At 52.4% G+C, this 135,018-nt stretch overlaps 5 protein-coding genes and 1 non-coding gene across 7 annotated transcripts; 1 reads left to right on the forward strand and 5 right to left on the reverse strand.

Moving 5' to 3' along the window:
* Positions 1 to 333: 333 nt before the first annotated feature.
* TPPP3 (tubulin polymerization promoting protein family member 3) lies at positions 334 to 4,064 on the reverse strand. Its single transcript, XM_010355111.2, has 4 exons — positions 3,932 to 4,064; positions 1,445 to 1,637; positions 1,004 to 1,157; positions 334 to 887 (listed from the first exon to the last, which is right to left on the reverse strand). The coding sequence occupies exons 2-4, from the start codon at positions 1,630 to 1,632 to the stop codon at positions 699 to 701; spliced, it is 531 nt and encodes a 176-aa protein (XP_010353413.1). The 5' UTR covers positions 1,633 to 1,637; positions 3,932 to 4,064; the 3' UTR covers positions 334 to 698.
* On the reverse strand, positions 1,207 to 1,365 carry LOC115895380. The gene has a single exon (XR_004055580.1). It is a non-coding gene; the product is annotated as a U1 spliceosomal RNA (small nuclear RNA).
* An 895-nt stretch (positions 4,065 to 4,959) lies between the features above and the next one.
* Positions 4,960 to 27,142, reverse strand: ZDHHC1 (zinc finger DHHC-type containing 1). 2 transcript variants are annotated; one of them, XM_010355108.2, is made up of 13 exons: positions 26,843 to 27,128; positions 19,864 to 20,006; positions 18,507 to 18,553; positions 16,923 to 17,168; positions 11,478 to 11,653; positions 9,902 to 10,003; positions 9,367 to 9,491; positions 9,120 to 9,278; positions 8,759 to 8,871; positions 6,008 to 6,090; positions 5,725 to 5,818; positions 5,541 to 5,601; positions 4,960 to 5,434 (listed from the first exon to the last, which is right to left on the reverse strand). In XM_010355108.2, the coding sequence occupies exons 4-13, from the start codon at positions 17,166 to 17,168 to the stop codon at positions 5,151 to 5,153; spliced, it is 1,443 nt and encodes a 480-aa protein (XP_010353410.1). In that variant the 5' UTR covers positions 18,507 to 18,553; positions 19,864 to 20,006; positions 26,843 to 27,128; the 3' UTR covers positions 4,960 to 5,150. The 2 variants fall into 2 exon arrangements, with proteins under 2 accessions (XP_010353410.1, XP_010353409.1); XM_010355107.1 differs by lacking the exon at positions 19,864 to 20,006 and having other exon boundaries at positions 26,843 to 27,142.
* Positions 27,143 to 42,134: 14,992 nt separating this feature from the next.
* HSD11B2 (hydroxysteroid 11-beta dehydrogenase 2) lies at positions 42,135 to 48,556 on the forward strand. Its single transcript, XM_030924687.1, has 5 exons — positions 42,135 to 42,522; positions 46,628 to 46,840; positions 46,957 to 47,142; positions 47,248 to 47,385; positions 47,587 to 48,556. The coding sequence occupies exons 1-5, from the start codon at positions 42,258 to 42,260 to the stop codon at positions 48,000 to 48,002; spliced, it is 1,218 nt and encodes a 405-aa protein (XP_030780547.1). The 5' UTR covers positions 42,135 to 42,257; the 3' UTR covers positions 48,003 to 48,556.
* Positions 48,557 to 49,021: 465 nt separating this feature from the next.
* On the reverse strand, positions 49,022 to 94,350 carry ATP6V0D1 (ATPase H+ transporting V0 subunit d1). The gene is made up of 8 exons (XM_010355105.2): positions 94,069 to 94,350; positions 64,540 to 64,711; positions 55,555 to 55,733; positions 54,114 to 54,193; positions 50,269 to 50,346; positions 49,969 to 50,145; positions 49,791 to 49,868; positions 49,022 to 49,687 (listed from the first exon to the last, which is right to left on the reverse strand). The coding sequence occupies exons 1-8, from the start codon at positions 94,196 to 94,198 to the stop codon at positions 49,526 to 49,528; spliced, it is 1,056 nt and encodes a 351-aa protein (XP_010353407.1). The 5' UTR covers positions 94,199 to 94,350; the 3' UTR covers positions 49,022 to 49,525.
* Positions 94,351 to 95,689: 1,339 nt separating this feature from the next.
* Positions 95,690 to 96,917, reverse strand: AGRP (agouti related neuropeptide). The gene is made up of 4 exons (XM_010355103.1): positions 96,622 to 96,917; positions 96,374 to 96,506; positions 96,129 to 96,214; positions 95,690 to 95,937 (listed from the first exon to the last, which is right to left on the reverse strand). Exons 2-4 carry the CDS (start codon positions 96,501 to 96,503, stop codon positions 95,755 to 95,757), a joined length of 399 nt encoding a protein of 132 aa, XP_010353405.1. The 5' UTR covers positions 96,504 to 96,506; positions 96,622 to 96,917; the 3' UTR covers positions 95,690 to 95,754.
* Between the last annotated feature and the right edge of the window lie 38,101 nt (positions 96,918 to 135,018).

The raw sequence follows: 135,018 nt of genomic DNA on the forward strand, positions 1-135,018 counted from the left end.
GCTTGGCCCAGGCCAAGTCAGCTGTTTCATCCCTCCTGCTGGGAAAGTGGAGGGGGGCCAACTCTCCAAACCCAAGGCACTGATCACAGGAAGGCAAGCTTCGATGTCAGGACTCCCATCAGGCCCAGCTAAAAGGCTTTGGACTTCCTCAGGAGTCTCCTCAGACAGAATGGCTCTGTGCTAACAGAAGGGGACTCCTGAGTGCCTTTTTCTGGGCAAGGCTGCCAGGGGAAGGGGAGAGATTAGCAGTGTATGGCATGCAGTGGGGTGATGACACTGAGGGGGTCACTGGGGTGTGAAGGTCATTCCCCCATCATCATCAACCAGGCCATATTGGTACAAAAGGTGTCTTTATTGAGGTCTGGGTTAAAATTAGGCACTTGGCCAGAGCAGCAGCTTAAATATGAGGCAAGCAGGCAGGGGTTAGCCATGCCTGGGGCTGGGTTGGGGTCATGAGGCTACAGGCACAGACTGTCTCCAGGTGGACAGAAGTCGGAGGGGGAAGAGGAGGAGGAAGGGGCCGCAGAGCAGCCTGGGTCAGAGGCCTGGTAGGCCGGCCCCATGGGACTAGGCAGGAAGCTCTGGGTGGCAAGTCCAGCAGGGAGGGAACCAGGATCTCTTGCTCCACATGCCCCTTAGATCCAGGCCTGAGCCTCTGGCAGGGGCAGCCGCACTTGGCGGGGCAGTCTTCCCAAGCCTCACTTCTTCACCTTGGTGTCATAGGTGCCTGCATTCTTGTAGGCACTCACGTAGCCACTGTCGTCCAGGATGTCCTGCCGTCCTGCAATGCCCTTGCCCTTGCCGCTCTCATCGAAGCGCTCCTTGTGGGAGCCCGTGTACCTGCTGGTGTCCGTCAGCCGGTCTACAGCACCCCCTGTTTTTGCTTTCTGTTTGGACAGAGTTTCCCCAGGGGCACCTGGTGAGGGAGCCCAGCCCTTCCCACCCACAGCCATGATTCCCCACACCCCATTCCATGGCCACCTGAGACCAGCAGGGCACTTACGGTGACGCCCACATTGGCTGGCTCTTTGCCTGCCACCAGCTGGCAGATGGCATCGAAGGCCTCCTCTTTGCTCTTCCCCTTGAATCGCTTGGTCGCCAGCTCTTCCAGGGCCTTCTTGAACTCCTCATAGTTGATGACCCGAGCAGACTTCCCCCTGCCAGGCATGTGGGCACCATGAGTGTTCCCCTTTCTTTTTTCTCCCCCAGGGGAAAGCACAAACGCAGTCGCTGCCGCCACAAATTATGCAATTGCGTTTCTTTCCCACATTTGGGAAATCGCGGGGGTCAGCACCTCTGGAGGGCAATAGATAAGGTTTGCCCTGGAAGAACAACCTTCGTGATCATAGTGTTTCCCAACCCTTTCTCAATGTCTTCCCTGGTTCCAGCCCCCCAGTTCCCCACCTCCTGGGAACATGAGAAGCAGGGGCTGCCTGGGGCTCACTTGACTTTGGAGAAGACGATGTCCACATCGGTCCCTGTCACGGCCTTTCCGTCAGCCACCTTGCAGTCCTTGCACAACTTGGCCCAGTTCTTGCCATTCATCTCTTGCCCACTGGCCTTGGGGTCACCATGGATGGCAAACTTGCGGAAGCTCTCCTCCAGTCCAGCGATGTCTGTGCTTGCTGCCATGCCACCTGTAGAGACCCACCTGGGTCATCTCCCAGCCAATCTGCCCTTCCCCTCCCCCAAGCCCAGAACATCCCAGCCTCTACCTCAAACCTGCAAGACCTGGGCAGGTTCTGCTACAGACAGAGTTGGAGCTGGAGCTGCCTGGGGAGAGGGGCCAGTCACTGTTGCCCTGGGCCACAGAGCCCCGAGGAAGAGCCCCGGGAGGCACGGTCTTGTCACTAATGCCAGCCCTGGCTCTGAGCAGGGTTCAGCAGATGAAATCATGATACCCACAGCAGGCTGGGAACAGAGTGGCACTGTCCAGAAAGACTGTGAGGGCAGCAGCTGGGGCCCTGGCTTTGTCTGGCCCTGGCACAAGGCCTCCTTCGGTGGAAGTGAGGGTGGCAGAGCAGGCCCCCTCCCTCGAAGCTCCATGCCAAGTTGGGTTGGGGCCAGGGCCAGGCTGCTGGTCGGGCAGGCATTTAGTGAGGCCGGCATCTTAGTAAGGGTCATGAGGACCCAGCAAGAGCCAGTCTGGGCACGGGTGCATGCCCTGGGCAGGGGTGCAGCTGGCCCAGCAAGGCCTTGTTACTATTTGCTGTTAAACAAAAACATGAGGGGAGCGGGAGCTTGGGGCTGGCCTGGCCACAGTTTGTGAAGCCTGGAGACGGTTGCTAAGGGAGGGTGGTGCTGCTTGGAGAATGTTGCTAAGGGCAGGATGGTGTCAGGGCGGCTCAGGGAGAAGCTCCCAGTGCTGAGGGGCTGGGCTGGGCTGGACTGGGGAGCTTGGGCCCACGGGTGGGGCACACCAGCACTCCCTGCGCCTGGGGCATAACCGTAGCTTCCTGGCCCCTCACCACTGACTGGGGCTGTAACCTCCCACTGTGGAGTTTTGGGGGAGCAGGAGTTTGGGGGCTAGTTGGGGTGGGGGCTGTAGAGTTACGAACCCCAAGAGTCGTGCTGGCATGTGGGGCTGTGGCTGAAACACACTTCCTCATGTCTACACCTCAGACCACCCCTGGCCACACCCTGAACTCAGCCACACACCAGCCCACATTCTCGGCGACCCTGTGCATTCAGCACTGGCCTGCCACCCCTTGGGCCTTATACCCCTGGCCATACCTTCAGCCCTGTACTGCAGCCTCCTCCATCCTCACACCCACCATCACAGCCCTCGGCCACCAGCCCCCACATATATACTAACAAGCCTGTGCCAACCCCAGTAATACCCACAGCTCTGCACTAAAGTGCCCCCCACATCCACAGCCCTCTGCTGCAGACCCCTGGCCACACCCTGAGCCTGCACAGCAGCCTCCTCCATCCCCACACCCGCAGCCCTGGGGCTGAGGCCCCTGGCCACAAACCTGCATCCCTTCCTGAGACCCCTAACCACAGCCTCAGCCCCTCACCCCCTCCAATACCCACAGCCCTTTATCAAGGCCCCCTGACCATCAGCACCCCTTTGTCCACACACCCACAGCCCTCTGGCCACACCCTCAACCTGCACTGAAGGCCCCAGTCCACATCCACACACTAACATTATGAGACTCCCAGGTACTATGCGGAGATCCCCTGTGTAGAGACCCCACCAGCACTCCCCCTCCTCCACTGCCACCTCCTGACCACACCCTCAGTCTCAGCAACCATCTTCTAGCTCTGCCTTTTACACTAGGGCCTCCAGTGACCACAGCCTGGGCTCCGTCCGGCTGCCCCATCTTCCACTGAAAACTCCTCCCCAGTGACCACACTCCCATCCCTAAGTGGCAGTTTCTGGGACTGTGAGCACCGGTGGCTCCTATGTTACAGGGACCACAACCCCAGTCCACACTGCACACCCCTTCCCTTTCCCTGGGTACAACCTCCCACCAGGGACCCGAAGACCCACACTTGGTTCATCAAGGGTAATGTCCAGGGGAGCTTGGATGCCACAGGGTGCTTGGCCCAAGCACTGGGTAGATCCTGCGTGCAGTGCTCACTCCTGTCCATGGAAAGATGGATTATTGGTCATCTCAGCGTGGTCAAGTGGCGCTGGGTTGCAGGCCACAGCCCCATGGATTTGCAGGCCATGGATGGAGTGGCCACACCCATGAACTGGGGCCACCCGTCCCACTCCCACTGGGACAGCTGGAGTCATCAATCAGCCGGACCAGGAGGTGGGGGCTGTGAGGTGGAATGCTTGGGGCCAGGGCAGGGCCGCTCAGCTGGCTCCTCGGCTGGGACCGCCGGAGGTTGGGACCCTTTCCAGGCTGCTCCCCCCAACCCTCATGGTGCAGGATACTGATTGGGGTGGCGGGCATCTGGGTTTCCTATGGGCTTCTACCTCGCGACTGCTGCTGAAGTGCGCGTTCGGATGGACAGAAGGACGCAGGAATGGACCGATGGACGCGGGAGACCAGGCGGCTCCGCAGCTCCGCTCCCTGCCGGCTCCCGGGTGGGACTGCAGCCCAGGCGGCTCCGCCGTATTATCCCCTGTTTCTCGGTCTCCATAGAGACAGCGAGTCCCACCCCCGAGGCTGTCTCGGCGGGAGAGTGACCAAGGTCACGCCGGCCCCGCCCACGAGGCTCCGCCCTCCCCGCGCCGCTCCGGGAGCCGCATCCCGCCCCTCCCCCGCAACTCCTCGGTCCTCGCGGCGGCCAGACCAGCGCTCTGCAGTTTGGGGCCCCCTCAGGAAACAGCCTCCCATCCTGGGATCTGCCTAAATCTCTAAGCCGCCCCAATCTCCAGGGGAGATGCAGCTCCCCAGAGTCAACCAGAGGCCATTCGGGGGCTGCAACGCGGCATTGGTGGGGTTTGGGGAATCGGGAAGGAGCTCTCCCTCAGTGACAGGGGTCTACGGTTGGCTCAAGAGCACTGCCATCTACTGAACGGGTGGCACCCCCAGGCCACAACTCCCGTGCTCTCCTGGGTAGGATTCAGAGTCTGGAGCAGTGGGGAAGAAGGGAGGGGACTCCCCACGAGCGAATCGCACTCGCCCAGCCCCAGCCTGCCGGCATTCGACGGCAGCCCTGCTGCAGGGAAAAGCTGCAGGGACCACCGGGCTCGGCTCCCTCCTTTCGCCGCCACCTCCCCGCGACCTCGCAGCCTCAGCGCCCATTGCTTCTTTCGGAGTCCAAAGCCTACTTTCTCTCGGCCTCCCAGTGCAAAGCCCATCTTTAAAAAAAATAACCTCCTCCAGGCCGCCATCTAAGGCCTTTCCTAACCACGAGACGCACCTGAGCACCTCCACAGGGCAGCCTGGGTGGCCACCTACTACTGTACAGGGACCCCCTCCCCGCCCCCGGTCGACCGGCCAGGGTTGGGCTTCTGGATGGTCCATGGCTCCTGTCATTAAGAAAGTAAGTACGACGTCCGCAAAAGCATAAAAAAGTTTATTGGAGCATCACAGCCGGTGGGGCGGGTATTGCTGAGTCGTGGGGGAGGGAGGCCGATCCCGCCGGCCGTAGGGGCCCCTAAAGTGCACTCGGTGCGGCAAGGATGGGGTGTTGCATAGAGAGTCGGGCCGGCCGCTCCAACTCGGCCCTCCGGCCTCTCGGCCCAGCTAAGCCAGACCAGCCTCCCGCCCGCCCGGCGCCCCGGGCTCGCCGCTACTCGGACTCACGAAAACGGCGGGCGCACGCGCCTGCAGCGCCAGCGTGGGCTCTCGGCCCTGGCCACGTGGGGCGGCCAGAGCGGCGCTGCCCAGGCGCGTCTGCGCCACTGGTATCTCGTCCATGGACTCTGCCGACGCCGAGTGGTAGGCGCCAGCAGGGCCAGCAGCGTGCACAGGGCTGGCGCCCGCGGAATCCGTCGACGAGCTGGAGCGGCGGCCGGGAGTCCTGGGCCCTGCACAGGGGAAGGGAACATGAGCCCAGTGGCTGCGGCTCACTTGTGACTCTGCCTTCCCCTCCCTCGAGTTCCCAGAGCAGGACCCGGACAGGGAGAGGCTCACCCGACGCCCGATCCGAGGTTTCAGACGTCTGCACTTTATACACGCGCCTCTTCCTCTTTTTCTGCAGAGACACGGGGAGACTGAGGGCCCCACATCGCCAAAAGAAGCAGAGGTGAGCGCCAGGGTAAAGGCTTATTTTTATCCCACTCCACCTGGACCGGAGGCCCAGCACAATCCCTCCTACCTGGGGTCGGATCCGGGGAGGCAGGGCGAGAGTGTCTGGGGAAGAGGGTGGTGGAGGTTCCGCTTGGCCACGGGTGGCAAGAAACTGGGAGGGGCTGAGGGGGAAGCAGGAGGGTAAGCCTGGGCTCTGTTCCCCAAATCCCTCCCAACTGGAGGTGCTGAGAGAAGCTTCCCTTACTGTTAGCTCAGAGAAGGGCCAGACCCATGCCCCAACCTTAGCCTATCCCCTTCTCCTGCCTCGATGGCCCTGCCACGCTAACTGGAGATGCCCAGGTCACACTCACTTGGCATTCACTGCTGCTGGCCTGGCCTGTCCAGGGGGCTCTGGGCGCACATGGCTGAAGGTCCGCATGTAGAACTCCATCTCCTGGGGAAGGTGGGAGTCAAGGAGGCTGGGAGGCCAGGTGTGGCTCCCGAGCCTCCTGAGCCCTGATCTCATGCAGTCCTGCCCTCACTGGCCTCTGTGGGACATCTCAGGCCTCATGCCAGACTCCCAGCCATGCTGGGAAAACCCCTCTGTAGGGTAAGGCTTAAAACACCCATTTCTGGCCCTTGCCTCATCCCCAGGTCCTTACCTCATTTATTCAGCCTCTGCCTCCTGCTGGAAGGCTCCCAGCCCCCATGGATCTATAGGCCTAGAGAGGCTCAGCCAGGGAGTAGTGGGAAGCTCAGAGCGGCCCGCACCTGCTCCTGGCATCCCCAGTGTTCCAGCCTCTGAACCAATTATTTTCCCCTGGCTGAGAAACAGGCCTAAGTGTGCATCCACCAGCTCCCGCAGAGCTGAGTCCTGGGCGCACCCCTCGCCCTCACAAAGGACCAGCCACGATCCTGGCTGCCGAGAAGGGGCTGCGTAAATGCATGTGCGGTGGTCTCCCTGCACTATGCCGAAAGGGAAGGTAGTAGGTGGTGGAATAAACAGAGCCACAGCCCCACTGGGCACCAGGCTTGCAGGTAAGCCCTGATCTTCATAGCAACCCTAAGGGTGCAGACACGACCCCTGAAAGCAAAGGGGCCTTGAGGCCAGGGGGTTGCAGGAGTGGCCTAGTCCTGCACCCCTGGCCCGCAGGACTCGCCCCAGCTTTGCCAGGGAGGATTCCAGGTGAGGAAACAAAAGCTGGGGGAAAGCAAGCCCAGAAAGGGTGTGGTGTGGGATGGGGGCGGGTCCAGGGCGGGGTCGGAGGTGGGAGGGTTTGCCGGGAGCACCCGGACAGCTGTCGCAGGGTTCAGCAGCCGTTTCCATGGAGACGGAGGCGTCCTGACTAATGCAGAGAGGACACTGTAACAGCAAGGCCGTCTCTAAAACAAGCCTATGTTTGGGGGCAACGGCTCCAGAGAGGGGCCCCTCCTGCATTCCTGCTGGGGTGGGGGTGGGTGGCTGCCTGCAGGGCCCTGACAGATCTGGGGGAGGAGCCCAGCCAGCGGCCCCGCCCAACCTCTGCCCTGGCTGCTGCTCTGGAGAGGGGTGTGGGAGCGCCAGCCTGGGCTGAGGGGCACGGGGTCAGGGGTTAGAGGCCAGTCACAGGGACTGGGGACCTCAAGATCACTCTCCCCCACACCTCTTCTCTGCCCCAGTGTGGACTCAGTGACCCTCTAGGGCCAGCAGAGGGGCAAAGCCCACTGGGGGGCCCTGGGCTCCAGACAGGGGAGCAGATGAGGGGGCAGCAGTAGAGGAGGTCTCAGAAGCTGAGGGGCCAGGATGGGACAGGCGCCAGGCCCTAGCCAGCTCCGGAAGTCTGAAAGCGTCCCCAGTGAGTCCCCACTCAGAGCCCTGTCCTCTCTCGCCATGGCTGTCCAGAGGATCCTTCCTCAGAGACCTTCAAAACCCTGTACATTCCTGAATGGTACTGGGCCCTCAGCCTCAGCTCTCTGCTTTGTAAAAAGGGACAAGAACATCACTCCTGTCCCCCGGGTTCGCCTCCCTCGAGTCACTGCAGATGGACAGAACAGAAATTAAATGTCTTTGCTATGGCTACATTTGGTCCCAAAGCCTTGGCAGGGCAGGGCCGAAGAGCCTGCCCTGCCTCAGTGGGTGCTACCTGTGAGGCTTGAGAAAGTCTCCTGCCTAATTATCTGGGCCTCCGTCTCCTCTTGATGTGGGGCTGGAGACAGTACCCTCTCCCCAGCACAGCTGCCACCATCAGAGCCCAGCACCGGGGCAGGTATACGGTGGTGTAACAGCAGAGTTGCCACCCACAGCCAGCACGCCCCAGGCCCAGGCCTGCCCAGTCCTGGCAGCCTGGCCCACAAGCAGTGTCCAGCCCTGGCGACAAGAACAGGAGAGGCGGGGTCCTAGGCCCTCCCCAACCCACCCACCAGCCTCTGTTTGTGTCCAGTTGCCATGAGGCCTCGGGATCCAGGGCTCAGCCTTCCCCCAGCAAAGCCTGCCTGGGCCCCGCCTTCCTAGTCCCTAGGGCCTCCTCTGAGGACTGGATCACCCCTACCCCAGCTGCTGACCTCAGGAAGCCATGGGGCGTGGGAATGGGGATAGGCTGCTCAGCCACTGGCCTGGCCAGGCTGGCCAGAGCGTGGAGACCTTAACTCTTCCCAGACCCAGCTTGTGGTTAACCTTCTAGGCCTCAGTATGCACATCTGCAACAGAGGCTGTTCTAAGCATAAATTAGGGTAATGGGTATAAATGCTCAAGGTCATGGATGAGAAGTGATGGCTCCATCCTGGCCACCCATCACTGACCCCGTCGCTGGTCCATCCCTCTCTCTCTCCTGCTGCAGCCCCAACCTGCTTACTTCCAGGCTCCCACATCCCATGCCGTCCGCGCATGCTTGGCGCCTGGGCAGGTGTGTACGTGGGGTCCGGGAAACACAGGGCTCCCTCTGGCTGTGCCCACGCTTGGGCGAGCAGGCACACGCTCAACACAAGCCTGGTCCCTGCTGCCCCCAGCACCCCCAACCCCAGCACCCCCGCCCCCAGCAGCTGTTCCAGGCTTGCTTCCCTTGCCCTGTCTCCTCACTGGCTGCTTGGTGCACAGCCCAACACCCCCCACACCCAGGCCCCCTCCCACCCCTCATCCTCTATACCTGAATGGGCCGCATCTTGGGAGGACATGACTCAAGCTCCCTGTGAACCCCCTTGGCCTCCTGTGGTGGGCGGTGCTGCACGATGTACTCATAGGTGGTGAGCTTGTGCCACACTGGTTGGGGGAAGAGAGGGCTCAGTGTGGTGGAAAGGGGACCCTGGAGCTCAGAACAGGAGGGAGAACAACCAGCCCCAGGCTGAAACCAGTGTCCCCAAATACACGAAGCCATTGGGTGAGACCTGGCCACCATAGTGAGCCCATACTGGGCAGGGGCATGGTTTCAGGGTCCACCATCCAACTGGACACCTTCCTGCAATCTGAGGACCTCTGCGCTCTGGAAGGCAGGTGCGGGAAGCACTTACTGAGATAAATGTGGAAGCAGAGCAGGTGCCCCAAGAGGGCTATGGACAGCAGGCCCAGAAGGATGAGCAAGGCAGCCAAGGCCAGGATGGCAGGAGCCTGGGTCTCCACGGGGGCAGCGGGCAGGAACACGAACCACACATCCGTGTGATTCTTCAGCACTGCAAGGCACAGACAGCGTGTGCTCAGCTGGGGACGTGACAGGTGACCAGGGTTGGGGGTGAGAATAGGCCCGGAGCCTAAACTGACCTTCAAAGTGTCGGTTGGTGCGCAGCCGCATGGGGTTGACAAAGAACTCCACAAAGACATATGTGGCCACCAGCACCAGGAGCAGGACACCCAGGAAAGCGGATGCAACACTATGTAGAAAGAGCCTGGGCCCAGCCATGTGTAGCTGTCAGCTCCTGGGAGCTCCAGCGCCTCGGAGGGCTCATAGGAGTTGGGGCTGTAGGGTCATTGCTACGGGCTCAGAGGGCTGAAGGTGACCCCACAGCCCCAACTCCTCAGAAGCCAAAGACATACAGCAAAACTGAAGACGGGTGGCCACCCCATCAGGCAGCCCACCTTTCTCTGGGCCAGCTTGGTGGAAGATTCCAGGCCCACACTTGGCCATCTCAGCCGGCACCCAGGAGCATCTCTCTCTGGGCAGCACCCCCGCATAAAATGGGCACAGGTCCTCTAAGTATCCCCATCCCTGCCAGCCTGCCATGCGGGCTGCAAGGTCTGTGGCTCCCACCCTCAGACAGTGCATCCCCAGGCCCCCGTGCGGCCAGGCTGTCCTCACCGGTAGTTCCGCTCGCCCACACAGTTGTTGAGCCACTTGCAGTGATGGTCGAAACCGCACACGCACTTGTTGCAGGCGCTGCAGTGCTTGGAGCGAGCGCTCCTGCAGGGAGAGGGGGCACAGCGCAGTCGGCCGGCTTATTCCCTGCTTTGTGGCCCGGCCGGTCGGGGCGGTTGAGTGGGGTCCGTGGAAGGACGAAGCGCCAGGCCTGAGATAGCCCGGAGCGAGGCGACGAGGAGCGCGCGCGCCCTCTGCAGGCGCTGCGGGGTGGGGCCCCTGGAGGAGGCAGCGCTCCCAAGAGCTGGGGGACCCCAGGAGCCGCAAAAGGGGTAAGGAGGTGCACCCCTCCTGCTCCGGGACTGTGCGCCTAGCTGATGCGCCATGAAACGGAAAATGGGCGTCCTTTCCAGGCAAAGAACCCTGAGAGAAGGCAGAAGATGCAGGTGTGGGCCCAGGGAGCTCCAGACAGCAAGGTGTGGGGCCCAGGGCCTGCACTGCCCTTCCGGACACCTCCGGCAGTGGGTCCCTGTTTCCTTGCCATTCTATGGGAATGGTACTGGCATTTTTCCAGAAACTTCAGTCTGTGTGGACTAAGAGAAAAGAGGCAAAAGAAGTGCAGGCCGTCATCCGTGTGAGCATGCTCACCACAGGGGCTCAGGGTAGTCTCCCAGCCCAGGGAGGCACGGGGGAAGGCCCAAAGGCACAACCCCTCCCCCAGAACAGGGCAGAGCCCTGCAATGGGCAGCAGCTGCTGGAGCAGCCGCTTGGAAAGTGTGCTGGCGGGTGCCCAGTGAATGGCAGGAAGTCCTTGGCGCCTTAAGGCTAGGGGCTTGCTCAGTCTGCAGACCCCTTCAACAGGCTTCCTGCGGGGGCTGGCCTTGGGCCATGTCCCCATCCCTGATCCCCCACCAGAGACCTGGAGACGGCGGGGCTCCAGAAGGGTGGAAAGGGACCCCTAGAGAGGCAGCTGGGACCAGCCAAGGGGGTAGGGGTGCAGCACATACTGACTCCTCCATGTTAGCAGAGGGACCTTAGCAAGCCACCTGGCCCCCCTGGGCCTCAGACTCCTCCTGGGTAGGCCAGGACACCAGTATCTGCTTGGGGGGCCTGGCCGCCCAGGTGTAAATCTGGCTCTGCTATCAGTGGCTATGTCTGGCCTATCAGCCTTTCTAAGTGCTGGGCTCTTCCTCCTCCATGAAGTGAGAAAACCATGCAGGGTGGCTGCAGGAAGAGCTCAGCACACAGTCTCAGGCATCAACGCCCCTGCCCACCCCTAAATGGGAATACTGGTGAGAAATGTGGGGCTATCACTGGCAGAGCTGCTCATTAGAAATGTTTGGGCAGGGCCAAATGTTTCCTCCTGTAACTGCTGGAATACTACTCCTCATATTCTGTTTCCAATCACCTTCTCTTCACCTTCTCAGGAACCCAATTCTCTGTCACGCCATCAAGGTTCTTGACTGCATAAAACATGAGGGTTCTGAGGCATCAGGGATGGCTGTGAAGCCCTAGCACCCCCTCTCCACCGTGCACCCCACAGCACACTCGGCAGCCACACGCACCCACACACACTCACACATCCACGTCGCACAAGTTGCAGTGCAGGTCTTCAATGACATGTGCGTGCTGGCTTCGGTTGAAGATGGGCAGGGGCCCTGCATAGCTCTTATCCCGCACGTTGGCATCTGCTGGATCGATGGAGACAGCGGTCAGGTGCACCACAAGGTGGCCGGCAAAGATGGCGCCCATGCACTGGCCCAGCAGGTTAAAGACTCACTCCGCACTCTGCCAGCTGGGAGTCCTACCCCACTCCTTGCAGCCAAAGAACTCCCCACTGCCATGCCAGCCTGCTTTGTGCAGATTCTCTGCCTGTGCCACCTCCTACCTCCAGTCCCCCAGAGCCTCCTCATCAGACCTCTCCAGGTGACCCCTGTGCCCCAAACGGAAAGGGGGAGGGGCCATCTAGGAAAGGAGTCCACAGCCAGCCAGCAGTGCCTGCTGTCGCCACCTAGGTGCCCAATCGCAGGGTCCTGGCCTCACTGCTCCAGGCCTGGTGCAGGCCCTAGATGGTCTGACCTCAGGCTGGTTTCTGGTTTCAGATTCCAAATGATGATGTGAGACTGAAAGAGATCAACCCCACCTAAGGCCCAAGAACCTGAAGTTTAAAGCTTGCTTATCTTGCTTTCATAGGAAGTCACCTCCAAGAGGGATGCAGCCATCCCCCTTTTCAGTAGCTGGGCCAGATGGAGAACCCCTTGCAGACAGGGGCTTGGACACTTGCTACCTCCCCTACCAAAAATCTAGGCACTTGGAGTCCTGGGCTGAGTGTCTGGGATGGCCTGCTATGTTCAGGGCCTGGCCAGGGGCAGCATGGCTAGTCTCTGAAGCTGAAACACAGCTCTTCCAGGACCTATCTGCTCAATGACTGGGCCAAATGCAGGAGACAAGTTTGCTGACAATTTGCTACAAAGTCTAATGTGTAAAAATTCAGCCGTAGATTCCACCCAGGCAGCCATCCACTCTCCCTCGATCCCACCTGCTTCAGCCCAAAATTGCACTCGTCCTCTTGCTAGCCAGGCAGACATCATCCCTCTATCATTCATGCTCTACCCATCATCCATCTGCCATCCTTCATTCATCAGCTGTCCAATCTCTTTTCCTCCCTTCTCCTCCCAGCAGCCAAATTTCTCTAGATATCCGGATAAACCAGGCTCCGCCCTAGTGTGCCACAGCACAGCTAAGAGAGACAATCCCGTGGCCATCACCGCCCCTTCTATCCCTATGGCCAAGTCTTCATCTCTTGCCTGTGCCACTCTATAGCTTCCCAACTCTGCCCCTCCTGTCTGAGTTCCCTTGAGTCTATGCTTCACACGGTCACAGAGTAAGTTTTTAAAAGCTCAGACCCAAAGCCCTCTCTGCTTGCTTGCACTCCTACAGTGGGTCTCAACAGCTCTCTGGCTGAAATTCACTCCTCTGCTCAGTGCCAAGGTCCCTTTCCCTCTGGCTCCTCCCAAACCTCTCTGCTATCACCAGCTACTGTGCTCACCATGCCATCCACTCTTCAGACACTGAATGAGGGCAAACACTTACTCCCTGCCTGCCCCAACTCTTCTCCTGCCTCACTCCTGGGGTCATTCATTCAGCTGTCTACTGAGGTCTTTTGTTGTGACAGGCACTGAGGGATATGGCAGGGGCAAGAGTCCCCAGCACTGAAGAGACTGCAGTCTGGTGGAAAACATGGAATTTTTTTTTTTTTTTTTTTTTTTTTTTTGAGGCAGAGTCTCACTCTGTCGCCGGGGCTGGAGTGCAGTGGCCGGAGCTCACTGCAAGCTCCGCCTCCCGGGTTTACGCCATTCTCCTGCCTCAGCCTCCCGAGTAGCTGGGACTACAGGCGCCCGCCACTTCGCCCGGCTAGTTTTTGTATTTTTAGTAGAGACGGGGTTTCACCGTGTTAGCCAGGATAGGGATTTTTTTTTTTTTTTGACGGAGTCTTGCTCTGTTGCCCAGGCTGAAGTGTAATGGCGTGATCTCGGCTCACTGCAACCTCTGTCTCCCAGGTTCAAGTGATTCTCCTGCCTCAGCCTCCTGAGTAGCTGGGATTACAGACACTTGCCACCACACCTGGCTAATTTTTGTATTTTTAGTAGAGTCAAGGTTTCACCATGTTGGCCAAGGCTGGTCTCGAACTCCTGACCTCAGGTGATCTGCCCGCCTTGGCATCCCAAAGTGCAGGGATTACAGGCCCCCACTCCCACCCAAAAACATGGATATCAATCAAATAATGGGTTAATTACAATGAAGAAAGTTCATGGATATGCCAGTTTGTAACCAAGTGACCTCATCTAGTCTGAAGGGGTCCAGAAGGCTTACCTGAGGAAGTATTGTCTCAGCTGAGACTTAGAGAAGAGTGGATTCCAGGGACCTGGCAGGTAAAGAGGAAAGGGGGCCTGGCTAGGGACTGTGGCTGTGGGGAACATGTGGAGTGCCAACCAGCAGTTTGGCTGAAGTGTGCCTCCAGCTCACGGCTGTCTTGCACAAATGCAAGAATGAGGGTCTGTGTGGCCAATTTCTGGCTTCTCAAAAGGAACCAGAAGTCTGGGTTTTTATGAGATCTCTCAGTGTTTAAATGTTAAGGAAATAAATAATTTTAAAAACATGCCTATAGAAGGAACATTAAGACCTGTGCATTTTCTTTGTTAACTATCCTTCAATTCAAAAAAACAAATCTGCAGGCTGAACTCACCCATGGGCTTCTAGTTCTCGACCTCTAATTTAGTTAGGTGTTGGGAGCAGGGAGAGAGGCAAGGGCATTCCAGGCAAAGACCAGTGCCGTGGAAACAGAAGAGGACAGGGAAAATCACATCAGAGGAAATGGGGGAGAGAGGCAGAGTCCAGAATGCGGAGCCTTGATGCCATGTTGAGCCACATTTCTTTTCTTTATCTTTTTTGAGACAGAGTCTCTCTCTGTTGCCCAGGCTGGAGTGCAATGGCACTATCTCGGCTCACTGTAGCCTTCACCCCCCGGGTTCAAGTGATTCTCCAGCCTCAGCCTCCCAAGTAGCTGGGATTACAGGTGTGTGCCACCACGCCTGGCTAATTTTTGTATTTTTAGTATAGATGGAGTTTTGCATGTTGGCCAGGCTGGTCTGGAACTCCTGACCTCAGGTGATCCATCCGCCTCTGCCTTCCAAAAATGCTGGGATTACAGGTGTGAACCATCGCACCGGGCCTTGGGCCTCACTGCTTAAGGCAGGAAGAAACCATTAGAAAGCCTGGAGCTGGGGCGCAACATTATCAGATTTGGTTTTTGGAAAGGGCAGGAATGCAGATGGGTTGGCCGAGGTGAGAGCATGTGTGGGGGACCCGTTTAGAAACTCAGCGGTCATCCAGGGAAGAGAGGCAGCTGGCAGTGGCAGAAACCGGGAACCAATTCAATGTCTATTTAGGAGGCAAAATCAACAGGGCTGGATGACTGACTGGATTTAAGTGAGGAAGGAAGGGGGAGGAGCCAAGAACATGTAGGGAGAACTGAGGTGGGGGAGGAGGGGAGCCACAGGCCTCAAGTGTACCTGTGGACACGCGGTGATGCTGTAGGTGGCTTCCGCCTGCCCTCACAATCTGCTGAACTCACCATGTGGCGTGATCACCATCTCCAGTGCACCAGCCTTCCCTTCAGCCAGGGGCCCAGCACCCTAGGGCTCAGCTTGCATCCCTAAGGCCCAGGCCAGTTCCAGGCCCAAGGTGGGTACCTGGTACCCACTATGATTCTACCTCACTCCTCAGGGGACCTGAGAGAGCCTGCAGAAAGGAGAAGGCTCTGATGGAAGGAAGGAGAGCATACAGGCTGGTCAGGCGCAAACCAGGTAGCTCTGTGAGCTTCTGCATTGCCCAGAGCAGACAAACCTTGAATGTGGAGACAGAGCCCTCAAACCGTCCCTCTCATGACAGTCAGGCTTCCTGGGCAGCCCATCTGGCCTCACTGGGTGCCTGCTATGTGATCTCAGGAAGTCACGGAACCTCTGTGCCCAGCTTCTTCACTAGGAAATGGGGAGAATACCTCCTTACAGGATTACTATGAGGATCAAATGAGATCATTCATGTAAAGCGGCTGACGCAGGGCCTGGCACATGTAAGGGTTCAATAAATGCTACTGCCTTCTGTTTATCATGATTTGCTTTGCTTCTACTTGTCCAAGCCATGGGGTTGTTTATCTGGTTAATCTGGTTTCCCAGGTATCCTGATGGCAGAAACTCAGGTGATCCCTAGTGAGGGGCGTGTCCATTCCAGATCACAGGAGGAATGTCCCATGATGCATTCCCATGTCCCATGACTTAACAGCACTAAGGCCTGTTGGTCACCTCAGGGAAAGTCCAGTTTTCCATTCACAGAACTGATGACCAGCCCCTGGGCTCTAGTGAACAAGAAGCCCCCAGATGGCACTGCTATGTCTAAGGAAGACAACCTCCTCTAGGGTCCCCCTCCACACACCTACCCTGTCACTCACCAGCCCAGGGCTTTGTGGTTTCCTAAAAGAGCATGTTCACGTTTGTGGCTTAATGAATTCTAGTGCTCACATATATCTTAAAGTGCTCCTGGTAGGAGCCTTCCCATCAGACAGAAGATGAGGCTAAGACCCACAGAGCTGGCAGGAGTTGCTCGGTCCTGTGCAGCTCTGAAGGTGCTGAGTAGGGACAGAGCTCACCACAGGCTCGATGTCCCAGGCTTTCAGGCTTATCCCTGCCAACCACCCTTAGGCCGCCCTCACCTTCCCCACAGGAGTCATCTTCGTGAAGGACACTCAAATAGGAACTCTCCAGAAAGGAGCACAGAGATGCCTGCTTCACTGCAATCCCCTGGCTTTGCAGCCACATCCTCTGCTCCTGGGGGCTGTGGCCAGGGACGGGGCAATCACACCACTGGGCTCAGGCAAGTCTGGGTTTGTCACTATTCCCAGGAGCCTCTGGGGTATCTCCATCCTGTCTCTTGTCACAATCAACCTCACTCTAAAAGGGTATGATTTACAGAATCAATGTGCCCATAAACAGTCCTGGGCACAGTCTGTCCATAAATAAAACCATATTTTAAAGGCACCAGGACACTTACCATGTAAAATAATTCTATGGTGACTCTTTGAAAAGTGAAAAATTCTTTGATAAATGGACTAATTACTCCCTACTTCGCCCTTTGTTCAGCTTTGAACACAATTAGTGTCAGGATGGTTTGAGGCTCCTCCTTCTACAACTGCTCCTGTGGTGCCTCCGCGGACAGGATTCACATCCTTGCAGGGCTTGACATGCTCCTAGGTATTTTAGGCATGCCCACTCACCCTATCAGGGGGAGAGGTCAGGTGGAGGCTGGAGGCCAGGCTGGGAAGCAGCAGGTCCCCAGGACTGGGCCCACCCTGCTCTGCTCCCCTGACTGTGCTCCCTGAGGCTCCGAACCTGGCTTTGGGCCTCCGCTGTGCCGGCCATCCTTTGCCTCCCCACTTCCACACACCAGCCCCATGCTTTCCCAAGGATACAGCGTAGCCAGCAGGCACCCAGTGGTGAGGCAGGAGGGGAACAAGGACCCCAAAGCCGATCACAGCAAAGAAAAGGTACAGCAGCCAGGCCACAATCTGGAGCGGGTGAGGGGGCCAGCTCCACCCATTCCGGCGGGATCGCTGGCCCTGCAGCTCAGGGGAGGGTCCGCTGGGCTGTGCCGGCGGCGCTGTCCACACACTCTTCTCAGGGGCAGTCTTGTTGGAGGGCTTGTTGCAGATGTTCATCTCCGGAGGGAGAAACAGTAGAGAGAGCATTAGCCCAAGAGGCCGGGCTGGAGCCCAGGGCCCATGTCTGCAGCCAGGTTTCAGCAGGGGGGAGTAGGCTGCGACACAAAACCATCGCCCAGCTACTCTGCCGGGGATACTGGCATCCTAGCATGATAGAGACAGGCAGTGGGGAAAGGGTGGGAGTGGGCTGCTGTCTCAAAGCCCAAAGCAAACCCTGGCCCCGGCCTGGCCAGGACAAGGTAGGAGGACCCAGGGTTTATTCAGGACACAGTGCTGCTGCCTGTTACTCAAAGTGCTGTCTCCACAGCCATTGCAGTTAAACCCAATAAGACATGTTCTCATCTGGTAACAATATCAGGCTGGGGCCAGAGTGATGAGAACACATGCTGATTCTGTTAGGATTAGTCACCTCCTTCCTGAGGTCCAAATCCAAGTGTCAGACACCCCCGCTATCCTTTGCTCAGGGAAACAGGGAATGGGGCGCCCAGAAGGAGGATCTGCCCTCTGCCCCACAGTGGATACAAAATCCCTTTAGGACTGGGGGAGCCTGAAGCTCTGCCCCATGCTGCCTGAGGGTTCTCGGCTGGGGAGGGACCAGCTCACGAGACGGAGGGAAGGATTCCTCTTTAGTTCCCTTCAGCAGCAGAAATGACCATGTTTCTCTAAGTAAATCTGGGCCTGGTGTACAGTTTTGTACAGAAAGCTGGGCTAATGCTCTTGGACTCAGAGGCAGACCACCAGATGGCATCAACCACCCCCTCCACCCGCCACCCTCTAGCCAGACAGCTGGCCCAGTGGCCAGAGATGAATGCCGGGCAGGAAGGGGTGGGCTACAGAAGGAAGACCCCCATCCCCAGGATCTGGGCCCAAGATGGGACGACAGCCCAGGCAGGCAGTGCCATACCTGGAAGACAGGCCAGCTCTGCGCTCGTGGTGGGAAAGCCAGGAGCTGGGGCTAAAACCCTGGTAGCTAAACTCTCCTTTCAGGAGCCTCTGCCCATGAGACAGGGAACCTAAGCAGAAAGGGTGCCACAGACCCCGACTCAGCGCATCTGCCTGGATCACCTTTCTCACTTCTCAGTCCACAGAATGAGGCTTGATCTTCAGAGCCAACTGCAAGCACTGCCTCATCCAGGAAGCTTTCCCTGACGCCCTGAGTCAGGGGGCCCTTATGCTAAGTCATTGTTGGGCAAATTACTTTGCCATTTGGGATGCTTTGCAATCCCCATGTCTGCCCCTGTTAGGACAGCTTTCCCCAAAGGCAGCAAATGTGCTGGGTGGGGTTTATTCATCTCTGTCCCCTATGTCCCTTCCCCCAGGCACCCAGAATTGTACCTTGTACACAGTAGATCCTCAGTAAATGTTTGCTGACTTGAAAACATCTGAAATAAAAGGAAACGTGGGCATAGTAAATGGTGTGGAATCCTGGTCCACCCTAAGCCATCTGGCCCGCTTTCCCCTGCCTTCCATCCATCCAGCCCTGCCCCCTTTCTGCAGGGTCGTGAACCCATGCCTCTTCGCAGCCCATCTCCCTCTGCTGGCTGGCTACCACCCTGACTGCCAGACACTCACTCCTAACCACCCTGCCCTTCAGCCAACCTGTGGCTCAGAGCTTCCTGCAGGCCAAGCCTAGCATTATTTGAAGTGACCTCTGAGTAGTCCCCCAGAGGTCTCAAAACTAAATGGAGGACTTAAGTTTTTCCCCAGGGATTCAGCTGGTGGTTTTTTGGTTTTGGGTTTAGGGTTTTTTTTCTCCTGAGACAGGATCTTGCTCTGTTGCCCAGGCTGGAGTGCAGTGGCACCATCACAGCTCCTGGGCTGTGACCTCCTGGGCTCAAGTGATCCTCCCACCTCAGCCTCCAGAGTAGCTGGAACTACAGGCACGTACCTGGCTAATTTTTTTATTTTATTTTATTTTAATTGTAAAGACCGGGTCCCACTATGTTGCCCAGGGTGGTCTCCAACTCCTGGACTCCGGACTCAAGAGATCTGTCAGCCTTGGCCTCCCAAAGTGCTGGGATTATAGGCGTGAGCCACCATGCCTGGCCTTGCTTTGTTTTGTTTTGTTTTTTGTTTTTGAAACAGGGTCTTGCACTGTCACCCAGGTTGGAGTGTCATGGCACAATGATAGCTCACTGAAGCTTCAATTTCCTGGACTCAAGTGATCCTCCTGCCTCAGCCTCCTGAGTAGCTAGAACTAGAGCAGCGTGTTGCTATGCCTAGCTATTTATTTTTTATTTTTGCAGAGACAGTCTCACTATGTTGCCCAGGCTGGTCTCCAACTCCTGGGCTCAAGCGATCTTCCCACCTTATCCTCCCAAAGCACTGAGATTACATGCATGACCCAGTATCCCAGCCCTCACTTTCTTTTGCAAGTCCCCCAAAGATAGCAAATCTTTGTCCTTGTATTGTGGAAATGTCAAAGGTCATCAGGTCAAGCCCTGTGAATACGGTTGGGCTGGATGGTTCTTCTCTGGGGCCAATCCCTGTGGCTTGCACATCAGCTCTCCAGGGACACCATCACCAGGGCAACTACTTTGAAAGGAATCCATGAATTTGGAATTCCTAAAGTCTGGCTCTCCTTTTGTCATCCCCAAACCTAAACAACCCTACACCTTGCAGGAGTTTCCAAAGAGCAAAACAGAGGCATGCGGCTGATAGGGCCCCACTGCCTGGCAGTGGCCACACGTACCCCCAGCGCTGCTGTATCCCGGACTCCTGAGGCAGGAGAAGTCACCATCTGCAGCCAGGCACCCGCCACATACAGCCTTGGGGATGCCTCTGACTCCAAATCAGGATACTCCCTTGGTCCAGGAAGCGAGCACTTGTTTGAGGCTGTGGAAATGGGGATGGTGCTGCCAGGCAGACCTCCCTCGGCAGAGGCAGCATTCCGGAATAGATGCCCAGGCTGGCCCACAGGCATGCCCAGGCCAGCCTACTCTTCACTGACAAAATTTTCTTTTTTTTTTTTTTTCTTTTTGAGACGGAGTCTCGCTCTGTTGCCAAGGCTGGAGTGCAGTGGTGCGATCTCGGCTCACTACAAGCTCCGCCTCCCAGGTTCACGCCATTCTCCTACCTCAGCCTCCCAAGTAGCTGGGACTACAGGTGCCTGCCACCATGCCTGGCTAATTTTTTGTATTTTTAGTAGAGACGGGGTTTCATCGTGTTAGCCAGGATGGTCTCGATCTCCTGACCTTATGATCCACCCGCCTCGGCTTCCCAAAGTGCTGAAATTACAGGCGTGAGCCACCGCGCCCGGCCCACTGAGATTTTCTCCTGCAGAGCTGGTGGCCACAAATTCCTTCGGCCCAAAAGATTTTGATTAAAAGGGCTGGGAGGTCGGAGAGAATCCAATATGGGGCTCCCAGACCATGGATGGGACCAAACACTGTCACCAGACCCTGGGACTTCTCTGGCTGTTGCTCCCCTCTCAGCACTTCTCTAGAAGACCAGATTGAAAGACATGTGGCTCTGTTCCCCGACAACGTGGCCAGCTGGCACCCTCTGACCTTGGCCAGTCAGCACTTATCGGGGCCCAGCCTGCGTACTTAGGATGTAAACACAGATGAGACCGGGTGCATGCCCTCAGGGGCTTCTTTTCTGGGACCTGGACAGACACAAACAGAAACCAGGGCAGTGGTGAATGGGCATTTTGGCAGCCCATGCAAGGGCCAGCCATCCAATGTGGCAGAACACAGGGTGGACAGGTTGCGGGGGCGGGGGCTAGGGGAAGGAGGGAGGGGAGGGCAGGACCCAGTGAGAGATGGGACCGAAGAAGTTGTGGGGCTCAGATCTCAGGGGGCCTAGAAGGCCAGGTGAGGACACATGGACACTGCTGGAAGAGCCACAGGGAGGCAAAGTAAGCTTAAGGCATGAGAGTGACCCAATGGCTCAGGGTGCTTTGGAAAACTTTCTAGCCAGTGGGGAGAAGGGCATGGGGGAAGTGGTACCACAGCAGCCCAGCAGGGAGCCCAGCAGCTCTGTGCTTTGGGAGAAGCTGGTCAGAAGGTGGTGGTGAAGCCCACAAGCTCCCTGCTGCCCACCTGGCTACCCCCAGATGCATCTTTGCAGGGTTCAGAGGTACACGGCCTTGGGAAAACATTCTTCACGTACCTTCTACTGCCACAGAACAAACCATACAGAGTCAGGCTGGTGGTGATAAAGGGAAGACAGGAAGGAGGGGGTCCTGTGGCCTGGGTAAGCCAAGGACCCACCTGGCTACTGAGGCAGGCAGGAGGGGCTGTGGAGGCCCCTCCCTTGTCCCGCGCAAGATGGAAGCCATTGGCAGGATGACAGTAATCTGTTCATGTTAACATTCACTTGCGAAAAGCCTTAGATGGTGTTTTCAGTATAAGGTTAGGCTACCTTAATTTATTATTATATTATTATTATTATCATTATTTTAAGACTGAATCTCACTCTGTCGCTCAGGCTGGAGTACAGTGGCTCAATCTCAGCTCACTGCAACCTCCACCTCCCAGGTTCAGGCAATTCTCCTGCCTCAGCCTCCCAAGCAGCTGGGATTACAGTCACGCACCACCACATCCAGCTAATTTTTATATTTTTAGTAGAGACAGAGTTTCACCATGTTGGCCAGGCTGGTCTCAAGAACTCCTGACTTCAGATGACCCACCTGGCTCGGCCTCCCAAAGTGCTGGGATTACAGGCGTGAGCCACCATGCCCTGCCTGGGTACCTTAATTTATACTTCATTTGGGTATCTTAATTTATATAATTCATTTGACTTAATTTAAGTCAAAGGAAGGAAATCTTAACATTTTAAGTTCTCATTATGAACTACATTATAGTTACATGAGTGACCACTTTCCTCCTGCCCACCTCTGCTCCCAACAAAAAAAACATTTAGGAATGTTGTTCTGAAATTCTTGCCTAGCACTCTCAAAGGAACCACACCAAGGTGAAAAGTACCAGCCCCGGAGAGACTGTGGGCATCCCTGGATTGCTGCAAGCTACCTGAGGGCTTCAGAATCAAGTCAATTACTAAAGAGGGTTTTCCAGGAGAGGACAAGGAACTGGGAGGGCAGGGTGATGGGGTCAGAGGAGAAAGGGACAGGGTTGAAGCAGGCACTTGGAGGTCCCTGCACTACCAATGGGGAGATACAGGTGGGACCAAAGGAAGAGGGCTAAGCCTGGAGTAGAGCCCTTTTCTGGTTCCCGAGTTGCCACTCACAGACTGAGGAACATTGAGGCAAATTTCACAGATCCACTTCTTTGGATCTCTTCTATACTCATCTTTCAACAAAGTTCAGTGAAGCAATTTCGCAATGTCCAAGTCTGGCGAAACTTTAGAACATAGATGCCCTTTGACCCAGACATTCCATTCCTAGGTATTTATCTTATACATATACTCACAAAGATTTATTGCAGCATTGTTTGAAATAATAAAGGACAAAAGACAATATAAATAAACTATGGCACATCCACACAATAAAATGCTAGGCAGCATCAAAAATAAGGGATAAAAAAAGAAAAAAAATGGATGAAGTAATCTTTGATACACAATTAAGTGAAAAAAGCAAGACGAAGAACACTTGTAGATGGAGCTACCAAGTGAATAAAAACAAAGGGGGCCGGGCGCGGTGGCTCATGCCTGTAATCCCAACACTTTGGGAGGTCGAGGAGGGCGGATCACGAGGTCAGGAGATCGAGACCATCCTGGCTAACACTGTGAAACCCCGTCTCTACTAAAAAATACAAAAAACATCTAGCCGGGCTAGGTGGCGGGCGCCTGTAGTCCCAGCTACTCGGGAGGCTGAGGCAGGAGAATGGCGTGAACCCGGGAGGCGGAGCTTGCAGTGAGCCGAGATCGCGCCACTGTACTCCAGCCCGGGTGACAGAGCGAGACTCTGTCTCAAAAAAAAAAAAAAAAAAAAAAAAGTGGGCGGGGGGGGCAGATGCATAAACATCTACATTCCTATATGCATAGATTCTCTCCAGAATGAAATGCAAGAAACCAAACACAGGAGCAGCCCCTAGGAAGGAGATCTAGTGGTCCAAGAGCTGTAAGACAGAAATAGCATTTCCTGGTACTCCTTCGTATGTTCAAATATATATATATATATATAATTTTTTTTATCATGAGCATGTACTGCTTTTGAAAACAAAAAGTATGTCAAATAATAAATGATTGGGGGATGTCACCTCCTGCCCTTCTGGCCCCACTGAGCTGCCTTGTGGACGAAACACACTTGTGTGATCTAGCGCCCTGTTATCATGCCAGACAAAGAATTCCTACCTAACAAGGGTGCTTGGTTTTAGTGAAATGTTTTCTCACTCTTGAAAGCAATTCTAAGACGCTCAGCTACAGAGCTATGAGGAAAAGCCATAGAACTTCCTATGAGCTGTTAGGGTTCTTGTCAAAGCTGGAATCACACAACCAGACAGCACAACAGAGGAGCTGCTAGGCAGGACCTGCTTCATCCTTGGCCAGAGCCAACTCAGCTACCAGAGACTCCCAGAACCCAAAGGGAAAGTGCACTCCACAGGAAACTTTTGTTCCCATGCATCTTGTCCTTTTGCTAGAGGATTTGTGGTTTCCATGTGAGAGATTTTCTTTTTTCTTTCTTTTCTTTTCTTTTTTTTTTTTTTGAGAAGGAGTCTGGCTCTGTCGCCCAGGCTGGAGTGCAGTGGCGCGATCTCGGTTCACTGCAAGCTCCACCTCCTGGGTTAAAGCCATTCTCCTGCCTCAGCCTCCCAAGGAGCTGGGACTACAGGCGCCCACCACCACGCCCAGCTAATTTTTTTGTATTTTTAGTAGAGACGGGTTTCATTGTGTTCGCCAGGATGGTCTCGATCTCCTGACCTCATGATCTGCCCGCCTCGGCCTCCCAAAGTGCTGGGATTACAGGTGTGAGCCACTGCGCCCAGCCGGTGAGCCACCATGCCTGGCCAGTGTGAGAGATTTTCTTCTCTTTTCTTCACTTTTTTTTTTTTTTTAAGATGGAGTTTCACTCTTGTTGCCCGGGCTGGAGTGCAGTGGTGCAATCTTGGTTCACTACAGCCTCCGCCTCCTGGATTCAAGTGATTCTCCTGCCTCAGCCTCCCGAGTAGCACCAGCCGCCACGCCCGGCTACTTTTTAAATTTTTTTTTAGTAGAGATGGGAGTCTACCATGTAGGCTGGGCTGGTCTCGAACTCCTGACCTCAGGTGATCCACCCGCCTCGGCCTCTTAGCCACTGCGCCCAGCCTACCTTTTTTTTTTTTTTTTTTAGAGACAGGATCCTTCTTTGTCGCCCAAGCTGCTGGAGCGCAGTGGTATGATCATCGTTCACTGTAACCTCAAACTCATGGGTTTATGCAAGCCTCCCACCTTGGCCTCCCAAAGTACTGGGATTACAGGTATAAACCACCGTGCAGTCGGGAGATTTTCTATCTATGAGTATTCCTAAATGAACTTTCTGTTTCCCCTAGGATCTGCTTTTGAAATAATTTTCACTGAGATTTAACAGATGCCCAGTTGAACTACCTAAAGAGAAGCTAGACAGAAAACATTTCACGGTACACAGTGTTTTATAGCACAAAAGTCATTTACAAAAGATTTAGGGATGAGTACTTTGTTTATTAAAATTCCCCACAGGTGCCAGAGAAGTCTCTGACCTTAAAATTCTGAGAAGCAGCTCTGGTTCAACTAACGGATGCACATCATACAACTACCGAAAATTAAACTGGAACTTCAAGCTGTTCTCAAAGACCTCTCCAGTCTCTGGTCTCAGAGGTAGCTGGGCCCTCGCTTTCTCTCTCATAACAGGCAGAAGTCTGATGCTGGTCGGACGCAGTGGCTCATGCCTGTAATCCCAGCACTTTGGGAAGCTGAGGCAGGCGGATCACCTTAGGTCAGGAGTTAGAGAACAGCCTGGCGAACATGGTGAAACCCCGTCTCTACTAAAAATACAAAAATTAGCTGGGCATGGTCGTGGGCACCTGTAATCCCAGCTACCCGGGAGGCTGAGGCAGGAGAATCTCTTGAACCCAGGAGGTCGAGCTTGCAGTGAGCCGGGATCACGCCATTGCACTCCAGCCTGGGCAACAGAGCGAGATTCCGTCAAAAAAAAAAAAAAGGTCTGATGCCATGGCAAGAAAAGCTTGAAACCCCAATTATTCCTGAGTCGACATGGTTTGCAAACATTTTCTGTGCCATTCTCCTCCTGAAGCAACCATTGCAAATTGGGATACAAACGAAGCCAAGGAAAGGGGACAAGAAGGAGGGAGTAACACAGAATAGAAACAAGGCCAATGAAGAGAGGCCAAGGTTGTTGATTTCAACCAGGAAATCAACTCATATGACTGCAGGAGCCAGCCTTGGGGAACACCCACCACAACAGTCATTAAGAACAAAGTTGTGACAGAACAAAGAAAGAAAAACAAGAACAAAACAAAACAATCTGGCTAATTAAGGACCACTGTTGCTTTTACTGCATCTCATGGTGATTATCTGTTTATAAACCCGTCTCCCACAGTGAACCAACGGTTCCACAAAAGCAGAGACCACCCCTCAGCCCAGGTCTGAACCCAGCTCTCCTTCAGTAAAGGAAGTCAAGCCACTTTTTTACCATCTCTGCTGCCATTACCCCAATCCAAACCTACAGCATTGCTCTCCTACAGTGTTTGCATGATAATAACCAACACCAGCATTTAGAGGGCACTTATTCTGTGCCAGGCACTGCTTCAATGGAATTCACTCATTCAATTCTCACAGAGCTCTAAGGAAGGTCCTATCATTTCCAACCGTTCTTGTAGATCCCTGTAGTCACTGATTTCAGATGTGACTGGCCTCTCACTTTCTCATAAAAAACATGCACAACATCCACCCCCATCATGAGAACACTGAGGCTCAGAGACACTAAATGAGTTATTTTAGGAGGCAGAGCTAGATTGGCAGAACTAGGATGGTCCTCAGCTGACTTCCCAGTATGTCCTGTCACAACCATGCTGCTCAGCAGCCAGAGTGAAGTGAGCTTTTCAAATGTGAAACTCAACCAAACTCTTCTTTGGGAGGCCGAGGAGGGTGGATCACCTGAGGTCAGGAGTTCAAGTCCAGCCTAGCCAACATGTTGAAACCCCGTTTCTACCAAAAATACAAAAATTAGCTGGGTGTGGTGGCAGGCACCTGTAACACCAGACTCGGGAGGCTGAGGCAGGAGAATCGTTTAAACCCGGGAGGCGAAGGCTGCAATGACCCATGATCATGCTACTGCACTCCAGCCTGGACGACAAGAGCAAAACTCCGTCTCAAAGGAAAAAAAGGAAAAAATTAAAAACTCTTCCCATGGTTTCCTTTTAAAACAGACCCTCCATGACCAACCCCTCGATTTCAATACCAGAGAGCCTAACCCGACCTAAAATCACTTTAGTCATGTATGACACCTGCTTCCCAGCCACCTTCCTTAATGCTCTGGGTTCTGGAGACGGGCCACGTCTGTTCGGAGTCCTCTGTGCCCACGCCTGGCACAGAGCCTGGCAAAGAGTAAGCGCTCAAGGAAGATCTGTGAACTTGATGCATGGTAAAACGAAGCCCCGCGCTCTGCCCGGGCCCTGGAACTCAGGCCACCAGCTCCAGGCGGAAGTGAGCCCAAAGCTGGCCAGGCGGCAGCATCCGCGACCCCGTGGCTCAAGCCAGGCTCCGAAGTGAGAAACCGGGCGGGGACTCCTCACCTGCGCGCCGCGGCGGCCGTGCCAGATGGGCCCTGCCAAGGTCAGCCAGAGGTTCAGGCCCCACGCCTGGCCTTCCACCCTCCCCGGGACAGCCGCGCTTCAGACCCTCGCGGTAGGGACGGTCCCCGGGACTGGGCGGCAACGCGCCCGGGAGCGGGGCCCCATCCCGGACGGAGACTGGGCCGGCGAGTCCTCGGGCTCTGGCTCTGGCTTCGGCTCCGGTTCCAGCAGGCTTGCGGGGCGGCCAGGCCAGGCCCAGACTGGCTGGGCCTCGTCCGGCGCTGGGCCCGTTCCCCTGACAACGGCGCGGGCTACGGCGCCCCACAGCGGCCAAACCGCGCTGCGTCACTCCGCGCCGGTCCCCCGGCCGGGGCGGGGCTTGCCAGAGACCCCCTTGGTGCCCCAGTCGGCCCATTCCCAGATTCTGCCTAACCTTTCGTCTAGAAAATCCACTTTTCCCTACTCCCGAGTCACAGCTTGTCTTCCTGAAATCCTAACATCTCAAACGCGCCCCCTTCCAGTTTCTATCCTGAGACCATCGCTCTCAAGAAGAGACCTCCCCCAGCCCCAATCAACCTTTACACTTCGATGAGCGTATGTGCTGGAACATCCATGATATCCTGATCCTTCCGGGAGTTTACAGGTTAAGGGGCAAACAGATCTAGACAAATAAATTACACCACTAAAAATGCAGGTACCCCAGAATATAAAGCAAGAAGGGTAAGAACTTAAAATAAGTAGCACAAAATATCTCATTTATTTATTGCCTTTAAATCAAGCAAAAATCAAGCCTCAATCTTCCAGACCAATGGGAAATTCAATCTTTTTTTATTTTTCAAACTGGTCTCTGTTGCCAAGGCTGGAGTGCAGTGGCACAATCACGGCTCTCTGCAGCCTCGAACTCCTGGGCTCAGGCGATCCTCCTGCCTCAGCCTCCAGAGTAGCTGGGACTACAGGCGAGCACCACCACGCCCGACCAATTTTCGCATTTTTTTGTAGAGACGGGGTTTTGCCATGTTGCCCAGGCTGGTCTCGAACTCCTGAACTCAAGCGACCCACCATCTCAGCCTCCAAAAGTGCTGGGATTACAGGCGTGAGCCCCTGCCTGGCCGGGAAATTCAGTCTCAGTTTCCACTGGACTCCTCTTAGCTAGGTAATTCCAAAGGACTCATGTTTTCCTACAGCAAAAAAACAACAACCAAAAACAAGCAAAAAACCCTCTGGTCAGAGTTTTGTCTGGTACTGAGGCCACAGCCATTGCCCCCATCCACAAAGATTTTCAGGTTTGGGCTCTATGAGGCCATCCCTGATGAGGCCCCTGCCTCTCCCTGGGGCTGCCAGGGACAGACACCTGCTTCCTCTGCTCCAGGACCTGCAGCCTCCCTTCCCTTTCTTTACCTGGGAGACTTCCCTGCTAACTTGGTTTCCCTAAAAGTCCCCTCTCCCCTTCTCCTTGGGGACACTCAGAATGGAATCTTCTATGAGCTCAGGCTTTCTCAAAAGACAGGAAGACACTTTGTTTTCTGCTATCTGTCCTGTGCACATCTCCAAGGCAGATATGACAGATAGGGAGAGAAAACATCCTTATCTCTAAAATGTATAAGTCACAAGCATACTTATTGTATGTTTTATTAGGCAACATAACTACTGCTCTGTCACATGACAGGTGCATGGGTCCTTGTGCAAGTGACATAACCTATTACTTAAATTCTTGTTTTTAAGATTGATAAACTCAAACTCAATGTGGGATAAATATCAATGCTGTTCTGGCTTCAGAATACAAGCTAACTCCTTAACTCTTATCTGGAATTGGAAAACTTCGGGTCAAACAGAGATCATGACCCAGAAATCAAGATGGAGGATGAGGCTGGACGCAGTGGCTCACACCTGTAATCCCAGCACTTTAAGGAGGCTGAGGCAGGAAAATTACTTGAGGCCAGGAGTTTGAGACCAGCCTGGGAAACATAGAGAGACTCCCATCTCTACAAAAGATGAAAAAAATAGGCAGGCCTGCTGGCCTGTGCCTATAGTCCCAGCTACTTACAAGGCTGGGGCAGGAGAATAGAATCACTTGAGTTCGGGAGTTTGAGATTGTGGTGAATTAAGATCATGCCACGGTACTCCAGACTGGGTGACAGAGTAAGATCTTATCTCTCAACTGGTCTCAGTGGCTCACGCCTGTAATCCCAACACTTTGGGAGGCCGAGGCAGGCGGATCACAAGGTCAAGAGATCAAGACCATCCTGGCTAACGTGGTGAAACCCCGTCTCTACTAAAAGTACAAAAATAAGCCAGGTGTGATGGCACGCACCTGTAGTCCCAGCTACTCGGGAGACTGAGGCAGGAGAATGGCTTGAACCTAGTAGGCGGAGGTTGCAGTGACCCGAGATCGCACCACTGCACTCCAGCCCGGGTGACAGAGTGAGACTCTGTCACAAAAAAAAAAAAAAAAAAAAAAAAAAAAAAAAAAAAAAAAAAAAAAAAATTCTTATCTCTCTCTCTCTTTTTTTGTTTTTTTTTTTTTTTGGAGACAGAGTCTCGCTTTGTCTCCCAGGCTGGAGTGCAGTGGCACGATCTCAGCTCACTGCAACCTCCACCTCCTGGGTTCAGGTGATTCTCCTGCCTCATCCTCCCAAGTAGCTGGGATTACAGTCGCCTGCCACCATGCCCAGCTAATTTTTGTATTTTTGGTAGAGACAGGGTTTCATCATGTTGGCCGGGCTAGTCTTAAACTCCTGAACTCAGGTGATCCGCCCACCTCAGCCTCCCAAAGTGCTGGGATTGCAGGCGTGAGCCACTGTGCCCGGTCAGATCATATCTCTTTAAAAAAAAATAATAATACGGCCGGGCGCGGTGGCTCAAGCCTGTAATCCCAGCACTTTGGGAGGCCAGACAGGCAGATCACGAGGTCAGGAGATCGAGACCATCCTGGCTAACATGGTGAAACCCCGTCTCTACTAAAAAAAAAATACAAAAAACTAGCCGGGTAAGGTGGCGGGTGCCTGTAGTCCTAGCTACTGAGGAGGCTGAGGCAGGAGAATGGCGTAAACCCGGGAGGCAGAGCTTGCAGTGAGCTGAGATCCAGCCACTGCGCTCCAGCCTGGGCGACAGAGCGAGACTCCGTCTCAAAAAAATAAAATAAAATAAAATAAAATAAAATAAAATAAAATAAAATAATAATACATAAATATTTTTAAAAACAAGGCAGGGCCAGGCACGGTGGCTCACACCTGTAATCTGAGCACTTTGGGAGGCTGAGGCAGGCAGATCACTTGAGGTCAGGAGTTTGAGACCAGCCTGGGCAACATGACGAAACCCTGTCTCTACCAAAAATACAAAACTTGGCTGGGCATGGTGATCCATGCCTGTAATCCCAGCTACTCAGGAGGCTGAGATGGGAGGATCACTTGAACCCAGGAGGCAGAGGTGGCAGTGAGCTGAGATTGTGCCACTGCACTCCAGCCTAGGCGACAGAGCAAGACTCTGTCTCTAAATAAATAAATAAATGCAAATACAAATAAAAATTTAAAAACAAAGTGAAAGATGAGTCCATATATTCTCATAATAAGGGGAGGGACCCAAAAGGCCCTGGATCCACTTGACTCAGGAGCTTCTCTCCTGGATGTCTCATCGGTGTCTGGGATGTAACACATCCCCTCATGCCCTCTTTGTCCTTGCTGCAAAACTTCTCCTCCCCTTTGGCCCTCTGAAGGTCACCAACATCTACCCAATCAGCCCATCTGTACACTCAGGCTTATCTTCCCATGTCTCTCCTGCTAGTCCTTGCCCACTTAAACCAGATAGTGCCCATAACCAGGCTGCCCTCCCTCTGAAACACATCCTGTGTCCATTCCTTCCTCTCCACCCCAGCCCAGACCACCGGCATCTTCCTTGCTGAGCCTGCAGCAGCCTCCAGTTCTCCCTAACATCAGCCTTCCTACTTTCGGCCCATCCTCCTCTCAGTTGCCTTCTCTTTATCCTTCCTATCCTTCCTTCTCTTTATTTGTTAGAGGAGGTGGTAGTCTGAATAATAGCGCCACAAAGATGTCATCGCCCTAATTCCTGGAAACTTTGAATGTGTTACATGATATATCAAAGGGGATTTTGCAGATGAGATGAAGATCTCAAGATGGAAGAGATTATCCCAGGTTATCTGAGTGAGCTCAATGTAGTCACAAAGGTCTCCCTTATAAGAGGGAGGCAGGAGGGTCGGATGGGAGAAGGACCACGTAATGACAGAGGTCAGAGAGATTTGAAGGTGCTACACTTGCGGGCTTTGAAGATGGAGGAAGGGGCCTGAGCCAAGGAACGCAGGCAGCCTCTAGATGCTGGAAAAGGCTAGGGAGCAGACCCTCCTTTAGAGCTTCCAGAAGGAATCAGCCTGCTGTTACCTCAACTCTAGCCCAGGGGTACCCATTTTCAACTTCTGACCTCAAGAACTGTCAAGATGACACATTGGCAGTCATTTGTTTCAGCAGCAATACAAAATGGATACAGTGATTTGCAAACAGGGTTAAATGCACATATATATGCCCAGTGAAAGCTGTTTTCAATTGAAACAAAAATCCGAGTGACAGCTCAGATTCCTTTGACATTTTTTTTTTTTTTGAGCGGGGGAGTGGGGTTGGGGGGACAGGGGGATGAGTTCTCTCTCTGTCACCCAGCCTAGAACACAGTGCTGTGATCTTGGCTGACTGCAGCCTCCGCCTCCTGGGCTCAAACAATCCTCCCACCTCAGCCTCCTGAGTAGCTGGGGACTACAGACATACACCATCAACCTAGCTCGTTTTTATTTGTTTGTTTGCTTGTACTTTTGGTACAGACAGGGTCTTGCTATGTTGCCCAGGCTGATCTCAAACTCCTGAGCTCAAGCCATCCACCCGCCTCAGCCTCCCAAAATCCTGGGATTACAGGCGTGAACCATGGCGCCTGGCCTCCCTTGACGTCTTTGTGCGTGACTCCAGGCCAGGCTCTGTGAGAAGATGACTCTCTCACCCCAAATCTGCTTTTGAAAAGCACAGGCAGTTTGATCATGCTTTTTGGTTTGTTTGTTTGTTTGTTTGTTCATTTGTTTTTTTGAGACAGAGTCACCCAGGCTGGAGTGCAGTGGTGCAATCTTGGCTCACTGCAACCTCCACCTCCCAGGTTCAAGCAATTCTCCTGCCTCGGCCTCCTGAGTAGCTGGGATTACAGGCGTGCACCACCACACCCAGCTAATTTTTGTATTTTTAGTAGAGTTGGGGTTTCACCAGGTTGACCATGCTGGTATCAAACTCCTGACCTCAAGCTGATCATGCTCTTTCTGAGTCTGTCATCCTTGTGTGGTCCCCAGTCCAGAAGCTGACATTGTGCAGGACATCACCGACTGAGGAAAGCCACACGTTGCCTGGCAGGTGCCAGAGAAATCTTTCTAATGTGAAACCACCACCTCATCAACCTTGCTTAAGAGATTCCAGGCTCCCTTTTGCCTTTAGGATCAACTGAAATGACAAAGTGTGGCTTCCAATGCCCTGCTGGGCAGGCTTCTGGTATGTGGCGCTCCTTCCTGTCCTCTGTGACAATTCTGCAGCTCCTGGAACCGGCAACATCTGTTTTCACCCTCAGGCCTCTTCCCACAGGGTTCTCTTTACCTTGTGTTGTTCCAGCTCCTCCCAACAACACCCCCTCCCCCAACCTGGCCAATTTCTATGAAAACTTGAGACACATTTGATAGAAGTCAGCCCCTTGGGCAGGACTTGTTCCTAGCCAGAGCTGCAGCCAGTGATTCGCAAGGCAGGTCTGCCCAGGATAGAACAGCCCAGAGCCACAGGGAGAAAAAGGCCAACTGTGGTTTTCCAGGTATGCATACACACGTGTGAGCTGACTTACTTACAGGGCTCCTGGGAGCTGCCAGAGGAGACTCCACAGGGGCAAAGCTGGCTCATCCCACCCTGGGCCTGAACTGACAGATACGTCCATAATTAGAGCCAGTGTGACCCCAGGGTTCTGGGCATTCTTCACCTGTCCCAGGGCAGGTTAGTGGTTCAATCTCAATGGTGCCAGTTATAAGATGGTGACCTTGGATAATTTTTTTTTTTTTTTTTGAGGCGGCATCTTGCTCTGTAGCCCCGGCTGGAGTGCAGTGGCACAATCTCAGTTCACTGCAACCTCCACCTCCCAGGTTCAAGCGATTCTCCTGCCTCAGCCTCCTGAGCAGCTGAGATTACAGGCGCTCACCACCATGCTTGGCTAATTTTTGTTTGTTTGTTTTTGTTTTGCTTTTTTTTTTTTTTTTTTTTTTTTCAGTAGAGACAGGGTTTCACCATGTTGGCCAAGCTGGTCTCCAACTCCTGGCCTCAAGCGATGCACCCACCTCCGCCTCCGAAAGTGCTGGGGATTACAGGTGTGAGCCACTGCACCTGGCCATAAATTCTTCAACTTTAATAATCTCAATTTGCTTGTATGTGAAGTGGAGGTAACAATAGCTACTGCCTAGGGCTGTGATGAGGCCTGAAAATGTGACCATGCATATAGAGTACCCAAAGACTGCTCGATGGGTAGCAATCATGGGTGCCTCCCATCCAGAACGTCCTTGTCTTTCTACCAGGAAACGATGCTGTCCAAATCATCAACGAGTGGAATTAAATTTAATTAAATTAGACTGGGTGGGAGATTATCAGCCACAGCTCTCGCTGTCTGGGCCCACTTCGTCTGAGTCACAGTACCCTCTCCGATGGGCCCTGGATGACTCAGCCCATCCACTTGACTTGTCTTCATGGCCACCAGCATCTCTTGCCCTGGCCTCCTGACTGGTTCTTGATTTCGACTGGGGCCCTCCCTATCCCCGTCCCCACCCCTATCAGTCCATTCTCCTTACAACTTGTGGCTGTCTTAGAACAAAAACAAAATTTAAAAAACCCACACCAAGTTGATTCTTTTACTTCCTGCTTACAACCCTCAACAACACTCCCCACTCCTTAGGGAGAGGTATTTCCATATACCATGAAATTGGAATAGAAACCTCCTCCTCACTGTGGCCACTGCAGTCTCCAAGACCTTGCATGTGCCCTGGCTCAGGCTGACTGCAGCTTTGTCTATCCCACGGCCTTCTCATTTGAAGCTCACACTACCTGGAAACTTACTTCCTCTGGGAAAGCCCTCTCTGGTCCCCAGAATAGAGGCCATCACTCCCATAGCATCATGGGACTCTGCTTTCTCGTTCTGTCCGGGTCTCCTTGATTGTGTAATGATCTGATAAGGGCCTGTCCCTCCAGTCAGACAGAAGAGGAGGGAATTATTATTCCTCCCACAGGGGAGGAATAATGTTTGTATTGTTTACTATTGCTTCCTTAGCACAGAGCCCAGAACACACTAAGCACTCAAGAAATGTGTATTGAGGCCGGGTACGGTGCCTCCCGCTGTAATCCCAACACTTTCGGAGGCCAAGGTGGGAGGATTGTTTGAGCCCAGGAGTTTAACACCAGCCTGGGCAACATAGCAAGATCTTTTACAAAAAATTTTTAAAATAGCGGTGCATGATGACGCATGCCTGCAGTCCAAGCTACTCAGGAGGCTGAGAAGGGGAGGATCCCTGGAGCCCAGGAGTTCGCGGCTACAGTGACCTATAAGTGACTGCACCACTGTAGCCTGGGCAACAAAGCAAGATTCTGTCTCTAAAAATAATAATCATAAAGAAAGAAATGTGTGTCAAACACATGAAGAATAAAAAAGGATAGTGCTACTTATAGGAATTCTGTGCAGCCTTGTGTAAATAGCCAAATTATTTTTGTGTAAAAATGGACTTTCCCACGTCTTCAACATAGTAAATCTATTTTTTCCATGTCCCTTGTAAAGCTTTTTGCAAAATTTGCTGCATTCGAGGCACTCTCCTTCCATTAATATTCTTCCGTTAAGTGGTTTTTACGACCACTTCACGCTTTAAGAAAGAAGCGCCCTTTAGTATTTAAAATACTCTCTCAGCTTCCTTGGTGAGATCTTTGGCAACCTTCCTACTGTTGATTGTAACCGGTGCGACTTGGAACACGATGTCACTCTTCCAGAACTCTTCTCAGACAGACCTAGATAAAACTTACTCTGTGTCACCAGTTGGGGACAAGGTGTTTGGAAACAGTACCTTATGCAACAGAACTGCTGGAGGGCCGCCCCTCAGAGGCAAATGAAATAAAAATCATGGTGTGTGGAAAATGTGCCCGCGGAGTCCTAGGAACCAAAGATTTTTAAGCGTCTCTGCCAGTAATTCAGTTTTTATTTTATGTTTCTTGGAAAACTGAAGTATTGTATTTACCACGTGTCACCTAAGATGCAGAAAGGGGGGAAAAAAGTGATCCTGGCTGGTGAAGATTTCCATTCCAAAGGCAGCCTGGTCCAAGCTGTTCTCTTGCAACTGACTCCCCCATCTCCCCCACCAGGCCCCTCCTGCCCCTGCGGAGGCTCCCTGGGGAGGGGTATTTCCTTTCAATATGAAATCTGTCTTTTTGCTCGCTCATTTCTGTGGGGAATGGCACATCCATGCAAAGTTGTTGGCTGCTCTTATTTTACTTCAAAAATGGGCTGGCCTCAGACACCTGAGTTTTTCCTCGAATACTTTAAAGCAAATTATGTGCCGGAACCTCTCAGACCTGCTCTCACCGGAATTTCCTTTGAGTGTTCATGTCTCAGAGCCTTATGTAACCTGACACAATTATCTGAAAAAGCTTGGGATCCAAAAGAAAGGTGTTCTGGGCTAGGAATGAAGGTCAGAGCTGGGAAAAAAGTGCTCTCCCCTGCCTGGGGACTGGGTCACACTTCACTACGACAATGCCCAATTCACATTCCAAAGAAAAAATACTAAACCTCTGGCAGGGTGACCAGTGGGTATACTCACCTCATTTCTCTGAACAAGGAATCGCTTAATGAGGGCTCCCGGGGCATTACAAAGCCTTGGACGTGGCTGGCAGTTAAAAATATTTCGATAACCACCTCCAGCTTCTGGTTTCCCAGGATGGAAGCAGGAGTGGCTCGGGCCCCTTTAGGAGAGTAACCCCTCCACTGACTGCAAAAATTAAACAAACTGGAGAGTTGGGGTCTCATGCCAGAGGTCAGTGCTGCAAATGGGGTGTAGGTGGGGGTCTGGAATTCACATTTTTATACCAAGTGGTTTGTCTAAGTGATTTGACTCAAGCCCGGCCCAAGGCTCCCCTACCCCAGCCCACTCCCAACATGAGGGGGAAGGAAAGCGAGGACAATAACTGTAAGTACAGACCTAAAATTGGGGGCAACCAGGAGATGACCCCACATTCTGGAAAGCCCTCAGGCCAAGAAGCTCTTTTTCTTCTTCTTTGAGAAATATCAACCCTGCTCGGTATTTGCATACCAGCAGTGAGGGACCTCCACGGAGCAGAGGCACCACTCATAGGTGGTTGACTTTTCAAGGAATTCGCTGGAGAAAATTGTAGGCAAGGCTGTGAACAAAACCCCCCTCCATCTGGTTTCAGTTTATTTAAAAAAAACAACACACACAGGCCTCCCCAACAGCAATCCGAAGACAGCCACAGCTTCCCCAGGGGGCGTATTAGCCACCAGGGGTGGGGCTGAATTATGTATATGCAAATAAATTAAAACAGTCAGCCAACAGCAACTAATTTTTGTATCTTTTGCAGTTGTTCTGCCAAGAAAAGGCCTGAATCGGGGTGATGGAAGCTGTAAGGAGACAAGCTTTGGAATGAGATTTAACAACCAAGTTGCCTTAATTCCATCGTTGGGACACTTGTTTTTAATCGAGCAGCAAATAGTAAAAGGTCAGTAGCCTTATCCTTATGTATAGGATAAGGATAATGATAGTACCTACTTCATAGTGATGATGTGAGGATAGTAAATAAAATAAAGACCAAGCAAGCTAAGCACAAGGGCTGGCATGCCACAAACACACAGTCACACTGGAGGATACAAGACAGATCCTAGAAGGATTTCATCCAGAGTCAATCAAGCTCTCCCTCCACATGCTCTCAGCTGGGGCTTGCTTTCCCTCTGAGACTGGTCCAGAAAGCCCTGCAGAGCACACTCTCTCTGTTTCGCAAACTCAAGGACCCTAATCCCCAAACATCTGCCTTTAATCCTGGAGACAGTAGAAGTTCGGAGGAGGGTGCCAGACACAGGCTGAAAACACAAGTGATGCTCCTGGCTTTCTGTGTCTTACTGGCCCCTCTCTCTGGTAACCGGAGGGGAGGTTTCCTTCAGTTCCTTAACTGAAGGGCCTGGTTTCCAGGTGCCCAGCCCAGGTGGGATAGCTCTGAAAAATGGTGGGGACAGGGGGAGTTCAGTTCATGCCTAGGGTATTCAGAGGGGAGTCGGCAACCTCCAGGGCTCCCATGCTACGGGAGCAACGTGCTGGAGCCCACAGGCTTCCACGTGTCTTGGGGCTCAGCCTTTGCATGTTCAGGGGCGCCTCGAGCTCAGTTTGTTTGAACAGACCTCTACTCTGTCCCTCATCTGGATGCAGACTACCAGCCTCAAGGATCACTTGAAGCCAGCAGTTCAAGACCAGCCTGGGCAACACAGTGAGACCCCTGTCTCTACAAAAAATTTAAAAAACAATAGCCAGGTGTGGTGGTGAGCACCTGTAGTCCCAGCTACTATGGAGGCCTAAGATGGCAGGATTGCTTGAGCCCAGGACTTCAAGGCTGCAGTGAGCCGTGATTGTGCCACTGTACTCCAGCCTGGGTAACAGAGCAAGACCCCATCGCTAACTAAAAGTAATAATAATAATAAAGTAATAATCATAATAAAATTTAAAAGTGATAATAATTTAGTCAGCCTCCATTCTTCCCCAGATCCATTTCCTGACCACCTGGGAAATGGATCATTTGCTCAAAACCATTCCAAGCTCTCCTTTGCCCTCAGGATGAAGTCTAAGGTGCTATGGATGACCAACACAGCCCCGTATTAACACAGTTCTCAAGAGCCCAGACTTTGGCTTCAGGTACACCTGAGTTTGAATCTTGGGGCTGGTCCAAGACTCCAATGCAAATGGACTTGAGCTTGAGAGCTTGAGCAATTCCCTTCGCCTCTGGAAGCCTCAGTTCCCTTGAATGTAAAATAGTGATAATGGCAACTACTATAAAGGCTATGATGAGGTATCTGCACCCAACCCAGGGCTTGGGACACAGCAAGAGATTTGGAGGCCATTGCATGGCATGAAGTTTGAGGATGTGGTGGGGCACGATGACTGCCAGCACCAGCGTTAGACATGCTGAGGCTGAGAGGCCTATGTGTGTCCAAGAGAAGTGTCCAGGGGCAGCTGGACATGTAGGCCTGTGGTCAAAAGGGAGGGCTTGGCCAGAAAGCAAGCAGGGAGGTCGCCAGCATGTGAATAGAAAGATGAGCTCATTGTGTGGGGAGGGCCAAGAGTGAGGCCTCCACAGCCACAGCTTCACCCACAAGGAAGAGAAGCTGGAGAAGGAGGCTGAGAAGGAGAGGCAGTGAGGTAGGAGGAAACCCGGCAGCCATGGCTTTGCAGGCACCCAAGGGAGACAGGGCTTGGGGCAGGAGAAAGAGATGCCAGCAGGGCCAAGGCTTTGAAGAGGCCAAATTAGCTGAAGCCAGAGATGGGTCTATGGGATTTGGGAACTAGGGGGTTAGGAGGGGAGCTGGTCCCAGGCAAAGGTCGGGAGGGGAGAATGGTGATGGTGATTATGGACAACTTTAGAGAAATGCAGCTGAAAACACGAGAAAACACAAGAGAGACGCTTTTTTTTTTTTTTTTTGAAACAGAGTCTTGCTCTGTCACCCAGGCTGAAGTACAGTGATGCAATCTCAGCTCACTGCAGTCTCTGCCTCCCGGATTCAAGAGATTCTCCTGCCTCAGTCTCATGAGTAGCTGGGACTACAGGCATGTGTCACCACACCTGGTTAATTTTTGGATTTTTAGTAGAGGCGGGGTTTCGCCATGTTGGCCAGGTTGGTCTTGAACTCCTGACCTTAGGTGATCCGCCTGCCTCGGCCTCCCAAAGTGCTGGGATTACAAGCGTGAGCCACCGTGCCCAGCCACAAGAGAGATGCTTGTGCAAAGGGATACGGGCTTGAGGTTTCCAATGGGTGAGGCTAGCACCAGTACACTTGCTGCTAGGGCCAGTAATCAGTTGCTATATCTGTGGTGCCCAGCACAGGGCCTGGCACGCAGTAGGAACTCAACACAAGTTTTCTGTTTTTGAGGACAGGGAGCAATGGGGTCTAGGACCCTGGCCACTGGCAGGAAGAGGGACCCTCTGCCATTCTGCCAAGAGGAGGCGTGGTGGGAGTGAAGGCGTGAAGCAGAGTGCAGGGCAGGGGCTCCTTGGAAATCTGCAGCCTCTGAGCTGCAAAGGGAGGAGGAGGTGACAAGTCAGTGCTGAGTGCTCTGCTCCAGGAACCCAAGTACAGTCAGAGGACAGAGCGTGAGGGCTCCTGGAGTCTGCCACTTGGTACCCCCTACTCTAGACATCTGTTCCCCTCTCCTCAATCCAGCAGTCAGTCGATTACCTGGTCTTTATCTCCTTCAGAGCCGTGCTCTCCCTACACGGCCAGCAGAGGATGCCAGTGAGCTGCTGGACTGCGAGGGAGGAGACCAGAGCCAGCCTGCCCACCCCTCTGTCCTCCAGAGCCTGGGGCGTGCTAAGGGTTTGGTTAACCAGGTTTCTGACCAAGGTGGGGTGGAGGCTAGGACAAAGGACTAAGGGAGTCTGTGGGCTGAGGGCTTAGGGGCTGAGTGGCTCAGGGGCTCTGCTCCTGGTCACCCTTCATTCCTCTGCCCTGCCAGACTCTGCTTTATCTGTTGAGGCTCCTGCCCACTGCCCCTCTCCGCTTCACTTCCCTGGAAGCCCCTGACAGCCTAGACTCCTGGTTCTAGCAGAGGCTGGTTTTCTGCCCCTAGGCAGGCACAACTTGGCACCAGGCCTCAGACAGGGCTGGGCCAGCTTCTCCCAGCCATGACTGCCCTAACCACCTTGTACTTCTAGAACGTCTCCACCTAATGAGGGATAAGGGGTCAGTGGCTGAGGAGGCCACGGGAGTTGGAGCATAGGTTCTGAGAAGGAGGAGGTCTGGGCTAGGAAGTAGGATGAATGGGTGGGGGGAGTTTACATAAAAATATGGCAGATGGTCTAGTCCCACCAAGACCCAAATCCTGTAAGACTAATGGCTCTGCTTGAGGTGGCATGAGGTTCCAGAAGCTGAGCTGGAAACACCCCCTTCCTCATCCTAACCACGTTATACTCTTCAGCTAAACGCAAATCCCAACATCGCCTCCCAGCAAGTCTCTCTCCCCATCGTGGCCTTTGCGGTTCCTTCCCAGGACAGTGTAGGACCCTGCTTCTGTCTCTGCCCTTATTTTGCCTTCCTGCCCCATCCCCCTTCTCTTCAACTCCTGCTTTAGCAAGTGCTGGTTCTATCTGTGTCGCCTTGACCTTGAAGGCTCCCCAGGACCCTCATCTCAGCTTCTACTCCCTTCCCCACTCCAAGGGGAAGACTCCAATGGACTGAGGCTGGAGAAACCACAGCCAGACTCTTGGTGGGGTGGCTAAAGCTGGGGGGTCTGGCCAATCCAAGCTCTACAGCTCAAATCAGGAAGTCAGGCCAGGAGCGCTGTGTCTGTCCCTGAGCCTGGGCCATACATTCACCCCAACAGGAGTCAGCGACTTTGGAAAAGGAATGTTTTCCTGAGTTTCTAGAGACAGGATGACCCAGATTGAAGGACAGAGAGTTACCAGAAACACACCCAACACACACAAACGTACTCACTTGCACACACAGGGTCACAGCATAGGGAGTGACACAACCAAATGGCCTGGACAAGCCACAGAGTCCCATGGACACAAGTGCTTACAAACACAGGCACACAAGGTCGTGTACCCAAGGTCAGGCACACGCACCCTCTTCATTCAAGTCCTGCCTCCCAGGGCCAGGGCTTGCCTGTCATCCGTCCTTAGGAGGATGGATAGGTGGAGGCACAGGAGTGACTTGGGGCAAATTGGTCCTCCACCCAGAGCCTCTCCCTTTAGGTGGGTCTGGCTCCCAGCACCCCCCTGAGATTTCCCTGGCCCACCAGGGGGCTGTGTCTGGTGGCAGAGAGGGCACTGGAGGAGGCATCGCCCTGAAACCCTGGCAGAGCCTGGGCACCTAAGAGAGAATGAGCAACAGGACTAGGAGGTGTGACAGGGAGTCCGCAGCCTCCCAGGGCCTTGGGAGGGCAGGGATGAGGCACTGAGCATGGCCTGGAGGCCCACGGGAAGCAGGGAGCCGTCTGCCGAGGGCTGCACCTACTCCTCTCATCATCAAGCCTGCAGCCAGGTACTGGCACCAACTCCCAGTGCCTGGCAGAGCCCTGGCATGGATGCTAGGCACAGGGTGCCAGACACGGGGGTGGGCAGGGTGGGGGGCCACTGGGCCACACACAAGCATGGAGACCTTCACACAGGCAGGCAGAAAAATCCACCCACACTCATACCACTTATTTTACCCCCCGGGGTTCAGGGGAGCAAGGCAGGGAACACCCTGTCCTAGAGGCTGCCTTCTTCACTGACGCCCCTCTGGTCTGACTGTTGGGGTTGGCGGGGGTGGGCCATAGGTAATGGGAGACCTAGGTGCTTCCTCTGACACCCCACCCCCCACTGACCCCCACACACATACATTTGTGAGGCAGGAAGTGGGGTCGTGCGACCCCAGGGCTAAGCCCTGGAAGGAAAGGGAAAGATGGGGCAGAGACTCCAAGAACCTGGAGCTGTCGTCCTGCTTCCCCGCTAGCCCCTGTCCCAGGCGGGTTTTGTGGCCGCGAGCTGCTCAGGGGTGAGCGCACCTTAGGGTGTGTGCGCCAGGGACCTGGCGCCGCGGACCACGTGGGAGTGCGGCGCGTGTACGGGCGCTGGCGGCAGCGGCAGCGGAGACCAGGTGAGCACCGGCTGGTTCCCCGCGGTGTTCCTGCAGGCTTGGCGGCCGCGGCGGTGCGATCAGCAAAGGGCACTGGGATGCCCGTTGTGCGTGTCCTCAGGTGTCCCGAACAAGCGTGAGTGGCATGTGCTCACCTGAGCTCGGCGGCTTGCCAGCCCCGGGCGCGTGGGTGCTGCAGCCAGGCGGCTCCTCGAGCGCAGCAACTTTGGGACTTTGTTCCGGCTTTTTCCAAATCGAATCTGGTCGAGGGGGCGGGGCGGGGGGGGGGGCACCTGCCCTGCAGGGGGTGCCGGGAGAGAAGTGGAGGAAAGCCCCGCCCCCGCCCCGCCCGCTCCCCGCCCTCTCCCCCGCCTCCGGGGCTCTTTATAAGCTCGGCCCGAGGGCGAGCAGAGAAAGCCTGTGTCCCTCCCGCGCCCGAGGCCGGTGTTCCCCTGCACTCCGCGCCCGGGCCCAGACTCTTTCTCCCCAATCCCCGGCCCGGCCCCCGCCCCGCCCCGCCCCAGCCCGCTGGGCCGCCATGGAGCGCTGGCCTTGGCCGTCGGGCGGCGCCTGGCTGCTCGTGGCTGCCCGCGCGCTGCTGCAGCTGCTGCGCTCAGACCTGCGTCTGGGCCGCCCGCTGCTGGCGGCGCTGGCGCTGCTGGCCGCGCTCGACTGGCTGTGCCAGCGCCTGCTGCCCCCGCCGGCCGCACTCGCCGTGCTGGCCGCCGCCGGCTGGATCGCGTTGTCCCGCCTGGCGCGCCCGCAGCGCCTGCCGGTGGCCACTCGCGCGGTGCTCATCACCGGTGAGTGCGCGGGTCGCGGAGCGCGGGGACTCCAGGCTCGAGGGCGGGACTAGACACTCACAGGACTGACTCCTCATGGGCACGGCCAAGGCGGGCTCCCCAGCGCAAGAGTGGGAGAGTTCTCCTCCCCTGGGTGCAGGGAGCGAGCCAAGTAGGGAGCGCCGGGCACCTCCCCAAGCCCGGGTTCACTACCTGCTGCTGCAGGGAGTGTTGGAAGGAAAGTGAGACAGGGAGTGGGCAGGTTCAAGAAAGAAACTGACTGGTGGCTGAGAAGAGGGAGCCTCCTGGAGTTTGAGAGTTTATGTCATTCCCTTCCCCAAGAGAGCAGTTTCAGGGGACTTCGGAGGCTTTGAGAAGGGAGGATCGTTACCCCTTGAACGCTGCCTGACATCCCCACCTGAGACACGCCATCTCCCATTCCTGGGGCCAGAGGGAAGAGCTTAGATGGGGAACTTCCCCACCCGACCCATCCCCCACTGGCTGGGATCCTTGGAGTTCAGAAAAGCTTGAGGTCACCACGAGGGGCAGCTGGACATTCAGCTGTCTTTCTGTCTAGCCATCCACTGCCAAACTGCTGAGGCAGTAGTTCGGAGCCTGCACCCAGCACCCTACCCCCAAGCCCTCCTGGTCCTCTGTGCCCAGGAAGGAGCTCTTGGAGAGCTGGGCTCAGGTGCCTCTGACCGTGTAGCTGAGCTCCTTTGTCTGAAGCAGGGAATAAATCTGTCACCAGAGGGAGGAAGGGGGGGGTGCTGGAGGCCCGGCCGGAAGTGGGGAGGGGGAGAAAGGCCAGGGGGCACTGACTCCATTGCATGGTGGTGGGGGGCAGCCTGGTCTCTCCCCCAACACCCATGGGTTTGGACAGGTGCTCTGGGTTTTGTCCTTGCATTGCGCCTCGGCTGGGGCAGCCAGCAACCTGGCTTCTCAGAGACCTGGGTCTGCTAGGTGCCCTGTGTGATCAGATGCGGCTGGGAGAATTTTCCAGAGGAGGAAATCCTTGAGTGGGGCCTCGGAGGATGAGTGGATATAAGTGGAGTATGAAAGGGATCTCGGATCACAGAAAGGATGTGGGACAAAGGCTTAAGGCAGGAGTACACATGGCCTCTGCAGGGGACAGCCAGTCTGGCTGTGGGGGTGGGGAGAGGGGGATATGAGGTGGTTTCCTTGGGAGGGGCCATTAATCAGGTAAGAAGTCAGACTGCTGAGGCAGAGTAGGGGGGAAGGAGGCACAAGGGCCACACACTCCAGCAAAGATGGTAGAGATGGGGAAGTGTTCGGGCTGGACAGGAGAGACCCAGGTTCCAGGAGCAGTGTGAAGCCTCAGCGGACCCCAATTTCAGGGGTTTGAGGAAGGAAAGTCAACAGACACCCCTGGTATGAGGTAGGGGTTAGGTTGTGGGCTCTGCCTCTGGGGACAGGGCAGATCCCTTCCTGCTTTCTTTCTTTGTGAGCCACCTCAACAGGACCCAGGCCATCCGTAGGTACTAGTGGCCTAGCTGGGTGGTCTTTCCTGAGGTCTCACCTCAGGCCTTTGTGCTGCTGCTGTGGCTTCTGGCTTTGAGCCTGAGAGAGAGGTAAGAGGAGGGATGCTTTCTCTAACTTGGGCTCACAGGATCTCTGGTGGCAAAGCTGGGGTTGGGGGAGAGAGGACCACCCAACCTGCCCTGTACAAGCATCAGGAAGCCTCCAAGTTTCCCAGGGCCCTAACACTTGGGGGTTGTCTCTCAACACTCGGCTGGAAAACAAGTAGGTAACCAGGTTCGGCCCCACCTGCCAAGAACACTGTGTCTTGGGCCCGGTAGAGCTGCCACTCCCCCTCCCCCTCCCAAGAATGCCCAGAGAAGCACTTGCCGAGGCTACTCCCGGAGCTCAGCTGTGGAATCAGGGTTTGGGCTGAGGGTCAGGTGCCTGTGTGCACGCATATGCACGTGTGCGCCAATGGGTGGTAGGGATTGAGCCCATTGTGAAAACATCCAGCCAGGTTAGAAGTATGTACAGGTATCTGAGGGTGTGCACATGAGCAAGAGGGTGTGCAAGATGTGGGTGACTTGGGACCACAGAGCTGAGGCCTGTGGTCAGCTCAAGTCAGAATTGGGAGGTTTGTTTCCCTTGGGAGGACCTGTCTGCTCTGAGAGGGACCTGGGCAAGTGCATGTATGCATTTGTGTGTCTACACACACACACATGCACACACGCATGCTTGCCTCCCTCTCCAAGGCAGACTTGCCTGGGGAGTACCCCTCCTCAGCAGGAGCTCGAAGCCCCCTGCCCAGTGCTGTTTTCAGTAGAGAGAGTGGAGCTGAGATGGGGAGACCGTACTGAGCAGTCCAGGAGTAGGGAAGCAGAGCTGCTTTGCAGCTTCTATTCCAGAAAATGGGGGTTGGGGGGCAGGGTTGAGGGCCAAGGGTGGGAGCAGGAGCAGAATAGAAAGCCTCCCCACTCACTGGCCTTTCCCCTTCCCTCACTGGCTGCCCATGGAGCCAGGATCAGCAGGGGCTTATCAGTACTATGGACCCCTACACTGGCTCTGCCTGGTGGTTCTTCTCTCTGCATACCAAAGACAGAAATTAAGCCTCCAAGAGTGGTAACTAACCTTGGTCACACTTGGTGGGTGTGGGAAGGGATTCAAATGTAGGTCTGTTCTCTTCTTCATCTAGCACAGTCCCTGTCCTGGAGGCAAGTAGTCTGGGGCTCAGAAAACACCCGTGTTGCCACTGATTGGAATTCCAAGGGTCTGGGTGAAGTGGGGATGGGCCTCCAGCTTGCCTCCAGCTTGACTCTAGCCTGAAAAAATAGTAGAGCATGTTGAGGCTGGGAAGGGAGGTGGGGCTCATGTTATACAGGGCCTGAGCCAGGGAGCTTGGGCTTCATTCTGAGGACTGTGGCAGCCTTGGAAAGGTTTGCAGCACAGAGAGATATTGTCATTTTTGGAAAGATCCCTTCAGCTGCTTAGGTAGAGAAGGGCTTCAAGAGGGCAGGAAGGGACAGGACTAGAGATGAGGCTGCTTCAGAGTCCAGATTAAGGGAGGAGAGCCCTAGGCAGTCAGAAAGGAAGAGAAGCCAGATGTAGTGGCTCACATCTTCAGTCCCAGCAATTTGAGAGGCCAAGGTGGGAGGATCACTTGAGCCCAGGAGTTCAAAACCAGCTTCGGCAACATAGTGAGACTCCCGTCTCTGCAAAAAAAATTTAAAAACCAGCCAGGCAGGCTGGGTGCAGTGGCTCACGCCTGTAATCCCAGCACTTTGGGAGGCCGAGGCAGGCAGATCATGAGGTCAAGAGTTAGAGACCAGCCTGACCAACATGGTGAAACCCCAGCTCTACTAGAAGTACAAAAATTAGCCAGGCCCATGGTGACGTGCACCTGTAATCCCAGCTACTCAGGAGGCTGAGGCAGGAGAATCGCTTGAACTCAGGAGGTGGAGGTTTCAGTGAGCTGAGATCATACCACTGCACTCCAGCCTGGGCAACAGAGCGAGACTCCGACTCAAAAAAAAGAAAGAAAAGAAAAGAAAAAAACCAGCCAGGCGTGGTGACACAGGCCTGTAGTCCCAGCTACTCAGGAGACTGAGGAGGAAGGAATGCTTGGGCCCAGGAGGGGAGGTTGCAGTGAGCCAAGATCATGCCACTGCACTCCAGCCTGGGCAACAGAGCGAGACCCTGTCTCAAAAAAAAAAAAAGAAAAAAAAAAAAAAAAAAAAAAAAAGAAAGGGAGGCTCCGTACTAATACTATGCCTGTGCCTGTGAGCTGTGACCTGAAATCAAGAAAGCAGAACCACATTGGGGCCTGGGACTATCCCAGACCTGACCTATGTGGATTTGGGAAGCAACTTAGCATTACTAGGCCTTAGTTTCCTCTTCTGTAAGCCACATTGGTAGGGCAGCCATAGGGAGTCAGATAGATGACAACTGTCACAGAGTAAGGGCCCAGGGCTCAGCTAGAGGGGCAAAGCCTACCAGGGATGGGCCTAGGGAAGGAGTTAGGGTCGTTGATTGCTGGTGGCTTGGGTTTGCAGGGGCCTGGATCCCATCCAGACCCTGGTGATTGTGGGGTTGTCTCAGGCTGGGCTGGGCCACAGTGGAAGTTCACTGACTGCCCTGCCCTGGCCAGGCTGTGACTCTGGTTTTGGCAAGGAGACAGCCAAGAAACTGGACTCCATGGGCTTCACGGTGCTGGCCACCGTATTGGAGTTGAACAGCCCCGGTGCCATCGAGCTGCGTACCTGCTGCTCCCCTCGCCTAAGGCTGCTGCAGCTGGACCTGACCAAACCAGGAGACATTAGCCGCGTGCTAGAGTTCACCAAGGCCCACACCACCAGCACTGGTCAGTGGCAAGTGTCCACCAGGCAAGGGCATGGCAGGGCAGTGGGAAGGACACGGGAACTGGAAGTTTGCTGCTGGGCTGACCTGAGGCTTCCCTCCTCTGCTCTGTGACCCCAGGCCTGTGGGGCCTAGTCAACAACGCAGGCCACAATGAAGTAGTTGCTGATGCGGAGCTGTCTCCAGTGGCCACTTTCCGTAGCTGCATGGAGGTGAATTTCTTTGGCGCGCTCGAGCTGACCAAGGGCCTCCTGCCCCTGCTGCGCAGCTCAAGGGGCCGCATCGTGACTGTGGGCAGCCCAGCGGGTGAGTGCCTGCCCCACTGGAGCAAAAAGGAGCTCCCTGGGGTGAGGGAGGGCTTAGGGAGCCCCTTGCCAAAGCTGAGCTGCCCCACTCCCAATCCATCCACAGGGGACATGCCATATCCGTGCTTGGGGGCCTATGGAACCTCCAAGGCGGCCGTGGCGCTACTCATGGACACATTCAGCTGTGAACTCCTTCCCTGGGGGGTCAAGGTCAGCATCATCCAGCCTGGCTGCTTCAAGACAGGTGGGAATCAGGGCTGGGAGTGGGGTGGGGGTGGGGAGTGGGGCTGGGAATGGTCTTATGGGGGCAGGTCAACTTTGATGAACGGTCGTGGTTTTGGTTGGGGGTGTGGTTTTGGCTGGAGACCTGGCGCAGGTTAAACAGTCCTAATTGACTTTGGCTCCCCTAGCTGACCCCGCTCTGACCTTGCCACTCCTTCCCCAGAGTCGGTGAGAAACGTGGGTCAGTGGGAAAAGCGCAAGCAATTGCTACTGGCCAACCTGCCTCAAGAGCTGCTGCAGGCCTATGGCAAGGACTACATCGAACACTTGCACGGGCAGTTCCTGCGCTCGCTACGCCTGGCCATGTCCGACCTCAGCCCAGTTGTAGATGCCATCACAGATGCGCTGCTGGCAGCTCGGCCCCGCCGCCGCTATTACCCCGGCCAGGGCCTGGGGCTCATGTACTTCATCCACTATTACCTGCCTGAGGGCCTGCGGCGCCGCTTCCTGCAGGCCTTCTTCATCAGTCACTGTCTGCCTCGAGCACTGCAGCCTGGCCAGCCTGGCGCTACCCCATCACAGGACGCAGCCCAGGACCCAAACCTGAGCGTTGGCCCTTCCCCAGCAGTGGCTCGGTGAGCCCTGTGCACCTATGGCCCAGCCACTGCAGCACAGAAGGCTCTGTGAGCCCTTGGTTCCTCCCTGAAAACTCCCAGCATTACCATCCCCCAAGTCTGTCCTGGACCCTGGCCTAAAGGATCCCACCCCCACTTCATGCCCACTGCTGATGCCCAATCCAGGCCCGGTGAGGCCAAGGTTTCCCAGTGAGCCTCTGCGCCTCTCCATTGCTTCATGAGCCCAAACAGACCCTCCTGGCACAACACTCTATCTTGCAGCTTGGAGAACTCTGCTGGATGGGGAGTCTCGTGAAAGACCTCACTGCATTCTTTCACAGGACTCTGCAGATAGTGCCTCTGCAAACTAAGGAGTGACTGGGTGGGTTGGGGTCCCCCTCAGGATTGTTTCTCAGCACTAGTGCCTCAGTGCTGCAATTGAGGGTTAAATCCCAAGTGTCTCTTGACTGGCTCAAGAATTAGGGCCCCAACTACACCCCGCCAAGCCACAGGGAAGGTTGTACTGTACTTCCCAATTGCCACATGTTAAATAAAGACAAATTTTTATTTCTTCTAAAATACGGCAGGTGCTGTTTAGAGGGGGTGACTGGCTGGCTGGCTGAGTGACATGATGTGGCCGTGTGACAGGGTGGCAACTCCTGGGGCTCAGTGTGGAGGCTGGGGACTCCCCTGGTACTCTGTGATTCACACCTCCCCCTCCTCCACTGACCTGAGGCAAATCATTTAAGACCATGGGTTTCCTCATAGTGAAATGGGGGTAATGACCCTGATCCCAATTGCTTGAAGCAACTGGGAAGGCCAGGGGGCCTCCATGCCAACACCTAGCTTCCCAGGCCTGTATGCATCTGAGCCTCCAGCAGAAGAAGGAGCTATCTTCCTGGGACTCCCTAACCCTGAAGAATCTGGGCTGCTGACTGAGGGAGGGAGGTAGAGGCTTAGGCAGGGTTGCTTAGCAAGGTGGGGTCACAAGGGAAGTTAAGGGTCATGGAGAGGTACTAGGGCCTAAAGGAGACAGCAGACAGCTGGGCTTAGAGAGGGCAGTTTTATTGTCTCAGAGGGGCAGGGCTGAGGGAGGGAGCTGACAAGCAACATCCCCCCAGGCCCCAAGGACACACACACTCTATCCTTCCCATGGGCCACGGCTCTGGGAGTGACTCACAGAAGGGAGAGGAGGCTCGAACTGCCCCCAGGCCCCAGGGTTCTCAGGTTAGGGAGTTAGGGAGGAACATGAAAGTGACCACATGCTTCTTAGACACATCAGCGGCTGTAAACACAGGGCTGAGGGGGCCTCCTTGCTCTGGAGGGGGTCTTGGTCCATCCTTGGTGGGGGGTGCCCAGCCCCTTTTCAGGCCTAAGAACAGTCTCTAAGAGGGTCAGGAGAACTGGGCAGCTGCTAGGACAGTGTACTACATCCCGGGCAGGCAGGTGAGCCACAGGCTTGTCACAGACCACACACACACACACACACACACACACACACACACACACACACACACAGAGTGCAATTGAGAGCCTCGGGCCAGGACGCTAGAAGATAGGGATGTAGTTGTCGATTTTGGCGCGGTGGCGCTGGGCGATACATTCAGCGATCCACACGATGTTGCGACACTCCTGCTCCTTGAGCTTCACAAAGGCATAGAAGACACCAAAGTGGAACTGGTTCAGGAAGGCCAACTTGTTCAGCTTTACCTGTGGACACAGGAAGATGTGATATCCAGGTGGCCATGGCCACAGAGTCAGGTCTAAACCACCAGGTTGGCCTCCCTCTGACAAGCAGACCCCACAGACTCACCTCATGCTCAAAGAATCGGTCCTCCAGCGTCTTGTCTCCAGGGTTGCTACCTGCACCCTCAAAAAGCAGCTTGTACTCCTGGCCAGGGGGGTGGGGGAAAGCACGAACATGAGGGTTCTGGATGGGTGTGCTTGGTGACAACACGCCCACCCGCTGTCCTGCCAGCCGGGGCACTCACCGGGTAGTAATCGGCCACGTTCTTGACCTGCTCATAGTCATCAGCCCGAGCCAGCTGCGCCAGGCCCTCAGGGTAGAGCCGCCCACAGTGTGGAAAGAGCTTGGCACGGTCCTCTTTGGACAGCTCTGTGCCGAAAGAATTGATGGTGATGATGAAGGCGCGGCGGTCTGCTTCAAACTGTGGAGCCAGTGCACAGGTAAGGAAGGGAGGAAGAAGAAGGCAGTAGCCAGTCAGTTGGCAGAGCCTCCCCAGACCAGGGCTAGCGGGCACCAGCAGGCAGGAGGGCGAGCAGGCACTCACCTCTAGGATGGGGCACATGGCATCGGCCGTAGTCCCGCCCAGTAGGGTGCAGAACTTGTAGAAGGACTCCAGGTATGCCTGTGCAGAGCATGGAGCTTGCTCAGCACAGGCAAGGAGGCTCTGGAGGGCCAAGCCCTCACAGCTCCCTCCTCCCCTCCCTAGCCCCTTTCAAGGTGGGTACAAGCACACCCATGGATGGGCCAAGGCAGCTCTTACAGCAAAGCCAAGGAAACACTTCTGTGAATCAGCCAAGTGGCAGCTGCCCATAGCCTCCCACACAGGAGTGCCAGGGCAGGGCCCACTGGACTGTCTGCTTCAGCCTACAATCCCCTTCACCCCCTCATCTCACAGAAGGCTGGGCTCGCAGGGGTCCTCTGACTTCCCCCTGCTGCTCTGCCTTCCTTTTCCCCAAATCTTTCCAAACCTCCCCTTCCTCAGCTTCTGAAAACCAGGTGTGGCCGGATGCGGTGGCTCATGCCTGTAATCCTAGCACTTTGGGACGCCAAGGCGGGTGGATCACAAGGTCAGGAGTTCAAGACCAGCCTGGTCAAGATGGTGAAACCCTGTCTCTACTAAAAATACAAAAAAAATTAGCCAGGCACGGTGGCAGGGGCACCTATAATCCCAGCTACTCGGGAGACTGAGGCAGAGAATTGCTTGAACCCTGGAGGCGGAGCTTGCAGTGAGCTGAGATCATGACACTGCACTCCAGCCTGGGCGACAGAAAGAGACTCCGTCTCAGAAAAGAAAAAAAACAAAACAGGTGTCCGTGGGCTAGTGAGGAAAGGCCACACCTGAGAGTCCACAGGGATGGCAGGGACTGAGTGACCTGGCCCTCTCTGCCACCCTCCCTTACAGAACACCTCCTCCTCCCATCCTCCAGGCAGCCCCTCAGCATCACACAGCAAGAACAAAATTGTCAGGCCAGTTCCTGCTGAGGGATGGTTATTGCCTACACGGACGTCAGCTGGGCACAGTACAATGGCAGGCACATGGGCTGCCGGCGGGAACAAGCACTCCCTGCCCAGGCAAATTGGATCTGCTGGGCATGAGGAAAGAAGAGGTCAGCCCAGGCCCCACGTCCCTCCCAACTCTCACTCACAAGAGCAGCCATGCTTCCTCCCAATACCTCTCCATGCCAAGGAAGGTGGATGATCTTACGGGCCCCGTGGGGAGCTCCCTTGTAACAGCCAGCCTCCACTTAGACCTCCCTAGTCCCATCTGCTGGCATGGGCTCAGAGACTCTGGCTCCACAGGTTAGAGATTATTCTTCCAGGTTGCAGGCAAGGGCTGGATGGCATGGAAAGCTTTTCATACTGAGGTCTAAACTCCAAGGTGTGGAGACCTTTCTGCCAACTATCAGCCAACTTGGGCTCACAGGCTCTGCTGGGTGGTGCTCCAAGAGAGATGAGATGAGACCCAGGAGTCTGTGAGCCCAGGTCTGCCCTGGCCAGCAACGCTGGGCAAGGTTGACTCAGGTGAAGGCCTGAGAGTGACCTCTGGGATCACGGGAAACAAAAATCTAGGACAGGTCAGGGAGTAAGAAGCCTGGAAGACAGGGTTGACCCCAGCACAGAGGATCTCAGGAATCAGAGGGCCTGGGTGGCAGAGATAGCTGCCAACCCCTCCTATGGTTTGGTGGTACCTTTCACAGTCCCTCTGGGGCCTGTCCCCAGTCACCTCCTTCCCTGTGGCCAGCCAAGCTGGATATGTCAAAAATCCCACAGCCTGCCCCAGTGGGGCCTGCACTTCCTATTTGTGGGGGAACAACCAACCAGGTCTTGGGCTCCATGCCTGCTACCTACCCAACTGCTTAGCCAATCTGTACCAATCCCAGGAGAGGCTGATCCCAGGGTCAGGGAGGCTGGTGGGACTCTTCTCTGGAGGCTAGGGTAGCTAAAGAAACTGGCAAGATCCCAGCAACCCCAGTACCAAGGTCACCTTCCCACCCCCACCCTGTCCCCTGGAGTCTGCCAGTCCACGGCTGCTGCACCAGCTGCCTACTGTTCCCACCCAACGGGTGGCTGAGGGTCCACCTAATCTCCCATCTGTGGTCATCGGGCTGGGACATTGCCTGACAGGCTGGCAGTCCTGGCACAAGGCCCACAGCATTGGGTCCATGTTTACGAGCTAGTGCCTAGGTAGCCCTCGCCAGCAACTCCAGCTAGAACCAGTCAGGCCCGGTGAGGGTGTGGGTGAGGCTGGCGGACAGCCGCACCCCTCACCCTGTCTCAGGGCAGGGAACCCGGCAACAGGCCAGGTAGGCGCGTGCGTACACGTACACACACACACACACACACACACACGTGTGTATGCTCTCTCTCCTCTCAGCTAACTGGCTGGCCTGTGCCCTATTAGCGCGGAGTGTGTGAGAGCACTCACTTTTGCAAACAAGCTGAGCCAGGTGTGATCCCTGGCGCTGCCAGTGACTTATTATGTGGCTTTAGGCAACCCACCCTACTTCTCTGAGCCTTCAGTTTCCCCATTTTCACATGGGGATAATGACACCTTCCCAGTTCCTAGTGCAGTCCAAAGGATTAAAGAAGCTGACGACCTTCCCACCTCTGATCTCAGGCCTTCTAATCTGCTCTCCACGTTGTGGCTAGAAGGGGCTTCCTGAGAAGACTCTGCTCTGTTGGAAACCTCCACTGGCTGACCCTGCCCACGGGACTATGTTCAAACTTCTGGCCTTACATTCAAAGCCCTGGGTAACTTGATCCCATGCCTGCCTCTTCTTCTAGACTTCTCCCCTGTCCATCTGGAATGTGTCCTTCCACAGCAAACTGCCTGCCACTTGGCACATGCTCCATGCTTTCCTTCTGCACGTGCTGGTCCCTTGCCGACACCACTGCAACCTCCAGGCAGGCCCTTCCCCTATCACCAGACCCACAATGTGCTCTGGCCCAGGCCCCTGCAGGGAGATTGGCGGGCCTGGGCTCAGGCTGCAGCCGAATGTCAGCCAGCTCGCTCCAACCAGGTCAGGAGGGGACTTTCACCCAATAGACAGGTGAGGTCAGCAGGTCCCTTGGCCAGGGTCATCCTCAGCCCTGCTTTGGAGCCTGCCCACCACAGATCCATGTTCCTGACTACAGCCCGTCTGGGGTCCTGGCGCTATGTATAGCTCACTGCCTCACTGCAGCCAGAGCATAGTCTATCCCAAACACCCCTAACCTAACTGGTCTCGGGCTTTTATTTTTTTTAATTTTTAAACCTTTCTCTCCTCTCCAGTCCCCTAGCTCTTTAATCTCTTTGGGCCAGGGTAGTGCTGACCCAGAAATCCTGAGCCCACCTTCTATCCCCAGGGGTTGGCCAGTCTATGCTACAGCCTGGGAGGCAAGAGGTGGGCAGGTGATGAGGACGGTGGGAAACGGCACTGACTCCAAGCTTGGGAACCTATGAGGGACATAAGGACCTGGCTATGCCTCGCCAGGTCCCTCCTCTCACCATAACTAACCACACTGTTGCCTTTGCTCAAGTGCCTGTCCTTGCTGGCAATAGCTTAGGTAGGGTGGTTCCAGGGGCTACGGCCTGGGTGGTAGCCCATGACCCTCCTGGATGCTGGGGGAGCGGCTGTCCAGGAGCCAGCTGTAACAGGCCAGCAGTGGAACACCAGTCACTCCTGCTGATTTTATCTGAGCCTGCCACAGGCACTATGGGATAGAGAACCTGTTCCACACAGCCTTGTGCCCAGCATGGGAGCCAGAGAATAAGCAGATAAGCCCCTGGGATAGGAGCCTGACATAGTTGCATCCTGTCCCAGCACCTCACATAAATCACCACCCTACCACTTCCCACAGCCCCACCCACCGACAGGCCAATCGCCCATGGCTTGTGCAGGGCATTACCTTGTAGAGGGTGTTGCGGATGATCTCAATGTTCATCTCGTCAAGGTCCTGCTCTGAAATGCAGTCCTGGAAAAAAGCCGCTGGGGAGGAAACGTGGTTTGAGGGGTGGGCAGGTGGTCTAGGCCAGAATCTTGATGTTCAACTGCCCTACACGGCACAGAGTACCTGTGCCATAAGGCCCACAGGGCTGGGCACTGAGGGATCCCCAGCCTGGGCTGTTGCCTTGGAAGTGGCAGAAGCAATGCTCTGGGCCATGTACACTGACCTGAGCTTCTCCTGCCTCCTGGCTCCTAAAATTGATTTATAAAGGAGGCAGCTAGCCATAACATGATCTAATCACCGCTGGGGCAGACCCAAGCTCAGACCATGCCAAAGACAAGCTTGCATAAGAGGCCATGACATCCTCCCTTCTGGAAAGGCAGCTGTGGATTTGGGGCCTAACGCCTACTTCTTTACACCCCCCAGGAAGGCCCTGGCGCCCACATTTGGAAAACCAGCCCCTCCTTAGGACAAGTCCAACAGCAGGGTAGGCACAGATCAGTGATCCAGGGGGCCACTGTGGAGCTGGAAAGAGAGGCCAGAGCAGGATACAGCACCCTCATCCCCCAAGAGGGCCTGCAGACTCACTCGTCTAGCTCTTCTTTAAAGACGGAGAAACTGAAGAAGCCACAAACAGCCCAGAACCAGCTCAGAGTTGCTGGGAGAGCCTATGGCAGACAAGGTCAGCAGGTAGGGCTCAGGCCTCTCAGCTCAGAACCTAGTGCAGCTTAGAGGCCTGCGGTTCAACCCTGGTGGCTTCTTGGAGATGGTACCCCAGGCCCAGGACTCTGGCTATGAGGACACCTAGTGCCTTCTCCTCAGCCTCCTAAGCAGGCAGGAACTAGCATTGCCTAAGCAGGGCTCTGCAGGAAGCTCTTAATTCCCCTTCCCTGGCTTCTGACACGGACCCTGCATCCTGCTGGACACTGTCTGACCTGGCCCAGGGGACCTGTTCAGTGGAGGGAAGTGACGGTGTTTGCTTCGTTCCTCTGCCTCACAGGCAGCCAGCCACTCTGGCTCTGCTCAGGTTCCAGCTCTGTAGGAGCTCCATAGTCTATAGGAGCTCCCAGGACTCCAAGGCACCTGGGCCTCTCTCTCACTCTTCTCCATGAGCTCAGCCCTCCTCTGCACTCTGGGAAATCAGACTGCTTCACAAAGTGAGACAGTCCCAGTCAGGCCCTGGGGTAGCCTGCCTGGCCCAGCAAAACCAACAGGACAGGAGCAGAAGGGGGTAAAGTGAGGAGATAATGGGAGGAGGAAGTTGAAGGGCGACAAAGGTAAGCAGCAGTGTGCAGGTCTCACTTTCTGGCTCAGGGTCATCCCCCAGCGGGTCCACAACCCCACCCTGATGCGCTGATGCTGACACCACTGCCCACCTCCCATGACCAACACAGCGGCTCACCGAGAGGCGTGTCCACCAGAATGGCATTGTAGAGCTCAGCAGGTGTCTGAGCAATGTTCACGGCCTCCATCTGCTCGAAGCTGCCTAGTGGGTGGCACTTGGGTACAAGCTCAGCGATGGAGCGCTGGTGCAGCGTGCCCGTGATGAGCAGGATCACGTTGTCGATCATGTAACTGTAACTACAGGAGGCAGGCAATAGCAAGGAGCCCATCAGGGTGGGGGCCGGGAAGTCCTGGCATAGCACCATGCCCTTGCCCCCCTGCACAGGTCATCATCCCTTAACAATGTGTGCTGACTCATGGGTGATGCAGATATGCACCAATGTCTCCTTTCCCTCCCCATTTTCCTCTCAAGCTCCTGACCAACCCCACTGCCAGAGGCCTAGGACAGACACAGCCCCCGCCTTTGGCGGGGTAGGGGATTCATGCCCTGTGAGGGATTGGGACACAAGTTAACTACCCCACAGCATGAACAGTGTTCTAACAGGACACGGGAACTGGGGACAGAAGGTGAGACATGCAGCCCAGCCCAGGGGTGAAGAGTGTGAGCGCCCGGGAAATTAAAGGGCTGGGAGAAGAAAGCTTATTCTGGGAAGAGGGGACGGCATGTGCAAAGGCCTGGAGGCACTCACTGAGTGACGGATGCATTGGAGAAACTGGCATGGTCAGGACTGGCAGAGGGAGAGAAAAGCGCAGCAGCCGGCAGCACAGGGCTGCAGCAGGCAGGGGGCAGAGGCTGGGCCTAGAGGGCCCTGGCTTTGTTTTGAGCACTAGGGATCTATGAGCAGGGTAAGCAGGGGAATTGTCATCCAGTTAGGGTCACTCTGTTTCCCAGTGGGGACAGAAGAGGAAGAGGCAGAGATGGCGAGGGGAGGAAAGGGTGAGGAGTGGAGTGGAGAGAAGCTTCTCCAGGGAAGGTCAGCAAGGAGCCAGTGGGGGTTCTCTGGAGTAAAGGCCCAGGTCAGGCAGACCTGCACAGCCCATGCCAGAATAGAGAACTGTCCTCTTCCTTTAGGGCCTGAGGCCAGGGCTGGGCATTCACCCAGGATGGCCTGGATAAGACCCAGAGACCTGAACAGGAGGCTGGGTCAGGTCGATCCCAGGTTGAGGCTCCCATCACTCTGCCCTGCAGAAGGCCAGCTCTGTGGGGTGCATGGGCAGCAGAGGGGGCTGTGGAGCTGGGGAGGGGTGAGACTGCCCAGTTCAGACTTGGCAAGGGACAAGGCTCTGCCTACAACCAGCTACAAAGGTGCTGGGGCAGAGAGTTCTGTGTAGTCACCTGTGTGGGGATGCAGTGAAGGGCAGAGAGCCCCAGGCAACAGTTAGGCTGCAGTAGCCACAACTATCCTGCAGTCTGTCACCAGAGATGAACTCAGGGTACAAGGGAGCTAAATGAGGCCTAGGGGAAATTCCTCCAAGGTCAGGGTGAGGCACCTATGAGAGGATAAAAGTTGGGGTGGAGGCTGCTGTTCTGAGCTGGGCACTGAGCACAGGTCTTGTCCTAGCTTCTGAGTGGGCCAGACCTAGGCCCCTGCCCTGTGACAGGACCTTGTGCAACCAGTGCTCAGGCTGTCCAGGGAGGACCTTGGTAGGAGGTGAGTTCCCCCATACTGAAGAAAGAAAGGAGGGGAGGTGGCAGCCCAGGGCCCAGGCCTCAGCTCAAAGCACTGGCCACTGGGGGAGCTCCCACAGGGCCCTCCAGAAAGGCGGCAAGAGGAAAAGGCCCCAGCTCCTGTCCTGGCCTGACCCCCACTCCCCCTGCTTGCTCTACACTCCCCCAGCTCCCACCCAGCCTGGCGCCCTGCGAAGACCTTTGCTCTCCTGGGCCTGGGGCCAGGCAACTGCCCTCTCTCCGCCCCCAATCTGGCTGGGTCAGCTACAGGATGTGCACTGAGAAGAGACAGTCCCCTAACTCCCAACCATAACTGAGAGCCTCAAGCAAGGCCCACTTGCAGCTGCAAGCCAAGAGGCCCAAATGGGCAGCCTCCTGCCCCCAACCCCACAGTGCTGGTAGAGTAAGGGACCTCAGAGCTCACCAGAACTTTGGACCATGGTCTGCAGCCCCAGCCTGCATCTTTTCTACCCTGGACAGCACATACACCTCCTGCCTATGAGGCCTCCAACATCTCACATACCCCAGAACCCATGCTGCATATGCGCCACCCCACAATACTCTAACTGCACCCCATCCAGCCCCAGTGTAGCCTTGGTGCTCCCTGAGACAGCCACCAACCCCCTGCCCCCAAGCTGAAGGATGCTTCTTTATGATCTCACTCCCTTTTGGACGGGAAGAGGGAGAAAAACACACCCAAGGCCCATCTTATCCAAGTGATCCCACAACCACTAGCATTACCAGCCCCACTGTCAGAGCAGATAAGGCCCAGAGAGGGCCAGCACCAGGCCCTATCACACCACAAAGCAGAGGAGCTCCCTGTCCCCATGGCCAGTGTCCACACACCTCCACCCATGGCCAGGGCCCCCTGCCTGGCTCTACACACCCCACCTAGTCTCATTTTCTCAGAGGGATCCCCACCAGCCAGTTTCCTCTTTTTCAACCTCCCACTCCTTGCGTCCCCCACTCAGGGCATCTGTTTATGTGGGGGAAATGCTGAGCCTAGTAAGGGCCACTCCTAACCACACCACCCCAGCCCCTTCAAGGCCCTCTTCAAACCCAAGCCAGGCCAATCGTGGGTGATCCTGTGCCAGGCCCAGCACTTTCCTTCCCAGGCTGGCTATAAGCTTGTTGCTGCTGCAGCCCTGTTTTTCTCTCCTGCCCAGTGAGGGGCAGAATCCTCTTTTTCAGGAGATGAGAGGCAGGACAGGCCTGGCAGAGATGAGGCTGGCCGAGCAGTCTGCCCTTCTCCCAAGGCTGAGTCCTTCGGCAGGCAGGGAAATCCTCTTCCTCCTTGCCTGGCTTCAGCAGCTGCCTCCCTGCCCCCAGAAAGCCACTCCACCATTCCTCCCCTCATTTGGCCTCAATAGGAGGGAATAAGGTTCCAGCTGGTCAGTATCTCCCTCCAGGGGAAGACAGCTGGAGAGTGGAGGGCCGGCTGCCCGCCAGGCCAAAGAGGCCCTTGTGGGGTGGGGGTGGGGCCATCTGTATTCCTCTGCCCAGAAGGCCCTCCCTTGCCCTATGCCTTCAAAACTCAGCTTGGGTCCACAGACATCTTAGTTTGGAGTTGAGGAAGCTACTTCCTCCAAGAAGCCTTCAGAGTCCCTAGCCAACCCTGCCCCTTTGCTGTGCCCTTTGGTGCCACCTGCTGGAACAATACGGCTTCTCAACCCTGGGGGACTGGTCTGGTGCTGGTGAGGCAGCCATGATGCCTGGGTACCCCTGCCACTGCAGTTCCCAGCAGGGGCTTGGGTGAGCTGCTAGTGACAGTATCTGTACTCAGTCACATCTGGGTCCTAAAGAGCCCTGTGCAAGGTGGAAAGTGAACAGAAATATCACTGTTTCTGAGCCCTGTCCATGCCCTCAGCATACCACCTCTCAAGACTTAGTTTCTCCTCCATATCAAGATGAGTGAGGGCCAGCCACGGTGGCTCACACCAGTAATCCCAGCACTTTGAGAGGCAGAGGTGGGAGGATCTCTTAGCTCAGGAGTTTGAGGCCAGCCTGGGCAACATAGCAAGACCTCATTTTTATTAAAAAATCAAAAAAAAAAAGCCATGTGTGGTGGCATGCACTTGTAATCCCAGATACTTGGAAGGCTGAGGCAGGAGGATCACTTGAGCCCAGGAGATCAAGGCTGCAGTGAGCTATGATCATGCCACTGCATTCCAGCCTGAGCAACAAGCAAGATCCTACCTCAAAAAATAAAATAAATAGAAGATGAGGGCGGGTGTGGTGGCTCACGTCTGTTATCCCAGCACTTTGTGAGGCCGAGACAGGTGGATCACTTGAGGCCAGGAGTTTGAGACCACCCTGGCCAACATGGCGAAACCCTGTCTCTACTAAAAATACAAAAATTAGCCAGGTATAGTGGCGCGTGCCTGTAATCCCAGCTGCTCTGGAGGCTGAGGTAGGAGACTCACTTGAACCTGGGAAGCGGAGCTTGCAGTGAGCCGAGAATGTGCCACTACACTCCAGCCTGTGCGACAGAGTGAAACTCTATCTCCAAGAAAAAAAAATAATATGAGTGGGGTGTGGCTCCAACAGAGATAATGAGCTCTAACCTGCTCATAAAAGTCCTGCCTCTCCCCGAGGCAGAGTTGGGTCCTTCCACCTGGTCTGAGCCTTCTGGGCCTCACGGAGCTCCTGCATGCTTGACCCCAGGCCCAGGAAAAGAGTGGCAGTGCTGGCACTTCTTCAAGGCATGAGCCAGGTCTAGCCCAGGACCCCGAAACCACAGCAGGCCTACAGCCCCCAACTGCAGAGTCCTGCCACGGACCCAGAAACAGTGACTGCAGATAGCAAAGACAGGAACTGGCCAGGGGAGTGGGGGCCAGAGGAACCTGATGCCCCTCTGTGACCAAGCAGGGCCCCAAGGTTGGGGTGACAGGTCCTGGAGAAAATCACAGATGTGCTGACAGGCTCATTAGGCATTTGAGGCCACTGTCCTGGGACAAAGCCTCTTTCCAGTTGCCCACTCCAGGCTGGTGGCACTGAGGCCCCTGACACAAGAGAAATATGGGGCCTCAGAATCCCCAGGTGGTGCAGATTACCCATGCCCAGGCTCTGCCAATGGGCACCTGGGCTAGACCTCCTCCAGGGAGGCTCACTCATTCAAAGACAAAGGTCTTTAAAGCCCACCTGGGACTCCCCAGAGGCCACACTCACTCCTCCCACAAGTCTCTCTGCTTCTCTTCCGGGACTGACTCAAGGGAAAACATCATGGAACGGCCCAGATCAAAGTCCCCTCCAAGGTCAAAAAACCCTGACAGACACTATCCCAAGTCTCACAGCAAGGTAATGACTGGGCTTGGGCACGGTGACATAACAACATGTTAGTGGCATGAAACTGAGCCAGATCCTCTCAAGAGCACATGATGACAGTCTACTTTAGGAGCCCTATCTCAATCAGGCTGTCGGCCCCATGCCAGACAGCTGCCTCTTCTCCAGCCACCTACTCTCTCCAGTGGCCTTTCTATCCCCACCTGATCCTGGAGTCCTCCCAATGCTGTGAAGCCACCTGTGAACCCCAGTTTCATTTGCTAAAGCTGCTCACAGTCCTCTCCAGGCACTGTCTATACTATCACTGGTACCACCCCATTGCATCCAGGCATCTCCCTCCCAGCCCCAGGCCTGACCCAGACCAGGTACTGGTTATATGTGCGGCTGAAGGCTGGCCAGGACCTACAAAAGCAGTGGACACTGTCTCACACGGAAGGACAGACACAGCCTCAGCCAGCTCCCGCTTTCATCACCTCCTGGCAGAAGCCTGCTCCAGCCAGCCTGGGGCAGCTCCAGAAGCAACTACCAGGCCCTGAGGGATGGAGCTAAGGTGACCTCTGTGATGGTCCCGACCTCTGTCCCCAGCTGGGCCAACTTTGTCTGTGGGCAGTCAGGGCACTGTTCTCTCAGGTCTTCACACCCAGGACGGGGCCTCTCGCTGACGCTTCTACAACCTGGAGGACTGTACTCTCCTCTCTGGCTATATTCCTCTGGGTTTTCTAGGGTAGCTTCCTCCTTCCCAGAGTGGGCACCACACCTGGAGGCTGTTGTGTGGGGCACAGAGCCAGGTGCACCACGCTCGCTACTCAGGACATGTATAGTTCCCTCAACCTAAAAACCCCCTATTTCAATGCTTCCCTTAAATGCTTTTCCCCTCAGCCACACTAGCCACCTCCTCAGGGAAGCCAATCGTCAGCCCCAGCCTGGGGGAGCTCAGGCCTCTATGGAAGACTTCACCCCTTCCTGCAGCACTCCACACACACACTGGGGATGACCTGCTGGGACAAAGTGGAGAAGGGAGAGTGGCCAGAGAGGTAGGAGTTAAGTCAGAGAGGCATCATGGGAGCAAAGAAATAGCTAGGTGACTGGGGACTGGACACTGCAGAGTGGTCACACCTGGAGTGAAGGTGTGGGTCAGGGGTGGCTTTAGCCAGGGCCTTGTGATGGAGTGATGGGACTGCTGAAAGCTCAAGGGATGAGGGAAAATGAGAGAACAGACAGTGAATGTAAAAGTTTAGGTCCCCGACATGGTTTTTAACTATTTGAGCTTGCTTAGACACTGAAGAGAAGAATTTGGAAAGGAAGGTGCCTGCACAGACAGGAATGCAGATGAGTGGCCACTCAGCATCCAGGGAGTAAGGTGAGGGCACTCAGAACACTGGTGGAAGGATCTAAGAGAAAAGGAAGGGCACTTCTGCCATTGGAATGGGCTTCAGGGGGTGGGGGACAGAAGCAGCACTGGGAGGTATACGGGTTTCTACTGTCTTTGTGAAGAAGGTGGGCCATCTGCCCAAGAGGAGGCTGGGGGCAGGAGAGCAATAGCATAAGATGGGAAGGTGGTCTTTGCAGTGCTGGTGGGGTCTGCAGGGTGCTGAGTAGGTAAAGCCAGAGTCTGCCGGGCAGAAACAAGCTGAGGCTGCTAAGAGGGTGAGTATGCACGCCTGGCAGCAAGGATGACCCCCTCCCCCAAGGCTGGCTTCCCCAGCTTTCCTCCCCGCAGTGGAGGTAGGGGGAGGGCGGCTCCAGACTGGAGGCTGCTGGGATTCCTCCAGGGCTGGGGGGCTGCCAGCCGGGTGGGACCATGAGTTGGGCGGCCAAGAGAGCTGCGGATGTTGGCAGAAAAGTGCTCGAATGATGGACCAGGGAACCTCAGCTGGGGAGGGCGGGAAATGAAGACAGAAGGGGTAGCAGGGGAGGAAGCAAGGCCTAGTGTCCTGCTGAGTCCGGAACCCATGTCCCACAAGGGACTGAGAGTGGGCTGGAGGGCCAGAAGGCTGTGGGTAGAGAGGGTGCCTGATTCAGCAATTTCAGGGGTGGAGCAGTTCCAGGTGGTGACATGGGCCTGGGCAGCCATCAGTGGGGGTGGCTGAAGTGCAGAGCAGAGGAGGAAAGGTGCAGGTCATTGGAGATGACGAGGTCATGGACCAAGCAGACACAGGACCTGATGGGCTGACACGTGACTGCTGAGCTCTTGAGTGAGGGCAGGAGTGAGTGGCTGGTAGGACTGTAAGCCACAATCACCCATGAATGGAAGGGATGGGAAGCAGCAGATTCGGAGAGCCTGCCACAGGACAGCACTTGGCTGCTTTAAGTACCCTTGGTGCTTGCAGCCAACCTCTAGCAAAGAGCTGGCAGTTGTGTGGCCTCAGTCACGCTCAGACCCCTCTCCAGTTTCATGGCCTGGCAGGCTAAGACCAAGACAGGCCAAAGGCTAGCTGTACAGGCAGGTGGGCCAGTGGGCAGTGGGATGGGTGATATCTACCCTCTGACCATGGACATGGGGTCAGGCCTCCTCTGGCCAGCCTAGCTGGCAAGGCCAGAACATTCACCAGGAAGCTAAAGCAGCCTTGTGCAAACAAGTCTCAGGCTGGGCTCTGGCAATAAATGTACTGCTTCCTGGTATGTCCTCAGCTCTGGCTTTGCAGCAAGGAACACAGAGACCCGGGCCAGGGAATGATCAACAGATGGGGAGCTGCAATGTGACCCCTAATGTGGCACCACAAGAGACACCCCATTACCAGCCTCCTGCCCCAGTAGGTCCATGTTGGCATACCTTGATGGAGGCCAGGGCAGCAAGGAGGCTTTCAGGGAAGGAGGTCTGTGGCCAGGAGAGGGCCTGCTTCCTAGCTTGGGCATGTTCCCTCGCCCTTCAGGTGTCCCAGCCTGTGACTCCTGCCTGAGAATGGAGCCCTTTGGCTGCAGTACTTCCTTGAGCAAGTGGATCCTGGGCAAGTGGCTCCTAACTGCAGGGGATAAGAATCAGGCCAGGCAGCAGGCATCTAACTCTGTCCCTGCAGGGACAAGTGGGGCAGGTGTGTCAGGTCCCAAGGAGGAGAGTGCGGGCACCATAATCAGGGAATAGTAAAAGCTAGACAATACCCAGAGAGTTCAGGGAAATGCTTCACATACTGCACACTCACACTCTGCCAATGCAGGGTACTCTCCTAGACGCTAGCTGCCGAGCATGCCTCTGCTCACCACCCCTGTGGGGCAGCCACCTAGACTGGGGCTATTTCTTTGTCCACCAGGACCTGGCTCATGGCTCTTGGGACATCCCTGCAAAGGGACCCTCTCTACTTCCCTATGTCCACAGATATACATGGCCGGCAGAGACTGACCAGTCCAGGTGCCCTCCCCAAGCCTGCAGATCCCAAGGTCCTTTCCTCCACTCAGTTTCTCCAGGAGCTTGATGAAGGCAGAGCGGTGCCCAAGTGTCAGACAATGAAGAAGCTGGGGCAGCCAAGGGTCATAAGAATGGGGGCCTGCCTACCTGAGTTCCTGAGGGCTTGTGTCAGAACTGAGAAAGGCAGCTAGACGTTCGGCCTGCTCCCCAGCTGTACTCCGACCCAATCTCCCTGAGACCCAGGGCCATAGTCAGAGCAGACAGAGAATGGGCCTATCCTAAGACCTTGGCCTTTCAGAGCTCTGTCCATCGCCTGACATCTGACCCCTGGCATGGGGAGTGGGGCCTGGTGAGTGTTTTGTTTGGGTGCTGTAGAGTAAGAAAAAAGGCTCCCACCTTCCCAGGTTTCCCTACCCTAGTCTATGTGATTGGGGGAAGAGGCTTCATCCAGCACTACTGCGTGGGACACTCTTGCCTGCCCACCGTATCTTCAGCCAGTAGTGAACGTGCTGGTGACCCCACTTTACAGGTGGTGGCCTGGAGGTCCAGCGTTGTTGAATGATCACGCACACAATCAGGGAGGACTCTGAAGGCAGGGCCCTGTGACAGCTGGCCTGACAGAGCTGTCCTCAGCTCTGAAAGTTGACGTAGGCACGAAGGCAGCTGGCCTAAGCCACACTGGGGCCAGCTCCTGCAGGTGTAACTATCCTGCCCAGGTAAGAGGAGAAGGCGCCACAAGGCACACTCACGTAATGAAGTCTAGGAAGCTGGCAAGTGGCTCATAGGCGTGGTTTCTCATGTGGCGGAACTCCACCACCATCTTCTCCTTGAGCCGGTCATCGATGACTGAAACCGTCAGAGGTGATGCCTCGTTGGCCAGGAAGTTACCATAATCAGTGCTCTGCAGATGCAGTTTCAAGTCTGAAACCCAAGGGTAGGGGGTGAGGGCTAGCCTTGCTGGGCCTCCCCAAGGGTCCCAAGTCCCCATTCCCACCCCGATCAGCCCCCGTTCTCCCCTGCAGTTGTGTCCCACTACTACCCTGACCTCCATCTCCCTGTTGGCTCAGGGACTACCACAGGGCAATCAGCTAAGGCCCTGGAGATGCACCAGATCTTTGGGCCACAATCCAGGACATGGGGCCCCAAAGTTCGAGCATAAGAGGAATAGTTCCTCCCCAACATGACCAGAAAGCCTGGGAAACTCTAATCCACAACCCAGTCTTTGAGGCCCTTCTGTATGCTAAGCTGTAGGCTGGCCCTAACCTAGAGCAGGTAAGTCATGAGTCCTGCACTCCAGGGCCTCAGGGTCAGAGGGGCAAGCCAACATACCCCGAGGCAGACACGAGGCACATGAAATACAGGAGATGCCTAAAGCTATGGAGTGGAGTGGAGAGGGCACCAAAGATCAGACTGAGAAAATGAGAAGGCCACAAAAGGCTGGGCCACAGCAAAGGGCAGGCGCAAGAAAGTATAAAGGAAACAGCCAGGAGGAGGGTGTGAGTGACAAGTGGCCTTCAGGGCAAATGAGTGGCATGCAGGGGAGGTGAGGCTGACAGGAAAGACTGAGCACCCCTTCAGAGTGGCCGGAGGCAGGCAGACCAATCCTGAGGGCTCTCCTGAGCATTCAGAGATGGGGTGAGGGAAAAGGAAGCAGAGGCAGAGCAGAAGGGCCCGGGGGAAGCAGGCCAGGGAAGAGGCAGTGGGATCCTGATGAGAACCTAACAACAGTCTCCCAGAGTGTTTTGTTTTGTTTTTGTTTTTGTTTAGAGATGGCATCTTCCTATGTTCCCAGGCTGAACTTGAACTCCTAGGCTCAAGCGGTCCTCTGGCCTCAGCCTCCCAAGTAGCTGGGACTATAGGTATGTGCTAGCTAGAGTGATCTTTTTAAAACACAAGGCAGACCATGCCATTCATTGGCCTGAAACTCTCCCCTACTCCTACTTCACTCAGAAAGGGAGTCCCTTCCAGAGCCTTCATGTGGTGGTCCCACCATCCCCCCTCTACCTCTCTGACTTAGGTCCTGTGGTTCCCCCATGCTCACTATCCCCAGCCATGTCCCCACCTCAGGGCCCTTCCCTGTCTCCTGGCCTGAAAATGGAGCTGTCTCCCTCCCTTCCCTCAGATCTTCCCTCACACAACCCCACTTCAGAGGCTTCTCCACCAGCCCATCACTGTCCCTTCACTTGTGTTATACTTCTCAGCAGTACTTATCCCACCCGATACAGGACACAGAAGCTCCCTTGGGACAGTACCAAGGGCAGTGGCTGAGAAGAGACCCAGGCACATGTTAGCGGAGGCTGGCTTGGAAGACTACATGCCTCTCCGTCCCCTGGGAAGGCTGCCCAGGGGATCAAAGGCGGAGCTGCACTTGGGACCACCTCCACACGCTATCCTGGCCACGGCCTCCGCAGGTGTCTTTGAGGCTCAGGAGACCATGCTATCCTGGGTTGTTTAGAGAGGGAGGGAAGTGAGGCATATAACCTTCTACAGGCTTAGGGGACCCCAGTGATGCCCCTCCTGCTGTACTCCATCAGGAGAAGACAGCCCCAACCTGGAGTCAGGCGTGCTAAAAGAGAGATGGAAGACAGCATGTTGAAGGTAGGGGTATGCACAGGTCTCTGGAATGGACGCCTTCCACCTGCATCTCTAGGGGGCTGGTGGCAGGCTGTACTCATGACCTCTGTGGCTCCTGGATACTCATGGAGTGAACTTCAACCTCCAGAGGCCTGCAGGAGACACCTGCTGCCTTCACCATCACTCTGCAATTGACCACTACTTTCCTCCCATGGCCACCCAAAAGGGCATAAAAGAGAGAGCCAGGTAGGGCAGGCAGAAGCCACCAGCCCCTGTTCTGCTCTGTGGACCCCAATGCCTTTTTGCCTGGGAGATGTGCACTCTCCTACATCCTTACTCCAGGCCGTCTGCAATGAGCCCTTGCCCTGGGATCTCTTCTCCCACATCCTTACCACATCTAACCAAGTCCCAGCTACTCCTAGAGTAAGGCATGGGTGAGAAAAGGTGCTTTGCTCAGTAAACTTGGGTGGTTGCAGTATTTCATTACCCGTTTGGTTGTTAACTGTTCTTAACTGTAATTGATGGTCATTGCTGAAATAATATATTGCCTGTATTTCTACCTCTAGAAGTGGGTTTCATGTGCTAGATTTTAATATCCTTGAGCTTGGGCAAGTGTGCAAGCCTCTTTTTTTTTTTGTTTTTTTTGAGACAGAATCTCACTCTGTTGCCCAGGTTGGAGTGCAGTGGCACAATCTCGGCTCACTACAGCCTCTGCCTCCTGGGTTTTAACGATTCTCCTGCCTCAGCCTCCTGAGTAGCTGGGACTACAGGCCCATGCCACCATGCCTGGCTAATTTTTTTTTATTTTTAGTAGAGACGGGGTTTCACTATGTTGGCCAGGCTGGTCTCGAACTCCTGACCTCGTGATCCGCCCACCTCAGCCTCCCAAAGTGCTAGGATTACAGGCGTGAGCCACGTGTGCAACTCTTTTTAAAAGAAACATGGTTTATTTGTACAAAACTGAGAGATTGTTAATGCCCCTGATGTGGTTTTTGTGGATGTGAAATGGTGAGAATATTAACTGGTTCCTCTTACTGTGGTATTAAAATGAAGCCTTCTTAATTTATCAAAGTCATGTTCATGCTCTGATTTTATATACTTGGGGTTCTGGCCCAGGCCCAGCAAGTGCTGAAATCTCCACTAGGGGAAGCTGCGAAGCGGATGGCAGCTGGGAGCCAGGACTGGAATACAGTTCTCTGGGTCAGACCCAGGCACTGGTGAGGCAGCTGCCAGACCAAACCTGTCTGCTTATTCACACAGCCACTGCAGCCAGCCAAGAGCCCTTCTCAGGCCAGGAGACTTCTTCCTTTTCAGCTATAGCCTGGGCCTAGAGGCCAGGCCAGATGTACAGGGTGAGCTCCAGGGAAAAACTCAGTCCTTTGGGTGGTGGCACTCCTGCCAGTGACTCTACTATTCCCTGAGACTGGGAGTCTGGACCCCAGTCTGGCCTCCTGATCCCTCCCCTCCAAAGCACCAGGGGCTGCGCCTCACCCGGGCATCTGTGTACACACTGCTCTTCCAGGCCCTGGCACAGGCTGCTGGGAGGCTTCCCCGAGTGAGCTGTCACCTCCCACTCAGGATCCTCATGAGCTCTCAAGCAGCATGAAACTTCCTCTGCTCCAGCCTCCCACTTTGCTCCACATGGCTTCTCTCCCTAGCTCAGCAACTTCCCCACTGCCAAGCACCTTTCCCCTCCCCAGGCCTCCATGACTCTCTATCCAACACCTGGCACTGGTCAGCGGGGAGTCCCCTCATCCCAACATGAAGTGGGCAACCCAGATCTACTCTAACTGGAAACACATGGGCTGTACAGTGTACTCAGCCCCATGACAGGAGCAACCTGTGTGCCGGACCTCTCAGCCATGCCCATTTCAGCCTCAGGAACAGAAATCAGATAGAACATGAAACCTGTCCAGAGTCCCAAAGCTGGGTGGGGCATAGAGGGGCTGGGAGGTGCAGCAGGCCTGAGGGATTGTCTGTCCCCAGATCTGGTCTCCTCCTCTCCTCCCCACTCTGCACCTCCTTTACTGCTCTCTTCCCCAGTCCTTGACCCAGGACAGGCTTTTCAGATATGGACTCAGCTGTCCAGACAGATTTCAGTCCCAGATGAGCTGGCAGGTGGTGGCAGAGGGGTGGGAGAAGCCAGGGCATGCCTTCTTCCCCTCCTCGGAGGCAGCCTGGACACTCACTGCTCACCTGACAGGCATGGACTGTCAGCACTGTCACTGGACTGTCATCACTCAGGAACAAGTCCCTCTGGCATCCCTTGTGGCACCATCCATTCCTAGAGAATCCAGGAATGTGTGCACATGAATGAGGGGGCAAAGCCAAGCAACGGGCTCTCTTCTGCAGGCCCCCCACTCCTGGACTCAGCATGGGCCTCCAAGCAAACACCCCTGTGCCTTGGCTGCTGCATTCTGCTGACGCCGCATCTGGGGAAGCCACGGCTCCAAGCACTGCTGGAACGCAGGCGGCCGGGTGGTTTCTGCTGGCGTTTGTCAGATCAGAGCAAACTCGGGAGACTCTACTGAGAATCCTGCCCAAGGCCTGAGGAATCTTCCTTACCAGGAAACTTACTTTTTAAAAGCCCCCAGGGATGATGTCAAAGGGCCGTTCCAGACCACTTTCCCTGGCCAAACCCCACATCTCCCTGTGACCCAGGGAAGGGGGACAGCCTGTCAGCCAAGAAGGCGACTTACAGGAGGAGGCCTACTGAACCCTCGGCTCACCCATGAGGAGACCACACAAGGCTTCTAAACCAGCTCCGACCCTGTTAGAGAAACCTGGCTCCCAGACCCAGTGGCTGGCAGCCCCAAGCCCTAAGACAGTACCGGTCAGGGCTAGGACAAGGCTGGTTGGGATGCTCCCTCCTCCCCAGCTTCCTGCTCTCTCTGAGGGATGCGGAGGAGGGGATGTGACTGGGAGGGGACGTGACTGGGAGCAGGATCTAAGCACAGAAGGAGAGGCCTGGAACTTGTTGAGAGCTTCGTGGGAGACCTGGCCACCCAGCCCTGGCCCAGCCCCTGAGGGCAGCCAAGGACGGCAGGGGCTCTGGGAAGCCAGGGGTTAGTTCTGCTCTGGGCCTTGGGCTCAGCAATCTAGCAGCCTGACAGCCTCGGTGATGGCCACTGAGAGGCCCAGACGTGCCCGGCCGAGGCATGAGCAAGTAGTGTTCTGGCTAGCACAGACTCGGGGGACTGCTCTGGTCTACCCACAAGCCCAGCTGTCTACCCCAAATCCTCCCATCCATGGCCCAACACCAGGAATGTCTGGCCAGCTTGGGATCTCCCACAGTAAAAGACTTCCTTGGAGGCCGATTTCTCATGTTCAAGAAGATGATGCTGCTCTCAGGAAGTTCTCTCTGCTGTCTGACCTAAACCCCAACTCAGAGAAGCAGCAGACCAACTCAGTCTCCCGGTGTCTCCAGCCTTCCCTCAGGCCTAGGCTTGCTCCTCAGTCTGCACCCCGGGACGTTCCCACACCTCCTCTGCGTCCCACATTCTTGTCCCCATGTTCAGATGACTCTCCCTCCAACTCCTTCTCCTGGCACTACCCAGGCCTTCTGCCCTATATCTTGGCTCCCTACTCCCAAGTCCACTCTCCACACCATCAACAGAATGAAGTCCTCCAAATCAAATGGTTTGCTGTCACCTTCACCTAGCAGTCCATGTGACCCTGGAGCTGGAGCTCTGCCCTCTACCACAGCCTGGGAGGCCCCGTGCCCTCAGCCCTAGTATTACCTCAGCCCTTGACTGGTCTAACAGTGCTACTTGCTGGCCAGAGTGACCTTCCTGTGATCTCTGCTCCAGCAAGTGTTCCAGGGAAGTCCACAGGCTGCTGGAGAGAGAAGCCCTTAAAGTGCAGGAAATAGTGCTGCTTTCTCAGGCCCATGGAGAGGCTGGGTTGGGAAGACACACCCCCAGCCTGGAAAGTGAGAATCCCTGCCCTCCCGCCTCCACAGGCCGGCCCTGTCCACCCTGAGGTTGCCTGTGTCAAGGACCATTGCCCTGGTTCCAGCAGGGGCAGCTGAGGTCTTTGAAGAGGCCTGAGAAGGTTGCAGCCTAAGACCCACCTGGCATGGCTGCCCCTCTCAGGGGTCGCCAGGCTGCACCAGACTCAGGCTGGCCACATAGTGGGCCCCAGCTGGCACCCCTATCACCCTAGCCCTTGATTAGTAAGAGGGCATAGGACACTCAGCCTGCCCAGTGCTTTCTGCTCTCTGTGTGACAAAGTATGGGCTTGGCAGCCAGCATCAGACAGGCCTTGAGAGGTGGCAGCTGGGCAGCCCTGCCCCCGCCCACTTCCTGAAACTTTTCCCAGATCCTGCCAACCCAGAAGGGGATCTTTCAGCCTCTCCAGGGCTCCCAGGGTCTGATGGCACACAGCCTTTTCAGCCCCCAGGCCTCTGCAGTTCCTCCCCAAGGGCCACAGGGAGGCAGAAAGGAGGGTCCTGGTCCATGCCAGGGGGTTGGTCCCACATGCCCCTGGGCCCAGTAGGCATGGAGGCAGCCCCTGGCCAGCACACTAGGCGGGGCAGCCCCGCTCGAGGCTCCCCCGTGGCCTCATGGCCAGCCCATGGAGGGGTCTTGCTGGCCAGCTGGCCACGGCAGAGTGTGAGAGGACAGTGTGTTCCCAGACTTTACTTCTGCTTTTCCAGAGGTCACTCAGTGAGGCTCTCCTGGGGAGCTCAGGGGTTTTCAGGAATTGAGGCCCATTGAATGGAACCAGATGTGAGAACATGCTCCCTAGACTCTGGTGTGCCCACATTGCCATTCTCTGCCAGGGTGGCAGAGCCTTGGAGCCTGTTCTACCACTCCCCTGGGCCTTGCTGAGAAGTCTGCTTCGAAGGGACTAGACCTGGGCTCTACCTCCAATGCCACAACTTCTACTGGCTCAAAGCAGGAAAACTCAGACAGATGGACTGATGTGGACAGATGGCCAGGCTGGTGGCCCAACAAAGTGAGAGCTGCCCTACTCTTCCTCGGTGAATGTGCTGAGCCTGACCTACTCCCTAGGCTCAGGGGTGGGAGGAGACCCTTTTTTTCATATCAGCTCCAAAGCAGATGTGTGCACTGGCTGGCTAGATCTGCAGGGTCAGAGCACCACATCTGGAACTCTCAGTGTGGGAGCCACAGCATGAAAACCATTAACCCTGGGTTTACCTGGGGCCTGCAGCACAGTATGAGTGTCCTCTTCAGTTCCCAGGCCTCTGCCAGGGCCTTTTGCAGGCTCTCTGCGAACCTCACGTAACACCAATTGACTGAGTAACCCCAAGTTCCAACACTTCCTATCAAATGCCAGCTTTCCCCCCTCTCCTCCATGCCACCTGCTATTCCCCATCCAGAGCCTTGGCACTACCACCCTCAACTGGGGTGTCCATGGCACCTTTCCCTGGCCAGTGCAGGCCCACCCATCACCTATCAGCTGACCTATCCCACAGTCCCGGCCCCCTCTGCAGATCCATTTTGCCAGATCACTGGCTTCATGACATCATTCCTTAGGCAGCTGAGTAGGACAGGGGAGAAAGAATCTGGGCTTCAGAGCCTCAAGGACTTGGGTTCAAATCCTGTCTACAAACTGGCCCTAAAACACTTGTGGAATCTCTCTGGAACCAGGCCCCTGGCCAGCCACCAGGTAACAGATTCTGCCGTGCCAGCCTCCCAGGGCACTGCACGGACACTGAGCAAAGGCAGTGGTTTACAGAAAGCTGAGCACAGCATACCATAGTCCATTTCTCCTGGCAAACACCATGAGCCCAGCAGTGTGTAGCCTTCACTTCAGGCTGTTGCTTAGGCTGTCCTACTAAGTTCTGTACAGAATGTACCTGTTCCTCCTCTCCATGGTCTATCCCAACCCTTTCCCAGGCCTCTAGCATGTCCTCTTCCCTGTCATAAAGCCTGCAGGGGACCTTGTGCAGTATGAGCATGCTAACACTCTGCTATCTCCTGGGGAAAGAGAAACAGGGCTGGCTCAAGATCCGGGGCTCCTGTCCCCAAACCTACATCTCATCTATCAGCAAGATCATAGAGAGCTCTGAGCAGCCCCAGCAACCTGGATAGAGAGAGGCAAGGACAGAACTCTGCACCACCCACCACACCCTGAGTTGCCCTGAGGGTCTCGGAAGCAGGCAGGAGGTAGTATAGCCAAGGGCAGCTCTTGCTTCATGGGAAACCTCTGGGCTGGCAGGCCAGCAGTCTTGGGATGAACCTGGAGTCTCTTGCTGGCACGGTCACATGCAAGTTACTAGGTTTCAGGTGGCTGAGGCAGAGCTCCTGCAGGGAAAGGGCGGTAAATTCTCCTTCCTCGGTCCCTGGACCCACATTTTGTTTCATGCTAGAGGTTTTTCAGTGAAGGGAGGCACTCACAGTAGAGGAATGGGGCCGATCTGCAGAGATGGTCCAGCTGACACCAGGGGCCAGTGGCACCGACCACTAGCAACATCAGACACAGGGATCAAATGGGAGAGTCACCTCCCAAGTCCAGGAAGCAAAAGGATGTCTGCCCTGGGTTCATGACCCCACTCCCTGCTCTGAGACAGGTGGCAGGTGGTGGCAGAGACGTATTTAATTACCCTCATACTCTCAGGAACACCTTGTCCCTGTGGCTGGGAGGATGAAAGCATTTCTCACATCCTAGGAGGAAGTCAACTCGTTTGACAGTCAGGAGGGTGCCAGGCAGGCGACAGTCCCATGTGCCAAAGGGAGGGGCACAACTGGTTACTGCTGCACCCAGGGCAAGTTCCAAGAAGCTCTCCTCTGACTGAGTGGAGATCCACCTGGACAGCCCCTCACCAGGCTGTCCCCACCCAGGCCCGAAGGCTCCATGGGACTGACATGTCCCAGGAGACACAGAGCTTGCAGGGCAGCTTCCCTATGTTCCCTGGCCACAGCCCAGCCTGAGAATCAGACAACCCAGCCTCACCCTGGGAGGTGGGGGCCACACCTTCCTCTGTTGATGCCCTGCACTTTGACCGAAGCGAGCTCTTTCTTCTCCACGTTTGCCACCACAGTTACAGAACCTGCAGGTTGGAGTGGATCTGGAGCTGTGAAGAAGAGCTTCTTTTCATTTTCCCAAAGATGTGAGTTTGCCTGGGCATGAGTAAGAGATAAACTGGTCTGGCCTGGCCAGATGCCAGGTAGCCCAAGGAAGGCCAGTTATGGCAATGTACTGTGCTCAAAAGCTGGCTGAGGCTGGGTACGGTGGCTCACACCTATAATCCCAGCATTTTGGAAGGCCAAGGTGGGGGAATCACTTGACCCCAGGGAGTTTGAGACCAGCCTGGGCAACACAGTGAGACCTAGTCTCCACAAAAAATAAAACAAAATGAGCCCAGCACGGTGGTGTGTGCCTGTAGTCTCAGCTACCTGGGAGGCTAAGGTGGGAGGATGGCTCGAGTCTAGGAGGTTGAGGCTGCAGTGAGCCAAGATCATGCCACTGCACTCCAGCCTGGGAGACAGAGGAAGACTGACTCAAAAAAAAAAAAACCTGGAACATGCCCTTGTCTAGCTTCTAGGTCTGCTGGCCTATACCACCTGAGCTATCTTGTCAGCTCTTGATGCTGGGCTCCTGTTCCACATGCACAGACATCTTAGGAAGGACATGAAGGAAAGTTGAGGCTCACTCAGGTAGAGGTGGAGGGGATTTCTAGGGCTCCCTAGAGGCGGCTGTTCTCAGTGAGAATAAGCAAGTCAGGCCGGATTCTGGCTGGAGCATCCTGCCAGTTCCATGGTGCCCAGAGCCAGCCCGAAGGAGAAAAGTAGGAAATACTCATTTTGCTTTGACCTAGGCCCTGTTTTTGGGCTCGTGAGATCAAACCTCATCTGGGGCTGCGAGCTCATGCACTGTCAGCATAAAGTCCCATTCCCTGTGGCTCATGGAAACTGGACAGAGGCTGGGCATGGTGGCTCAATGCCTGTAATCCCAGCACTTTGAGAGGCTGAGGTGGGAGGATCACTTGAGCCCAGAAGCTCAAGACCAGCCTGAGCAACACAGAGAGACTCTGTCTCTACAAAAAATACAAACATTAGCCAGGTGTGGTAGCACGTGCTTGTGGTCCCAACTACTCAAAAGGCTAAGGCGAGAGGATCACTTGAGCCCAGGAGGTCAAGACTACAGTATTCGTGCCACTGCCCTCCAGCCTAGGTGACAGAATGAGACCCTTTCAAGAAAGAAACAAACAAAAAAGAAACAGGGAAAGAGGTAGGAAGGAGTGGGGAAAAAAAGCAAAGAAAAAGGAAAGAGAAGAAAAAAGAAACTGGTCAGAGTAGTCCAAGCCAGAGGTAGACACAGGGCTTGCAGGGCAGCTTCCCTATGTTCCCTGGCCACAATCCAGCCTGAGAATCAGACAATCCAGCCTCATCCTGGGAGGTGGGGGCCACATCCCATACCTTTGCCTGGCAGAGCCAAGAGGCTTGGTCCAGGCAAGAAGATGGCAGAAGCAGTAACTATACAAGCTGGTCCAGTACAGCACCCCCAGGACCCCACCCACCCTTCCTTTCAGCCCTCCCCTCAGTGGCCCTGCTCAAGGGCCTCGTGGGCCAGTTGTGGGGGCAACAGTAACATGCCAGAGTGAGCCAGTGCTATGGACCTGGGCTGGCCCCTGGGAGGGACATGGTCACCTGCTCGACCACACAGTGGAAGCCAGGTCCAAATGACTGAAGCCACCGGGGCAGGTGGGAGGCATGGCACCTGCGCGGATACTGAAGGGTAACATTCCAGGACCCTGTGCTCCCCCAGGCCTTGTGATATGGTATCTAGCCTGAAGCGTAAAGGGTTGGGGGCTGGGGGAAAACAGGCAGAGCTGAACCCATGACCTGGCAGCCTCAGGGCCCTGTGTGCTGCGTCATGGATTGCAGCTCATCTGTATTCATCAGCTCCCAACCCTTCAAGTTCCAAGCTAAATCCCATGTGGCAAGGCCTGAGGGAAAGACAAGGGCCCCAGAAGCAGGGTCCTTTTTGCACGACTACCCCCTCCTGAGTTGGGGGTCAGTTCATAGAGATATAGTCCAGGCATTCTTGAGTGAACAAATGAAAGAATAGATAAAGGGGAAAAAAAAATCAAAGAACGTAGAGTGATTGGACAGGAACTGTCAAGACAGATGTCAGGAGACCATAATTACACCCTTAGGCCTCACCTTAGACCCAGCTTCCCAGATGAAGAGAGCTGGACAACGATACCTCCAGGAGCCTGTCCAGCTATGACACTGTTCTAGCCTAGTCAGGCCCAGACCACATTGACTCCCTGCAACCCAGCCCCTGAGATCATTCAGGGGCTCCGGGTGAGACCCCTGGCCTGGATATCCATGGAGCAGCCTTGGAAGAACTGATGACAACTGCAGGGGAGACCCTGGGGCTGTGGAGCCTCTGAGTGGCCACCAGCACAGGGACAGGGACAGGGACAGGCGGTAAAGGCTGAGTTTCAGATGACTCCTCAGAGGGGAAAGCCCCATCCACCAGCCAAGCACGAAAGCCTCTGTTGAGGTCAAGGCCTGCAAACCACTGCCTGAGCATCCAAAGTGGGGCAAGGTCTGGGCAAATGCCCAGGGCCAGGCCAGAGCTGGCCAGGAAAGCAGTGTCTAGCACCAGTCAGGGATGCTCCTCCATATATTCCTTTCCCCTGCCATCAATCTACTCAGCGGTCCTCAGGACCACCCACATTCACACAGGGGCAACCCCAGCCCTGCCCCTTGTGTCTACTCCTTGGTCCTTCAGGGGAGTTGTTAGGTTTGGACACACAGAGCAGGTGCCCAGGCCACACAGCAGCAGCCTAGCCTACTAAAGCACCCTTCGGGGCCTTGATTTTCCTGCCTTTGAAAAGGAGGAAGACCAACATTCTAGCGCAGAATAGATTTTTTAAAACATCAGCCAGGGAGTAGGTGTTGGATGAGGCAGATGCCAGGGAGGCCAATGGAGAGGCTCCAAACTGGGGTACAGGGTAGGAGAGAGTTGTCAATCAACTAATGATAACCCATTGCCAGCCTGACCATGTGGACCTGCAGTGCTTACATGGTGTTCAGGGTGCCTGGTTCGGCCATCTCCCGGAGTCACCCTGCATACATGTACCTATACATGCCACATACATCTTACATGGCCCTCAGAGGGAGTGCTAAATGAGGTTGAGAAGAGAGAAAAGTTCATCCTCTGTCCTGAAGACAAATTTTCCCTCTCCTGGAGAGGCCAGGGTGGTAGGACAAGAGTGGTGACAACCTAGGGAGGTGCATGGGTCTAGGAGCCTGAGAAGTGTAGCCCTGATCCCTGGGCTGCCTCAAGCTCCTACTTGGAGCTCCCAAGACCCTTAGGTTCATAGCACACTGTGCTGCACCTGCAGCTCCAACTCTGAGCTGCTGGCATGACCCAGGTGAGGGCAAATGAGGACGGTATAGTAGGCAAGGCTGGAGCAGCCTGCACTGGCACCAGGGCAGAGAGCATCAGGAAATGTCCCCTGGCCTTCTCCTTCCCAACCCAGGAAGATAGGGCACAGGGAGGTAAAGGTGGGTAGAGGTACACAGACAGGAGACACTAAGTGACAAGCCTTACCTCATCTGAGAAGGCCAACTGGGACTTAAGTGAGGGAAGTAGGGCCCAAGGCAGAGACCCAAGGGACAGTGCTGGTGGCAGCTGCCTCATGGAAAAGCAGAAGAGAGGCAGCCTGGATGACTCCCGGGGTCCAGCCACACCTCCCTCCCCAGGCTCCTTGACAGTGGAGTGATCCTGGCGCACCCCCTTGTGGTGGAAAGGAGGATCGCATTGTCCACAGCGAGGGGCCCCTCTGGTGGGAAGAGGGGTACGCCAGCTTCAGTTCCCCTTCAACACATCCCTCCAATTTAATCACTGCCTCAGACTCCTGGCCAGCATCTCCCATTCATTAACCTCTGAGGGAGTAGGACTACAGATACCCACAGAGCCATGCAGGAATGTCTCATAAAGAACAGGAGTTAGGCCGGGCGCGGTGGCTCAAGCCTATAATCCCAGCACTTTGGGAGGCCGAGACGGGCGGATCACAAGGTCAGGAGATCAAGACCATCCCGGCTAACACGGTGAAACCCCGTCTCTACTAAAAAATACAAAAAACTAGCCGGGCGATGTGGCAGCCGCCCGTAGTCCCAGCTACTCGGGAGGCTGAGGCAGGAGAATAGCGTAAACCCGGGAGGCAGAGCTTGCAGTGAGCTGAGATCCGGCCACTGCACTCCAGCCTGGGCCACAGAGCGAGACTCCGTCTCAAAAAAAAAAAAAAAAAAAAAAAGAACAGGAGTTGGGCCAGGCGCGGTGGCTCACGCCTGTAATCCCAGCATTTTGGGAGGCCGAGATGGGCAGATCACCTGAGGTCGAGAGTTTGAGACCAGCCTGACCAACATGGAGAAATCCCATCTCTAGTAAAAAATTAAAAATTAAAAATTAAAAATTAAAAAAACACAAAAAAATTAGCCAGGCATAGTGGTGCATGCCTATAATCCTAGCTACTCAGGAGGCTGAAGCAGGAGAATCACTCAAACCTGGGAGGCGGAGGTTGCGGTGAGCCAAGATTGCGCCATTGTACTCCAGCCTGGGCAACAAGAATAAAACTGTCTCAAAAAAAAAAAAGAACAGGAGTTGGCCGGGCACAGTGGCTCATACCTGTAATCCCAGCACTTTGGAAGGCCAAGGCTGGAAGATGACTTGAGCCCAGAAGTTTTGAGACCAAACTGGCCAACATAATGAGACCTTGTCTCTATCAAAAATAAACAAAATCAACTGGGCATGGTGGTGCGTGGTTTGCTTGACCCTAGGTGGTCAAGGCTACAGTGAGCCATGATGGAGCCACTGCACTCCAGCCTAGGCAACACAGTGAGATCCTGTCTCAAAAAAAAAGAAAGGAAGGAAAAGAAAGAACAAAAAGAAAAGAAAAAGAAAAATAAAAGAAAGAAAACAGTTGGCCAGAGGTGGATATAAGCCTGGAAAGCCAAACCGGAGACCACATGGACCTGAGTCGGTCATGAGGAACTGGTCTGTCTTGCGTGAGTGAAGACAGAGCCTTCAGAGGGACAAGGCTGAAGAGGACATAGAGGGAAGCATGGGCATCCTCAGACCTCTACACTCTTGCTCTCCCTCTCAGCCAGACCCTCCTAAGTCTCCATTTCCCTCTATCCAAGTCTCAACTCCTTTTGTCTCTACTGCCTAGTATGTGTCTAATGAAAGCAAGTGCTTAATAACTCAGAAACAGGGAAATCTATGATATGGTGCATCCCTGGGGTTGTGGGAGGAGACTTGGCTTTTCCTCCCCCACACCCCAAAGCCTAATACTCAGCCAGTGCCAATAAAGAGCTGTCATGGCTGGGAGCGGTGGCTCATGCCTGTAATCCCAGCACTTTGGGAGACTGAGGTAGGTGGATCACGAGCTCAAGAGATCGAGACCGTCCTGGCCAACATGGTGAAACCCCATCTCTACTAAAAAGACAAAAATTAGCTGGGCGTGGTGGCGGGCGCCTGTAATCCCAGCTACTTGGGAGGCTGAGGTAGGAGAATCGCTTGAACCCAGGAGATGGAGGGTGCAGTGAGCCGAGATCATGCCACTGCACTCCAGCCTGGTGACAGAGTGAGACTCTGTCTCAAAAAAAAAAAAAAAAAAAAAGAAAGCTGTCATTCATCCAATCAGGCAAATATCTATTGAGCATACACTCTGACTATGACTGTGCTGCTGAATCCTTACAACCTACGAGTAAGTGATTTCTGTTTCATTTTACAAGTGGGCAAATACATGCTCTACATCACACAGCTGTCCAGAAAGGGAGTCATGGTCTGCCTGATGCCTGGCTCCACAGAGAACTCAAGAAAGGTTCTGGCAACCCATAGGGGCCCTAGTGTCTTAACCCTGAACAGGCGCAGATGACTTAGAGACGGTCATATCATGTCCTTGCACCTGTTCATTCTGGATGTAGATCCTCCTAACAAGCTGCAGTGTGTCTAACCACTGAGCTCAAAGACCAAGAGCAGCTGCAGGTTGGGAAGGGGACCCTGGTGCTATAGTAGGCATCCTGACCACAGCAGGAAGAGTGAATGGGTGGCCTGACAGAAGGCCAGGGACAAAACTATTGGAGGCAGACATGGGCCCTCAGGGACAGTGGTTCTGTTACATCTCATTCCAAGTCTAACAGCCGTTAACGTAGGAGAGACTCTGCTATGTTCAGTGTGTGCCACTTAAGAAAGCAGGGAGCCTGGGCAACATAGCGAGACCCTGTCTCCACCAAAAAGTAAAAAATTAACCAGGCATGGTGACACATGCCTGTACTCCCAGCTACTTGGGAAAGCTGAGGTAGAAGGATCACCTGAGCCTGGGAGATTGAGGCTGCAGTGGGTCACGATCGTGTCACTGCAATCCAACCTGGGCGACAGAGTGAGACCCTGTCTTAAAAAAAGAAAAGGAGGCCGGGCACGGTGGCTCAAGCCTGTAATCCCAGCACTTTGGGAGGCCGAGACGGGCGGATCACGAGGTCAGGAGATCGAGACCATCCTGGCTAACACGGTGAAACCCCGTCTCTACTAAAAAATACAAAAAAAAATCAGCCGGGCGAGGTGGCGGGCGCCTGTAGTCCCAGCTACTCGGGAGGCTGAGGCAGGAGAATGGCGTGAACCCGGGAGGCGGAGCTTGCAGTGAGCTGAGATCCGGCCACAGCACTCCAGCCTGGGCGGCAGAGCGAGACTCCGTCTCAAAAAAAAAAAAGAAAAGAAAAGAAAAGGAGCTGGGCATGGTGGCTCATGCATGTAATCTCAGTACTTTGGGAGGCCGAGGCAAGAGGATCACTTGAGCCCAGGAGTTCAAGACCAGCCTGGGAAACACGGCAAAACCCTTTCTCTACAAAAGAAACAAAAATTAGCTAAGCGTGGTGGTGCATGCCGGTAGCCCTAGATACTTGGGGGGCTGAGGTGGAAGGACTGTTTGAGCCTGGGAGGTCAAGGCTGCGGTGAGCTGTGTTTGGACCACTGAACTCCAGCCTGAGCAACAGAGCAAGACCCAGTCTCAAAAAGAAAAAGAGGCTGGGCGCGGTGGCTCAAGCCTGTAATCCCAGCACTTTGGGAGGCCGAGACAGGCGGATCACGAGGTCAGGAGATCGAGACCGTCCTGGCTAACACGGTGAAACCCCATCTCTACTAAAAAATACAAAAACTAGCCGGGCGAGGTGGCGTGCACCTGTAGTCCCAGCTACTTGGGAGGCTGAGGCAGGAGAATGGCATGAACCCGGGAGGCGGAGCTTGCAGTGAGCTGAGATCCAGCCACTGCACTCCACCCTGGGCGACAGAGCGAGACTCCGCCTCAAAAAAAAAAAAAAGAAGGAAGGAAGGAAAGAAAGAAAGGAAAGGAAGCAAGCAAGCAGGGAAGTGAGACTAATATATTCCAGAATTGTATTATGCAATGTTTAAAATAAGGTGTTAAAGCATTTCCGTCTCTGCCATCAAGAAACCCTAGTCACCCAGAAAGCCTTATTTACTAAGGGCCCTGAATGGCTGACATCTGCCTATGCTGAGGGTACTTCAAAAGGCCTAGCAGGGGTTCAAGCACTGGCTCCACTTTGGAAACCAGGCCCAAGAAATTGCTGAGTAAACCCAAGAAAAAGTGTATGTTATCACCCACCAGAACAAGTTCTGACAAGACATCCTGTGGTAGGGATTTGGAAATAGCAGTTACTGGCTCCTGTGGGAACTCTTACTGACTTGACCACAAATAGCTTCCCAGATACAATCGGGCTAAAGGCTAGGCGCAGTGGCTCATACCTGTAATCCCAGCACTTCGGGAGGCCGAGGCAGGTGGATCATGAGGTCAGGAGTTCGAGACCAGCCTGACCAACATGGTGAAACCCCACCTCTACTAAAAATACAAAAATTAGCCAGGAATAGTGGCATGCGCCTGTAATCGCAGCTACTCAGAAGGCTGAGGTAGGAGGATCGCTTCAACCCAGGAGGCAGAGGTTGCAGTGAGCCGAGATTGCGCCCTTGCACTACAGCCTAGGCGACAGAGCGAGACTCCTTCTCAAAATCAATCAATCAGTCAATCAATCAATCAATCAATCAATCGGGCTAAAGTATATGCAAAATGTATATACCAGTGCAAAATGTAACCAACAAAGGGAATACAGGAGCTGGGGTCGGGAGGAAGAGGCAAAGGACAGACAGAAAAACGGCCAGTTAAGTGGTTACCTGCTCACAGGGGCTGTACCTGGACACGGGCCCTGCAGCTCCAGCCAGCTGACATGAGAAGAGTCCAGCTCTGGCCTGGGCCCTCAAACATCCCCACCAGACTTGGGAGTCTTCAGGTGTAAAGAGAAGTGGTTTCATGGGGGTTCCCTAAGACTCAGACCAGCCCTACAATGCTGCGAACCAAAACCTGGCTCACAAAAGTCCCAGGCTCTCCAGCACAGGCCTTAGCTTCGTTGGCTGCTGGGTGTGGGGACCCTTCTCTTTGCTCACCTACATGTCCTAATTTTCCTTAAGTATCTTTATTGAATGTTTCAAATCATAAAATGTATTCACTGTAATACATTTAAACAATAGAAGAGTACATAAAAAGTCAACATTGAAATCATCCCCCTCCCAGCCTCTATAAATCCCTCTCCCCAGAGGTTGTCACTCACGACAGCTTGGCACCTATGCTTCCAAAAACGTGTGTGTCCATCTGGTAGTCTACCAAGACAGGATTATATATAACGCTTTGCAACTTTTCACCTAACAGTATATTTCTAAATCAGCCCTTATGGAACTTCATGCTTTTGAGCACTCTCTCGTAGTATTCCATTTTAAGAACAGACCATGGTTTATTTAACCAGACCATAACCAAATCACCGGATATTCCATTGGTTCTAATAGTTCGCTGTTACCAACAAGGCTGGCGTAAACACCTCTGTACATGCTATCCCATGCTAATCTATGGGATACAACCTTGTAAGTTGGGTTGCAGGGTCAAACAGTATATACATGCAGTGTTTTGACAAAGGGGTGACAATGTATACCCCTTGGAGAGTCTACACCAGGTCATCCTTCTACCAACTTTTTGGAATTAAAAAATTACATTTAGTCAAAAAGAAAACAAGAAAACAAAAAACCACCATGCCCCAGCATCATGCAGGAAGAGACATGGCAGGAATCTGGAGGGAGAGCCCGGCTGTCCCTCTCTCTGCTCCGCTTGCCAAACTGGGCTCCATGCCAGGTGTCCTCGTTAGGCCACACTTGTGTCCACTTGGCCCACAGTTAAGGCTGCTCTCTAGCCTCCTGGCAGGACTTGTGGGCAGAGCTAGGCTTCCAAGGCAGGCTTGCCCTGGCTACAAGCCAACAGATGGCCTGGTGCGGGCCTAACTGCCGCCAGCCAGTGTACTGGTGACTTCCAGGTTAATATCTTTAGTGTTACTTCCCCACACAGCCACCTGACTGCTGGACTCCCTCAGACATCTGAGACAGAATACTTCCCTCCCACCCCCCCAATCTGCACCCCTAACCTTCCTACCCCTTCTCGGGTAGCCCCCATCTCAAAAAGAGCTCCAGCATCCACTCAGTCATTTATTAGGCCAGCAGCCTGACTTCTAACTCCCTTCACCCCACATCTAATAAAAACTGGCCCAATCTTGTGGTTTTCATCTCCCAAGCTGATCTCTGACCCGGTCCTTCATCCCCCCTCATTCCACTCCTACCCTAGTTAGTCCATATTCTCCTACCTGGAGAGCTGCAAGAGCGGCTAGCAAGTGTCCTACTTCTGGCCTGTTCCTGAAAATCCATTCTCTAGAGCCTCAGAGCTAGTTTCTTTTTTGTTTATAACTGACGTGTAACAATTGCACATATTTATAGGATACATGTGATATTTTGATACATATATACCCTGTGTAATGATCAATTCAGGGTAATTAGCATATCCATCAACTCAAACATTTATTATTTGTTTTTGAGACAGAGTCTCATTTTGATGCCCAGACTGGAGTACCGTGGGGTGATCCTGGCTCACTGCAACCTCTGCCTCCTGGGTTCAAGCAATTCTCCTGCCTCACCCTCCCAAGTAGCTGGGGATTACAGGCATGTGCCACCACCCCCGGCTAATTTCTGTATTATCAGTCGATTTGGGGGTTTCACCATGTTGCTCAGGCTGGTCTCAAACTCCTGACCTCAAGCGATCTAACTGCCTCAGCCTCCTAAAGTGCTGGAATTACAGATATGAGCCACCACACATGGCCTATTATTTCTTTGTGTTGAGAACATTCAAAATCCTCTCTTACAGCAGTTTGAAAATATATAATATTGTTAAATATAGTCACCCTATGGTATAGAATAGAACTTATTTCTCCTATCTGTGATTTTGTACAGATTAATCATCCTCTCCCTCAGAACAAGTTTCTTTTTAAAAAAAAATTATTATTATTATTATTTTTTTTCAGATAGGGTCTGTCTCTGTCACCCAGGCTGGATTGTAGTGGTGTGATCACGGCTCACTGCAGCCTCAACCTCCCAGGCTCAAGTGACCTTCCCACCTCAGCCTCCCATATTATTATTTTTTTAGAGATTGGGCAGGGGGTGGGGGGGGGGTCTCACTATGTTGCCTAGGCTGGTCTCAAACTCCTGAGCTCAAGTGATTCTCCCACCTCAGCCTCTTAAGTGGCTGAGATTACAGGCGTCAGCCACCATGCCAGGCCCAGTGAGCTTCTAATTGTATCACACCACCAACCCTACCTCCTCCACAATTCCCCATTTCTTCACCCACTGAGGGGTTAGGTTCCCACACTGGCTTATGATAGCAAGATGCCAAACCTCCCCACTGCCTAGCCCTAGCCTCCATTCCTGCTCTGGGGCCTCATCCTCACAGGCTGCAGCAGCAGCAAGCTGGAGGGGAGCAACGAGTGCAGCAGGCTGCCAGACACCACCAACAACCTGTGCCAGTTCATCCGCCACTGAGCTTCAGGGTCTCCTCGTGCAGCAATGCCACTGCCCAGCGCAGTGGGGCCAACATGAGGGAAAAACTTCAGGCTTGTGTGGAGCCCAGGCTCTCACAACTCAACATGCTCATTCCCTTCCTTCCACAGAATAAATGCTCCTTCCATTATTGCCTTCTGCACACCCTTCTCCTAATGCCCTCCCCCAGCCCCCAGCTCCCCTCTCTCACTCGTACTCACTAGATTGCCAGTACCATGTCATCTCTTCCTTTGGATCACATTTGACTCAGAGAAATTTAGGACTGAGCTAAGCTCATCTTGCTGTCCAAGTTGTGGTCATCTAATTTCACCAATTCAATAGAGTTTCCCTCGACAAAGAAAATGAAATGTATAAAGTATTTCCAGGCAAGACCATACACAGAAACTCCTAAACAAGACATTTCCTACACATTAACCTTAACAAGAATCTCTCTCTTTTTAAAATTTTTTTTACCATAACTCTCATCCTTCCTGAGCAATATGTCCTTCTAAGACACCCACAGCCTTCCAGGAACCAGCCCAATGCATCTATCCAGACCTCGCTGCTGCAAACCCTCGACACACTCTACTTTCTCCTTCCACCTCCCAAGGCTGCTCTCATGCACAAGGCAGTTTCGTGTTTCTGAAACTACTGCCATTCCTTCTCCCTATGCTCTTCCCACCTCTTGGCCTGGCTAATTTGGGGCTAGGGGGTGGGGGCGACAACAGCTTTACTGAGATATAATTCATGTGCCATACAACTTGCCAACTTAAAGTGTACAATTCATGGTTTTTAGTACACTCGCAGAATTGTGCAACCGCCCCCACAATCAGTTTCAGGACTTTTTTTTTTTTTTTTTTTTTTTAAGATGGCGTCTCACTCTGCTGCTCAGGCTGTAGTGCAGTGGTGCAATCTCAGCTCATTGCAACCTCAGCTCATTGCAACCTCCGCCTCCCGGGTTCAAGCGATTTTCCTGCCTCAGCCTCCCAAGTAGCTAGGATTACAGGTGCCCGCGACTATGCCCAGCTAATTTTTTGTGGTTTTGTTTGTCTGAGACAGAGTCTCGCTCTGTCTTCCAGGCTGTAGTGCAGTGGTGCAATCTGGGCTCACTGCAAGCTCTGCCTCCCGGGTTCACGCCATTCTCCTGCCTCAGTCTCCCGAGTAGCTGGGACTACAGGCGCCCACCACCGTGCCTGGCTAATTTTTTGTACTTTTAATAGAGACAGGGTTTCACTGCATTAGCCAGGATGGTCTTGATCTCCTGACCTCGTGGTCTGCCCACCTCGGTCTCCCAAAGTGCTGGGATTACAGGCGTGAGCCACCACACCCAGGCAATTTTTTGTATTTTTAGTAGAGATGGGAGTCTCACCATGTTGGCCAGGCTGGTATCGAACTCCTGACCTCGCGATCCCCCAGACTCGGCCTTCCAAAGTGCTGCGATTAGAGGCATGCGCCACCATGCCTGGCCAGTTTTAGGACATTTTTATCACCCCAAAAAGAAAGCCCATACCCATTAACTGTCACCCACCACATAACACATCCTCTCCCTAAAATACCCTACATCTACTGTGCACTCAATGCCATTTTGATGGTCACCCAGTCTGCCTATTAGACAGGCACACTTGCCCTAAGCAAGACCTGTGTGACATATTTGTATTAGCCACTCAAGGCCCACCATGGCACCTGTCTCCTAGGAGTGATGGCAGAGAATGACCACAGGGGAAAAGCTGACCTCTCCAGCTGTTCACTTGGTCCCAGGCCCTGTGCTTACACTTCACAAACACCTCAGAGACCCTAATATTATTCCCATTTTACAGCTGAGGATAAATGACTTGCCCAAGGTCACAAAGCCAGTTAAGAGGCTGCGCTGGGATCAGTTCATCAGTAAGGTCTTCTCTAACTATCTAGACATTGTCTCTGCCCATCCACTGCTGTCACCTTCTAGCCTCACCTTCTTCTGTTCTCATTAAGGTCTCCTATGACCTCTGAACGGCGAAACCAAATAGAAGGCTGACTTTATCAATCTGTTGGCCACATTTGGCACTCACTACCTCATTTATTTTCAGGCTCTCCTTTGGGGCTACTCACATTTCAGGGAATGCCTTTGGCCTTTTTGGCAGGACCATCATCTTCCCCCAATTCCTTTGATCAACTGAAGCGCCTCCTGGGGGAGTGTCCCATCTTCAGCCTCCACTCTTCTGATTCCATGGTTATCTCTTGGGGACCATGGACACACTGCTACCTCAATTTCCCAAGTTCAGAACTGTCACACCTGAGCACCAAAAATAATCTTCGTATCTCTACTCAGATGGCTCACAGATCCCTCAATTTCATTTTCTCACTCCTCCAACCTGTTCCTTCTCTTACATATCACCGTCATTTCGTTTTGTTACCTACACAGTTGCCTAAGCCAGAGATGAGGACATCGACCTTGACTTATTCTTCCCCCAGCCTTCTTACCCAACCCTCAAGTCCTATCAATTCCCCTTCCTTAAATTCTCCTACAATACTCCCAGCCAATGCTTGAGGTCAGGCTCATCCCCAGCCTGGATTACTATAAGAACCTGCAAACTGTTCTTTCCGCCTCCAGGGTGGCCTCTGCCTTCAAATTGCAGGTATCCTCTAAAGTACAAGTCTAATAGTTTTACCATCCCATCCCCCACACTCAGGACAGAGTCCTTTCTATGGTTTTTACAATCCTTCAAGAACTAATCTCTCCTTAACTTTCCAGTCACACTCCTAACCACCCCACAATCAGTCTGTGCTAAACGACTTGACACACCATCAACATTTGCATCTGCAGTTTCATGTGATATTGTGACTGGCGATTGGCCAAGTCCAGCCTGGAGTCTCTCTTCTTCTTGCATAAAATTGTCTCTTGTGAAATAATGTTGAAAGGTACAAAGAGATGTAATGGACAGAAGACAAATGAATCAGGGTAGAGAGGGATAAAAGTGTTCTGGACAACAGCCAGCACATCACACATGGGCGCTTCAACCATGGCCTCCAAGGATCTAACTCTCTGGCTGAGAAGAACAATCTTCAGGACCATTAGCTCACATGGAAGTTGAGAAGGACACAGGACTCCTCTTGAGTGTTAATTATATTTCTTTACAACAGGAGGGAGATGTCCTGACTGGCCCAAGTATCAGGTAGAGCTCCCATTCCAAATTAGGAAACTGGCATTCTGGTACTCATCAGCTGAAGCACTGCTACATAATCCAGCAAGCCATTTGCTTCTCTGTAATTTCCAAGTTTCTGAGTAAGAGAAGAGCTAAACTATCCATGGAAAAAACCAAGAATGACGTCCAATACAGTATCAATGAGAACCCCACATGACTCGGATTATGGTCTCTAAATATAACTTTTGAATAAAAAGAACCAAGTCTCCTAAGGGAAATGAAGACTCTAGGTCTGGGTCAAGAAATGTTCAAGGTAAGATTAGAACATATGGGCATCCCAGGCCAGACGGAATGGCTCACACCTATAATCCCAGCACTTTGGGAGGCCGAGGCGGGTGGATCACCTGAGGTCAGGAGTTCAAGACCAGCCTGGCTAACATGGTGCAATCCCATCTCTACTAAAAATTAGCCAGGCGTGGTAGTGTAGGCCTGTAGTCCCAGCTACTCAGGGGGCTGAGGCAGGAAAATCACTTGAATCCAGGTTGCAGTGAGCTGAGAATGTGCCACTGCACTCCAGCCTGGGCAAGAAAACAAGATTCCATTCCAAAAAAAAAAAAAAAAAAAAAAAAAAAAAACAACAAACAGATATCTCAGATAGTAAGGAAGCTTTCAATGGCTACAGGGTTACATAAAAAAGACTTGGCAGTCAACTGGAAAAGCTTCCACTGACCAAGAGACAATTTAAGCATCAACAAGACTAATCAACTGAAACATAATAAATACATTAAAATCCATTAGTGCATTATAATATTAAACAAATCTCTTGGTTGGTTTAGTCACAAAACCTTATTAGTCAATTTTGGAGGATGTTGGTGAAACAACTCATTATTTTGAAATCTGGTAACTACTGGAAAGAATCAAGCATTTATCTTAACCTCTCCTATATAGACTGTATCTCAGGATAACTAAGTAGTTGATTACTGGAAGTTTACAGGCATAGAAGTAGTCAAGCTGGCAACTACAGAAGGAAACAGAATTAGAATAGCACTATTTTGCAACCCCCAATGAAATGATGGCTCCAGTCAATTATTCCTTACACCATAAAAAGAGAAACTAGGTATTATGTACCTCCCAATAGAAGTACAAACATTGGCTGGTTGCAGTGGCTTACGCCTGTAATCCTGACACTCTGGGAGACTGAGGTGGGTGGATCACCTGAGGTCAGGAGTTCCAGACCAGCTTGGCCACCATGGCGAAACCCCATCTCTAATAAAAGTACAAAAAAAACTAGCCAGGTGGCGGGTGCCTGTAATCCCAGCTACTTGGGAGGCTGAGGCAGGAGAATTACTTGAACCTGGGAGGCAGAGGTGGCAGTGAACCAAGATCACGCCATTGCACTCCAGCCTGGGTGACAGAGTGAGACTCTGTCTCAAAAAAAAAAAACAAGTACAACACCACCTATTAAGTATTCACACACCAAAAAAGTACAAATATCACCTATTAAGTATTCACAAAAAAAAAAAAAAAAAAAGAATTGAACCAAAATCTGAGCAAGCCTCTAGATCTACCACTAATTGGGACAGAGGAACAAGTTCAACTATATGTCAGAGATGGGATCAGTAAAATCGAGATGGATGGAAAATCTATAAATCAAGTAATCTAACTTGAATCTATATATTAAAATACTTGAGAGAGTATCAACTGAAATGTATGGATCATATTTGGATCCCAACTGAAACAAATAAATCATATTTTAAAAATTTGGGGCCGGGCGCAGTGGCTCAAGCCTGTAATCCCAGCACTTTGGGAGGCCGAGACGGGCGAATCATGAGGTTAGGAGATCGAGACCATCCTGGCTAACACGGTGAAACCCCATCTCTACAAAAAAATACAAAAAACTAGCCGGGCGAGGTGGTGGGTACCTGTAGTCCCAGCTACTCAGGAGGCTGAGGCAGGAGAATGGCGGGAACCCGGGAGGCGGAGCTTGGAGTGAGCTGAGATCCGGCCACTGCACTCCAGCCTGGGCGACAGAGCGAGACTCTGTCTCAACAAAAAAAAAAAAAAAAAATTTGAGACAACCAGGGAAATTTTAACACTAAATGGATATCTGATTACATTAACAAATTACTGTTTTTAAGGAAGGAAGAATAATATCTTTTTTTAAAATACTCATGACTTTTTTCAGAGATGCTGAAATATTTACAACTGAAATGGTATGCTATCTAGGACTTACTTCTGAATAATTTGGGAGTGAGGGTATAAATGGAGCTAGTATTGAAACAAGACAGATAATTATTCTATCAATAAGAATTTATTATTGTTATAGTTAGATGATTATTACTTAGGGGCTTATATTATTGCTTATTTGCATATGTTTGACAATATCCATAATAAACAGTTTTAAAGAGAAATGAGGAAGGTAAAATTCTGGAGGGTACAGGTACAAACAATACTGAAAACAAGAGCTACCATTTACCTAGTGCTTACGCTGTCCTTGGTGCTGGGCTAAGTGTTTTACACGTTGTAGCTTCTTGACATTTCTTTTTTTTTTTTTTTTGAGACGGAGTCTCGCTCTGCCGCCCAGGCTGGAGTGCAGTGGCCGGATCTCAGCTCACTGCAAGCTCCGCCTCCCGGGTTTACGCCATTCTCCTGCCTCAGCCTCCCGAGGAGCTGGGACTACAGGCGCCCGCCACGGCGCCCGGCTAGTTTTTTTTTGTATTTTTTAGTAGAGACGGGGTTTCACCGTGTTAGCCAGGATGGTCTCGATCTCCTGACCTCGTGATCCGCCCGTCTCGGCCTCCCAAAGTGCTGGGATTACAGGCTTGAGCCACTGCGCCCGGCCGCTTCTTGACATTTCACAACCTGTATGAGATAGGTGCTGTTAACACACCAGTTGAAAAACCCAAGGCCCAGAAGTGTTAAATAGGTTGTCTAAAGTAGTCCAGTAATTGGCAGGATTGCGATTCAAACCCAGGTTTGCCTAAATCCAAAGTCCACCACACTTTGTGCATCAGGTGTTGCAGGGATGGCTTCCATGAGGGATATGAAGGATAGAAATATGTGTGAATGGGCCGGGCGCGGTGGTTCATGCCTGTAATCCCAGCACTTTGGGAGGCTGAGACGGGCGGATCATGAGGTCAGGAGATCGAGACCATCTTGGCTAACACGGTGAAACTCCGTCTCTGCTAAAAAAAATACAAAAAATTAGCCGGGCGTGGTGGCGGGCGCCTGTAGTCCCAGCTACTTGGGAGGCTGAGGCAGGAGAATGGCGTAAACCCGGGAGGCGGAGCTTGCAGTAAGCCGAGATCGCGCCACTGCACTCCAGCCTGGGCAACAGAGCAAGACTCCATCTCAAAAAAAAAAAAAAAAAAGAAATGTGTGTGATTGGCCAAGCGTGGTGCCTCACACCTGCAATCCCAGTACTTTGGGAGGCCAAGGTGGGTGGATCACTTGAGGTCAGGAGTTCGAGACCAGCCTGGCCAATATGGCAAAATCCTCTCTACTAAAAACACAAAAATTAGCCGGGCATGATGCCACATGCCTGTAATCCCAGCTACTCGGGAGGCTGAGGCATGAGAATGGCTTGAACTGGTGAGGTGGTGGTTGCCGTGAGTGGAGATCGCGCCACTGCACTCCAGCCTGGGTGACAGGGCTAGACTCTGTCTTAAAAAAAAAAAAAAGAAAAGAAAAGAAAAGAAAAGAAAGAAATGTGTGTGAAAGAGCAAAGCAGCAAAGGATCCCTGAATGCCACACTAAAGATATGGATGGTGGGCTGGGCACAGTGGCTCACGTTTTTAATCCCAGCACTCTGGGAGACTGAGGTGGGCGGATCATGAGGTCAGGAGAGTGAGACCATCCTGGCTAACACGGTGAAATCCTGTCTCTACTAAAAATACAAAACATTAGCCAGGAGTGGTGGCGGGCACCTGTAGTCCTAGCTACTCGGGAGGCTGAGGCAGGAGAATGGCGTAAACCTGGGAGGCGGAGCTTGCAGTGAGCCGAGATCGCGACACTGCACTCCACCTTGGGCGACAGAGTGAGACTCCGTCTCAAAAAAAAAAAAAAAGATATGGATGGTTTTCTACAAGAGGTGGGGCAGGGGGCGGGCAGTGGGTGCCTATGTTGAGCAGTATTATAGGAAAAGTGTGTAGAAAGAATGGCCTAACAGGTTTATGGGGGATGATAGAGGGTCCCCTGGGAAGATGGTAAAAACACTGTGCCCCCAGAAGCTCTGTTACAGGAGAGTGGACAGCAGCAGGAGTGAGGAAAGTCAAGATGAGAAACAACCAACTGAATTTCTATTGATGATCAACGATGTTCACCTCGGATTTAGGCAAATAAAGACCTTCAACAAGTCCCAGGCAGTCCACAAAACTCATATTAAGCTCCAACTGTGTGGTAGGCCCTGTCCCAGGCAGCCTACCTCTATTTCTCCCCTTTTTCCCACAGTAAGGTCAATCAGTTGCTGGCGGAGGCCTACAACCCAGCATCCTAAAGTGCTCTCCTTCCCCACCTCTACTCACATAAGTAAGGTAAACAACTTTTCTTGCAGATGTACATTAACATCATAAAACCTACAATTATTATTATTATTATTTTTTTTTTTTTGAGATGGAGTCTCGCTCTGTCGCCCAGGCTGGAGTGCAGTGGGGCGATCTTGGCTCACTGCAAGCTCTGCCTCCCCGGTTCACGCCATTCTCCTGCCTCAGCCTCCTAAGTAGCTGGGACTACAGGCGGCGCCACCATGCCCAGCTAATTTTTTTGTTTTTTTTTTTTTGTTTGTTTGTTTTTTTAGTAGAGACGGGGTTTCACCATGTTAGTCAGGATGGTCTTGATCTCCTGACCTCGTGATCCGCAGATGGTCTTGATCTCCTGACCTCGTGACCCGCCCGCCTCGGCCTCCCAAAGTGCTAGGATTACAGGTGTGAGCCACCGCGCTCAGCTGTATACCTACAATTATTGTACTGTCGATTTTCTTTTTCAGATGGGGTCTCGCTCTGTTGCCCAGGCTGGAGTGCAGTGGTGCAGTCTTGGCTCACTGCAACCTCCGCCTCCCGGGTTCAAGCAATTGGAGTAGCTGGGATTACAGGCGCCTGCCACCACACCCAGCTAATTTTTTGTATATTGAGTAGAGACAGGGTTTCACCTTTTTGGTCAGGCTGGTCTCAAACTCCTGTCCTCATGATCCACCCGCCTTGGCCTCCCAAAATGTTGGGATTACAGGCGTGAGCCACCGCGCCCGGCCTGTACTGCAGATTTACATTAAAATCATAACACCTACAATTATTGTATTTTAACGGTAAGTTTTCTATTTTAAAGGTATTTATTTTCACTTTACTGGTCTAGTTTGCAAGGTAAACAATAAACTATTTCTTTCTTTGAGCTCACGTTTAACCTCAAGAAGTTTCTGATGAGAAAATGTTCTCCAGTGGGTGAATCATCAGGCCATCCCCCCCACCCAGCTACCAATCACGAGGCTACCAGTACCTCTGCTCAAGAGTACCACTTGGCCGGGCGCGGTGGCTCAAGCCTGTAATCCCAGCACTTTGGGAGGCCGAGGCGGGCGGATCACGAGGTCAGGAGATCGAGACCATCCTGGCTAACATGGTGAAACCCCGTCTCTACTAAAAAAATACAAAAAACTAGCCGGGCGAGGTGGCGGGCGCCTGTAGTCCCAGCTACTCGGGAGGCTGAGGCAGGAGAATGGCGTAAACCCGGGAGGCGGAGTTTGCAGTGAGCTGAGATCTGGCCACTGCACTCCAGCCTGGGTGACAGAGCGAGACTCCTTCTCAAAAAAAAAAAAAAAAAAAAGAGTACCACTTAAGGATCAGGGATCCCCTCACATCCCGGCCACCCTTCCCTTCCCTACCACCTGGAGCGGGAGTGGTTGGCAAAGACTGGAATTAGGGGCATCTCTAACTCAGTACATCTGTTGGAGCTGTGGCTCAGAATACAACGCCACTCTGGAGCTGTATGCTGAGAAGAAAGGGGAACTCGGTTTCTCATCACTCTTGTGCTCAGACACCCTGTCCCAACAGGCATCCCCCTCCCTGAGGGGGTGGGATTAATTGGCCAAATACTTGTATACGAACTTCCAGACCTGCAAGGGCCACCCTTGTTCTCTCAAACATTGCCTTCGGGAGATACTGCCCAGCCAGCGGTTCAGAGTTGGGAGAAAACCCTCACTAAACTGGCTCAGCAATTCCCCAGGAAGGCTCACGCCGCAGGACAACGCGAAGACACAATGATCCCAAAGATCTTAGTGTCTTGGTGGAGGGGAGGGGGAAGAGGTGGGGGGCTTTTCCGCTTAGCTTCCCTAAGCGTTGCCACGGGACAGCTCTCGGGCTACGTCAGGGTAAAGAGGCCTGTATGGCCACACCTCGCACCGACCAGCTACCCCCGAAAGACCTTCTCCTTCCAAACTGCAGGGTGAGCACAGCGAGAGAAAAGGTGGCATAAGCAGAGGCGAACAACTGAGGTTCTTAAAGCCTTGTTTGCGTTTGGGCCCGCGCCGAGCCACAGCTAGAGGTAGATCCAGCTCCCGTGCGTCCGCTATCAGCCCCAGGATTCCCAGAGAGGCCTCTCAGGCCCTTCAAGACCCCCGCTTCCGGCTTCCCGGCCCACACCTCTGAACCCTCAGGCCCCGGCCAGCCTCTATCCCCGTCTTTCGCGGCCCCGGCTCACCCTCGAGCGTCTCGCACTGCACCAGGTTAAGGTAGTCGGCCTGGCTGAGCACCCCGGCCTTCAGGCCGCGCACCAGTCCCTCCAAGTAGCCATTGTCCACGTTAAAGTAAAGCTCCGGGAAGAACGACATGGCTTCTGCGGGAGCGGCGGGACCAGAGAACCTGGACCGGCCGGCACGAATCGCGACTCCCAGATCAGCTGACGCGGCGTCTTCAGCAGGCTGTCAAGCGCGTCAGGTGACGCGCAAGCGCCTCACGTGACCATAAGGGGGCGTGGCTCTGAGCAGCTCCCGGCTTCCGGGTGGCTGCGCGGAAGCGCGGCGCAGGCGTGGGCTGGGGACGGTCCTATGGCGCCTGCGCGCTAAGAAGAGGACTTTTGGGGCCTGCCGCGTGGTGGCGCCCGTGGCCGCAGGGATTTGACTGGATCCTCTACCTTTCCCCGTTTTGCTGCACTTGGCGCTGCAGGGGCGGGCGGGGCAAAGAAAGGAGCCAGCCTTTCTGAAGCTTGCAAAATTTTCAGACGGCTGGAGCAGCCTCCTCCCCAGAGGGAAACTGAGGTCCAATTGAGGCAGGAGAATAGGGTCTGGAGGCGGGGAACTTGAGGCCAATACGTGCTGAATTCTGAAACTGAATCACGGGAAAACACCAAGGTCTGGGGGCAGGGAACCCGAGGCCAACTAAGGCGAACTTCCTAAAGCTAAACCAAAAAGAAAGCCCCATTTCCCCATGTCCGAGTAATAAAGGATCAAAGGCCACTGTCCCCACAAACCTCCCCCATCCACCAAGTCTCATTTGAAAGGGAGAGTGCCTTGGATTGGCTGCGGGCCAAGCACGCGCCATCCCTTCATCTGCATAGGGCGCCAATTCTCCTCAGCCTTATTTGTGCCTAGTGTTCCATTATTGGAACGCTAAGCATATGGGAGTTATTTATATCCTACTGCTCAAGGTAATCGCCAAGGTCAGATTGCAAAAATGCAAAAGATTGCAACCTCAGGCATAAATGGGTTAATTAGCCATGGACCAAACGCTTCATCCAGATAAGGGATAAGGGACAGGGACCGCAAAAGGAGTACTTAAAACCCAGAAAACTTTGTAACTGGGCCCCTTGAGCCTCTTGCTCAGACCCACTCCCACCCTGCAGGAGTGCTTTCTCGCTTTAACAAATCCCTGCTTTCTGCTTCCTTCCTGTGTGTCATTCCTTTGTTACTTTCTGGGTTTTGTTCAATTCTTTGTTCAAAACGCTAAGGACCTGAACAATGCACACTCCCCGCCTTCCCTCTGGTAACAGGATGAGGGGCAGGCATTGTGTAGAAGTAGCAGCAAGCAAGCCCTGGAGCCTAAGGCTTATTCATTAGCCAGGAGTGATAGCCCCTGTGCCACGCTGAGTCCTGCTTTCCCCACACTTGCTGTAGGAGATTTTTGAAAGCTGGAGTGCGGTTCTTCTCTACTTTTCCCAGGGGCACCAGGACCCCTAAAAGCGCCTGTGTATGTGCCTCCTATGTTGGGGTAGCCCAGGCCCTGGAATAAGAGTATGTGTGGTTTCTTGGCTTGGCGACACTCCCACCCCCTCCATGAACCCTCCCTCTTTTGACGGCCACGTTTGAAATAATCACAGCCTTGGGGTTGGTCCCATCCTTTATTCGCATTTGCTTGCCCCTACGCTAGCCCTGACCCTGACGTTGGCCAGCTAGGTGCGGCTGCAGGGGTTCATGGCAGTACCCAGCTTGCGGCAGTAGCAGAAGGCATTGAAGAAGCGGCAGTAGCATGTGGCACAGGGGTCACAGCAAGGCACCTGCTGTCCCAGGCAGGACTCATGCAGCCTTACACAGCGACGTGAGGAGCGGGGCTCGCGGTCCTGTGAGTCTAGTACCTGTGGGTGTGGGGAACCAGGAATGTGGGCGCAGACCTCTAACTACAGGTCCAGGGACCTTACCTGTCCCAACCTGTGCAGGATGGCAATGGAGCATGGGGAGAGGTGGAGCTGGGGAGCTGGGGAGAGAAGCTAATACCCAATGCCCCCTCCCAAGGGCCACCACCTTACCCTTTTCCCTGAGCAGTTACCTCTGCCAAGGCCTGAGCCTCCCGCAACAGATCCTCTTCTGCCAGTTCTGCAGTTGTCTTCTTCAGTGGGGCCCGCAGGCCCAGGCCTGGGGCAGAGAATGTGAGGGCAGGAACCCCCCATGCACAAAGCACCCACCTCCCATGGGAGGGTTTGGGAAGGGAGAAAGAGGGTTTATGCTAGGGGAGACAATTTGTGGCCAGAGGGTATTCAGTCCCCACCCAGTCCCACCCTTGCTCACACTGACCTGGGAGCTCTGGGAACAGGGCCTGGTCAGGCCTTCTGATGCCCTCCAGGGGGGCCAACCCCATCTGGGCTCCTTGCGTGGCAGGCAGTGCCAGCAGCAGGGCACAGCTCAGCAGCGCTGCGGTCAGCATGGCCTGGCTCAGCAGGAAGACGCACCACTTAGTCCCTCCTAATCCTTGGGGTCCCCTCTAAGTGCCCAGATAGAGACCCCACAGAGAGCAGGAGTCCCTGCCCAACCTGACGACTCACCTCTGCCTCCGGGATTCTTGCCTAGAGAGTTCCTGGCCACCCCGTGCCCTCGGCTTATATGGCAGGGCCTAATAAAGGGCCACACGTGACTGATCCCTGCAGCCAGGCTGTGAAGGGCCCTTCCTGGAGGGTGGGGGCACAGTTCAGGCCCTCACTCCCTGAACCTGAGCCTTTTGTTCTACAAGAGGGGTGCCTATCTCCAATTTAGGGTGAGGTTTCCAGGAGCCAATTACAATTTGGGAGCAAGAGAGGGTGCCCAGGGTCCCCAAATGTCCATGGGACAGGGACCTAGGAGCCAAGCAAGGCCGGAGCCATTAGCAATAACAAGGCAGGCGGCCCGGAAAGCTTAATTTAATTTGTGGCCCCAGAGATGCTTACTCAACTCCTATGTGGCATGTTGTTTCCTGTGCTTCTAAGAATTCAGGTCAAGGACATTGGAGAGGGTGATGGGCCAATGGCCACTGTTGGGCAGGGGTAGGTGCAGAACCAGATCCTGGGTTTCTTTGGAGGGAATGGGGAGGGAAAACCCCACCTAACCAATCCCAGGCCCTCCTGACTGCATTTCTGGTCCTCCCGTCCCTTTCTCCCTCCAGGTCTTTCCAAGACCCCCACTCCTGCTCCTGTCCCCAAACCCCTTTCTGCCTGGGGTTCCTGGAAGCCAAGGAAACAGAACGAACTGTTCTCTGGGTGGGCGAGCCACTGCAGAGTACAAAGCTTTCAGGCCGCCTGCCTCATTAGCGTTAATGGCTGCTCCCTTCCGCCCTGCGTTGTCAGTACTATCTATGCCTGGTCTCATCAGCACAAGGCTGGGGTGAGGACTGCCCTTTTGTGGAGATGGCAGGACATACAGGACCCGGCTGCCCCTGCCTTCCCTCACCCCACTGCAGGGCTGTTTATCACACACGTGTCCATCTGGGAAAGGAATGCAGGCTGAATCAGCTTTGAGAGGATCACAAGGCCCCAGTGCACAAACTGGGTTGACACAAGGCAATGGAAAAAAGATGAAGGGGGCCAGGTATAGTGGCTCACACCTGTAATTCCAGCATTTTGAGAGGCCAAGGTGGGAGGATCATAAGGCCAGGGGTTTAAGACCAGCCTGGGTATCACAGTGAGACCCCATTGCTACAAAAAATTAAAAAATAGCTGGGTGTAATGGTGCATGCCTGTAGTAGAGGCTGAGGTGGGAGGATGGCTTGAGCACAGGGGTTCAAGGTTGCAGTGAGCTATGATTGCATCACCGCACTCCAGCCTGAGCGACAGAGCAAGATCCTGTCTCAAAAAGAAAAGAAGATGAAGGGTGGCTAGGCATGGTGGCTCATGCCTGTAATCCCAGCACTTTGGGAGGCCAGGGTGGGTGGATCACTGGAGGTCAGGAGGTCAAGACCAGTCTGGCCAATATGGTGAAACCCTATCTCTACTACAAATACAAAAATTATTCAGGCATGGTGGCACATGCCTATAATCCCAGCTACACGGGAGGCTGAGGCATGAGAATCACTTGTAACATGGGAGGCAGAGACTGCAGTGAGCAGAGACTGCACCACTGCACTCCAACCTGGGTGACAAAGTGAGACTCCACCTCAAAAAAAAATGCTATTTAAAATGAAATGAAGCAGGTCGGGCGCGGTGGCTCACGCCTGTAATCCCAGCACTTTAAGAGGCCGAGGCGGGCAGATCACGAGTTCAGGAGATCGAGACCATCCTGGTTAACACGGTGAAACCCTGTCTCTACTAAAAATACAAAAAAGAAAAGGAAAAAAATGAAGCAATCCATACTCCCAACATTTGTATATACTGGGACATCCAAGAAATTAAAATCATACCTCATTATGTCTTTTTTTTTTTGAGACAGGGTCTCACTCTGTCACCCAGGCTGGGCCTGGTCAGCACCCATGCTATGGAGAGCTCTTCATGGTCTGGTGCAGGCAGGGTGGGAGTGGGAGAAGTCTTCTCACCCAGGTGCTCAGTGTCTTACCTCACCTACAAGCAGTGGCTGTCTTCACCTGAGTGTGTGCACACAGGTGTATCAGCCCCATGGGCAGTGATGGGCAAGGGCTGAGGCACTCACAGGGCAGCCCATGCCCCGGATGGTCCAGTGAGGGAGACATCAAGAAAACCCACCACCAAAACACAATGAGCTGTGATCGCACCACTGCACTCCAGCCTGGGCGACAAAGCAAGATGCTGTCTCAAAAAACAAAAACTAAACTAAAGAAAAACACAGCCAGGTGTAGTGATTTACACCTTCTGGAGCCCAGGAGTTCAAGACCGGCTTGGATGACATAGTGAGACTCTGTCTCTACAAAAAAAATTTTAATTAGTTGAATGTGGTGGTGCACACCTGTAGTCCCAGCTACTCAGGAGACAGGGAGGAGGATAGCTCGGCCCAGGAGATTGAGGCTGCAGTGAGCCGTGTTGATGGTGGCGCATGCCTATAATCCCAGCACTTTGGGAGACTGAGGCAGGCAGATCATCTGAGCCTAGGAGTTTGAGGCCAGCCTGGGCAACATGGTGAAACCCAGTCTCCATTAAACAAACAAACAACAACAACAAAAGTTTCACAGCCGGGTGCAGTGGCTTATGCCTGTAATCCCAGTATTTTGGGAGGCCAAGGTGAGCAGATCATGAGGTAAGGAGTTCAAAACCAGCCTGGCCAACATGGTGAAGCCCCGTCTCTACTAAAAATACAAAAATTAGCTGGGCATGGTGGCACGCACCTATAATCCTAGTTACTTGGGAGGCTAAGGCAGGAGACTTACTTGAACCTGGACCCGGGAGGCGGAGGTTACAGTTAGCTGAGATCATGCCACTACACTCCAGCCTGGTGACAGAGTGAGACTCTATCTCAAAAAAAAAGTTTCACTATGTGGATGATTTTACTGGTAAGGAACCACCCTGATATTCCCAGGACAATGCTTGTTGGCAAAAGGACCTTCAGAAATATGTGGCATGTTCTGGGAGGAGGTTTTGGGAAACCCTGGGAGAGGCAGAGCCTCCTGAGTGAGAGTGGGGGCCCGGAACACAGGGACTCTGCAGGGAGGAGAAAGGGGAGAGTGTGCATGCTCATGCCAGTAGACGACATGAGGACAGAGAGGGGTGCTCAAACCCTCTCCCTTCTCTTCTTTTTCCTCCTGCAGTGTACTCCCCTTCAAGGGCCCTGTTCCCACTTCGTCCAGGGGAGAGAGCGGGGGATGCAGAGAAAAACTGCAAGCACCTGTGGCCCTGTCAATCAGGTGCTTTTTGAATCAGGGTTGATTTTGAAACCCCTACCCAGCCCACTGACCCTGCCCCGGAGAGCACAGTCATGTGTTTCCTGTGAATCATCTGTAGGATTTCCTAAGGCAGAGGTTTCCTGGAGAGGCATGGTCTCCTTGGTCATTCAGGGAGGGGAGAAGGATGGATGGGGGTTCTCTCAGGCTGGTGTATTGAGCCTTGAGCTGGAGGGGATCTGTGATGGTTAATTTTATGTGTCAACTTGACTGGGCCAGGAATGCCAAGATATCTGGTTAAATATTATTTCTAGGCCAGGCGCGGTGGCTCAAGCCTGTAATCCCAGCACTTTGGGAGACTGAGACGGGCGGATCACGAGGTCAGGAGATCGAGACCATCCTGGCTAACACGGTGAAACCCCTGTCTCTACTTAAAAAAAAATACAAAAAAAAAACTAGCCGGGTGAGGTGGCGGACGCCTGTAGTCCCAGCTACTCGGGAGGCTGAGGCAGGAGAATGGCGTAAACCTGGGAGGCGGAGCTTGCAGTGAGCTGAGATCTGGCCACTGCACTCCAGCCTGGGCGACAGAGCGAGACTCCGTCTCAAAAAAAAAAATAAAAAATAAAAAATAAAAAATAAATAAATAAATAAATATTATTTCTAGTTGTGCTTGTGAGGGTGTTTCCCATCCAATCCTTTGAGGGTGGGAATAAAACAAAAACACAGAGAAAGTTGGTGCCGTGGCTCATGCCTGTAATCCCACCACTTTGGGAAGCTGAGGTGGGAGACTCCCTTGAGCCCAGGAGTTTGAGACCAGCCTGGGCAATGTTGGGAGACCTCATCTCTACAAAAAATTTAAAAATAGCCAGGCGCAGTAGTGCATATCTGTGGTCCCAGTGACTCCAGAGGCTGAGGTGGGGAGGATCACTTGATCCCAGGAGGTTAAAGCTGTGGTGAGCCACGATCACACTACTGCATTCCAGTCTATGCACACGAGACCTGTCTAAAAAAAGAAAAAAGAAAAGAAAGAAAGAAAACTGGAAACAATCCAAATATCCATCAACAGCAAAACGGATAATAACAGCATACTGATATAACTGGGCCAAGCACAGTGGCTCACACCTGTAATCCCGGCACATTGAGGGTGGATCACTTGAGCTCAGGAGTTCAAGACCAGCCTGAACAATGTGACAAAACCCTGTCTCTTCAAAAATTACAAAAATTAGCCAGGCATGGTGGCGCAAGCTTGTAGTCCCAGCTTCTGGAAAGGCTGAGGTGAGAGGATCGCTTGAATCCAGGAGGCAGAGGTTGCAGTGAACCAAAACTGCGCCACTGCACTCCAGCCTGGGTGACAGAGGGAGACCCTGTCTCAAAAAAACAAACAAACAGTATGTTTATATAATTGACAACTATACAGCAATGAAAAGAGAATGAACTGCTGCTACACACTGCAACATGAATGAATTGCACAGACATAAGGTTGAATGAAAGAAGCACGCTGGAGAAGAGAGTGAGGATGGTATGATTCCAGCCCTGTAACATTCAGACCCAAGGAAAATTTTAATAAATGACGATACAACACACAGCGGTTAACTCTGGGAGGGTGGGGAATTACTGACTGAGGGGGGAAATGAGGAAAACGTGCGAGGTGTTGGAAAGGTTTTGTATCTTGGTCTGAGTGGTGGTCACACAGGTATATACATGTGTAAAACTTCATTGAACTGCACATTTAAGATTTGTGCATTTTGCCAAGTGCAGTGGCTCACACCTGTAATCCCAGCACTTTGGGAGGCCAAAGTGGGCAGATCACCTGAGGTCAGGAGTTCGAGACTAGCCTGGCCAACATAGTGAAACCTCGTCTCCACTAAAAATAGAAAAATTCGCCAGATGTGGTGGTGTGTGCCTGTAGTCCCAGCCTCTCAGGAGGCTGAGGCAGGAGAATCACTTAAACCCAGGAGGAGGAGGTTGCAGTCAGCCAAGATTGTGCCACTGCACTCCAGCCTGGGTGACAGAGTGAGACTCCATATCAAAAAAAAAAAAAAAAAAAAGACATGTATTTTTAACTGGACATGACGTCTCAATGAAAACATTTTTTCTTTTCCTTTATTAGTGGCTCAAAAAATAATGGAGTGTCTGGCTGGGCGTGGTGGCTCACGCCTGTAATCCCAAGACTTTGGGAGGCCGAGGTGGGCAGATCACGAGGTCAGGAGTTCGAGACCAGCCTGACCAACATAGTGAAACCCCCGTCTCTACTAAGAATACAAACACTGACCGGGCATGGTGGCACATGCCTGTAATCCCAGCTACTCAGGAGGCTGAGGCAGGAGAATCGCTTGAACCCAGGAGGTGGAGGGTTGCAGTAAGCCGAGATCGTGCCACTGCACTCCAGCCTGGGCGACAGAGTGAGACTCTGTCTCAAAAAAAAAAAGGAAGGACGGAAGGAAGGAAGGAGAAAGAAAGAGAGAGAGAGAGAAAGGAAAGAAAGAGAAAGAAAGAAAGAAAGAAAGAAAAAGAAGAAAAGAAAGAAAGAAGAAAGAAAGAAAGAAAGAAAGAAAGAAAGAAGAAAGAAAGAAGAATAGGAAGAAGGAAGAAGGAATGAATGAAAAGAAAGAAGAATAGATTAAGGCAAAGAATAGCGACTGAAGAAAGCAGTAACGAACAAACGAAAGAACAACAAAAATAAGACCTACGAACTAACAACGAAAGCACAGAACCAGCATACCGCATATGAGAGAAGACGCAATGAACGTAAGGAAGAAGGACTAAGGAAGGAAGGAAGGAAGGAAGAAAGAAACTTCCCTCATCTCTGTAGCTATTTGTGTAACTTCCTGTATCTATGTAACTACCTTTAACTGTGCAGCTGTGGGCATGTCTTTAGGAAAGCACATGTAGCTTCTCTTGTCTCTGTAGTTGTAGGTATGTTTTAGGTAAGTCCCCCCATCCCCCTCCCTGTGCAAGTTCCCACAGAGCTCACCATTTACTTGCCTGAAAAGGGGAGGAAACATTTTACCGGGAGCCTGCTGATTATGCAAAGAACAAAGACCTCTATCCTGGGCCTTGTTCCCTTATCTGTGCAGGTGCAGCTTGATTTTTCCCCAGGCTGCTCTATCTGTGCCTGTAGCTTTGATTTTTCAAAAGAATTTTACCAAGGACTAGCCTTAGCTGTCTGCCCAACTGCTTTTTTCCCTTTCTCCTCCCTTAACATCCTATAGGAGAAAGTCGCCTTTGTCTCCAAATTCTTTGGTCCTGGTTTTGAAAATCCTGCTGGCACCTACTGCTGAAGGCTGTGGCTGGAGAATTCAGTGAGCTACTCTGATCTGGACAGGGTCTGATGGTCCTCACTTGACCTAAGCTGAGCTGTCCCAGGATGTGAGCGTCCCCAAGGTCAGCCTGTGACTTTCACAGAAGTTCTGACCTCCAGAGCCTTCCCCCTGCTGTGGCCTTTGGGGTAGAGTGGGTTACATGGGCCAGCACCATCTGCTAAAGTCAGGGCCAGAAACCTGCCCATGGGAGCCAGATTTAGCTTTTGGCTTGGGCTAGTATTGACTTTGGGCACATTCTCATCCCAGAAATAATAATATGGGGTGTGGGATTTCATGTTGTCTTTAGCACAGCCTTGAAAGCCACGTGTGCAGGGTGTTTTCTTGCTAAGATAGCAGTCGGGCTATATTTGAGCAGTCCAAAGAAGTTTACACTACAGAGGCATCTGGATATTGTCACAGTCTTGTCTGAAGTCAGTAGCTTGCAAGTGGTACAGCTGAGAGTCATATTGGGGAGTCTGACCCTGTAATGATCCCCTGGTCACTATGATCAGAAATAATGACACCTGGAGTTGTATTTTTCAGCACAAGTCGACTTTGAATAATAAATACGTAAGACTATTTCTCCAGTTACACACACACACACACAATTATGCCATTTCTCATCTTCCCTGAAGCACATGGCCCTTTGGCCTCTCTTTTATTTTCATACATTTTTTTTTTTTTTTTGAGATGAAATCTGGCTCTGTCGCCCAGGCTGGAATGCAGTGGTGCAATCTTGGCTCACTGCAACCCCTCCTGGGTTCAAGCAATTCTCCTGCCTCAGCCTCCCAGGTAGCTGGGATTACAGGTGTGCATCACCACACCCAGTTAATTTTTGTATTTTTAGTGTAGATGAGGTTTCACCATGTTGGCCAGGCTGATCTTGAGCCCCTGACTTCAGGTGATCCACCCACCTTGTCCTCTCAAAGTGCTAGGATTACAGCCATGAGCCACCATGCCCGGCGTGTCATACTTTCCTTCAGAAACAGAAGATTAGTTCTGTATTTCCTGTTTTTTTTTTTTTTTTTTTTTTTTGAGATGGGGTCTTGCTCTGTCACCCAGGCTGGAGTGCTGTGGCCGGATCTCAGCTCACTGCAAGCTCCGCCTCCCGGGTTTACGCCATTCTCCTGCCTCAGCCTCCTGAGTAGCTGGGACTACAGGCACCCACCACCTCGCCCGGCTAGTTTTTTGTATTGTTTTTTAGTAGAGACGGGGTTTCCCCGTGTTAGCCAGGATGGTCTCGATCTCCTGACCTCGTGATCTGCCCGTCTCGGCCTCCCAAAGTGCTGGGATTACAGGCTTGAGCCATCACCCCCGGCCTAGTTCTGTATTTCAACATTAACAATGACCACACTCTGACTCAATATTGGGGAAGTTTTGAAACTAACCCAATAGTCCCATAGACAGCTTTTTTGGATAAACATAGAAATCAACCCATCTGATCTTAAAGCTTGAAACTTACATTTGTTTTATCTGAGTTCCCCTCTCAGGAAAGGACCCCCAGTACTCTCAAAAAGTATCAAAGAACTGAAACCCACCAGATCATCCCATCCAGACGATGAGACTCAAGGGCCTTCATTCATCATGATTTGCTTCCTTACCCCTTGCATTCATTTTCCCACACACAGTTACATTTCTTCCCTGCTATATAAACTCCTAATTTTAGTCCATCAGGGAGATGGATTTGAGACTGATCTCCCATCTCCTCACCTGCAGTACCCAATTAAAGCCTTTTTCCTTGGCAATAATTGTCTCAGTGATTGGCTTTCTGTGTGGTGAGCAGCAGGACCTAGACCAAACCTGCGGTATTTTAATAACAGTTTGAAGAGTGTGAGTTTCGCCTGAAGGGAGAAGCCATTGATGGTAGGCAAAGATGTAGGTCCTGGTTTGCCAGAGCTTCAGACTTTCTTTTTTTTTTTTGAGACAGACTCTCGCTCTGTCACCCAGGCTGGAGTGCAGTGGCGCGATCATGGCTCACTGCAAGCTCCGCCTCCTGGGTTCATGCCATTCTCCCACCTCATCCTCCCAAGTAGCTGGGACTATAGGCGCCCACCACCACACCCGGATAATTTTTTGTATTTTTAGTAGGGAAGGGGTTTCACCATTCACAGGATGGTCTCCTGACCTTGTGATCCGCCCGCCTCGGCCTCCCAAAGTGCTGGGATTACAGGTGTCAGCCACCACGCCCGACCAACTTTTTTTTTTTTTTTTTTTTTTTAAGATGGAATCTCGCTCTGTCGCCCAGGCTGGAGTACAGTGGCGCAATCTTGGCTCACTGCAACCTCCGCCTCCTGGGTTCAAGTAATTCTCCTGCCTCAGCCTCCTGAGTAGCTGGGATTACAGGCATGTGCCACCACACCAGCTAAGAGCTTCAGATTTTTAAAGAAGAGAGAAAACAGAATTATTTATTTATTTATTTATTCGAGATGGAGTCTCACTCTGTCGCCCAGTCTGGAGTGCAGTGGCGCAATCTCGGCTCACTGCAAGCTCTGCCTCCCAGGTTCACGCCATTCTCCTGCCTCAGCCTCCCATGTAGCTGGGACTAGAGATGCCCGCCACCATGCCCGGCTAATTTTTTGTATTTTTAGTAGAGACAAGGTTTCACTGTGTTAGCCAGGATGGTCTCAATCTCCTGACCTCATGATCTGCCCACCTTGGCCTCCCAAAGTGCTGGGATTACAGGCGTTAGTCAAGAAAACAGAACTTTTAAATGATGTTTACATGTCTAGCTTCAGAAAATGCCATGCAAGTTGTCGGTTTCCCACTTCCAGGGTAACTGGATAGAATCTCGGCCTTCATGGTGGTTCCAGCCTGAAGTGCCATGAGACCAGAAGTGAAGAGTTCCTTCCTCCTGCAGCACTGCTAGGTTTCCTGGAGAAGATGGTCTGTAGGCGGGGTTCCTAAAAGGTGGAGAGAGGAGGAAATTACTTTCTAAAGAGAAGGAAGATAGGGGGTAACTTAAGTGTGGTTTTTGCAGAATTGTTCATGACAGGAATCCTATCAGGCCCTGCAGTTTCCAGCAGCACAGCTCCCAACCCCCACTGTCTCACACCCTTAGCTTCCTGGTTCTAGTCTCAAGGGATTCCGCTCACTTCTGTCCTCATTTTTTTCTCCCTGGGAATCAAGTAACAGCTGAAGAAGTCCCAGGAATCCTCCCATGTCCTCTCAGCAACCCAGGCTGGAGCCTACTCCCTGGTGTTGGCAAAGGGAACCATCTTTGAAGGTGAGGCCTTTTTTTTTTCTTTTTTTGAGATGGAGTCTCCCTCTGTTGCCCAGGCTGGAGTGCAGTGGTGCAATCTCAGCTCACTGCAACCTCTACCTCCCGGGTTCAAGCGATCCTCCTGCTTCAGCCTCCTGAGTAGCTGGGATTACAGACGTGCACCACCATGCCCGGCTAAATTTTTTTTGTATTTTTAGTAGAGACGGGGTTTCACCATGTTGGTCAGGCTGGCCTCGAACCCCTGATCTCATGATCAGGACCTCCTGACCGTGCCCGGCCCAAAGGTGAGGTCTCTTACTGCTGTAATAAAGAGAAGAGAGGGCTGGGTGCAGTGGCTCACACCTGTAATCCCAGCACTTCAGGAAGCCAAGGAAGGCAGATAGCTTGAGGTCGGGAGTTCGAGAACAGCCTGGCCAACATGGTGAAACCCTGTCTCTACTAAAAATTTAAAATAATTAGCCAGCTGGTGTCACATGCCTATAGTCCCAGCTATTCAGGAGGCCGAGGCAGGAGAATTGCTTGAATCCAGGAGGCAGAGGTTGCGGTAAGCCAAGATTACACCACTGCACTCTAGCCTGGGCGACAGAGCAAGACACCATCTCAAAAAGAAAAAAAAAAGGAGAAGAAAGGAGGGTCTGAAGACTTCCTGCTGGCTGAGTGTTATCTGCCTCAGGCTACCCTGACTTTTTCACTGTTTTTTACTTTTTTTTTTTTTTTTTTTTTTGAGATCGAAACTCACTGCGTAGCCCAGGCTGATATGCATAACACAGCAGCCTTGAATTCCCTGGTTCAAGTAATCTTCCTGCCTCATTCTCCTGAATAGCTGAGACTACAGGCATGCACTACCTCTCCCAGCTCACTACTTTTCAGAAAGGGTAGACCAACTACAGTAGCTGCCTGGACACCATACTTGGATGAGAAGGGGAGGGGAGGCTGCACCAGATTCTGTCTTCTGAACTATGCTATCTTCTAGTTTCAACATTGTAAATAGCACAGCAATCGTATATGATGGGCCTCCTGATGTGATGCAAAAATTACCAATGTAGTATTCTTGACAAAAGTATTTACCATGGATCCAATCTTGAAGAAGCAATCAAGTAGATCCAGAATATGACACTAGAAAACTGGCCTGGCCTGAACTCCTAAAAAGAAAATCAATGACATGAAAAACAAACAGGCTGAGTGTGGGGCAGATGATACTCTTCTATATTAAAAGACAATAGAGAGACATAACCAAATCCAATTCATGAAACTTGTTTGGCTCCTGGACTAAAATAAGAATGCTAAAATGGGCTGGGTGTGATGGCTCACGCCTGTAATCCCAGCACTTTGGGAGGCTGAGGTGGGCGGGTCACCTGAGGTCGGGAGTTTGAGACCAGCCTGATCAACATGGAGAAATTCCATCTCTACCAGAAATACAAAATTAGCTGGATGTGGTGGCATACGCCTGTAATCCCAGCTACTCGGGAGGCTGAGGCAGGAGAATTGCTTGAACCCAGGAGGCAGAAGTTGCGGTGAGCCGAGATCGTGCCATTGCACTCCAGCCTGGGCAACAAGAGCGAAATTCCGTCTCAAAAAAACAAAACAAAACAAAATCAAAAAACAAACACAAAAAAAGAACATGGTAAAACGGCATTCTTGGAACAAGTCAGGTTGATACTGCTGAATTACTGTTGGTGCGGTGATGGTGTTTTCCTTGTCTACAGCAAGGTTTCTCAACCTCTGCTGTTAACGTTTTGGTGCAGATAATTCTTTTTTTCTCTTTCTTTCTTTTCTTTCTTTCTTTCTTTCTTTTTTTTTTTTTTTTTTTTTTTTTTGGCAGGATCTTGCTCTGTTACCCAGGCTGGTGTGCAGTGGTGCAATCATGGCTCACTGCAACTTCCCCTTCCCAGGCTCAAGCGATCCTCCCAGCTCAGCTTCCCGTGTAGCTGGGACCACGGGCCCACGTTGCCACGCCCGGCTAATTTTTTGTATTTTTTGTAAAGATGGAGTCTCACTTTTTTGCCCAGGCTGGTCTTGAACTCTTGGGCTCAAGTGATGCCTCCCAAAGTGTTGAGATTACCAGCAACCCCACGCCCAGGTAATTCTTTCTGGTGGGATGTTTAACAGCAGTTCTGGTCTCTGCCCACTAGGTGTCAGGAGCACCATACCTCTTTAGTTGCAACAACTAAAAATGTCAAATGTTTTCCAAATAGGTAGTGGTGATAGTTGCATAACATCGTGAATATACAAAAAACCATTGTACTGTACCCTTTAAAATGATTAAAATGGTGAATTTTAGGTTATGTAAATTTTCCCAATAAAAAATGTTATTAGGCTACGTGCGGTGGCTCACACCTGTAATCCCAGCACTTTGGGAGGCCAAGGCTGGCAGATCACTCAAGCTCAGGAGTTTGAGACCAGCCTGGCCAACATGGTGAAGCCCCGTCTCTACTAAAAATACAAAAATTAGCCAGGCGTGGTGGCATGTGCTTAGAATCCCAGCTACTTGAGAGGCTAAGGCAGGAAACTCGCTTGAACTCAGGAGGCAGAGCTTGCAGTGAGCTGAGATCACACCATTGCACTCCAGCCTGGGTGACAAGAGTGAAACTCCATCAAAAAAGAAAAAGAAATGAGTTTCCTCCTCCATAATCCCAGAGCCCCAATGAGTCCCTGCTCTACAATGCTCATGCTCATACCCATTGTGCTGTTACTGCAAGTCAATGAGAATGTTGGTGGACTTCTCTCCACTTCACAGAAGAATGAATGGAGGCCCCGAACAATGGCACGAACCTGTTGTTTCTCGGCCTTTTGGCTAAGATCAAGTGCAGTGGTGTGAACCTGACCATAGTCATAGACAAACAAGAGGCAGAGACATTGTCTTAGTTTGAGTTCCCACTTCAGAAAACCTTGAGACAAACATTGTAGCATAGGAAGTTTATAAGAGGATACAAGCCAGGCATGGTTGCTCACGCCTGTAATCCCAACATGTTGGGAGACCAGGCTTACAGATTGCCTGAGCCCAGGAGTTCGAAACCAGCCTGGGCAACATGGGGAAATCCTGTCTATAAAAAATACAAAACTTAGGCTGGGCGCAGTGGCTCAGCCCCGTAATCCCAGCACTCTGGGAGGCCGAGATGGCCGGATCACTTGAGGTCAGGAGTTTGAGATCAGCTTGGCCAAAATGGTGAATGAAACCCCATTTCTACTAAAAATACAAAGATTAGCCAGGCATTGTGGTGTGCACCTGTAATCCCAGCTACTTGGGAGGCTGAGGCAGGAGGATCGCTTGAACCTGGGAGGCAGAGGTTGCAGAGAGCTGAGATCATGCCATTGCACCCAGCCTAGGTGACAGAGCGAGAGTCTGTCTCAAAAAAAAAAAAAAAAAAACAATAGCTTGGCATAGTGGCACACACCTGCAGTCCCAGCTATTAGGGAGGCTGGGGTGGGAGGATTGCTTGAGCCTAGGAGGTCAAGACTGCAGTAAGCCATGAGAATGCCACTGCACTCAGTCTGGGCGACAGAGCAAGACCCTGTCTCAAAAATAAATAAGTAAATAAAAGATACAAAGAACAAGGTACAAAAATACAGGGAGGGAAGACAGCCGCTATAAAGTGGGTCATAAGCAGGGTTCCACCGGGGATACCTGGTCCCCCCGGGATGTGGGTGGGGAACTATGGGCTGCAGTGCAGAATGCATGTCTCAGAGAAGTTCCACCCGAGGCAGGAGGAAGGTGAGTAGATAGACAACAACCCCCTCTCAGTCCCGTGGAGGGTTGTTGGGGAAGAGTTAATTCCTGGCACTTCTGACCAATTTGTAGAGTGAGCTCAGAAAGCCCCAGGCACATCAGAGGCAGATACCAGCTGTGGACACCAAGAGTCTGTTCCAGGTGTGTCTAAGCATGTTCATCCCCCAAAATGTGGCACCCACACCAACAGCATCAGCCTAAGTTAGGAACTCGGGAGCATGTAAGTCTGGCTCTGCCCCCAACATAATGAATCAGAAACTCCTGGGTAGGGCTCAGCTGCTAGAGTTTGGTTGTTTGTTTGTTTTGAGACGGAGTCTTACTCTGTCGCCCAGGCTGGAGTGCAGTGGCTCCATCTCGGCTGACTGCAACCTCCACCTCCCAGGTTCCAGTGATTCTCCTGCCTCAGCCTCCTGAGTAGCTGGAACTACAGACCAGGCCCAGCTAATTTTTGTGTTTGTTAGTAGAGACTAGCTTTCACTACTATTGGCCAGGCTGGTCTCGAACTCCTGACCTTGTGATCTGCCCACCTCGGCCTCCCAAAGTGCTGGAATTACAGATGTGAGCCACTGCACCCGGCCAGCTACTACAGTTTTAACAAACCCTTTAGGTGGCTCTGATGGGACTGAGCTTTGAGAATCTCTGCCCTAACCCACCGTTTCTAACTCCAAAGCCCAAGGCCTTTCTGGTACCAGATGATGGCTGAGGCCTGCAGCCAATGAGTGGGAAGGGCTGCTGGGGATGTTAGAGGCAGAGGAATAAGCAGCCTGACACTCAGCTCCGGGAACACCAAATAGGTGGTGGTCATTGGAACCCAGTGAAGAGGCATAGCTCATTCCTTTATTTTGAAATATGTCCTGAGCACCTACTGCATGCCAGGGCCTGGTACAGATACTTAGGGCTTATTAGGAACCTTGGGGTGGAGGGAGCAGGGTTGATATGAAGGCTGGGGATTGAACACAAAGAATTTGGATCTTTTGGGGCTCCTGTAGTCTGGTCCACTCCTCAGAGATACCCACTAGGAGACAACTCAGCCTTCCCAGCCCAGGAAGGCCCCCACCTCTTTTTCTGTGAGCCCAGCCATCACCTTATCACCTTCAGCATGTCCGGAGTGGATTTTGTCACTGTTACTGGGGCCTTCTAAGCACACAGCCCTCGTGGTCCAGCTGAGACCACCTGGCCACAGGTCAGCCCACAGCCTTACTTGCAGGGTGAACCAAAGTCAGGGAGGGGTCCTGGGTCTGAATGCCACTCACCACTTGCCCATGTCAGGAGATAACACTTATGTGGACACCCCAGGGATTCCTATGGATTCCTCCAACCCATCACCTTTTCTGGAGCACCCCTCCCTCCTCCCTCCGGAGTCCCCCACCTTTCCAGCACTGGCTTCCCAAATTCCACTCTCTGCAGCCTCCATGTGTGGCCTGGACCCCAGGATCCAACCCCCTAAACTCCTTCTAGGCAACCATCTTGGGCAACTTCACCCAATGACAACCTATGCTCCTCCTGATATTGACAGCCCTGAAAAAATGGAGTTCAAGGTCACAGGCCCCATTGGACCTGATATCTTCACCAGGCTCCTGAGAACCCAACTGAGCAGCCCTGTCCTCAGATTCCAGCTGGGACATAACATCAGGGGTCAGAAAACTGACTCCCAAGGAATTGGCGTGTGGGTGCCAGCACACAGGATGGCTTCCTCACCATAGGCCAGAGTCTGGCAAATTCAGGGTGGCCTACAAGAAGAATGAGCTGGAAAGAGCTGTGGCCAACCCAGCGAGGCCCCAAATACACCAAGTCCCAGGTCCTCCTGCTCTTGTCACCTTACTATAGTGGTAAGACAAGACACATTGTGTCTACAGTCCCAGCTCAGAACTTCTGTCAGGGAGCCTGCAGTACTGCAAAGGTTGAAGACAGTGGCTTACACCCAGCTCAGTTCTTTATTTATTTTCTTTCTCTCTCTCTCTTCCTCCTTCTTTCTCTCTCTCTTTCTTTCTCTCTCTCCTTCTTTCTTTCTTTTTTTTTTTTGTTTTTGAGACGGAGTTTTGCTCTTGTTGCCCAGGCTGGAGTGCAATGGCACGATCTCGGCTCACTGCAACCTCCTCCTCCCGGATTCAAGCGACTCTCCTGCCTCAGCCTCCTGAGTAGCTGGGATTACAGGCGCGCACCACCATGTCCAACTAATTTTGTATTTTTAGTACAGACGGGGTTTCACCATGTTGGTCAGGCTGGTCTCGAACTCCTGACCTCAGGTGATCCACCTGCCTTAGCCTCCCAAAGTGTTGGGATTACCTTTTTTTTTTTTTTTTTTTTTTTTGTCATGTGTCTGTTGCCAAGGGAATAAGGTGGGGCAGGGGGATCGGGCAAGGGCCTGATTTTTATATATATATATACTTTTTTGATTTTTAATTTTTTAAATTTAAGGACAGGGTCTTGCTATGTTGCTCAGGCTCTTGAACTCCTGGGCTCAAGCAATCCTTCTGCATCAGCCTTTCAGAGTGCTGAGATTACAGGCATGAGCCACTGCGCCCGGCCAAGCTCAGTTCTTTCTGGGGGTGGGCTTGGGAAGCCTTCCTCAGCAGTGATCCAAAGGCCTAGGACAGAGGAGATGGGGTGCAGACAAGAAGGAACAAGGCCTCAGCCTCCCATTCTTGGCAAATCTAAACCTGACAACCAAGCTGATGATATTCTCATTTCACAAAAAGTCTACTTTTCTCAGCTGGGGAGCAGGTGTCAGGAGCACCTGGAGCCTGACTCCCTCCCCAACCCGGACCTGCTCATTTTCCCCCCTTGCCTGAGGACCCTGGGGATGGATGAAGAGCATCAGACCAGGGGCAGGGTCTATTCTGGGCCAGAACATGGAGCAGAGGCAGAGTTGGCCTCAGGCCCTTGCCTGATCCTCCCTCCCCTTATCCCCTTGGCAGCAGACACATGACATAGAAATCACTGGTTCCACCAAATACTGCATAGCCCAGATGCTGCTGGCCTGATCGGGGCCAAGCTGAGTCACCACTTTAGGATACGATTCTGCTTTGTGGACTATGAATGTGCCCTCATCACCCCATGCTCAACCCCCATCTGAAGGCTGAGGTTACAGCAGATCCGTGGATATCACAGGGTGATGAGGCACTAGACCACCTGCTGCCTATTCCCTGGCACTTCATTCTTCTGATAATGGAGTATGAGAGAGAATGGGACATGAGGTGGACCCCGATCAGGCATGTCATAGACAGGAGGGACACATACTATCACTGGGCATGGCACCCTAGATATTGACCCAGAGGGAGGTTGTAGGTCTCGGCCCTGGGGTCCAGGTGGATGAGGAAAGGCAAGAAAAAAAGAAGGGGCCAGGCGCGGTGGCTTATGCCTGTAATCCCAGCACTTTGGGAGGCCAAGGCAGGCAGATCACTTGAGGTCAGGAGTTGGAGACCAGCCTGGCCAACATGGTGGTGAAACCCTTATAAATAAATAAATATATATATATATATAGGCCGGGCGTGGTGGCTCAAGCCTGTAATCCCAGCACTTTGGGAGGCCGAGACAGGCGGATCACGAGGTCAGGAGATCAAGACCATCCTGGCTAATACGGTGAAACCCCGTCTCTACTAAAAAAAAATACAAAAAACTAGCCGGGCGACGAGGCGGGCGCCTGTAGTCCCAGCTACTCGGGAGGCTGAGACAGGAGAATGGCGTGAATCCGGGAGGCGGAGCTTGCAGTGAGCTGAGAGCCGGCCACTGCACTCCAGCCTGGGCGGCAGAGCAAGACTCCGTCTCAAAAAAAAAAAAAAAAAATTATATATATATATATATATATATATTTTGCCACACTGAGTCCCATCCTTGGAAAGTCAGAAAAGCCCTAAGATCTCTAGGCTCCAGCATAAGGCAGGTCCCCAGTACAACGACTGACTCTTCTTTCTCCCTTTTCTCTCTTTTTTTTTTTTTTTTGAGACGGAGTATTGCTGTTGTTGCCCAGGCTGGAGTGCAATGGCACAATCTCAGCTCATCGCAACCTCTGCCTCTCAGGTTCAAGTGATTCTTCTGCCCTAGCCTCCTGAGTAGCTGGGATTACAGGTGCCTGCCACCATGCCCAGCCAATTTTTGTATTTTTAATAGAGATGGGGTTTCACCATGTGGGTCAGGCTGGTATCCAACTCCTGACCTCAGGTGATCTACCCACCTTGGCCTCCCAAAGTGCTGGGATTACAGGCTTGAGCCACCGTGCCCGGCCTACTTTCTTCTTTTCACATGATAGGTATGCACTGGTAATGGAATAAAATAGGCCAGGTGCAATGACTCACATCTGTAATCCCAGCCTGGCCAACATGGCAAAACCACATCTCTACTAAAAATACAAAAATTAGCCAAACATGGTGGCACGCGCCTGTAATCCCAGCTATTCAGAGGCTGAGGCACAAAAATTGCTTGAACCCAGGAGGCAGAGGCTGCAGTGAGCCGAGATTGCACCACTGTACTCCAGCCTAGGGGACAGAGTAAGACTCTGTCTCAAAAATAAAATAAAGTAAAATAAAATAATGTAATATAAATTGTCACTGTATGATGATACAGTTGGCCCTCAAACGTATCAAGTTGTGGCCAGGTGCACTGACTCATGCCTATAATCCCAGCATTTTGGGAGGCCAACGCTGGTGAATCACTTGAGGTCAGGAGTTTGAGACCAGCCTGGCCAGCATGGCGAAACCTCGTCTCTACTAAAAATACAAAAATTAGCTGGGCATGATGGTACGCACCTGAAATCCCAGCTACTCGGGAGGGTGAGGCAGGAGAATGGTTTGAACACGAGAGGTGAAGGTTGCAGTGAGCTGAGATCATACCACTGCACTCCAGCCTGGGCAACAGAGCGAAACTCCATCTCAAACAACAACAACAACAACAAAACGATGAAGTTGTAACTGCAAAACTGAAATTTATTTATTTATTTTGAGACGGAGTCTCACTCTGTTGCCCAGGCTGTATGTAGTGCAATGGCGTGATCTCAGCTCACTGCAACCTCTGCCTCCCGGGTTCAAGCGATTCTCCTGCCTCAGCCTCCCAAGTAGCTGGAATTACAGGCCACTGCCACCACGCCCAACTAATTTTTGTATTTTTAGTAGAGACGGGGTTTCACCATGCTGGCCAGGTTGGTCTCAAACTCCTGACCTCAGGTGATTCATCTGCTTTGGCCTCCCAAAGTGCTGGGATTACAGGCGTGAGCCACCACACCCGGCCCAAAACTGCAATTTGTAGTGCACTGAGCAGCAAAGCAAAGTGACAGAGCACCACTTACGATCTCTGTTCCAACAACTCGACTCTGGTGTTAGAGCCCAAAAGCAGACACAGGCACCATGTAACAGATGAACCTGGCTACATTTCAATAAAACTCCATGTCTGCACACTGAAATTAGAATTTTAGATAATTTTAATGTGTCACAAAATAGTCTCCATTTGATTTTTTTTTCGTGGTGGTTCACGCCTGTAATCCTGGCCCTTTGGGAGGCCAAGGCAGGCAGATGACTTAAGCCCAGGAGTTAGGGATGCAGTCTGGGCAACATCAGGAGACCCTATATCTACAAAAAAATGTTTTAATTAGCTGAGTGTGGTGGTGTGCACCTGTAGTCCCTACCTTTTGGGAGGCTGAGGCAGGAGAATCGTTTGAGCCCAGGAGCTCACTACACTCCAGCCTGGACAACAGAGAGAGACCATGTCTTAGAGAGAGAGAGAGAGAGAGAGAGATAGAGAGAGAGAGAGAGAGAGAGAGAGAGAGATGGAGGGAGAGGGAGAGAAATATAAAAACTTCAGAAAAACTTCAGTGATTCTTAGTAGGTTTAAAAAAAAAAAAAAAAAACTCCTCGGGAGGCTGAGGCTGGAGGATTGCTTGAGCCCAGGAGGTTGAGGCTGCAGTGAGCTGTGATCCCACTACTGTACTCAGCCTGCATGACAGAATGAAACCCTGTCTAAATAAATAAATAGATAAATAAATAAAGCCGGGCACAGTGGCTCATGTCTGTAATCCCAGCACTTTGGGAGGCCGAGGTGGATGGATAATTTGAGGTCAGGAGTTCAAGACCAGCTTGACCTACATAGTGAAACCCTGTCTCTACTAAAATACAAAAATTAGCTGGGTGTGGTGGCAGGTGCCTGTAATCCCAGCTACTCAGGAGACTGAGGCAGGAGAATTGCTTGAACCCAGGAGGTGGAGATTGCAGTGAGCTGAGATCATGCCACTGCACTCCAGCCTGGAAGACACAGCAAGACTCCCTCTGCAAGAAAGAAAAGACAGAAAGAAAGAGAGAAGGAAGGAAGGAAGGAAGGAAGGAAGGAAGGAAGGAAGGAAGGAAGGAAGGAAGGAAGGAAGGAAGGAAGGAAGGAAGGAAGGAGGGAAAATTCTTGACTTGTGGGTTATACAAAAACAGGCAGGGTTCCACTCCTGGCACTAGGTTTGTTATTCTTTCCCTCTGTTCAGGGTTATGCCACACAGGGAGTAGGAGGGGGCATTGGTCCATGGTTATGTGTGCTCACAGATGACCACTGAGAAGGCCACCAAGCCTGGTCGTCACAAGTCTAGGCCCAGCAACTTGCTGAAACCTCTGCAATGCTGGGGACCCAGGCATCTTTGTGAGGCTGTCCACACCCTATCTGCCTATGAGGACTGGGCAGTCCATCTGGGGGTCTGGCTGTCTCTCCCGCATGCTGCTGGGAGGCTGGGCCTGACTATCGTTGCTCTACGGCCACATCCCCAGCCACGCTCTTCTTTTTCTTCTTTCAGCCAGAGGGAGCCCTGAATTGATGCAGAGGAGTTACTCTACCTTCCATCTGCTTCTGCATATCATCTTGTCTACTTGCATGCCCCTCCTCCTGGATTTATAGAACAGTATGCATAATATGACCCCAACTGCATTCCAAAAAATAGATGTAGATATAAGTTAGAGATGCAAAGAAACTTCTTGAGAGAGTTCACTATGCTTCTCTCTGGTGGTGACACAGTTCAAGGAGGTTCTATGGGGTGTCATGTTTACCTTTCTCTTTTATCCCTCTGATCATTGAAACGATACTTTGTGTGTGTGAACATGTATTATTTTTATAATTAAAATAGAAAAATTAATTTCAATGGGACAAATGCTTGAAGTCAAAGTCGCCTGTTATAACTGCTGTCACTAATAGGGCAACTGTTTGAAAATGCTGCAGAAATATGAGAAATGTTCATGAAGTGACCCTGTGGAGGCTTCCGGTCACAGGATCATGTGAGCGCCATGATCACCCCAGGGGTGGAGCAGATGCTAAGTGTTCGCCACACCCAATTCTCTTCCTGGACACATAGGAAGATGACATTTCCCAGGCCCTTTGCAGTTAAACTGAGGTCTAGTGACAGAGATCTGGCCAATAAATATGGACAGTAGTGACATGCCCACCTCTAGGCCCTAGTCTTTTTTTTGTTTAAGGGTCTGGGTCTTGTTCTGTCACCCAGGCTGGAGTGCCGTGCTGTGATCATGACTCACTGCAGCCTCAACCTCCTGGGCTCAAACACCTCAGCCTCCGTAATAGCTGATGTTATAGACATGAGCCAGTGTGCCTGGCTCAGGCCCTGCCCTTAAAAGCATCCCACCTGATTCACCAGCCCCCTTCTCCTCTCTCTCTGTAAACTTGGAAACCACACATTCCAGATGGTATAATTTACAGCATGATGGAAAAAGCCAGCTCTCCATGGGAAGCTGGCCAGTCTTCATTGGAGTACATTTTTATCGCATGAAGCCAATGAAACTTGAACATTAGCAGAAGCAAATATTGTTTAACTCTGTGGTTTCCAAAGTGCGATCCTTTCAAAGTATCCATAAAGTCTATACTAGGTTCACAGCAATATTAAGATGTTATTTGTCAGCCGGGCGTGGTGGCTCACACCTATAATCTCAGCACTTTGGGAGGCCGAGGCAAATGGATCATGAGGTCAGGAGTTTGAGACCAGCCTGGCCAACATGGTGAAACTCAATCTCTACTAAAAATACAAAAATTACCTGGGTGTGGTGATACATGCTTGTAATCCCAGCTACTGGGGAGGCCAAGGCAGGAGAATTGCTTGAACCCGGGAGGTAGAGGTTGCAGTGAGCTGAAATCTCACCACTGCACTCCAGCCTGGGTGATGGAGCAAGACACCATCTCCAAAAAGAAAAAAGATATTATTTGTCTTTCATGAGTGTACAGTGGTATTTTCCAGAGGATACGTGACATGTGATTTTTTGTTTTGTTTTTATAGAGACAGAGAGGTCTTGTTATGTTGCCCAGACTGGTCTTCCAACTCCTGGCCTCAAGTGATCCTCCCGCCTTGACCTCCCAAGTGCTGGGATTATAGGTGTGAGCCACTGCACCTAGCTGTTTGTGACATGTGATGTTGAAACAGGTTGAGTGTAGAAGCAGATATGGGAATTAAACCAGAATATTAAACCAGACATTGAAGAGATTTGCAAAAAATACAAAACAATACCACTGTTTTCACCTTCTTTTTGGTTTGGAAAAATGTAGTTATTTTTCATTAAAAATATGTTGTGTTGGCTGGGCACAGTGGCTCAATGCCTGTAATCTCAACACTGGGAGACTGAGGTGGGAGGATCACTTGAGATCAGGAGTTTGAGACCAGACTGACCAACATAGTGAAACCCCATCTCTACTCACAATATAAAAATTAGCTGGGCGTGGTGGCACGCGCCTATAATCCCAGCTACTTGAGAGGCTGAAGCAGAAGAATTGCTTGTACCTGGGAGGTACATGTTGCAGTGAGCCGAGATCGCACCACTGCACTCCAGCCTGGGAAGTGGAGCAAGACACCTTCTCAAAAAAAAAAAAAAAGAAAGAAAAACAGTTGTGTTAACATGTAATGGTTTTACGATATTATTTTAAATAAATTAATTAATAAATGTGTAAACATTTTTGCTGTTTTAATTTCTCACATGGTAGATATTAATGGTGTGAACCAAAAAGTGAGGCATCTCAATCGATTTAGAGGTTTATCTTGCCAAGGTTGAGGACACACCCAGGGAAAAAGAAACACAAGTCACAGTATGATTTGTGTCCTGTGCTTTTTCCAAAGAGGAAAGAGGTGGCAGGAGGGGAGGGAGGAAAGGGGAAAAAAGCGGGCAGGAGGGTAGGCAGGGCGGCAAGTGGTGACATTGTTGTGAGGCTCTGATTAGCAGCTCGGTGACTCTACATTTTATATGTGAAAAGGGGTCGGGGGAGTCAATTATGCATTGTCTCGGGCTTAGTAGATCTACATTTTACATAACTAAGCCTGTGAAATTACAGCTGTCCGTTTGGGAAAGGAAGGCAGTTTTTGTAGTTCTCAAGCTTAACTTTCCCTTTGACATAATGAGTTTAGGGTCCCAAGATTTTATTTTCCTTTCATAATAGATATAACCAACATGAACAAAATTCTTTAGAATCCTCAAAAATACTGAAGAGTGAAAAGAGGTTATGAGACCAAAAGGTTTGAGAGCCTTTGCTCTGTGACAGCTAGCCATCCTGAGACAGTCCATTACAATCTGGAAAACACACACACAGTACCTCAGTTATAGGAAATTCTCTCTCTCTTTTTTTTTTTCTTTTGAGATGAAGTCTCACTCCATCACCCAGGCTGGAGTGCAGTGGCGCGATCTTGGCTCACTGCAACCTCCGCCTCCTGCGTTCAAGCGATTCTCCCACCTCAGCCTCCTGAGTAGCTGAGATTACAGATGTGCACCACCACATCTAGCTAATTTTTGTATTTTTAGTAGAGACGGGGTTTCACCATGTTGACCAGGCTGGTCTCGAACTCCTGACCTCAAGTAATCCTCTCACCTTGGCCTCCCAAAGTGCTGGGATTACAAGCGTGAGCACAGCACCTGGTCCTTTTTACTTTACACTTTCCATTACTGTCATTTTGCTCTACTTCCTGGAGATTTCTTCAACTGTATTTCCAACCTTTATATTGAGTTCCTCACTTCTGCTATCATAAGTTTCATTTTTCAAGAGCTTTAACATTGCTTTCTGGAATTTCTTTTTTTCCCCCCTTTTTTTCCTGAGGCATGCTGTTCTTGCTTTATGGATGTGATGTCTTCTCTAATATCTCTGAGAATATTAATGCAGAATGCACATTTCCTCTGATTTGTTATTGTTGCTTTCATCTCTGCTTACCACATTACTTTCATTTCTCTGATATCTGCTGATTATTGGTTGTCTCCTTATATAGAAGAGTCAGGCCCTAGAAAACTGATTGGCAGTAGGAGGCATTGAGTGTGGCTTGTGCACAGTTTCAGTGTCTATAATCTGAGTGGTCATTTCCTTTAGAACCTCCTTCCCCACTCTGTTTGATGTCAATGTCAATGTGTTTATTATTTTCTCTTGAGGTCTCTGCCAGTCTCCGGCCTGCAGGTATACTCTGGCTGTAAGCATTCTAGATCCTTCCTAAAGAAGAAGCGGGATGCTTACATATTCAGTATATAAACTTCTCTGTAATCATTCTGCTTTTCAGATGATAATCTGACTCTTAACTGCCTGGTGTTCCCCAGTCTAGAGACACTCTCTTCTCTATCATCTGCTGGTATGGGAGAAGAGCAGTACCATTTGGATTGAGTTGAGGAAGGGATCTGGGGTTCAGCCACTTCTTTCTTTAAAGCAGTTTTTTTAAACTGTGGTTTTAAAAAACATAACAAGGCTGGGAGCAGTGGCTCACGCCTGTAATCCCAGCACTTTGCGAGTCCGAGGCGGGTGGATCATGAGGTCAGGAGACCGAGACTGTCCTGGCTAACACGTTGAAACCGCGTCTCTACCAAAAATACAAAAAATCAGCCGGGCGCGTTGGCGGGCGCCTGTAGTCCCAGCTACTCGGGAGGCTGAGGCGGGAGAATGGCGTGAACCCGGGAGGCAGAGCTTGCAGTGAGCTGAGATCCGGCCACTGCACTCTAACCTAGGCGACAGAGCAAGACTCCGTCTCAAAAAAACAAACAAAAAAAAAAAAAACAAAAAACTTACCATTTAACCGTTTTTAAGCATATGTCAGTAGCATTAAGTACATTCATAATGTTGTACACCCATTGCCACTATCTACTTCCAAACCTTTTTTTTTTAAGATGGAGTCTCCTTCTGTTGCCCAGGCTGGAGTGCAATGGTACAAACTCCAATGGTACAATCTCGGCTCTATGCAACCTTCATCTCCCGGGTTCAAGCAGTTCTCCTGCCTCAGCCTCCCGAGTAGCTGGGATTACAGGTGCCCACCACCATGCCCAGCTAATTTTTGTATTTTTAGTAGAGATGAGATTTCACCATGTTGGCCAGGCTGGTCTCAAACTCCTGACCTCAAGTGATCTGCCCACCTTGGCCTCCCAAAGTGCTGGGATTAAAGGCATGAGCCACCGTCTGCAGTCCTTTTTTTTTTTTTTTTAAGACAGGATTTCTAATGCCAGGTGTGGTGGCTCATGCCTGTAATTCCAGCACTTTGGGAGGCTGAGGCGGGCAGATTAAGAGGTCAGGAGTTTGAGACCAGCCTGGCCAACATGGTGAAACCCCATCTCTACTAAAACTACAAAAATTAGCCAGGTGTGGTGGTGGGTGCCTGTAATCCCAGCTACTCAGGAGGCTGAGGCAGGAGAATTGCTTGAACCTGGGAGGCAGAGGCTGCAGTGAGCCGAGAAAGATCATGCCACTGCAGTTCAGCTTGGGTGACAAAAAAAAAAAAAAGACAGGATCTCGTTCTGTCACCCCGGCTGGAGTGCAGTGGCACTATCATGGCTCACTGTAGCCTTGACCTTCTGGATTCAAGCGATCCCCCTACCTCAGCCTCCCAAGTAGCTGGGACCACAGGCTCATGCCACCATGCCTGGTTAATTTTTTTTTTTTTTTTTAGGAAATGGTGTCTCAACATGTTGCTCAGGCTGCTCTCAAACTCCTGGCCTCAAGCAATGCTTGGATGCTCCCACCTCGGCCTCTCAAAGTGCTGGGATTACAGGCATGAGCCACCACGCGCAGCCAGTCCTCAACTTTTTGACCAACCGTTCTCTCCAAAAGGATAGCAGACAGCCAAGCATGGTGTCTCACACCTGTAATCCCAGCACTTTGGGAGGTTGAGGTGGGAAGATCACTTGAGGTTGGGAGTTCAAAACCAAGACCAGCCTGGCCAACATGGCGAAACCATCTCAAAACAGCAAGACTCCATCTCAAGACAACAACAAAGAAGTCTAGTCGTCTTAAATTATTTTAGTGAATTATTTTACTTAAACACCCTCCACCTTTTTTTCTTTTTCTCTTTTTTTTTTTTTTTTGAGACGGAGTCTCGCTCTGTTGCCCAGGCTGGAGTGCAGTGGCCGGATCTCAGCTCACTGCAAGCTCCGCCTCCCGGGTTTACACCATTCTCCTGCCTCAGCCTCCCGAGTAGCTGGGACTACAGGTGCCCGCCTCGTCGCCCGGCTAGTTTTTTGTATTTTTTTAGTAGAGACGGGGTTTCACCGTGTTAGCCAGGATGGTCTCAATCTCCTGACCTCGTGATCCGCCCGTCTCGGCCTCCCAAAGTGCTGGGATTACAGGCTTGAGCCACCGCACCCGGTCTTCTCTTTTTTTTTTTTTTTGAGATGGTGTCTCACTCTGTTGCTCAGGCTGGAGTGCAGTGGCATGATCTGGGCTCACTGCAACCTTTGCCTCCCGGGTTCAAGCAATTCTCCTGCCTCAGCCTCTTGAGTAGCTGGGACCACAGGTGAGTGTGACCAGGCTCAGATAATTTTTTTTGTATTTTTAGTAGAGACGTGGTTTCCTCATGTTAGCCAGGCTGGTCTCAAACTCCCGACCTCAAGTGATCCACCCACCTCAGCCTCTCAGAGTGCTGGAATTACAGGCATGAGCCAACATGCCCACCCCCAAAAGAGTAATTTTAATGCACTTAGCAGCAGTGTGAAGTGGTGAGAGCACCACTCATGATCTCTGTCCCAATTATTCAACTCTGCATTTATAGAACCAAAGAAGACATACAGGATACATAAACGAGTGAGCCTGGCTCTGTTACAATAAAACTTTATTTCTCGCTGTCTAACTGGGCACGGTGGCTCATGCCTGTAATCCCAGAACTTTGGGAGGCCAAGGTGGGTGGATCACGAGGTCAGAAGATCAAGACCATCCTGGCTAACACAGTGAAACTCCGTCTCTAGTAAAAATACAAAAAAAAAAAAAAAAAAAGAAAAAGAAAATTAGCCAGGCGTGGTGGCGGGCACCTGTAGTCCCAGCTCCTGGGGAGGCTGAGGCAGGAGAATGGCGTGAACCCAGGAGGAGGAGCTTGCAGTGAGCTGAGATCGCGCCACTGCACTCCAGCCAGGGCAACAGAGAGAGACTCCGTCTCAAAAACAAACAAACAAAAAAACTTTATTTCTGCACACTGAAATTTGAGTTTTAGGTAATTCTCACATATCACAAAATATTATTCTGCACATGATTTTTCCTTTGGCCAGGTGTGGTAGCTCATGCCTGTAATCCCAGCACTTTGGGAGGCTGAGGCAGGCGGATCACGAGGTCAGGAGATTGAGACAATCCTGGCTAACATGGTGAAACCCTGTCTCTACTAAAAATACAAAAAATTAGCCAGGTATGGGCCGGGCACGGTGGCTCTCGCCTGTAATCCCAGTAGTTTGGGAGGCCGAGGCGGGCAGATCACGAGGTCAGAAGATGGAGACCATCCTGGCTAACACGGTGAAACCCAGTCTCTAATAAAGATACAAAAAATTAGCCAGGTGTGGTGGAGGGCACCTGTAGTCCCAGCTACTTGAGAGGCTGAGGCAGGAGAATGGCGTGAACCCGGGAGGCAGAGCTTGCAGTGAGCCAAGATAGCCGGGTATGGTGGCTGGGGCCTGTAGTCGCAGCTACTCAGGAGGCTGAGGCAGAAGAATGGCATGAACTCAGGCGGCAGAGCTTGCAGTGAGCCGAGATCATGCCTCTGCACTCCAGCCTGGGCGACAGAGCCAGACTCTGTCTCAAAAACAGGAAAAAAGAAAAAAAAGACTGGGCGCCGTGGCTCACGCCTGTAATCCCAACACTTTGGGAGGCTGAGGTGGGTGGATCATGAGGTCAGGCGATGGAGACCATCCTGGCTAATACAATGAAACCCCATTTCTACTAAAAACACACAAAAAAGCCTGGCATGGTGGCAGGCGCCTGTAGACCCAGCTACTCGGGAGGTTGAGGCAAGAGAATGGCGTGAACCCGGGAGGCGGAGCTTGCAGTGAGCAGAGATCACACCACTGCACTCCAACCTGGGTGACAGAGCGAGACTCTGTATCAAAAAAAAAAAAAAAATTCTTGGCTGGGCACAGTGACTCACACCTGTAATCCCAGCACTTTGGGAGGCAGGAGGGTTGCTTGAGAGACCAGCCTGAGACCCTTGTCTCTATTGAAAAATTTAAAAATTAGCCTGGTGTGGTGGCTCACACCTGTAGAACCAACTGATCAGGAGGCTGAGGTGGAAGGATTACCTGAACTCAGGTGACTGAGTCTGCAGTGAGCTGTGATCACACTACTACACTAGCCTGGGTGACAGAGTGAGATCCTGTCTCAAACAAAACAAAACAAAAAACCCCAATATTCTTAGTTCAGGAACTTCACAAAAACTAGAAGTGGGCTAGATTTGGCCATGAACCAATCCCTCTACCCCAGACTATTGGCAAAGATCAAGAAGTATGATAGCCGAGGAAAAACACTTGAACTCCTCTTGGTGGGATGTCACTGGCACAACAAGGAGTGGGAATGGACAGTGTGTGGCATGGCTCAACACAGCTGGAGCAGTGTCCACTCCCTCACCACATCCAGAACAGTGGCAAGACCTCAGTGGGGAGCAAGTACGAAGTGTACCCAGCAAGGCTGAACCCTAAGAATTAGGCACCAGTTGGCTGGGGGCAGTGGCTCACGCCTATAATCCCAGCACTTTGGGAGGTTAAGGCAGGCAGATCGTGAGGTCAGGAGATGGAGACCCATCCTGGCCAACATGGTGAAACCCCATCTCTATTAAAAATACAAAAATTAGATGGGTGTGGTGGTGCATGCCTGTAGTCCCCGCTACTCAGGAGGCTGAAGCAGGAGATGTGCTTGAACCGAGGAGGCGGAGGTTGCAGTGAGTCTGGCCACAGAGTGAGACTCCATTTGCACTCTAGCCTGGCAACAGAGTGAGACTCCATTTCAAAAAATAAATAAATAAGGAAAAGAATTAGGCACCAGTCTTGACTAAGGTCCTTGAGTCCTATCTGAGCTGCCCCTTATAGGGCCTTGTGAGTGTGGAGAGTGACAGACCCTCAGTGGTAGGCCAAAAAGGACACAAGGCCAAAGCTCTGCTCCAAGCAAGACCTGGGTCATTTCTCAGCCAGGGGAGGGAAGGGGACCCCAACAGGGTCATGCACAGCGTAATGACGATTTGATCAACAGTGGACTGCATACATGACAGTGGTCACGTAAGATCATAATACTGTATTTCTACTGAACCTTCTCTATGTTTAGGTATGTTTACCTGAACAGATATTAGCTGTTGTGGTACAACTGCCTACAGTACTCAGCACAGTAACATGCTGTGCAGGTTTGTAGGCTAGGCGTGTAGTAGGCTATACCATCTGGGGTTGTATAAGTACAGTCTGTGATGTTCACACAATGATAAAATATAACTTATTTCTCAGAACATGTTACCATTGTTAAGTGCTGCATGACTGTAATCACTTGACAGAAGGGAATTCAGATTCAGATTGATGTTTCTTGCACAAAGGTGGTATTTGGAATAATTTTTTTTTTTTTTTTTTTTGAGATGGAGTCTCACTCTGTCTCTCAGGCTAGAGTGCAGTGGCATAATCTCGGCTCACTGCAACCTCCACCTCTCAGGTTCAAGCAATTCTCCTGCCTCGGCTACCACTCCCAGCTAATTTTTTTTTTTTTTTTTTTTTTTTTTAAGATGGAATCTCGCTCTGTTGCCCAGGCTGGAGTGTGGTGGCGCGATCTCGGCTCACTGCAAGCTCCACCGCCTGGATTCACTCACTCCATTCTCCTGCCTCAGCCTCCTGAGTAGCTGGGACTGCAGGCGCCCGCCACTATCCCTGGCTAATTTTTTTTTTTTTTTCAGTAGAAACGGGGTTTCAGCATGTTAGCCAGGACGGTCTTGATCTCCTGACCTCATGATCCGCCCGCCTCGGCCTCCCAAAGTGCTGGAATTACAGGTGTGAGCCACTGCGCCTGACCACTTCCGGCTATTTTTTTTTTTTTTTTTTTTTTTTTTTTTGTATTTTTAGTAGAGACGGGGTTTCACCATGTTGGCCAGGCTGGTCTTGAACTCCTGACCTCAAATGATCCGCCTGCCTTGGCCTCTCAAAGTGCTGGGATTACAGGTGTGAGCCACTGCACCGATCTTTTTTTTTTTTTTTTTTTTTTGAGACGAGGGTCTCGCTCTGTCACCCAGACTGGAGTGCAATGGTGCAATCTCAGCTCACTGCAGCCTCCGCCTCCCAGGTTCAAGCGATTCTCATTCCTCAGCCACCCAAGTAGCTGGGATTACAGGCACATGCCACCCTGCCTGGCTGATTTTTGTATTATTATTATTTGTTTTTTGGAGAGGGAGTCTTGCTCTGTTGCCCAGGCTGGTGCACTCTCAGCTTACTGCAACCTCCACTTCCCAGGTTCAAGCAATTGTCCTGCCTCAGCCTCCTGAGTAGCTGGGACTACAGGCAGGCGCATGCCGCCACGCCCGGCTAATTTTTTGTATTTTTTTAGTAGAGACAGGGTTTCACCGTGTTGCCAAGGCTGGTCTCAAACTCCTGAGCTTAGGCAATTTGTCAGCCTCGGCCTCCCAAAGTGCTAGGATTACAAGCATGAGCCACCTCGCCTGGCCGTGATTTTTATATTTTTAGCAGAGACAGGTTTTAGCCATGTTGGCCAGGCTGGTATTGAACTCCTGGCCTGAAGCGATCCACCCGCCTTGGCCTCCCAAAGTGCTGGGACTACAGGCATGAGTAACTGTGCCTGGCCTGGAGCAAAAATTATACCCACATTGCATAGGGGTTTTTTTAAACAATTGTAGTTATGCCGACTTTCTGAACTAATCTGGAGGGGGTCCACCTGCCCAGAGCTCTCCATCTCACTCTCAGGTGATGGGGGAGGCAAAATTAGAACCCTGCTGCAAGGGTGACTGTACGCAGCCCTGGGGCAGCAAGCTCTCTGGTGAAGCCTCAGTGATGGGATAGGAAGGTGGCTTTTGTGAATGTATCTTTGAGGTCATTCTGTCATCATTTTGACAAGTAAAAAGAGGCAAGATGTTTTGCCAGAGGTACAGGAACCTGAAGCTGGCCTGCTGTTGAACCTTTGTGCAGGAGGGAGTCAGGCAGATGACAGGAATGACAGGACAGGCTGGTGGCCAGCCGTGAACCCCAGGGAGGAGAAGGAAGGGAGATCAGGTGAGGCTGAGGCTCGCTGTGTTGCCCAGGTTAGTCTGGAACTCCTAGGCTCAAGCAATCCCACCACCTCAAGTGATAAGTGCTGGGATTACGAGTGTGAGTCCCCACACCTGGCCTATCACCTTAAAATATGTTATGTTATGTTATGTTATGTTATGTTATGTTATGTTATGTTATGTTATGTTATGTTATGTTATTACGTTGCCCAGCCTGGGAAACATAGAAAGATCCCATCTCTACAGAATATTTAAAAATTAACCAGGAGTGGTACCATGCACCTGTTGGCCCAGCTTCTTGGGAGGCTGAGGTGGGAGGATCCCTTGAGCCCAGGAGTTCAAGGCTGCAGGGAGCTATGATCACGCCACTAAACTTCAGCCTGGGCAACAGAGTGAGATGCTGTCTCAAAAAAAAACAAAAAAAAATTCCCAGCTACTTGGGAGGCTGAGACAGGAGAATGGCGTAAACCCAGGAGGCGGGGCTTGCAGTGAGCTGAGATCCGGCCATTGCACTCCAGCCTGGGCAGCAGAGCGAGACTCCGTCTCAAAAAAAAAAAAAAAAAAAAAAAAAAAAATTACAAAATAATTTAAAAAGAAAAGACTGGCCAGGCGCGGTGGCTCACGCCTGTAATCCCAGCACTTTGGGAGGCCGAGACAGATGGATCACAAGGTCAGGAGATCAAGACCATCCTGGCTAACACGGTGAAACCCTATCTCAACTAAAAATACACACACACACACAGACACACACACATTAACCGGGCGTGGTGGCGGGAGCCGGTAGTCCCAGCTACTCCAGAGGCTGAGGCAGGAGAATGGTGTGAACCCGGGAGGCGGAGCTTGCAGTGAGCCAAGATCATGCCACTGCACTCCAGCCTGGGTGACAGAGCAAGACTCTGTCTCAAAATAAACAAATAAATAAAGAAAGAAAAAGAAAAGACTAGGCTGGGTGTGGTGGCTTACACCTGTAATCCCAGCACTTTGGGAGGCCGAAGTGGGTGGATCACGAGGTCAAGAGATCAAGACCATCCTGGCCAACACGGTGAAACCCTGTCTCTACTAAAAATACAAAAATTAGCTGGGCGTGATGGCACACGCCTTTAGTCCCAGCTACTTGGGAGGGTGAGGTGGGAGAATTGCTTAAACCTGGGGGGTGGAGGTTGCAGTGAGCCAAGATTGCCCCACCTGCTGAAGCAGGTGGAGCTCTTGAGCCTCAGAGTGGGAGACCAGCCTAGGCAACATAGTGAGACCACATCTTACAAAAAAATACAAAACTTAGCCAGGTGTGGTGGCACATGCCTGTGATCCCAGCTATTTTGGAGGCTAAGATGGGAGGATCGCTTGAGTACAAGAGGTTGAGGCTGCAGTGAGCCATGATCACGTCACTGCACTCCAGTCTGAGTGACAGAGCAAGACCCTGTCTCAAAAAAAAAAAAAAAAAAAGCCATTAAAATTAAAAAATAAAATTAGCCAGGTATGGTGGCACGAACCTGTGGTACTAGCTACTTAGAAGACTGAGGCCGGAGGATCACTTGAGCTCAGGAGTTGGAGGTTACAGTGAACTGTGATTGCACCATTGCACACTAGACCAAGAGGCTGACTCAAAAAAAAAAAAATTGTTTTTAATTGAAAGACAGTAAATGCACGCCCCCTTGTGGGTGCATGTTTATGCTTGCTCTCCTTTTGGGACTTCCCAGGAACTTCTCACTTGGTCTTCTCTGTTCACGGGGGTTATGGCTCTACAGCTCTGTTCTCGCTCCAATCTATTGATTAGACTCCCAGAAAGCCCCAGCCCTGTGCTGAATTCCCCAAGCTGATGCATAGCTCTGCATCCCAGAGTCTGACTTGATTGCAATAAAAGAGATTCCTCCACAGGCGGTCGACATCAGTCAGAAACATCCAGACACAGAACCCACAACATTAACCACACACACACACACACACACACACACACACACACACACGCACTGAGGGTAGTCAATCAATAGCAGTCACACTGTATGGGTAGAGCCCCTGGATAGTGCATAGCTGACTTCCAGGAGGGCAGATGGTACCCTGGGACAAGTGTGTGGAATCTTTCCACTCAAGGTCACATTAGCCACCTGGGTATAATTCAGTGGTGAAAGTAGCGCTGGCTTCATGGGCCTGAGATTTGTGTCGTCATTTGAGCAGGGCTCCATGCTCAAAAGGGTCCCATGACTGCTTTTATGCTCTGCTGTCATCATCTTGAAATTCATAAGAAGATTGAATAAGGCACCCTGCATTTTCATTTTGCACTAAGTCCCACAATGTATGTCCTGGGTAAAATGTTCCAAGGCCATGGCAGAGCAGAAGATCTTCAGGGGATGAGACAGCCTTGGCTTGCATGAGCCATGATACTCAAGTTTGTGTGGAGGAGGGGGTGACAGTTGTGTCTGACAGTTTTTTTTTTTTTTTTTGAGGTGGAGTCTCGCTCTGTCGCCCAGGCTGGAGTGCACCGGCACAATCTCCGCTCATTGCAAGCTCCGCCTCCCAGGTTCACCCCATTCTCCTGCCTCAGCCTCCCGAGTAACTGGGACTACAGGCCCCCGCCACCTCTCCCAGCTAATTTTTTTTTTTTTGCATTCTTAGTAGAGACGAGGTTTCACCGTGTTAGCCAGGATGGTCACGTATTAAGCCCTCAAAAATGATGGCTATTACTACTGTGTGTCATTGATGATGATGATAAGAGTTGGCGAACTGCTCCAAAGCTGTTTTTCTTTTTCTTTTTTTTTTTTTTTTGAGACGGAGTCTCGCTCTGTTGCCCAGGCTGGAGTGCAGTGGCCGGATCTCAGCTCACTGCAAGCTCCGCCTCCCGGGTTCACGCCATTCTCCTGCCTCAGCCTCCCCAGTAGCTGGGACTACAGGCGCCCGCCAGGTCGCCCGGCTAGTTTTTTGTATTTTTAGTAGAGACGGGGTTTCACCATGTTAGCCAGGATGGTCTTGATCTCCTGACCTCGTGATCCGCCCGTCTCGGCCTCCCAAAGTGCTGGGATTACAGGCTTGAGCCACCGCGCCCGGCCTAAAGCTGTTTTTCAAACTTCATCACAGCCTGGTTAATTCAGGATCCACATGCCATCATTTTGCTTTGTTTCACTGGTGCATTTGCAAAGCATTTTTTATTCAAGCAGTCCCTCTGGCAACCCTCAGGAAACTCAACACATACACCCAGCCTTTCTTTTTTCTTTTCTTTCTTTCTTTTTTTTTTTTTTTTTTTTTTTTTTGAGACAGAGTTTCGCTATTGTTGCCCTGGCTAGAGTGCAGCGGCATGATCTCAGCTCACTGAAGCCTCTGCCTCCTGGGTTCAAGTGATTCTCCAGCCTCAGCCTCCTGAGTAGCTGGGATTACAGGCGCCCGCCACGCCACCCAGCTAATTTTTGGCGTTCTTTTTTTGTTGTTATTGTTGTTGTTGTTTTGTTTTTTTGAGACAAGTTTTACTCTTATTGCCCAGGCTGGAGTGCAATGGCGCGACCTTGGTTCATTGCAACTGCAACCTCTGCCTCCCAGGTTCAAGTGATTCTCCTGCCTCAGCCTCCCAAGTAGCTGGGATCTCAGGCGCCCGCCACCACACCAAACTAATTTTTATATTTTTAGTAGAGACAGGGTTTCGCCATGTTGGCCAGGCTGGTCTCAAACTCCTGACCTCTGGTAATCTGCCCGCCTCAGCCTCCCAAAGTGCTGGGATTACAGGCGTGAGCCACCAGGCCTGGCCCACGCACCCAGTCTTTCAAACACCCACAGAGACCGGGTGCAGTGGCTTGTGCCTGTAGTCCTAGCTACTCAGGAGGCTGAGGAGGGAGAATCTCTTGAGCCCAGAATTTTAGGGTTGCAGTGAGCTATGATGTTGTCACTGTACTCCAGCCTGGGTAACAGCAAGACTCTGTCTCAAAACAACACAAAACAAAACAAAACAAAACATGCTGAGATGTTATATACTGATATGGTTTAGCTCTGTGTCCCCACCCAAATCTCATCTTGAATTGTACTCCCACAATTTCCACGTGAGGGGACCCAGTGGGAGATAATTTGAATCATGGGGTTGGCTTTCCCCATACTGTTCTCATGGTAGTGAATAAGCCTCATGAGATCTGATGGTTTTATGAGGGGTTTCCGCTTTTGTGGAAACTTCTTCATTTTATCTTGCTGCCACCAGGTAAGAAGTGCCCTTTGCCTCCCGCCATAATTCTGAGGCCTCCCCAGCCATGTAGAACTGTAAATCCAATTAAACCTCTTTTTCTTCCCAGTCTTGGGTATGTCTTTATCAGCAGCATGAAAACAGACTAATACATATATCCTCATCCAGATATTACCGCCATTCCCCAGTTGCATCAACAGTTCATAAAGTCCTACTCCATCCCCCACCCAGCTGCCACAGATTCTCTCAAAGTTCACACAGACACACACCCTCAGGTCATCTGGCTGGGTGTGGGCAACATCTGCATGATCCCATCTGCCATATTGAAACCGGCCCAACTGTCCCCTAGAATTGACATTTATGGCTTATTTGAATAAACATAGGAATTGATCCTCCCATTCTTAAAACTTGAGAAAGTTATATTTGTCTTATCTGAGTTTTCCTGTCTTATCTCAGGAAACCAACCATCAGGCCTCCCAGGTAGTATCAAGGAGCTGAAACTTACCAGATCACTGCATCTGGACAATATGTTATAAGACACCATACCCATCATAACTGCCTAATCAGGCTGGGCGCAGTGGCTCACACCTGTAATCCCAGTGCTTTGGGAGACTGAGGCAGGCGGATCACTTGAGGTCAGGAGTTTGAGATCAGCCTGGCCAACATGGTAAAACCCCATCTCTCCTAAAAATACAAAAATTAGCCAGGCGTGGTGGCATGCCTGTAATCCCAGCTACTTGAGAGGCTGAGGCACAAGAATCACTTGAACCCAGGAGACAGAGGTTTCAGTAAGCCGAGATCGTGCCACTGCACTCCAGCCTGGGTGACAAAGTAAGACTGTGTCTCTAAATAAATAAATAAATAACTGCCTAACCAGCCACCTGCTTCCTATCAACCAACTCCTCTTCCTTGCCCTTCCTTAATTCCTGTTTTCCTATACAAGGTCACACTTCTTCCCTGCTATATAACCCCCTAATTTTTTTTTTTTTTTTTTGAGACAGAGTTTTGCTCTTGTTGCCCAGGCTGGAGTGCAGTGGCACAATCTCGGCTCACTGCAACCTCTGCTTCCCAGGTTCAAGCAATTCTCCCACCTCAGCCTCCTGAGTAGCTGGGATTACAGGCACCTGCCACCACGCCTGGCTAATTTTTTGTATTTTTAGTAGAGATGGGGTTTCATCATGTTGGCCAGGCTGGTCTCGAACTCCTGATCTCAGATGATCTGCCTGCCTTGGCCTCCCAAAGTGCTGGGATTACAGGCGTGAGCCACCGCGCCCGGTCTTTTTTTAAATTTTTTTGGATACAAAGTCTGGCTCTGTAGCTTGGAGTGCAGTGGCACCATCTTGGCTCACTGCAACCTCTGCCTCCTGGGTTCAGTAGATTCTCCTGCATCAGCCTCCTGAGTAGCTGGGATTATCGGCGCACACCATCACGCCTGGCTGATTTTTGTATTTTTAGTAGAGACGGGGTTTTGCCATGTTGGCCAGGCTGGTCTCAAACTGCTGACCTCGTGATCTGCCCCCCCTCGGTCTCCCAAAGTGCTGGGATTACAGGCATGAGCCACCACACCTGGCCTAAACTGCTAATTTCGTTCAAAGAGACGGATTTGAGACTGATCTCTCATCTCAGCTGCAATACATGAATAAAGCCTTCTTTCCTGGCAATGCTCGTTTCAGTGATTGGCTTTCTGTGTGGTGAGCAGCAGGACCTAGACCAAACCCCTAGGTCATTTCAGTCACAATATAAACAGACTATGTTCAGGTTGTGGACTCTATATTTTTCATTTGAGCTTTTAGATTATTACAAATTAGGAATTGTACTTGTGTGTATGTGTGATTTCTGGGTAACTAGAAAGGTGAGAAGGGTTGGCATTTTGAAAGTACATTAGAAATAATCCTGTGGCTTTCTAGATTTCCAATGAGAGCCAGTTGTTGTCATTATGTGGAAACTTAGCGAGGAAATATAGGTGATTTTGTGTCTTTGTAAGATTTGGAGGTTAGGGGCCTTGGAAGCTCTACGAAGGCCCTGGGGTGAGCCCCTAGGGGTATAGGGCCATGGTGTAATGAGGGCTGCTTAAATCAAAGGAAAAACTAACAATTCCATTGCCTCTTATGATTCAACAAATCTAGAGTTTTAGATAAGAAAATTCAGAGACAAGAGGGGGCAGGCGGAATGAAAAATGATGTCACCGGCCACTCTCGGTTTTCCTACAAGAAATCCCAGTGGAGAAGTGAATCCTGGCTCAGTAAATGAGTCACTGGCTTTATAAGCCAAGAAAGATGAAAAGCAGATTCCAGGAACTAAGCAAGGAGGAATCTTGGGGAAAGTGATTCGTTTTAGTGTGAAACTGTCAAGTCGCTTGCTCCAGTGGAAACTCAGGGAGAAAAACAACAGTGAGAAAGACTAGCGAAATAGCAAGGAACCAGGCAGCTTGCCTGAGAGAGTCTGTGCCTCCGGGCAATTTATTTATTTATTTATTTATTTATTTATTTATTTATTTATTTATTTATTTATTTATTTTTTTTGAGACAGAGTCTCACTCTGTCGCCCAGGCTGGAGTGCAGTGGCCGGATCTCAGCTCACTGCAAGCTCCGCCTCCCGGGTTCACGCCATTCTCCTGCCTCAGCCTCCCGAGTAGCTGGGACCACAGGCGCCGCCACCTCGCCCGGCTAGTTTTTTGTATTTTTAGTAGAGAAGGGGTTTCACCGTGTTAGCCAGGATGGTTTCGATCTCCTGACCTCGTGATCCGCCCGTCTTGGCCTCCCAAAGTGCTGGGATTACAGGCTTGAGCCACCGCGCCCGGCCCGGGCAATTTATTAATAGAAGACTGAGATGCACCTACTAAGCAAAAAACAAAAACAAAAACAAAAACAAAATAACTGGGCAGCTCCAGAGAGGAAGACAATATCCCAGTGCCCAAGGTCCCCTGCCATTCATAATCCAACAGACAGTCATGGAGCATCCATCCAGTTCCTATGGAAGGAGTGCACATGGATTGATGAATGAGGCACCACCATCCCCGGCCCCACAGAGCTCACAGCCATTGATCAAGTCATCGCACTTGTGTTAAGTGAGAAGGAGGAAGGTTTGGGATGGGGGTCCTGGAAGGCTTCTCCAACACCTAGGGGAGGATCATTCAGATATAAAGGTCAAGCTGAGGCTGGGCATGGTGGCTTACATCTGTAATCCCAACACTTTGAGAGGCTGAGGTGGGAGCATTGCTTGAGTGCAGTAGTTCAAGACTAGCCTGGGCAAAATAGTGAGACCTTGTCTTTACAAAAAAAAATTTTTTAAAGAAATTAGCTGGGCATGCTGGCACACACCTATAGTCCCAGCTACTCAGGAAGCTGAGGCAGGAAGATCACTTAAACCCAGGACT

The sequence above is a fragment of the Rhinopithecus roxellana genome, chromosome 20 (genome assembly GCF_007565055.1).
Source record: "Rhinopithecus roxellana isolate Shanxi Qingling chromosome 20, ASM756505v1, whole genome shotgun sequence".
NCBI lineage: Eukaryota > Metazoa > Chordata > Mammalia > Primates > Cercopithecidae > Rhinopithecus > Rhinopithecus roxellana.

Excerpts from the sequence above, each read along its gene's own strand:
- TPPP3 (XM_010355111.2), bottom strand. The coding sequence starts at position 1,632 with ATGGCAGCAAGCACAGACATCGCTGGACTGGAGGAGAGCTTCCGCAAG. Across the intron at positions 1,158-1,444 it reads ATCGTCTTCTCCAAAGTCAA|GGGGAAGTCTGCTCGGGTCA; the intron begins GTGAGCCCCAGG and ends CATGCCTGGCAG. Across the intron at positions 888-1,003 it reads CAGCCAATGTGGGCGTCACC|AAAGCAAAAACAGGGGGTGC; the intron begins GTAAGTGCCCTG and ends CTGTCCAAACAG.
- ZDHHC1 (XM_010355107.1), bottom strand. The coding sequence starts at position 17,168 with ATGAACATCTGCAACAAGCCCTCCAACAAGACTGCCCCTGAGAAGAGT. Across the intron at positions 8,872-9,119 it reads CTGCTTCCACATTTATCTCA|TGTGGCACAAGCTCACCACC; the intron begins GTAAGTGCTTCC and ends TCCCCCAACCAG. Across the intron at positions 5,819-6,007 it reads CCAGCAGCAGTGAATGCCAA|CCCCTCCCAGTTTCTTGCCA; the intron begins GTGAGTGTGACC and ends CTTCCCCCTCAG.
- HSD11B2 (XM_030924687.1), top strand. The coding sequence starts at position 42,258 with ATGGAGCGCTGGCCTTGGCCGTCGGGCGGCGCCTGGCTGCTCGTGGCT. Across the intron at positions 42,523-46,627 it reads TCGCGCGGTGCTCATCACCG|GCTGTGACTCTGGTTTTGGC; the intron begins GTGAGTGCGCGG and ends TGCCCTGGCCAG. Across the intron at positions 46,841-46,956 it reads GGCCCACACCACCAGCACTG|GCCTGTGGGGCCTAGTCAAC; the intron begins GTCAGTGGCAAG and ends CTGTGACCCCAG.
- ATP6V0D1 (XM_010355105.2), bottom strand. The coding sequence starts at position 94,198 with ATGTCGTTCTTCCCGGAGCTTTACTTTAACGTGGACAATGGCTACTTG. Across the intron at positions 50,146-50,268 it reads CCATGTGCCCCATCCTAGAG|TTTGAAGCAGACCGCCGCGC; the intron begins GTGAGTGCCTGC and ends CTGGCTCCACAG. Across the intron at positions 49,688-49,790 it reads ACCGATTCTTTGAGCATGAG|GTAAAGCTGAACAAGTTGGC; the intron begins GTGAGTCTGTGG and ends CTGTGTCCACAG.
- AGRP (XM_010355103.1), bottom strand. The coding sequence starts at position 96,503 with ATGCTGACCGCAGCGCTGCTGAGCTGTGCCCTGCTGCTGGCACTGCCT. Across the intron at positions 96,215-96,373 it reads CCTGTTCCCAGAGCTCCCAG|GCCTGGGCCTGCGGGCCCCA; the intron begins GTCAGTGTGAGC and ends TCTCTGCCCCAG. Across the intron at positions 95,938-96,128 it reads AGGCTCAGGCCTTGGCAGAG|GTACTAGACTCACAGGACCG; the intron begins GTAACTGCTCAG and ends CCACACCCACAG.